Source organism: Pinus tabuliformis, chromosome Q (assembly GCF_031772625.1).
Source record: "Pinus tabuliformis cultivar Carrire ecotype Pingquan chromosome Q, CPIR1, whole genome shotgun sequence".
Classification (NCBI taxonomy): domain Eukaryota; kingdom Viridiplantae; phylum Streptophyta; class Pinopsida; order Pinales; family Pinaceae; genus Pinus; species Pinus tabuliformis.
In genome coordinates this window covers 437,546,914-437,691,092 of record NC_142296.1, presented here as the reverse complement: position 1 = coordinate 437,691,092, position 144,179 = coordinate 437,546,914, and positions in this window count along the sequence as shown.

The window sequence follows — 144,179 nt, the reverse complement described above, 5'->3', positions numbered from 1 at the left end:
ATTATAATAAAATGAGATCAAGACAGGTTCTAGACTACATAACAATATAAAAATAGAAATGTAATCGCTCAATATCTAGGGCTTAATAGGGGATTTTATGGTTAACATGGGGCTTATATAGGGTTTAACAACAAGAATCATTGCCATTAAAATGATAACACATCCTTATTGAAAAATTTCAAACCATAGTAACTAGATTTTGCATTTAAAGAGTAATTTAAATCCTAGGTTACTTTAAAACAAAAACTTTATCAATACAACTACCTTCAATTACACTAATAAAAATCCATCTAAGGTGGGGGGGTGGTGACAACCCCTTTTGATATCCATCTTGTAAATGTCACTTTGAGTTGTAATTCATGTAATAATATGGAAAATGTAAGATATGATTGGGCTAGAGGAGTGGACACATATTGAGATATTGAGGAGGAGGAGTTGCTTGTGTTGAGTGTAAACCCAAGCCACTATATTTATTTTACCACATATCTCCCTGATGAAGGGATGGTTCTAATGGTGCCTGCAATGAAGGGTGTATGGGACGCTTGAGAAAAGGATAGGCTCATACTATCCCTATCTGGTGGAACTTTTTTAGTAAGGAAACACGTAAGAGATGGGGCAGAAATAAAAAAATAAGGGGAAAAGTGGTGGAAAAGGGAGTGGTTGGAATAATGAAAATGCTTGGAGTGTGACAATATTGGTAAGGGGTGATTAGTTAGCATGAGTGCCCATGATTATCTTAGTGTCCCCAAGCCGTGAGTGGAGAAGAAGTTGGGTCATCACATGAGAAAGTAGTGTGGTGCAAGGTAGAAGTGGGGAGTGCAAGAGGGAATAGTTACAGAAAACCTTGTGGTGAGATTGGGGCATCTTTCTTTACATTCTGGTGATTCCCTATATGTGTAGTAATGTAATTCAATAAACATAGCTCAAGGAATGATAGATTCACTCAGTGCTTGCCTTGGGCGAAAACACCCATTAGAGTGAGATCAAGTTCATGTATTGAGAGAACTTCCTTGAATTTTGGTTGAGCTCCTATGATTAATTATGAGAGACTGAGTTTGTCACTATGGTGTTTGCTGCCTGGGAGAAATTACTAGAAAAACTAAAAAAGTGGACTCCTCCTCTTGGCTACTAGTTTGACTAGTTATTGGTGTGAATACCCTTCAACACTTAACTCTTCAGACTCTGAATCTGGCTCATGGTTGGTTAGCTGCAAGCAATATTACAATGTGACTGGCCTACGATTGGGCGGAGAGCTACAAATTCTCCCCCAATTTCCAATTTGTAAGATACTCAGATAAGTATATTCACTTGCTCTTGTGTTGCACTATAGTGAATGATAATTTCCTCACATGAAGGATATGCATGTATTAGCATTTTTAAATATATGAACGTGTTATTTTTCGCTAATCACATTGAGATTGTTGCATGAATGTTCCCATGACTAGAAGGATTTGTAGATCCCTGGGTTGTTGGTATTTTTAATAAATTTAAAGCTAATTTACACAGTGTGGAATGTATGTTGATATGCTTAGTTAACTGGAATGGCATATGGAATCATTTGCTTGGTTAGACCATGGTTATTAATTGCTTGAACTGTTAAATGTATCCATACCGTGATGGGTGCCTACCAGATAAACTAATAGTCTTATGTGTGGAGTCCATCTCATGGTTATATATATGTGCACACTATTGTTGAGAGTGAAATCACTGAGCAATGAGGGTATGAACTCTAGGCCTATGGGATGGCACACTTATAAGTTGAAGGTCCCTGTCTTATTTAATTGCAACAATGTGATTTTCTATGCAGAGAGGAATTAAACTATGAGTGTGCTGATTAGGGCTATTTATTTACATTTATGAGAATGTGCATCATTTTCCTTCTTATCGTAAGGCTGCATAGGCCACAACCAGGCCCAAGGAAGGCTTATTATAGCCTTAGAGAATCATAGAGTTCCTAAGTCTATGCATGAACTGTGTAGACCTATATTCTCACCAAATGAGGCTTTGAATTGAATTATACATATGAACCTTTGTTTCAGTGAAAAGGGGAAACACGGAACAAGAATATTACCATTTCCTGACATGAAATTTCACATTGTGCCATGCCTCCATCGCTAAGTGGTACACCTTAGTCACTTTGGGGAACGAGTGTTGTTGATGGAGGGTGTGAATAGAGAATTCTTCATCACTCGCCGCAAACATTTACATCACACCACACCTCCTAGGGAAGTGGTGTGTAAGGATTGAAGCATTTTTGATAAAAGGCACAAGGCAAAGTTTTCTCTATCACTTATCATAGAGTTTACCATTGTGCCACACCCATGTAGCATGAGGCCTAGTCATGGCATTGTAATGTTGTGGTGAGGAGGAGGAACAACAATATCTCTGTCCCTGGGGAAGGGAATAAGGAATCTCACAATTAAAGGTGGGATTCATGACACGGGCATCAAACCCATTATAATGTGAAATTTCAAACTTTCACAAAGGGTCTAGCCCTATGGGACCCCTTGGCGAAGGATTAGGTGGTAAGTGCTACGTAGACAAGGTAGGTGTTATCTCAGTTTTGCTTTATAGTTTTAAGTTCAATATTATAATTTTTTATTATTTGAAAATTTTTAGGGCGTTGACAGTTGGATTGTCAGCACCAATCTGGCAATGCTGAATAAAGGCATTGACAGATGGATTATCAGCGCCAATTTTTAAATTTGTTGAATAAAATCACTAGCAATTGGATTATCAATGTCAGGAGAGGAACAGTATCAAGAAAAGTGAGAGTTGACAATTAATTTGTTAGTGTAGGTTCATAAAATTTGAAATGGTGGTGTTGACAAATCAAATGTTAGCGAAAAACTATGTTTTACTATGTTTTTTCCTGTAAAATGCAATAACTTCAGGTGTGGTTTCCAAATATTTGGAAACTAAGTTTATTAAAACTAAGAGAAGGTTTTTTTTGAAACGAACCCATTAACAAAAACCTCTCTCAGTTGTTACACGGGTGTCACGGTTTGAGAGATTCGAATGGATATTTGAAGCATATTTTTCAGGAATTCACCAATTTTTTTTTGTTTTAGGAAAACGCCTAATCAACTTTCAGTTGGAGAGCCACCTCATCAAATTCAACTTGGGGATCCTCAGATTCAGCCATGTCTCTAGCAACAACATAATATTCAGATACAAAATATTTGTATTTTGTTTTTTATGATTAAACAATATAATGTATGTAGTTTTAATTAGATATATATTTGTCTATTTTTGAATCTTGTAATTAAATTTTTTGCTGAAAACTTGGTTATGGTTCTGTAATATTCTATAAAGCCGATAATGACAAGTGACCAAGGGTTGGAATATTTTGAAAGAAAGCCTTCTTGTGTACTGTGTGTGTGTGTGATCAGCTATTATACAACAATTTATGTGAGCAGTTTGTAGAAATTCATGTGTTTACGACTCCCTGTCTGTTTTCTAAGTTTTATATGTTCTTCAATATTTAAATACTAGGTTGTTGAGTTGGAATTCATACCTGTGTGCTCCAAATTCGTTTATTCAAGTATTTATTACTCGTTTTTCACCTAAAGATTGCACTTGTTACTTTTTGTTTTTCTTTGATTTCCATGAAACTTGTCAAAGGAGTTGTTATTGTCTTGCTTTTGCTGATATTTTCTTACTAAACCTGTGGTTTATATAAAATTGATTGGGTCAAACTCCATGCCCAATGGTGAAATTTCCTACAGTCAAACCAACCTTGGTTTTGCTCAATGAATTTGGCCATAGAGAAAATCACAGACCTTCTACCACTGTGACCTTAGGTAGTTGAGTTTAGGGAGAGATCCCTTTCCAGATTGAAGGGAAAGATTTAAATCAAAAGTGGTTATAGGTTACCTTAGTTTTTTTCCCTCTACAGTCAAGGTTTTTTCTAAGTGGTAACAATAGGGCCATGTGGAAAATTATTTGGACGTAAGATTGACTTGGCGCTTACTAGAATGACACATGGCACTATTAAAAGGTTCCATGTGGCAAGGTGATGTTACCCAAAATTTAGAATGATGTCAAAAAGACGTCGAGAAGATGAGCAATGTGGATGGGTTGATGGTGTGGTGTGTTACGCGACAGGTGACCCATGGTGCCACAGGGTCTAGATGTGATACCTAGTGCTAGCATGAATTCATGTCATCTAGGACCATGGACCTTGGTGATGTGTTATTGTGATTACTTGCAAAGAGCCATGGTAGACAAAGGCAACATAATACAAATTTCCTCGGAAAAGGATGTAAAGGATTTTATGTCCATGCACACTGCGGAGGTTGAGCAAGATGTTTCTTCTTGGAAATGACACAGTGGTGTTGGCACAAAGATGTGGTGAGAGCCACATAGGTTTATGGATGACATGGTAGAGCCATGTATGCTATGTGGCAAAACCATGTGGTGACATTGGATGAAGTGGAAAGGATTAATGAACATACCTTCCAATGGGCATAATTCTCAATCCCATAGTCAGATAAAGATAAAATTTATATTGCATGAAACCTCTTGATGAGATGGATGCATTGGCGTTGTCGAAAGTGAATTTTAAACATTTAGGGGGAGAATAAATTTAGGTAACTCCATTTCCATAAAGAGGCTATGGAAGTTGGGTTAATTAACATAAACCCCTTTGACATCGCGAGAATAACTCAAGGGTGGTGGGAGGGTGTCTTACATTGAGTCCTTCAAAAACGAGTTTTTATTTCCTATGAAATATTTGAGATGTTCTGCCAAGTGTTTAGTGAGCCTACAGTTTGTATCACCTATTGTATTGACCATGGGCCTAAAAGGAGCCCATTATTTATGAATTTTTTGAAGGGCAGAAATCCTAAGAATAGAAAAAAAAATCAGCTGTCAGCCTCTTCTTACAATTCTCATTTAATGCATGTTAGATTCATAAATGGAGTTGGAAACATATTTTAAATCCTTATTATCAATATTTTTGATATGTTTTTTTTTAATATAATTTTATTTTATTTTATAATTTCCACTATTGTTTAGATGGTCTATCATTTTTTTGCATATAGCCACTTTTGTTCATGATTACTACTTATTAAGGCCTTAATTAACCCCAATTTGACATACTTGGGGACCCCTACTTTTTGTTTTTATATTTTTCATTTAAAAGGCTCACTCTTGAAAAGGCCCTTTGAATTCATTAAGGCCACAACAACAACCCCTCAAGTCAATCAACTTGGGGATCCTTCTTTTGGAATCTTCAACTACACTTGATTTTCTCTAACCTTATTCTTTGAATGATTACTTAATGATTTGTTGTTGTTTATTATATATAGTCTTATTGGATGCATTTTTTATCATTGTATTTCATAATTCATTTCATCATAGTTGTGCTAGTTGCATCTTCAAATTAATTTTCCTCACAAAATTTAATGTTCATGCATTCTTCATATGGCTTATGTCATAGACTTCACGCTTGCACCAGTTGGATTTAACTAGTCCTATTTGAGTGTTCAACGAATGTAAGAGGGTGAATATGGTTGTGTTTGATATCAATTATGTGTTCTTGCATCTTGAGTTTTATAGACCGACCAATTCACTGATGCTAGGATTTCCACGTGTAGGGAATCATGTAAACACCTTTTTTATTTCATGAGATAGATAAGGTCCTTTATAAAATTTAGGGAGTTTATAACCATGTTTATGTGTTTGAAATTTTCACTGATATTCATCTTCTTCAAAATCCTAACTACTTTCTTAGTTCCCCTTGTATGTAGGGAAATAAATTTTGGAAACTTGTTTTGAATAAAATTTGTTCCTGGGTCCTTTCATTCTGAAAGGCCTTCATCCCTTGATGTTCTTTGTACTCATTGTGTATAAAAAAGTTTGAGAAGATGAGGCCTTTTTTCTTCCAAAAGATGTTGGAAATAACACTGGGGGGTGGGGGGTTGGGGGTGAATCAGTATTATCAAATCAATATAAATTTTTCATTTTCATGCTTAGATTCATATACGCTACTTCAGTTAAGACAAACCCTGTGTATACACAATTGTGTGTAATGCAACAAGCGTATATCAAGTAAACTTATGATCAGTTAGTTGATCCTTAATGAGTGCATCAAAACATTATTAACCATATGAACTGTAAACAGGAGCAATATAACAGAATAGATCATCACACATAAGCAACACACATGAACACCATGATATAAGGTGGAAACCCAATGTGGGTGAAAACCACCTGCTGCTATTCGTCTCTATCTTCCTTTAATTAGAAACTTGTTTTTACAATGATTCTGTACTAGTGCAGTCTTATACTAGTACGCAGGCTGCTACCTGCAGAAGGCTACAACCTTCTTTCGTTCTCCAGACTCTCCTGGAAGGGAGCTACAACCCCCTTAGCTCTTGTACTAGCTGAGGTACTAGTACGTAGGTGCTGACCTACAGAAGGCTACAACCTTCTCTTTTCTTCCAGGGACCACGTTTCATAAATTTTTAGACTGAATCCATAAATACAAAATAATCACCACTGCAATACAATCATCAACTTATACCTGCATCATCAATCTCTGAATCACCCAATACTGAATCACTGAAACCCCATCATCAAAATATAGTTACCTGAACACAGACCAGAGCCCAAAACTCTGCAACAACCATTAGAACCAACATCAACCTGAAACATCAAATCTCATAATGTATACGCTACTTGATTGTGTCAAAACCGTGTGTACACGTGCTTTCACTAGAGAGAACCCGCGTACAGATCTAAAGATAATTACTTATACCTTCACTGCCATTTCCAACTTGATTCAGATCGAGCCAAGCATCACAGATCCATAACCAGCATACTAGATCTTCACACTTCATCAGACATTCATTACTTGCACATCCATACCTTGGCCTAATGATCTTCTCCTTATATAGGTTTAGGCTTCTCTCAATACCATGGTCCAAAACCATGTAGAAACAATACCTTGGACCCAATACCTAGGGTCAACACTTCGGACCAAATACCACGGACCAATACCAAAATACCATGGATCAAATACCATAGACCAAAACTTAGTTTTCCAACATGTACACGCCTTTCCTTCTGTGAACTTGCGTGTGTACGTATACGCACCTTTTGTTCTTCTCACCCATGTGTATACACACTTTCATCAAATTTAACCTGTGTATATCTCTCTCTTGACCTGCTGTACTAAGATCTGTCCTCTGATTGAGTTGCCACCAAGGAAAACACCTGTATCATACCTCTGAGCAAGTTTTCATCAAGGACAACACCTATATCATAATGCCAACAAAATATCCTAGTAATCTAGTTGTTAAGGTGTTGAGAACCTTAAATTTTTGTGTGGCATGGTGGTTGGATTCTAAATGTAGGTATTGTTTAGAATGATTATTTTTCTTAATTACATGGCATGCCATATATCCATTCGATCGCTCAGTGACCAATATGTTTAAAAAGGGTAGACATTCTCTATCTTCAATTCCTATAGTGAATCTTATAATTTTGGACTAATTATTAAGGTGGCTAACACATTTGTTTAGACTCTCATGTATGTGTAGTGAAATTACAAAAGTATCATCCACAAATATTATTAAAAAATTAGGTTGTAGGGGGAAAGAGGTGAAGACCTTTCAAAATCCCACATGAAAAAATTGGCAACAATAAGGAATGTATGTAATTCGATCACCACTCCATAATTTTGTTTAATCTTATCCACAAATTAGGTAAAGATGCATTAAGGGTCTTTTTCTCAAAATATTCCATGAGTGAATTGGAAACAATTGTTGTCCTAGGTTGTCATTGATGTCAATATGGCAATATTCTGGATACTAGAGGATGACATGAAGCCAAGGGGAAGCCGAGCGATCCATGAAGAGACAGGAGCAAGGCCATCAGGATAGCCAAGCCATAAGCAAGAGGAGTTACCAAAGGAGGCATATCAAAGCATATTGCAGGATATTAGAGCAAGAGAGGCATTCATATATGCAAGGAGGTCTTTGAAAGACACTGCCAAGCCAGAGGAGCCACATTGGACTAAGAGGAGTTGCAGGAGGAGCCATATATATATATATATATGCGGAAACAGACATATCAGAGCAAGGAGGCATATCAAAGCAAGAGGAGCCACACACACACACACACACACACACACATATATATATATATGCCAAAGAAGAATAGAGCCATGGGAGGCAGCACACAAAGCTATTGGAGCAACAGAGGACGCAAACAGCTGGAGGAGCCATATATATGTATATGTCAGATATATATGCCAATGAAGAGGAGCACATAGAGCAAACGGAGGAAACACATAAACAGAGTGATTAGAGAGCTTATACGCATGCATTTAACAACTATCAGGAGCAAAAATCACATGTATGCGTGCAATTGCACTATCGGGAGCCATCGGAGGAGCAATGGATGCATTTAACGGCAAACAGAGCCATTAGAGCCATAGAGGAAGCAGACAGAGTTATCGGGAGCCATCGGGGGCAGAAATCATATAGATATATCCAGTTATGTTATCGGGCCTGTAAAACCTATGTATGCATGCTTTAACACTATCAGAGGCGGAAAGCAGACTTGAAAATATATGCACGGGAGATTTGGGATCCTATCGGGTCCGTCACAGCGCTTCGCTATGAGGGGTCTATGTTAACGATGAGTCTTGACCCTGTGCGACTTGTGATCGTAGATAGCGATTATCACATCGACACTTTGGAAGCGGGTGCTACAATATGTTAAGCGGCCCCTTTGCGATCACCGATAGCGATACATATATATGTGGACCCGACGGGCATATAAACCATGGTTTAATACCATATCGCATCCGTCACAATCGCATATGTTATGAAGCCTTGCCACACCCAAGCGCCGATTGCAATTGCAAGACTGGACCCGATGCAACATTATAGATGGGCTTAATATAATATCGCGTCCAGTGGTGGATCGGCTGTCGGCCATCGACGGTGTCATGAGCCCGACATATAAAGGACCATCGGGAGTCGTGAATCACCGATTGTGATTTAAGCTGTGGACCCGATACAATTTAGATGCGGGTGTAATATTGCTTGATGTCTGCCCCTTAGTCTTTTGGTTTGTTTTTATCATATTCTCTGTGTAATTAAATATTTGGCTTGCGCGGGCTATTTTAGGCCGAAAGGCTTATGATAATTGTTCCGATAGTTCAGGAGGCTGAACTACGCCGGTTGTGATTGCGATAGGACGTGGCATGTCCGTTACACCGTAAAGCTCTGTGTATGCCTGCTATCATTGTCGAAAGGAGCACTGTTACAGTTTTAACCGGGAAGATGTGTTCTCCGGTGGATCATTTGGACCTGGCCATTGATTCAACGTGTCCTGTGAGTATGAATAGATAGAGGAAATCGAAAGATGGGAAGCTGAAGAAGCAAGCGAGCATAGAGGAAATGACAGCGAGCGTTGAGGAAGTCTAAGAGGCGGTGTAAGAGGAAACGAATGGACAAAGGCACGGGAATGCATAAAACAGTAAAAACAGAGGACTGTGGGGGCTATTGGTGTTGCGAAGAACCAGAACATGAGGTAGCAGAAGAAACAGAGATGGTTAAGCGTTGGATGAAGTTGCTGGTCAATGCTGCTGCAGCTGTTGAACATTGTTGAAAAGTTGGAGAAAGCAACAGAATAGAAATAGGGTCCAACAGAACAAAAAGAGGGCCGAAGGACCAACAGGATAGGAGGAATTCGAAGAGTAGAAGTTGCCAGCAGAGAAGCAGCCTTGCTGAAACATTCACCGTGACATTCGAACATATGCTTGAACTGAAAGCAGGTTCTGATGCAGAGTTTTAGTGCAGTTGTAGTGGAGTCACTAAAGTAGTGTGGAGATATGATCAGAGGTCAGCTATTGGAGACTCTATGTGAATGGTAGGAGGAGTTGTAAAGACTCCTTCAAGAGAAGACTTGTAGTCATTGATGCTGTAGCTTGGAGACTACAGAGAAACTATAACCAGATAGAACTCAGCAATGAAGAGTTTTGAGAATAGAACATTATTATCAAAAGTGCCTTGACAGGATTGGAGTCCTTGGGGCTGGTGCCTCAAAAGCAAGAAGGATAGGAGTCCTTGGGGCTAGTGCCTCAGAAGCAAGAAGGATAGGAGTCCTTGGGGCTGGTGCCTCAAAAGCAAGAAGGATAGGAGTCCTTGGGGCTGGTGCCTCAAAAGTAAGTAGGATTGGAGTCCTTGGGGTTGATGCCTCAGAAGTAGGGAGGATTGAAGTCCTTGGGAGTTGGTGCTCCTAAGTCCAAGATTGGTGTCTTAGCAAAATAGAGTTGGTGCTCTGGAGGTTGGAGCCTCACCAAAGTCCAAGTTGGAGCTTGGCAACTGATTGTAGCCAACTATATATTGTATCTATTTTACTGCACAATTTATATTTAATAAAAGCATTTATTCTTGCTGTTCATCTTGTGTTCTGAATATATATGTATTAGCTGGTGAAACAATAGTGGGAAAAAGAAATACTGATTCACCCCCCCTCTCAGTATTTCCAACAATTGGTATCAGAGCAGGTACCTTCATTCAAAGCTTAAAAGCTTGAAGGTTGACTCTTAGAACACAAATGGCGAAGTCAAGGAAGAAAGTCTCCAATCCTCTTAAGGATGTGTCTCCCTCTACTACTAAAAGAGAAGACAATCAATTTGAGGAGGCTCCAAGGCTCAATGGGAACTTTAATATATGGGAAGCAAGAATGAGGAATTTCTTACAGACTCAAGGCATTGAAATCTGCAAATCAGTGATTGATGATAGCAAGATGGATAGAGAATCCAAGGAGTACAATGCAAAAGCAGTAAAGGCAATCTTGAATGGGATCCCTAATTCTGTAAAGAACAATCTAGGAAAAGATTCATCAGCAAAGGGCATATGGGACAAACTTCATGATCTTCACTCAAAAGGAGCACTGACCATGACCATCAATCAAGAAGGAGATCCTGAACCCATCATAGAAGCTGAAAATGAGAATGATGACATCAAGGCTAAAGCAGACCTAGAAGATGAGGAGAATGAAAAAGACTTTGTAAAAGAACTCCTCGCTCAACTTATGACTGCCATGGAAGAGATTAACAATTTGAAAAAGGAAGATGAGGCACTTAATAAGATAGCTCCAGTTGGTGACCGAGATCAAACAAGAAAGAAAGTTGACCTCATGAAGCTTCAAGTACAAGAAAGGGATGAAGAGTTTGCCAAGCTTAAGAAGGAATTTGATCAAAGTAAAAGAAAGCATCATGAAGAAGTCATATCCATGACAAATCAATTGAATAAAGCAAAGAAGCAGGAAGATACCTTGTCAAGTCAACTTGAACAAAGGCACAAGAGCTTGAACAAACTTGAAGAAGAGATTGGTCAGTACAAAATAGAGGTCTCCTCTCTCAAATCTCAACTACAAGAAGCAAGGAAACAAGCACAAGGAGCTGAGAAGGAAATGGAGAGAAGTCAAGAAAAGAATGAATAAATCTTCAAAATGAAGTCAGATATCATCTCCCTTAAAATAGTAGCAGTTGAAGCTACTCGTAGCAAGGAAGAAACTGAGGAACAACTTGCAAAGAAGAATAGTGAGTGTGAAAGATTGGAAGAAGAGATTGTCTTCCTCAGAACAAAGGTTGAAGGGATGAACAAAATCTTGAAGAGCTCTCAAGCCTTGGATGACATGCTCAGCTATCACAGATGTCCATTTGATAAATCAGGTCTCGAGTATGCAGGTGAACCCTCAAACAAGAATGAAAATGCTTTAAACAAAAGAGAAGTGAAGAAGCCAGAGAGAAATGGTGATGCTCCCAATTCTAGCAAATTCAAGGAGAAAAATCAAGGCTACAATAGAAGAAAACCAGCTCTAAGAATAAATGTAGATGATGACAAAGATGCGAGAGGCAATGGTTATCATCAAAGGATCTCAAGGCAGAAAGGCTTCAGAAGTACATCAAGGAAACCTCCATCTCCGAGGTACCAACGTTCATTTTTTGGTTATTGTTATTCTTGTTCAAACTTTGGTCACATGGAAAAAGACTGTAAAGCATATCATAAAGATAGATGTTATGGTCCCCAACCATCTCATAGAGATAGATGTTATAGTATGCGACAACCTCCAAGAAACAATTTTGCAGGAAGAAATCATGAATTCTTATTCATGAACAATGTAGAATGCTTCAAGTGTCATAACATTGGTCATATGGCATGTGATTGTAAATTAACATGGGCTCTTACACAAGCTAGAACCATGCAAAAGAAGAAAGTTACACAAGTATGGAGAAGGAAGGAAATACAATCCGAAAGTCCCTTGAGTTCTTCAGCCAACAACATATGTCATTGGCCTGAATTTTGACAATCTAAGCATTAGATGGGCAGACTCTGCCCAAAAGAGATGATGCATACAGTTAGGGGGAGCCTATCATGTCTCAGGAGCACTCCATTGAAGCATATGATCCTGTAACCATTCTTTGGATTGTTGTTAAAGAAATAGGGCAAACAACCATGGTGCTATTATCACAGAAGTTTATGTATTAACTTAGGAATTTAATGTGAGAACAAATAAATTCTGGACACTGATAGAGGTAGTCTTCAAACAAACAGATACATCTGGAATGGAGTTTGAAGTAAGAGTAGCTGGAATCATATAAAAAAACTAAAGCATTGCATGAAGATGCATATCAGTAGAATAAATTTAAAGGACAGTCATAGATTGGATGTCTGAATCTGCAGAGATATGTACAAGAACACAAGGAAAAGATGGCTCATAGGAAGGAGAATGTTGTGCAGTTAAGCATAACTTAAGCCGATACAGATCACTTAAGAAATATAGCAACAGTAAGGCACAAACCCTCACATTTTTGTCCAAATGCAATGATGATTGAATACTAGATGACAGTAACTTAAGGGGAAGCACAGAGACACAAAGGAACTCAGATCTGAAGAAAGACAATCTCAGGGGCATTTTCTCTTGATTCGGACTATGAAGGCCTCTCAATGTTACCTGTGGAGACAACAATATGGATTGAAGCATAAAAGCTTGGACTTAGACACTTGGTGTATGGCAGTTTGCAATCTGAATGAAAGCATTAAAGTAGAGCATCTTTAAGCATTGTTGAAGCCATGATCAAGCAGTTCTGAGACATGCAGAGGGAATAATGTGTTAATTGATGATAAAGCATCAATCCTTCTATCTTGAGTAAAAAGAAGAAGAGCACTATGATAGGGGGAGTCATAGACCCATGAAGATCTACCATTCATGAAGAACATAAGCAACTTGATAGGGGGAGTCCCAGAGCACTCCTTTGCCATTGATGTCAAAGGGGGAGAGAAGAAGAATATTGCCATCAATAACAAAGGGGGAGATTGTTGTCCTAGGTTGTCATTGATGTCAATATGGCAATATTCTAGATACTAGAGGATGACATGAAGCCAAGGGGAAGCCGAGCGATCCATGAAGAGACAGGAGCAAGGCCATCAGGATAGCCAAGCCATAAGCAAGAGGAGTTACCAAAGGAGGCATATCAAAGCATATTGCAGGATATTAGAGCAAGAGAGGCATTCATATATGCAAGGAGGTCTTTGAAAGACACTTCCAAGCTAGAGGAGCCACATTGGACTAAGAGGAGTTGCAAGAGGAGCCATATATATATATCATATATATATGTGGAAACAGACATATCAGAGCAAGGAGGCATATCAAAGCAAGAGGAGCCACACACACACACACACACACACACACATATATATATATGCCAAAGAAGAATAGAGCCATGGGAGGCAGCACATAGAGCTATCGGAGCAACAGAGGACGCAAACAGCTGGAGGAGCCATATATATGTATATGTCAGATATATATGCCAATGAAGAGGAGCACATAGAGCAAACGGAGGAAACACAGAAACATAGCGATTAGAGAGCTTATACACATGCATTTAACAACTATCGGGAGCAAAAATCACATGTATGCGTGCAACTGTACTATCGGGAGCCATCGAAGGAGCAATGGATGCATTTAACAACAAAAAGAGCCATTAGAGCCACAGAGGAAGCAGACATAGTTATCGGGAGCCATCACGGGCAGAACTCATATAGATATATTGAGTTACATTATCGGGCCTGTAAAACCCATTTATGCATGCTTTAACACTATCGGAGGCAGAAAGCAGACTTGAAAATATATGCACGGGAGATTTGGGATCCTATCGGGTCTGACACATTGCATCGCTATGAGGGGTCTATATTAACGATGAGTCTTGACCCTGTGCGACTTGCGATCACTGATAGCAATTATCGCACTGACACTTCGGAAGTGGGTGCTACAATATGTTAAGCGGCCCCTTTGCGATCGCCGAGAGTGATACATATATATGTGGACCCGACGGGCATATAAACCATGGTTTAATACCATATCGCATCCATCACAATCGCATATGTTATGAAGCCTTGCCACACCCAAGCGTTGATTGCGATTGCAAGACCGGACCCGATGCAACATTATAGACGGGCTTAATATAATATCGCGTCCAGTGGTGGATTGGCCGTCGGCCATCGACGGTGTCATGAGCCCGACATATAAAGGACCACCGGGAGTCGCAAATCGCCGATTGCGATTTAAGCTGCGGACCCGATACAATTTAGATGTGGGTGTAATATTGCTTGAAGTCCGCCCCTTAGTCTTTTGGACTGTTTTTATCATATTCTCTGTGTAATTAAATATTTGGTTTGCGCGGGCTATTTTAGGCTGAAAGGCTTATGATAATTGTTCCAATAGTTCAGGAGGTTGAAATACGCCGGTTGCGATTGCGATAGGACGTGGCATGTCCATTACACCGTAAAGCTCTGTGTATGCCTGCTATCATTATCAAAAGCAGCGCTGTTACAGTTTTAACTAGGAAGATGTGTTCTCCGGTGAACCGTTTGGACCTGGCCATTGATTCAACGTGTCCTGTGAGTATGAATAGACAGAGGAAACCGAAAGATGGGAAGCTGAAGAAGCAAGCGAGCACAGAGGAAATGACAACGAGCGTTGAGGAAGTCTAAGAGGTGGTGTAAGAGGAAATGAATGGACAGAGGCACAAGAATGCATAAAACAGTAAAAATGGAGGACTATGGGGGCTGTTGGTGTTGCGAAGAACCAAAAAATGAGGTAGCAGAAGCAGCAGAGATGGTTAAGCGTTGGATGAAGTTGCTGGTGAACGCTGCTACAACTGTTGAACATTGTTGAAAAGTTGGAGAAAACAGTAGAACAGAAAGAGGGTCCAGCAGAACAAAAAGAGGGCCGAAGGACCAACAGGATAGGAGGAATTCAAAGAGTAAAAGTTGCCAGCAGAGAAGTAGTCTTGCTGAAACATTCACCCTGACAGTAGAACATATGCTTGAACTGAAAGCAGGTTCTTATGCAGAGTTTTAGTGCAGTTGTAGTGGACTCACTAAAGCAGTGTGGAGATATGATCAGAGGTTAGCTATTGGAGACTCTGTGTGAATGGTAGGAAGAGTTGTAAAGACTCCTTCAAGAGAAGACTAGTTGTCATTGATGCTGTAGCTTGGAGACTACAGAGAAACTATAACTAGACAGAACTCAACAGAGAAGAGTTTTGAGAGTAGAACATTATTATCAAAAGTGCCTTGACAGGATTGGAGTCCTTGGGGCTGGTGCCTCAAAAGCAAGAAGGATAGGAGTCCTTGGGGCTGGTGCCTCAGAAGCAAGAAGGATAGGAGTCCTTGGGGCTGGTGCCTCAAAAGCAAGAAGGATAGGAGTCCTTGGGGCTGGTGCCTCAGAAGTAAGTAGGATTGGAGTCCTTGGGGTTGATGCCTCAGAAGTAGGAAGGATTGAAGTCCTTGGGAGTTTGTGCTCCTAAGTCCAAGATTGGTGTCTTGGCGAAATAGAGTTGGTGCTATGGAGGTTGGAGCCTCACCAAAGTCCAAGTTGGAGCTTGGCAACTGATTGTAACCAACTATATATTGTATCTATTTTATTGCACAGTTTATATTTAATAAAAGAATTTATTCTTGTTTTTCATCTTGTGTTCTAAATATATATGTATTAACTGGTGAAACAATAGTGGGAAAAAGAAATACTGATTCACCCCCCCCAGTATTTCCAACAACAATAGGGATAGAGGCGACCCTATCGCCATTCCACAACTATGTTTGCATATTTCCTCTTGGAAACCAAAAAATGTGAGAATCAAACACATTCAAATAAATTTGTTGTTTTTCAATTTGTGATCCCTTTTGTAACTTCAACTATACCATTAATAAGATATTTTGTAATAGGGGAGTCTAATTCATAACTCACAAGGATATCATTTGCATTAAGCTTAATGCCTTTAATCATGCTTACAAAACATGTTGATTTCTTCAAAAAGAAGTTTGTATTTCCTACTAGAAATTTGAAATTTTGCACCAAGTGTTTAGTTAGCTTATAGGTCACTTTACCTATTGTATTGAATACAGGCCCATTCATTATGAATTTTTTGAAGGTCACAAATCCTAAGAATAGACAAACATTTAGGTGTTAATCCCTTCTTACAATTCTCATCTAACACATGATAGACTCGTACATGGAGTTGGAAACCTCTTTTCAAGTTGTATTATCAAGATTTTTAGTAAGTTTTTTATAATTCCACTCTTTTTTAGATGCTGTAGCATATTTTGCATATAGTTATTGGGGGAAAGGGCCAGTAGTGTAGGGATTTGCTTGACTGACTAATGCTGAACCTCGGTCAGGGCCCATCAAGCCAACAAATGGTTATGTTACTGGGACATTATCAATGTGCAGAGGGTGAACAATGCTCATATGGCTGTACAGAAGAATTCTGCCATTGATCTTCTTAAGATCATCACAAAAAATAATGAGCGCACGACCAAGGTGGTGGCTGAGGCATGCAAAATTGTTCCAGAACTGGATATTCCTAAAGATGCACCAGTGGATGTGAGAATTCAGAAGCTCGTTGCTGGAGTGCATGAAGCGAGAACAGAGATGGTTAAGGTTCAGTTAAAATTACAGAGCTCGAGTTGAGGGCCCAACCTTCGACTCCACCAGAGATTAAAGAGCAACGCGTGGCCGCTGTCAAAGATGCAGTAGTAGCTTTATATGCTACAACGAAGGATTTCACTATGCTCTTCGAGTAGTCGCTCGAAGTCGTCACCAGCCAACAGGAGGATCTCAATGTGCAGACGCTGGAAACAGAGGCACGGGAGCTGCAACAAAGATATGATGAGGTTAAAGCGATGACGCACACCATCGCCATTACACAAAGGTTAGCGAAGTTGCAAGAAGCAAAGGCGCTTAAAGAACAGGTGGACACAACACAACACAAGGAGGCAATATGGAAGTCTCGATTGAAGCCTTGGCTAGATGAAGCATATGTGCTCACGGCCACTATTGAAGGAAAACTGGCTAGTCTACAGGAAACACAACAGAAAATGCAAGCAGAGAGCGTGGGGCCAACGACAGAGCAACTAGTCGAGTAGGTGAAGCAGGCGGCAACATAGTGCACCGCCGAAGTCACAGTGGTACAGGTGGAGCTGGGAGGTCTTCGTGACAAGATCTCTGTGCCAGCAGAGTGACTCGAGGGCGAGTCACCAGATTTGTGTTGGGGGCCTGTTGGGAACGGGTCCCCTGGGGTCAATTTTGGGGTTAAAAGCCCAAGTTTTGTATAAAGAATGTAAAGTCTTTGCATTTTGTGGTCGTGGAGTGCGAAGATGTAAATAGTCAAGAAGGGTTTCTACCCTTAGTTTAGATAATTTGTGCTGGCTTGATGAGATCCGCCCTTGGTCCACGAGCCAAGCGAATGTATAAAAGGGGAGTCTTGGAAGAGTCTAAGGGAAGTAGAAGTAGAGTTCTAAGGAAGTATGGGGCAATTGAAAGCCAAGAGCGAAGAGTCTTAGCATAGGAAGAAGCTCTGCAACTGAGTGCGCGGAGGCCTAGGGTAGAAGTCTGCAGCTGAGTGCGCGGACCCTTGCAGCTGTGTGCATAGGGTAGTCATAGTCTGTACTGGAAATCTGGATTATCAATAAAGAGAAGTATTATGTAATTACTGTGTATTTTACTTCTGTTAATTGCATGTGATTATGTTACGTTGAACACTGGGTTTATCTTTTAATGCTATTCTGATGCATGAATCTATATGTTTCTCTTTGTTGTATGAACACAAGCAAAGATATATGTTTATGCAAAGATAATTATAATTACATGTTAAGATTGCATGAAACTAAGATAATCTAAGTAAATACAGAAGTAAGAGTAATTACAGAGGTACATAAGTCCCTGATCTATCTATTTAGGGTACGCGAAGGACAGTTGTAGATCTTTGCAGAGGACTCCAGGATGATTAAGGAAGGTGTATCAATAAACCCTAAAGGGCTTATCCATCTGCGCGAAGGCAGAGTGAAGGTCTAAAAGTGACATCGCTACCATCTCAGGGTGCAGAAACTTCCTGCATCCCTCCATATTGCTTCAGGTGAGACTTCAATCCGTGCTTCACAGATTGATGTCGAAAGGGCCAGTAGTGTAGGGATTTGCTTGGCTAACTAACGCTTAACATGGGTCAGTGCCCATCAAGCCAACAATAGTCAATTTTGTTCATGGTTACTACTTATTAAGGCCTTAATTCGCTCCATGTTGGTAGATGTGGGGATCCCTCCTTTTTTTTTCTTCAGATTTTACATTTTGAAGGCTCACTCTTGAAAATTCCCTCTCAATTCATTGAGGCAACAACAACCCCTCAAGTCAATATATTTGGGGACCCTCCTTTTAACCTCTTCAACTATTCTTTATTTTCTTTGACCTTATTCTTTCAAAGCTTGACTTGGGGACCCCTCCTTTTTGTTTTTCTATTTTAAATTTTGAAGGCTCGCTCTTGAAAATGCCCTCTCAATCCATTGTGGAAACAATAATCTCTTAATTTAGTTAACTCGAGGACCTCTTTAGCTATGCTTTGTTTTTTCGACCTTATTCTTTCAAATCTTAATTAATGGTTAGTTGTTCTTGACTAGATTTACTCTTATTAGATGCATTTTTTTCTAATTCCATTTAGTAATGCACTTCATCATAGTTGTGCTAGTTGTATCTTCAAATTAATTTTCATTGCAAAAATTGTTTTATATCATAAACTTCAATCATGCACCACTTGGATTTAACTAGTTCTAACTTAACAATATTTTTGCAATTTTGTGTAGGGTACATAAATTGTTTTGCATGATCTGCTGGCTTAAAATTGGGTTTTGGGGAGAATTGAAATTTTCACCAAGGTTGAATTTAAGGTGGAGCAATAGCCAATAAAACCTTTTCTTAGAATAACATCTCTTAAGTGCTAATAATTCCTATTAACATTTACCAATATATTGAAGGCCTATATAAATAAAATCCAAGATATGTAATTAAAACTTAAATTTGACCAAACATAGTTCCAAATGTGACTTAATTTTTTTATTTAAAAATATTTTATCACAAAATTTTAAATCCATGAAAATATGAAAATGCATGATTGTGATTTCCCATCATAAAATAGATTGAAATCTATGGTTTAAAAATAGTATGACTATTTGATTAAGAAAGCCCTATGTGTCCTTTATACCTAACCCAAAAAAAAGCTTTTACAAGAGAAAGTTACATGTTAAAAATTCAAGTTATCAAAGAGCTTTTCTTTCACTTCAAGTCATTTGAAAATTGTCTAAATAATGGTGACCCCTACCCCTTTTTACCTTTACACTGCAATGGCCCAGGAGTAGTTTTTACTTGACTTTTTATTTACATGATTTGACTACTTAGAATAATTTTTAACTAGATAAAGGGGTCTCGATTCTTTGATAAGGGCCTTTCCCAAATTATTTGACCTGGTATAAGAGATTTAATTTATATATGATAAAGGAGCCTCGATTCTGTGATAAGGGGCCTTTCCAAATTATTTGACTTGATATGAGAGATTAATGTATTTTTGTGAATCTTTGCCCTTCGTACATGTGTAAAAAGATATCGTTATAAAATCAAATCGAATTTAATTGGAAAGTCAAATTCATTCGCCTTTTTATATTTTAAAAGCATTGACATTTTAATCACTCATTTTGATCATTTAAAAAAAAAATTATTTTGAAATTAAAACAATTTTTTTTTTTTTTCCAATTTTTCTATAGATTTTTATTGATTATTTAGAAAATATTTTACATTGTAATTTTTTCACAAATAAATCTTCGTAAAATTTTTAAATGATTTGGTAAATTTTGATTGCTTTCAAAGTTTGGCATATATATTTTCAAAAATTACCCAATATTTATAAGGGAGTTGTTTATAATGCGACTTTTTGGAGATTCCGGTGACGGAATCCGGCAGAAAAAATTGAGGTTAAATCTTGATTTGTATTATTTAAAATGGTTTTTTAAGAGCATATTTGGATTTAGCACCCTGAAAAACCCTTGGGACCCTTTGATTGTGCAGAAACTAGCTATCAAACTTGCGATTCCAATAAATTGCTGCCGGATTTTGACCGGAAAAACCCACCGGAAAAGCTTCCAAAAAGTCGCATTATAGACAACTGCATTTATAAGATTTCCAAATGATTTGGTAAATCTTGATTGCCCCAAAGTTTGGCATAAATATTTTCAAAAACTACCCAAAACTTATAGGTAAACTAAAATTCTTCAAAAGTGTAACTAATAATAGTTAATTCTTATTAGGTCCTACCAAAACTATGATAAGTATCAAATTACATATATTTCTTCTAAAGACTAGTCTTTGCAAAAACATATAACCCATAGACTAAATGCAAAGTGGACTAGACTAAATCAAGATGATTACTGGTGATGTGGCAAAAGAGTTGGTGTGTGGAGAAGCTGGAGGTGGATTGTTGATGATTGTCACTGTGTTCATTTGATTAAGTGTCTGAATAGGAGATTTGAGAGAATCTTACCACTATATCATCCACCTGAATAGGAGATTTGAGAGAATCTTACCACTATATCATCCACATTATATCTAATGTCCCAAAAAATTATTTTTATCTCTTGAAGTTAAAAAACTATAAAAATATAATACAATATATTTAATTTTTAACATCCTAATCATATTAGACATTTTTTTAAAAATAATTAATTATATTATTAAAGATTTAAAATCCAGAAAGACAAGATAGTGGTGGAGTTCTATAGTGGTGAATCACTTGTCAATATTACAATTTTTGAGTTTTGTTATTACTAAGTTAGATGATAGATTTGAAATTATTATATTAACACGTTTTTAATATTTTTAGATAATTAGTATTCTAATTTAAATGTAAAAATGAATTTTAATTATTGAATTTCATTTATTAAAATGTTAATGATTAAGAGCATGTGCTTCCTTTAAAGAGGTTGCAGATTCCAAAGCAAAAAGGTAGAATATGTATGTCTTTATAGATTTTAGTAGTCAAATCCATGCATGGAGGTGGGTCCCTTGTCCCACAAACAAACTCTGTTATACACTAATTTGGTGTATGATAGACAAATTTCACTGTAACCTTAAAATTATATTATTGTGATTATTGTTAATTATACTTATTATTTTTAGATAATTATTAATTTATTTTAAATAAAAAATATAATCATTGAAAATATTTTTCATTAATTAAAATATATTAAATTATAATTATTGTATTTACAAAAAGAGATTGAGAAACACATATATAACATATAATTTAAAAAATATAGAAATATATAGAATATAAATAAGTTAGAAATGAAATATAAGAATGTTTTATCATAATAGGTTTTAAAGCTTTTATGGTTTGAGTTTGACTGAAAAAATTATTTTAATTTTTTTTAATGTTTTGAATATATATATATATCTATATATATATATAATTTTTTTAGTCTATTTTATTTAAAATTTAAGTAAAAATTTGTTAAAATTATAAAATTAAGTTGTATAAATTACATTGAGAGTTTTTTCAAAATCAGATACCAAATTGATATATAAAATTCTTTATATTACAAAAAAACCTTGTCTTTCCATTAAAACTTGATTATTAAAATTTAAAATTTAAATTTACTATTTTGTTACAATCACAAATTTAAATTGTATGGAGTACACAATTCAAAGATCTGGAAACTTTTCAAAACCAAACACTAAATTAATATATAAATCCTTGTTTTTTACAACAATCCACTTTCCCATGAGAATTTGACCACTAAAATATAAAATTCAAAATATTTGATTTTCACAACCCTTATTAATTTCAGTAAAAAAAGGAAAAGAAAAATTTAAAAATAAATAAATAAATAATTTTTTAAAATCTATCTCAACATCATCATGTCTTTTAATTTAACTCTAAAACTGCTTTTGTTTGGTTAAGTGTTCGTCAAATAGGTTCGGGGCTCAAGACACAGAGACATCTGGCAAGTGTTGCTCCGTTACGGACCACCAGTGGGTTATTGCAGGTGACCTGGTTTTTCTTGAATAAGGGTGATGAGTCAACAGGTGATCTGGTTTTCTTTGAATAATGGCCATGAGTCAACTGTATTTGCCGAGATAACTGTCCTCACTGCTGATTTGACAACTGAATTATGATAAATTTTCCCACAATAAAACATCATCATATCTTCAGATCAGACTTTTTTGACTTTTTTATTATAGCAGATTACTCGACTAAAATTCATCCCCATACCTATCACGAAAAGTTTGACTTTGTTGCTGCCTTTTTTGATTTCTCGACTTTACAATCAGGTTACGGTCAAGGAGGTAGAAAGTGGATAGTAATATAGAGGTATGCAAGTACGGTGCTCCTACTGGTCCACCATCCATGCACTTCAAATCCCAACTGGACTTATATTTCTGACATTCCACGATGAATAGGAGACTAGAGAGCTGTTACTGTTTTGTATGTCGATTGTAAAATTAATAATAATTTACCATCAAAAATTAGAATCTACAATTCACATAAATACAAATGACTTACTTTCATATGCATGTAAAAGTTTGCAAGGAGGTCAAGGAGGTCAAGAATGTCAATTTGGTTATCGCTCACTAAAATTTTTAGTAAAGAAAAGTTATTTGGTTTCATTAATCAAAATTTTTATTTTTCCATTTGGCATTATTTTTTTATTTCTAAAAATCTTAAAATTGGTTTAGAATAGTATTTTCTCCTTTTTAGCATTTTCACTTTACACTTTTGAAATTTGGTTAAAATCCTAAGTGGAATCTTTTTGCATGGTCTTGTTCCATATTATTTAACTTTTTTTATCACCGTGCATCACCATGTTTTTCAAAAACACACTTATCAAACATTTTCTAGAAAATTGGGTACAAATGACCAATGATTGGGTTGGCTCTTTTGTAGTTCTAATTATTAAATTAGTCTTAAATTTCATGTAATTTAGAATTGATTTGCTTATGGTTATTTTTTTTTGGTTCCAAACTTATTTTTTTCAAACATATGTGATTAGTTTTTGTTTTTTTATAGCATAGGTGATCTTTATTGATGTGGCATCCTTGTTGACCTAATATGACACATGCCTATTAATGTGGTAGTGGAGTCCTATGTGTCATGTCGCACATCTACCATGTCATCTATCTTCCTCCTTGATTTGCTATATCAACCCTCATAGCTTACATTTGTCTTTCCTCTTGCTTCCATCTTTATGCTTTTCCTTTTCTTTTCTCTCTTTAACTTTATTGAATTCATGATCCACTTGCACCATTTTTCTATTTTTTTTGCCATGTGGCACAATCTTGGATGTTGATATGATATGGTGGGATTGGATAGTTGAGATTTCATTTCGAATCAAGAAATGCTTGAGGATTAATATAATTAACCCACTCCAGACATTCAATATATGCGATTTATTGGATCTAACGATCGTGATTGATTTTGGACTAAGAAGTGATTGGGGATTAATAATGTCATTTGACTCTAAAACATCCAATGGTAGAGATCCACTTGATTTAACAATCTTAGATCTATTTCAAAACCAAAAGTAAATGACTAATGACAACACATACTGTCTCCCAAAATAAGGAATGGTTGATATTGATGTTTCATATTATTTTAGGGTTGGAAACAATTAGAAGTTAATAAACCTCCTTTCATTCAAAATATCCAATGATTACGATTAATTGTGATTCAATGACAAAGATTCATTTTAGAGCTAGAAATGATTGGATGTTAACACCTCTCCTTTGCTTTGAAATATTCAATGATTAGCATTCATATGATCCAACGATGGGGAATGATGTTGGTAAATGAACCATATTAATTTTAACACCCTAATTGCTTGACCTTCAACATAATAACCTTCTCCAAAATATCTAATGATTGAGGGTGATATGATTGGATGGTACAAATTCATTTTGGGATTGAAGGTGATGGATTCTTAACAAAGAAACTTGTTTCTAAAATATTGAATGATAGAAAATGATAGTGATCAATGATCCACATTCATTTTAGGGCTAGGTGTGCTCAATGGTTAATATTGAGACTTGTCCCCGAAATGAACCTTGGGCTGATACATGTCCTGCCGCTTGTCAACCTGGCTAACACTTGCGTCTCCACATTATTGTTAACATCTCCAATCATGCTTGCTAATGTGGTAGTCAAGTCTATTGGCTCGAGTCGGCTTGAGTCTTGTAATACATCCTCCTTTACCAAATTCAACCATGTAACTAATAATTTAATAATTGTTAGTTAATTTCCACTCTAGATTTAACTAGAAATTGGAAATTTCCACAAATTTCTCCAAATTATCCATGGATGACTTTGGAAATTCTCAATATATCCCAATAATACAAATTTGAAGCTATAAATTTAAAATATGTTCTTTCACATGTTATCCAATTTGATCACTTCTAAGCAATTCCAACCCATAATATTTGAATTTAGCCATTTTTTTGAAGTATGGCATTGAGGCATTTTGCAAAGTGCTTCATATGCAACCTACACACTTTTATTTTGCAAGAAAATTTATAAATTGTGTGGTCCAAGTGTTGTAATATTTGTTTTGATACCACCTTGTAATGTGCTCGAACACCATTATGAGACATGCTACAACAATTCTATCTCTAATTTCAAAATTGCTTGCTTCGCTAATGCTTTGTAACCACATATATAACATGCTTTACATATGGTCCAATATGAAAACAAATGACATGTAACTTACGTATTTCCTATAATGGCACACAAACAATAAATGAAAACCACCATGAATTATAACAACAAATTAAGCATTTAAATACATATAATTTACGACATATAGGCATATACTCAGAACACTTATCTTTTAATAAAGGTTACAAAACTAGTTGTTGATGTTGGACATTCCACCCATATATAGGCACCATTGCACTAGTTCTTTCTACAATATGCCACCTCCATGCTAGGGCTATGATTCCATCAAGACAAACATGAAGTACTCTATCAACTTGAATCCACTAGTTCTTACAACCCATTCCTTCACATATCACCAACTCTCTTTCCCCCTTTCATATGCGCAATACAAGAGAGGATCCCCTTTTTGGCAACGCAGTCCCTCAACCTATCTCACTTATTTTAAGATCTAGAATAGACTTGCCAAGAAAATATCAATGTTGGGATTTATAAGGATTTCATGATAGGCAATTTCTACAACATAATTAATTCACAATTCAACCTTTGCTTCTAGTATGGACTCCTTCCTCTTGTTGCTTATATCATGCTATGCTAATGGTGGAATGGTGGTATTAATGATTGTAAAAATGGTAGTGAGAATGACCCTCAACTTTTGAAAAACAAGGAATAAGTATGCATGCTTTAAACTTGGCACTTAGCACTCAAGGGACCATTTTTAGAACCTTTTTCCAAACTTAGGTTGAAATGGTCATCTTACTTTCACTTTGGAATACAATATATTTTCCTAGCTTTGGCCCCTTTGGTGCCCCTTTGGTGCCCCTTAACCCTCTTCTCATTCCTCTCTTCTGGAACCATATCCCCCCATTGTTTGGGCCCCCCTTGTTAGACAAATGGTGATATATTTTTATATAATAACTTTTACATGCACGATTTAGATTACTTGGCCCTCAAACATAATGTTAAGTTCAAAGCCTAATTTACACACACATATACATTACACTAAATTCAGGGGTCAAAACTAGGGTGTTACATCTCCTTCTTGTAAATGACCAATTACTAACATGGTAATTAGTCAGTCTACTCTTAAGATGGATGACTTGTACAAAATATTTTTTTTTGAAGCTTTTCTTTTTACCTGATATTTTGAAGTTTTTTTTTTTTCAATATTTTCTCTTTTTAGTATGGAGTTCTTTTCTAGAATAATATGTTTGCTTTGTTGGTCTCTAATTTTTGTTTCTTTAGGTATAAGTCATATAAATATTTTCATGATTAATGCTTAAATGTGACACTTTCTTTCTTAAAGTAGATTTCATTTGTATCCCTTCACATGCACCAAATCTTGGTGCATGAAGGTAAAAGTCAAGCAAAATCTATGTGTTATATGATCCTTTGGCATTAGGTTAAAAGAGCATATTAATGACATCTCAAGAAATAGGTCAGAAAAATCTGGGCTAGCTGAGTATGCTTGTTCCTCACATTATATTTGCATGGAACAAGCAAAATTAATTCATAAAGAAGACCATTATGTAAAAAGAAGAGTAAAAGAAGCAATTGAAATCGAAAAATCCTCCAATAATATGAAACTCCTCACATTATATTTGCATGGAACAAGCAAAATTAACTCATAAAGAAGACCATTATGTAAAAAGAAGAGTAAAAGAAGCAATTGAAATCGAAAAATCCTCCAATAATATGAATAGAGACGACGGTCTAAAATTAAGTGATACCTGGAAACCCCTATTAAATAAAATAAAAAAGCAATAATCATAATAATTAATAAATTTATAATAATAATAATAATAATAATAATAATAAATAATAAATAATAAATAATAATAATAATAAATAAAAATAAATAAAATAATAATAATAATAATAATAATAATAATAATAATAATAATAATATAATAGATTTACTTTATTTGAAATTTAAATAACAAATTATATATATAAAAATAAACAATAGTATAATAAAATGATAACCAAATAAATAAACAATAATAATATATAATAAATATAATAAAAATCTATCTAAATAAATAGGTATTTATTAATTTATTTTTATTCATTCATAATAAATAAATAAAAATAATTAATAAATTAATAAATAATAACAATAACAACAAAAATAAAAATAATAACAAATAAATAATAGATTTATTTTATTTGAAATTTAAATAATAAACTATATATATAAATAAACAATAATATAATAATACTAATAAAATTATAACCAAATATATAAATAATAATAATATATAATAAATATAATAGATACCTATCTAAACAAATAGGAACTTATTATAAATAATAGATTTATTTTATTAAAAATATAAATAATAAATTATATATATATATATATATATAAACAATAATATAATAAAATTATAACCAAATAAATAAGCAATAATAATATATAATAAATATAATAAATACCTATCTAAATAAATAGGTATTTGTTAAATTATTTTTTATTTATTTATAATAAATAAATAAAAATAAATAAACAATAATATAATAAAATTATAACCAAATAAATAAACAATATTAATATAGAATAAATATAATAAAAACCTATCTAATTAAATAGGTATTTATTAATTTATTTTTATTCATTTATAATAAATAAATAAAAAAATAATAAATTAATAAATAATAACACTAATAATAATAATAAAAACAATAATAAATAAATAATAGATTTATTTTATTTGAAATTTAAATAATAAACTATATATATATATATATATATATATAAACAATAATATAATAAAATTATAACAAAATATCTAAATAATAATAATATATAATAAATATATTAAATACCTATCTAAACAAATATGTACTTATTAAAAATAATAATATATAAATAATAGATTTATTTTATTAAAAATATAAATAATAAATTATATATATATATATATATATATATATATATATAATATATATATATATAACCAATAATAAATAAAATTATAACAAATAATAAACATAATAAATAAAATAAATACCTATCTAAATAAATAGGTATTTATTAAATTATTTTTTATTTATAATAAATAAATAAATCAATAAATAAATAAATAAATAAATAATAAATAATAATAATAATAATAATAATAATATAAATAATAATAAATATATAATAGAGTTATTTTTGAAATTTAAACAATAAATTATATATATATAAATAAACAATAATATAATAAAATTATAACTAAATAAATAAATATTAATAAATATAATAAATATAATAAATAGCTATCTAAATAAATAAATTAAATAAGTATTAATTAAAATACCATTTATAAGCCGACTACTCATGAAGACAACAGCAATATTTTTCAAATAACTATTAATAAGCTCCGTAATTTTCACGCTCTCTCTTCTCAAAAATTAATCTCATTGCCCTGATGATGGACTCACTAAGCTAGTCCGAAACGTTAGTTTCAAATTTGTTCACAGGTTTTTCCTAAAAAAAAAAAAAAAAAAAAACAATATTCTAATGAGTATGAAAAGTAGTGGTTGGATGTGACACATCAAAGTAATTGACCTTGTGATGATCTCGACACTAGTTTAGGTTGATGAATTAACTTGTTGAGAGAATCCAACCACTGCATTAAAAGTCAATTTATCATGTGAATAATTAAAGGTTGGAAGTCTAGTGTTGATAAGTTATAAATGGAGTACTCTTAATATTTAGGTGTAGCAAGATAATTACATTCCAAGAATAATAGGTCAACAACACTAGCTTATAAAGTAATATATTAATGGTAAATGATTGGTAAATAAAGTATTGTTAATTAAGTTAGTGGGTGGTAGCACAATTGACATTTTTTTTTGGAAGCCCTTGTGTATCCAAGTGATCGGAAGTTCAATCCCCTCGGACATGTGTCACTAGCCGAATTAAAAAAAAAAAAAACATATATTGTTAATTAAAAGGGACATGTTGATATTTTCTTTAATGACATGAATACTTTTTGTCAACAAAGAAAGGTCTATGCTACTGAGATGACTCCATCGAGGTCATAAATGCTTGAGACCAATGAAACAATACCGATGGATATTAAAAATCATGCCTTCGGAAATTATTTTACCCCTAATTCAAATAAAACTTCCGAACATGATCTAAGATAGGAATACTAATTCATGCTTAAAGGATAATTAACTTAGTCATTTTTTTCATTGGGTATAGTTGATGAGTTGATAAAACTGATTTATTGGAGGAACCCATGATTCCTCATAAGGAACAATTATGTAGGGACTTACATTATGCAAAACTAAGATTTCCATGAGGAGTAAGAAAAAATTCAATACTTCTAAATTATAACTTAGAGGTTTCCTATTAAAAAAATGGTTTTTCCTATTATGATTCCATCTTTTGAGGCTTCATATAACCTCAAATCAGTGGAGACCCCATTTTTCTTTTAGATTTAGCATTTTTGAATCCTCACCCTTAAAAGTTCTCTCTTGTTCCATATCTTGAGGATATCAATAAGTATATTTAATGATGGTTGCTTTATTAAATTGTTATCTTGTATCTTGGTATTGTTTGTGTTTCTAGTCATGCTTTAAATTGTTAACCCAAAAAATTGTCTAGATCTATGTGGAGAGAAATTTCATTGAAAAAACATAAGTTTCTCTGCACTCTTTCCTTTATAAACAACACAGTTGATTTGCCAATGTGTGGAGAAACTGCGTTATATTTCTCTCCACGCATTCTTTCTCTACACTTTGCCTCTCCACACACTTTGTTCTGTGCACTTAGCCTTTGCATGCTTCTTTTCTGTACGCCTAGGTTCACACTACACCTTCACACATACTCATCTCCCACACAACATGAGACTCCACACAATCGACTCATTCACACTCCATGTCATTACTTAACATTAATGGAAAATATCACGTGTCAAAAAATCACTTTGCCACCTTTACTCTCTCGCTCCTCGTTTCTCATTTCGAGGCCACTTAAAGAATCAATAAAGAAAATTTATGTCCAGGTAAAGTAGACATAATGGAAAATTGTACATTGTTATCTAGTCCCCATCACCCCTCATAAATGGTGATCATGGGTTAATAACTCCTACTTGTTATTTTTCCTCGACCGCCAAAATGAAATGAGAGAAGCTAATATATTAGTAATCGCACCGAAGAATGATGTGTTAACAACTAAGAATCACCAAAGGGATTTATTTATCGATATATATTTCCTTAAGAACAACAAACAAATGGTTGCTAAAAAGAAGAGAGATCCATTTTGCAGTGACACATTCGATTTAGTTGCTCTTATAAATAAATTTTTTCACTAATCAACTGCATACCAACGCCATTTGAACTTGTCACCAGTTGAGAAGAGAAATTACAATATTTGGATCAACAAACTAGAAAAAACTGCATGCATCCCTAAATTATTTTATTTTAGAGAAACAATTTACTTGCGCAAATGTCATTTTAATCCAAAAACCAAAACTATCAAGCTTGGAGTAAAGAAGAATCCAATCCTCCTAACTCCAAAAGTATTTAGAAATTTCCTTAAGCTACAAAAACCTACAATGTTACTCAAGTTGTCAGAGGCCAATACTTTCTTGGATTCTTAGGCTGGTAGAATTAGCATTTTTCATGAGTTCATGCTACCTTTTGTATAGGTTCCTTACATTTATTTCTTAGATATTTGAATATTTTTCAACCCCTTTCCAATATTTTCATGGTTTTTTTCCCAAATAATGGGATGAGAAACTACTGAAAAATGTCCCTAAGTTTGTTCTTTATGCATTATATTATTTTAAAAGAGATGTTCTCTTTGACTGGGCAAACCTTATTTCTACTGAATTTTCCTTCCATCTCACCAATTTTTCCAAAACTCATTAATTTTTATGACGACCTATTAGGTAATAACTCTAGTCCCATATAATGCCTACAATGGTATACCCCATAAGGAAAATAATCCAAAAATAGAATTGGTACAATTATGGTATTCAATGTTATGGAACCATAAGTCCCCATTTCATTTTTTCCAAATACAAGATTCGTTTGTTAAAGAAGTTGTTATCTATTGGCTAGGAAAGAGCTTAGAAAAATTTCAAATTAGGCATGGGCCATCATCTAAGGAAAAGGAATACATGAAGAGAGAGATGAAAACACCCTGGTTCACATGTATGAATTCCAGGACAAGCTCCTGTTGCTTGCAAAGTTTGTATTGGGCATGTACTTTGTTGCTGAAGTATGCAGACAATATCATCCTTGGCTCATTCTGTTTGAAAGAAAGAAAACTAAGTAAGTTATAGGAGAAGTAACCTAAAAGATGTGGCTCACCTAGAATAATTTTCTGAATCATTAAAAACATACAATTTAACTAAAGAAAAGGTAATTCAAGGATTCGATCTAGAGAGATTTTTTTTCAATACACCTTTCCATAGTTAAATATCACATTTTTTCTACGAGAATTACTAAAGAAAGAGGAGAAAGTCACACTAGACCATAAAATGAAAGAGAAACACCAATCCCTATTGAACAAATTGTTGAATAAACCAACATTACTTTGGAGGAAAAAAATATAGAAAGAGGAATAAAACCTACAAACAACCCTCCATCTCTAACACGTTAGGATCACTTGAGTTCTTCATCAATTCGCAGAAGTAAGGACTCCAATGTGGTTGGAATAACAAGTAATGATGAGAACTTTAGTGGAGGATATGGAGATGATCCACCTCCCAATTTTGTCGTAAAGTATCACACATTGTTGAATCATCCAGGAAAAAGAGCTCTAAATTGGGTTAACCTATGGAAGAGCGATTTGACATGGAAGTTGATAGTGGTCCAATACTTGATTGGGTTACAACTCACATGGCTAAAACTGAAAGAAAAATTCAAGATATAGTAGAGGTATTGGTCATCTTTGATGACCATCCACAAACTATTAAAGATGCACATTATGATCAAAATAATAAGAAGATAAGGGTAGAAAGAGTGAAAGTTAAAAATAAAAGGGCCATTAATTAGTCAAGGAAAAAAGTGGACATATCTAAAATATGAGTGACCAAACTCCTAAAGCTACACCAAACTATTTTTAAAGCTCTATCCCACTATGTTAAGAAACAAGAGACTGAAAATTTGAGACAAAAAAAAAGAATAATTGAGCTTGAATAAGCTCTTAATCCAATGCCTATTTTCATGACCCCCTTAGCTATCAAAGCACCTGATTTGATGGAAAATACACTTAGCACACCCCATTTAATAAGAAAAGCAGCATACCTACTGACACGAATCAGGTCATACATTGTAACTAATATTAATAAGAGAATAGAAATTGTTGAGGAACTATGGGAAATCACTTTGCGCTTGAGAAATTCGACAAAGATAATTCGTTCATTTACTGACTATCTTAAGAAGGATCTTGAAAATAATCAACTATTTATTGATAATGAATTGCCAACCTTTTTGAACAAGATCAACTTACTTAGAAAATTCCAAAGGGCACAACAAAATCTCCCATGGATAAGAAGACTAAAGTATATCAAATATAGCTGGTCTACTAGAATTTAAATGTTAGAGGAGGCTATTGTTGACTGTTCAAATGTTGATGATAAAGGGAGAAACACATTCCTTAAGGCGATTCAAATTGTCAATGACCTCAAGGGCCCCCACATGATCATATAAGATATGCTCTTTCCTGAAGATGTATTACAAGAAGATCTAGAGATTATTAAGACTTCAATGGGTTCCAAATTCAACAACTTAACAACTTTCCTAGAAGTTGAGATTAAAAAGTGGTTAGTTACATTTGTAAATTATAATAAATATCTACTAGATACAATTCCACAATTGCAACCAGATGCCCAAGATATTGAGGAGGAAATTTTTGATATATGTTTGATATAGGACATAAAAATTCCTCCAATAAAAGAATATATCAAAGAATAGCTAAAGCTACCATTGCAAGATATCATTAATCTTCAATAAATTTAGATAATTATATTAACAACATATTCTAGACATATAATGGAACATATTATTCAACACAAATAGAGGTGCTTCTGCACAATTTTTGTGAGTATCTAAATCCATTAAAGCAATTTCCTTCTTTCTTCCTGGTCTTTGGTCATCCAAATTTTTCGATTGCTCCTTTACATCATTTATGTCAACCCCTAATTGCAACTCTTTCTTTATTTAAGGTATCTTAGTATTTAATAGTCCATGAAGGCTAAATCCTCGTCCCCTCATGCAACTAAACCATTTAATTTTACAACTTTATGCATCAAGATTTTGAAGAGTGCTTTAGGAACTCAAATTTTCCAAAGATTTAAATTGTAATTTCTTTTCTTAACTCTTGCAGAGAGATCCCTTTCAAAAAAGTGATTCATTTGTGATTCTAAGACTTATTTTAAAGCAGTATGAATCTCATGAATGTTTTCCTATTCCCTTTGTTATTTCCATGAATGAAATTATTCCATATCTCTTTGAATATATGAACCATTATTATTTTTTATTTATCTATTATCTTTATTCAATTATGCTTACTCATGAATGATTAATGGAATGGAAATGATTAATTAAATTTCCATATATTTATATCTTTTCCATCTACTCTTGTTATCACACCTTGTCCACTAACAAGTGCATGATTTGAATAAATATTATTTCTTGGTATATATTGGAAATTTGAGTGTGTTGAAAGAGGAGTACCAAATGTCTACAAATGTATAGGGACCTATATTCAGGCCCTATGAGGTTTACTTTTTTCTTGAAAACACTAAGATCAACATTTTTTACCACCATACTAGGGATTGAATAGTTCAATGTTGATTTCCTAGTACATGACTTATCCAGTTTCAGTTCAACCACATATTTTCATTGGATTAAATGATCAAAGAAGTATTTTGCATCAAATATATGATATTTTATTACAAACAAAAAGAACAAGAGAAAAGCTGGAAAGGTCGGGAAATTTTCTATCTCAACAAGAAGAATGTGCACCACGAAATCTAGATAGGTGACTCCAATAAACAAAAGTTAAACTAAAGCACTCTGGGACCTCTTGAGGTCCAATAATAAGAACCCAAAGTAAAAAAGTTATAGAAGATGTCAATACTTCTTTGGGTAAAGGAGTCTTTCGTTTTTCTTCCCCTAGTGACAAGGAAATGGTAGAAAGAAGAAAATAAGCAAGAGAATAAAGGAGTAAAGAAAGAAGAGAGAAACCAGAAGCAAGAAATCAGAGGAGAAGGCTTAGAGTAAGTCTACTTGCAAGGGGAACAACACCTTATTATCACATTGCTAGCCAATGTTTTACCTGCTTTTAATGGATATTATGTCATGGATCCTGATAAAAACATGGACTAATTTTTGGCGATTTGTTATATCCATGGGATTGTACATGAAGATGTGATGGTAAGACTATTTATTTAGCCCTTGGTTGGACCCGCTTATGGTCGCTAACTATATTTACCTATTATTTCCAATACTTGTTTTGATGATATAGAACATGTCTTCATAGGATGATATGCTCAACCTATAAGATATCATATATTTCTTACTAAGTTCACACAAATCAAATTCCAAAGAGATGAAAAAATTAGGGGTTCTAACCTCAAGTTTCTAAAATCCCTATAGGTAATGCCCCAAAAATATCATCCAAATGTGTGTGTGTGATGCTTTAAAATGTCAAATATGTTGTAAAATATTCCCATAATATAGAAACTTTAGAAGAATCTATGAAAAAATCCCAAGAAATGAAAGAAGATATGATACAAAGCAATGTAGACCCTAAAATAATTTTTGTAAAGGCTTAAAGGGAAATGTATTCCCTCGATATTTCAAAAGAAAGTAGGCCACTTACTCCTCACAAACCCTAAGAAAACATGGTTGGAAAAGGTATTTTTCTTGGCATTCCTTTGAATGTAAGAAATGTTCAAACCGTTGAAGAAGCATTTACTTCAAAGGTTAGTTATGAGATTTCCTAGCTGAATATAATGATGAAGTAGATGTATAATGAGGTACTTAGATTAAAAAGATATGATAAACAAAATCCTCAACAACAAAAAAAATGTTGGACCATCTATTTATGGTCTTAGAAATCAAAATGCTAGTAATATGCCACCAAGGGGGCGTAGATCCCCAAGATACCGAAATCCAAGTTCCATAACCATATATGATCAATATTTTGAAGAGGTAGACCCCATTTAGGCACTTGAATATCTTTCTTAAGAGAATTCCCCTATTCTTGAATAAATGGAGATGAGAGATAATGTAGAAAATCCGATGTAGGTTAACCCGATAATGCAATATAAATCAAAGCAGAATACTATAACCTACTTCTACTATCAATTTGCGGAAGCTTAAAGATCAAGCTAAACAATATAACCAAAAGAAGAAGAATCAATCACACAATACACATGAAAATACTTTGGGGAAAGCCTCAGCTAAAAACCCCACACTATTGTATTATCATACAAGGTGGAAATACATAGGAATTATACAAAGCCTTAGCTCTCACATCTAGCCAACTCTCAGTACAATCCTCACAGATGCTCACAGGCAATCTTGGCTTCTCTCCAACCTTCCTCTCTACCCTCCAAGCTCCTATTTCCTTGCGTTGTTCCTTGTGGATGATCTTCACCTCACCAAGTGGATGATCAAGCCACCAAAATTGCGCAATCTTCAAGGATGACACCTTGACTTCTTGCATGAGTTTTCTTTATAAGAAAACACATGAAACTGATAGTACACTGTCCTTGACTTTAATCTCAACTGGGTCTTTCTCAGAATAGACATGCATGAGTTTCTGATGAGGGAATCTTCAATTAACTGGAGTAGCATTAGTTGAGTGCATGCATGTATCAACTGACTGTTAACTCTCTATTAGTTCCTAAAACATTTTGGAACTAATTTAACTGAACTTAACTCAGTAAACTGAGTTAACTAATTACAAGTCAAATATAACTCAACCTTATCTACTTAATTTAAGGGATAACTGTTGCATGACTTCAAAAAGACTTCTAACTTGAATTTCTCCAACTAATTAATTCAAAATGAATTAATTAATTATTTCCAAGTAGCTGTTAAGACTAAATTCGATTATAATTCACAATTTAATTCAAGGACAAATTAAATTGGAATATTCTTGTTGCCACATTTTAACACTCCCTCTCAACAAGAAAGGGATTATCTGCAACCCCAATCCTGTCTCTATGGAACTCGAATTTACACTTTGACAATGCCTTTGTCAAAATGTCAGCATCTTGCTCCTTTATCGAAATATACTGTAGCAACATGATCCTCTCAATCTATGAAAAGCCACGGGCAACAAATCTTGTCTTATGCTTCTCCACACTACCATTAGCAGCTTGCTTTACCTTGTAAAGCCAACGGGAACTCACAACTAACTTGTTCTCCGGTCTCGGAACCACGTCCCAAACACTGTTACGAACTATGGAGTTATACTCCTCCACCATAGCATCAACCAAAATTGGCTACTGCACTGCTTCCTCAAAGGAAGATGGCTCGGTCTCAACACATTCCCCAGCAAGGACCATGTATCCAGTGTACCTCTTAGGTGACCTCCTTTGTCTGCGCTGAGAAGATGGTGTTCCCACATTCTCTCTCACATCCTCCAACAATCTGTCCATCTCTGGAAGACTCTGCTTGAGTGGATGTCTCCACTCGTGGAACCTCTACATGCGGCTGCTCCACATCAGTCTAAGGCTCCTCCTCCTTAGGAACCAATAGTTCCTCCACATTCTGTAGTTGGAGCTCCCTCTTAAGGGAAACTCGCATGGCCTTATGCTCATCAAACTTGAGATCTATGCGAACCACTGTCCTCCGACTGGTAGGCAAGTACACCCAATATTTGTGAGGTGTATCAGTGTACCCTACAAGTATCCCCAACTCTACTGTCGGCTCAAGATTCTTCCGTGCATCCTTTGTCAAATGGAAATATACCGATGAGCCAAAGATCCTAAAGTGACCAACATTTTGTCTCTTACTGGAGAAAGCTTCCTCTGGTGTCTTCATCCCAAGTATGCGATGCAGGCTTCTATTTTGGAAATAGACGGCTGTGTTGCATGCCTCAGCCCACAAGTCAAGTGGTAGGCCTTGGTCATGCAGCATTTCCCGTGCTGCCCCTACAATAGTTTTGTTATTCCTCTCGACCACTCCATTCTGCTATGGGTTATGAGGTGCCATCAACTCTCGTTTAATTCCTTCCGCTGCACAGAATTCCTTAAACTCTTCAGAGACATATTCACCACTATTGTCACTTCTCAAAGCCTTGATCTTATTCCCTGACTCTTTCTCGACCAAATATTTGAACTCACAAAACTTTGTGAAAGTTTGGTCCTTCTTCTGCATGAAATAAATCCAACATTTACGAGACAAATAATCAATGAAAATCACACAATACCTTTGCTTCGCTATGGATGCCGTCGAGAATGGTCCACACACATCAATATGAACTCACTCTAAGTTAGCCTTTGCTCGACTGTCTCGATCATGAAAGGAAGACTTGGTGTACTTTCCCAAGGTACAACCTTTGCATGTGTCAACTTGCTCAAGTTTACCTTTGGGAAGTGCTGTAGATATTTGCTCCATTATCTTCAAAGCCCCGTGATGCAAATGGCCCAACCACCTGTGCCACAACTTGCCAATGTCTTGGCTTTGCACCAATTATGCTTTTGTACTCAATGTTGCACAATCATCTACCTCTAGTTTATAGAGATTCTTCACCCGAATCCCTATCCTCTTGGTCTGACCTGTGGCTATGTGTCTTAGGAACGAATTTCTTTTACTGAAGACAACATTGTAGCCTTTGTCTTCCAACATCGCGACCGATACCAAGTTCTTCTTCAGTCCAGGCACATACTTCACATCTGTCAAGGTGATAGGAGCTCCATGCTCCCTCTGAAAAGCAACCGTGCCCACTCCTGAAACACTATACCTTCTGCCGTCACCCATCTCTATGTGCATCTTGAGGTCTTTCTCCTCCAAGGCACTGAATAAACTTTTATCTCTAGTTATGTGGAATGAGGCTCCACTCTCAAGACACCAAACACAAACCATCATCGATGACACCATGCATGCAATGAGGTTAAAGTCCATTTCGAATTGAGAGGCTAATGCCTCACCTTCCGATCCTTCTGAGGATCCCTTCTTAGACTTCTTCGATGGGCAATTATTCGCATAATGTCCCATCTTGTGACAATTAAAGCATCTTACTTTAGACATGTCACTCTTCTTCCCTCCATGAGAAGAATTCAATTTGAAATGGGAAGCCTTCCCCTTCCCTTTCCTTGCCTTACTTGCTAAGGCCGAATTTTCTTCATCATCATTCTTGGATGAAGAACCATCTCGTGTGCTCCTCCTGATCTCCTCCTGCATAAGATCTGACCACAGTCATTTCCAATCTGGCAGTTTCTCCCTTCCATTCTCAGAGTCCTAGTAGCTATTCCAACTCTTTGGAAGGCCAAGGAGAGCGAGGCTCACCATATCATCATCGGCAATAGTTATTCCCACACTGCCAATCTCATCTCTGTAGGTGGTGAGCTTGTTCAGATATGTGGAAATAGTATCGCCCTTCTCCATCTTGATTCTTCGAAGCTTATCCTTGAGCGCCAATTTCCTCTGGTCGCCACTGTTTTGGTAGAGGTCATTCAATGTCTTCCACATTGAAAATGGAGTATCCTTCCCATGGAGACTCAAGACAATATGGTCTTGAACTCCCTCAAGGATGATCCGTCTCACCTTCGCCACACTTCTTCCACTCAGCCAACTCTTGTGCATTAGTTGAAGCTGGCTTTGGGATTTCTTGATCAATGAATTCCTTCAAGCCATTGTCTTCTAATACAGCCTCCATTCTATCTTTCCAAGCTATGTAATTCGGGCTACCTTCCAAGGCATACTCAAGTCTCAAGGCATAGAAAGCCATTGCCCAACCTTGAAGTATGATATGAATTCGATTTTCACCTGCAACCTTGAACTTCAAACTTCGAATTATCTTCTCAATATACTGTTCACAAGTTCGATACCATGTAGAAAATTTCTACAAATCCAAATTTGATACCATGAATATTTTTACAAATCTAGCTCTGATACCATGTAGAAAATTTCTACAATTCTAGCTCTGATACCATGTAGAAAATCTGATGTAGGTTAACCCATATAAATCAAAGCAAAATACTATAACCTACTTCTACTATCAATTTTCTGAAGCTTAAAGATCGAGCTGAACAATATAACCAGAAGAAGAAGAATCAATCACACAATCCACATGAAAATACTTTGGGGAAAGCCTCAGCTAAAAACCCCACACTGTTGTATTATCATACAAGGTGGAAATACATAGGAATTATACAAATCCTTAGCTCTCACAGCTAGCCAGCTCTCAGTACAATCCTCACAGATGCTCACAGGCAATATTGGCTTCTCTCCAGCCTTCCTCTCTGCCCTCCAAGCTCCTATTTCCTTGTGCCGTTCCTTGTGGATGATCTTCACCTCACCAAGTGGATGATATCCTACCAAGTGGATGATCAAGCCTCCAAAACTGCGCAATCTTCAAGGATGATACCTTGACTGAATGCATGAGTTTTATTTATAAGAAAACACATGCAATTGATAGTACATTGTCCTTGACTTTAATCTCAACTGGGTTTTTTTCATAACATACATGCATGAGTTTCTGATGAGGGAATCTTTAATTAACTGGAGTAGCATTAGTTGAGTGCATGCATGCATCAACTGACTGTTAACTCTCTATTAGTTCCTCAAACAATTTGGAACTAATTTAACTGGACTTAACTCAGTAAACTGAGTTAACTAATTACAACTCAAATATAACTCAATCTTATCTCCTTAATTTAAGGGATAATTGTTGCATGACTTTAGAAATACTTCTAACTTGAATTTCTCCAACTAATTAATTCAAAATGAATTAATTAATTATTTCCAAGTAGCTGTTAAGACTAAATTTGATTTTAGTTCACAATTTAATTCAAGGACAAATTAAATTGGAATATTCTTGTTGCCACATTTCAACAGATAATCCAATATTCTCTTTTGAGGAAGAAGAATCACCACAAGAAGATGAAAAGTTTGTACAACAAGAGAACATAGCTCAATTTAACTAGGGAACAATTAAATAAATAAAAAAGTAAATCTATGATGGGGCACCCTACTAAAGATCAAAGGGAAACATCAGTTCAAAGGGACATGCCTAAAGACAAGACCCAACTATCTCAAGGAAAAACTCAAGGTGATGTAAGAATGACTTACAATATAATGGATGACTTGCATAAAATTCATATTACTTTTCCCTCTTTAGAAGTTGTCAAGATTCCTCAACAAAGAGAAATTCTCATTAAAGGTATCAAAAATGAAGAATTCTCAAATACAAGAATATAAATTGTTATTATTAATCACCCAAAAGTGAATCCTCCAGTCAAAACCAGGGCACATGGAAATATTCCTCCTTATTATATATCACTTGAGACTTCAAAATTTGTGATGCATAATTTTTTGATTGCCAATGGTGCTACTAATAAAATTATTCCACTTCATATTATGAATGTAATAGGATTGGATTGCACCAAGCATTATGAAACAAGAGAAATAATATGTGTAATAGACTCGAGGAAGGTACCCACGTATGGAGAGAGAAAATATTTTTTGTGTAATGATATAGTCAACCCCTCATATTACAATTATTTTTACAATAGTGGTAATTGATATCCCAATCACATATGAATTGGTTCTAGGGAGGGAATGGAGCTTCCCTCTTGGGGGATATTTGATGAATGATGGAAGTTGCATGATGCTTCCAAACAAAGACAATTGATTAACAAGAATACTACAAGAACCCAAGAATCCCATCTTCTTTGAAAATAAGAAAATTAATGTTGTGGTTGAATTCATCGACATAGGTTTTGGAAATTATGCCATACTTAGTAATATAGATACTATAAGCAATAGTGATTAAGACTAATTTTCAAGTACTTGGAAGATGTTATTTGATGGTGTTGCATCCAATGCTAGATCAAGAGCAGGAGTGATTCTAGAAGGACCACAAGGTGAAAATTTTCTTGAAGTGCCTTTTCTTTGCAATTTTCTTGTAGAAATAATGAATCAAAATATAAAGCATTAATTCAAGGTCTACTATTAGCCCACCAAAAGGGAATTAGAGATATTTCGTTCATAGGATACACTGAATTAATTATCAATCAGGTCAACAAGAAGTATAATACTCAAAACGATGGGTTGAAAGTTTATGTGAAAAGAGTTTGGGATCTGATCAACAAGTTTTAATCATTTGAAATATCATTTATCCCAAGGGATTTAAATTATAAGGCAAATTATTTAGATGTTGTGGCCTCTCTCTTTGATCATGACTCATCATCTCATACAGTTTGATAAAAAATGCTATTTTGGCTACTTGTTCATAATCAAGAATATTGAAAGGTTTTCAACAACGAATACCATATTCTTCAATTTCTTACAGGTGATCATGATGAAGAGAATAATGAAAATCTCATAGATAGAAAAAGGAAAATATCACTTGAATCACTCTTCAAATGAAATGATCAAATACAAAGTCCTAATCTCACTTAATAATTGTTTGTTAAGGGAGTTCAAGAGACTAAAAAGATAAATATCGGAACTCCTGAAAGTCTGAGATGGTTAAATCTCGAGATTGATTGCTCACAAAGTGAAATAGATCAATATTATGTCTTATTTAAAAAATTTCAAGATGTTTTTACATGGATCTACAAGGACTTGGAGGAATATGATGAAAATGTAACTCAAAATGTAACTCCACTAAAAGAAAATGCTAAGCCAGTTTGATAAAAATGAATGATAATCAATATGAAGTTCAAGCCTTTGGTTAAGATAGATATTGACGAAATGAAAAAGGCCAAAATCATCTTCTAGATATGGCATTCCAAATGAATTTCAAACTCATTAATACTTTAAAAGAAGAATGGAGAGACAAGGCTTTGTAGTGACTTTCATGACCTTTATAAGGCCTCACTTAAATCCAATTAGCCACTTCCAAACATGGAAAGATTGCTTCAATCAATTATTGGATCAACAATAATGTCTATATGAAATGGATTCTCTGGATACAATAAAATTTTAGATGACATGCACAAAATAACCTTTATCACACCATAGGGAAAATTGTAGTGTTTTCGCAATTTTAAAAAGAGCTATTGACCATGCGTTTACCAATTTGATTGGAAAAATTATAGCATGTTATCAAGATGACTTAACAAATTATTTAAAGTTGAGAACTTATCATTGGAAATATCTACAAAAAGTACCTCAAAGATGTAGACAATATGCAATTTCACTTAATCCTAAGAGATGATTATTGGTTGTATTATAAGGGAAAATACTAGGTCACATTGTAACTCAGACATGGATATATATTGATGTCAAGAGGATTAGAGCCACAACTGAATTGAAAGCCCTAACCACTCACAAAGGAGTATAATGATTCTTTCTAAAGATTGATTTTGTTAAGAGATTTGTACTAGATTATGCCTCTATTATTACACCTATCGACAAATTACTAAAAAAGGATGAAAATTTGAATGGAAAAATGAGTAGCAGATGGCATTTGGCAAAATCAAAAAGCAATATCAAAAGGGAAAATATTAGGTCACATTGTATGGTAGAAACACACACACACAAACATATCAGGAGATTGAAGTCCCCAACCACTCATAAAGGAATACAATAATTCTTTTGGAAAATTATTTTTGTTAGAAGATTTGTACTATATTATGCCTCTATTTTTAAACCTACCAACAAATTACTCAACAAGGATGAAATTTTTGAATAGAAAAATGAACAACAAATGGCATTTGACAACATCAAAAAGGAAATAGCCTCATACCCAATATTAGTTATTTTGGATTATTCAAAGGATTTCATCCTTTATACCTTCAAATTTGATGAAACGATGGCTACAATTCTAAGTAAAAAAAATGAATTAAAGGAAGAGCACCCAATTTCCTTCAAGAGAAAAGCCTTGCAAGAACATGAATTGAACTATTCCTTATTGGAGAAACAAGCTTTTGTCATCGTTAAAGCCATTGCATATTTCAAAAGTTATATATTGACTTCACATACTCTGGCATATGTACCATACCCACCGGTCGATATGATGCTCACTCAATGTAACATCACCCCTCATATCTACCCACTTTCACCAGCTTGACTAGGGTAAACCATTAAGGGAATTTTGAGGTCTAAAATGGGCCTCCTAAGAAAAATGTACAACCAAAATAAACTTTATAAGAACCAATAGGGTTCAAGATGAGGAGGTCAACCGTGGGGGATGATTCACCATTTTTGGAGTAAAAAAGTAAAAAGATTAAAAATTAATAAAATAATAAAACTACTTTTTCAATTCGTATTTTCAACTTACCTCCCTAAGGTTTTACTCAAATTTCAAGCAGGGGTACTTGTTGGATGAAAAATTTAATTCCTCATCTAAAAAGTACCCATGTTTCATAATTTCTATGTACCCTGCTACGTGAAAAATGAGAAATACATGAAAAGCATGATTGCTGGACCTTGCTACATGAAAAATGAGAAATACATGAAAAAACTTGATTGCAATCATGATTTTCATGTATTTCTCCATTTTCGTGTAACAGGGTCCATCAAAAGTAGAAAAATAGACACTCCTTGGATGAGGAAATGAATTATGCATTCAACGAGTGTTTCCGCTCGAAATTTGAGTAAACCCATAGGGAGATAAGTTGAAAATATAGTTTTTTCTTTTTCCCCTCTAAAATTTGAGGATGTAATATAATCTTATTTATTGTTTCCACTATTATTTTATAATTTCCTTAAGAGGACCATTTTAGACCTAAAAACTCCCCTAATGATGAGTCAAGGGCTACTATGAAATGACTCAACCTCCTCTATCACCTTAAGGGAATGGAGTCGACAAATTTAGACTTTATTGACTTCCCTCAGGTGCTACAGGACCCCCAAGAGCTAAACCACCTTTCTAGATGCCCAAACGCTAAGTTAACTTGATTTATGATCCAAAATTATGTAAGAACATAAAAAATACAAATATAACATAAACACAAAGATGTAATAGAAATAATAATTCATTTCATTAATATCAAAGAACTGAAATATACTTACATAAATTATGGAAATAAACTAGCTCGGACAATGATAGATTATCTTTGAGAAGCAATGTGGAAAATGCATGACTCTAAACTATGTTACAATGAGGCTCAAGGGACCTCTTATTATTGAACAACAAGGGGAATCCATAAACAACTAAAAACCTAACCCTAGGAGATGGAACATCAAGAGTTTGTGGGCCCATCAGGGTTAGTTGGGAAGCCAACTTCTCGGGGTCATAACTTGGTCATATGATCTCCATTTGTCTCGTACGATACCTCGTTAGAAATATCTATTTGAGTAATACATGATTTTTGACAAGACCTTTCCTGTGGCTATGGGCCTGTTGCAGACCTCAAAAAAACACTATTTAGGGGGTCAAAACAACTCGGGAAGTTTAGGACCCGAAAAACTACTAAAAATAGTAAATGCTACTATAATCAAGGAAATTGATTAAAACAAATGGAGGTATATGTGGAATAGGTTGGTGGAAACTAATATTCTCCTAGATCATTCCTCCCCCCTTATGAAGCAGTGATCCCCATTGTGTGCAAATCCTACATGAGGTGAGGAAATTTTTGTTGAACCTGGTCCCTGGTGAACCACCTGCGCTAGTGAAAGAGTTGGCTTGCTTTGACAACTCGATATAACTAGATCCTTTGCTAGCAAGTTTTTTTTATTTGTGTGTCCATGATCCTATTAGTTTTGGCCTGCTCATTGTAGCTTAGGTTGACATCTATTGGTGTCATCTGCTCAACAATGTCGAATGTGTCCAACAATGGAAGAAAGTATGGTTGCAACCTGTTCACATTGAATACTAGGTGCAGTGCAAGGAATGGTGAAATGTTGAGATCGAAGGCATTATACCCTACAACCTTGGTGATGATGTATGACCTATATCTGAGTAGGCGAATCTTGTGGTGGGGCATAGCGAGGCGCTCCTTCTGAAAATGTAACCAAACTTTTTCACCCAACTGGAACTTGTGTGGTACTCAATGATGATCATGACAATGCTTGTATTTAGCATTGACTCTATCCAAAATTTCATGGACCTACTAGAAATGTATTGAATGCACTCAAATAAGTTGTTAGCCTGGTCAAATTTGGATTGGACATGAGCTGAATCTGCTTGAGTAGCTGCAAATGGTATGGCCACATCAATGGGACATAGTGGCTGGAATCCAAATCCCACCTAAAAGGGGCCGTGGCCAGTTGAGCTATGGAGAGATATGTTGTAGCTGTGTTGGACATATGGGAGGATTTCATCCCATGTGCTTGGATGCTTCAACTTTCACATGCGAAAAATGAGCACGATTATCTTATTGACGACCTCTCTTTGGCCATGAATTTGGTGGTGGAATGTCATGGACTTAGTGAGCTTGGTATCCAACATTGACTAGAGGATTGACCAAAATGTACTAAGGAAACTACTATCCCAATCTGAGATAATGTACTATGGGGTATCAAAATGTACCCACACTCGTTCAACGAAGAGGTTAGAAGTGGCTTCTGCTATGATACCCTTCTTGCAGGATGCCAAAATGGCCAACTTAGAGAATTTGTCGAAGACAATGAACACACAGTCATTTCCATGCTGAGTAGAAGGAAGGATTAGAATGAAATCCATGGAGATGGATTCCCAAGGTCGACTAGGAGCAGGTAGAGGAGTATATAGGCCTTGGTTCTTGATTTTTGGTTTGGTAATGGTGGAGACAGTGCAAGATCTGATGTACTTCCCAACATCCTGTCAAAGGTTTGGATAATAAAAATACCTCTACAACACTTCCACTATTTTCTCTACTCCGAAATGTCTAGTGACCTGACTGTAGTGTGCCTCCCAAATTATCTTGGCACGTTTGCTTAGAGGAACACATAGGTATCCCAGGTGGCATAACAATGCTTCCCGGAGGTGAAAATATAGAACTTGCTTGCCTTCCAAGAGCATCTCGTTAGTTTTGTCGTATTTTGGATCGCTCTTGTAAAGATGCCGCCACCCATAAGTCTCGTGCCCACAAGAGTCAAGCACATTGGTCAGCGCCATAACCAGTGGTCGACTGAGACAAATTGCAACATTATTGGTGCTTCCCTTCTTGTAACTGATTTTCTAAATGGAATTGTTGCAAATATGTGGACCATTTCTGATGGTAATCATTCTGCAACTTCCTTGTTTTTGTATGAACTTCAGGGGTCGGTGGTCTATGTGGATGTCTGTTTCCTTCCTCATAATACAATTCTTCCATTGTCGGTAGTCTGCACAATAGAATATGTCTTTGTCATAAGCGGGATACTTTCGTATTGTATCTGAATGTATCTCATTGTGATATGCCACCAAATGCCTCTACTGGGTAAGAACTGCACTAATAGCATAGCAAGAGGTGTTTGTCTCAATTTTAAATGGTTGGTGCAAGTATGGTAATGTGAGCACTGGTGCAGAGTAGAGGTGATGATTCAACTCGCCAAATCCTTTTGTTGGGATTCAGACCAAAATAAATTTTCTTTCACTCTGCCCTTGGTGACTTGACTCAAATTCCAAGTGATATGAGTGAATCCCAACACGAACCTGTGATAGAAATTGGCAAGACGCAGAAAGATTCAGAGCTCTATTAGAGTGGTTGGGGCTGGCCAATATTGAATAACTTGTATCTTGGATGGGTCCACATGTACACCCCGCTCATCAATGATGTATCCCATATATTGAACCTGGGTCATATCAAAAGTGCATTTCTCCAAATTGGAACACAATATGTGTTGTTGCAAGGTTAGTTGGACCTCTCGGATATGGTGTATGTGCTCTTCCCAACTCCGGCTAAATATCAGGATGTTGTCCAAGTACATGACCATGAACGAGTTGGTGAAGGGCCACAAGATTTTGTCCATCAGCAGCATGAAGGTTGCGCGAAAATTCGCCAACCTGAAAGACATGACCAACCATTAAAAGAGGCCCTCCTTGGATTTGAATGTGGTCTTCCACACAACACAAGGTTCAATATGTTCATAGTGATAAATGAAATTCAAGTCAATCTTGCTAAAATATTTGGCCCCCTTGAGCTGATCTAGAAGGTCATAAATCCGTGGGATTGGATACCTATTCTAAAAAGTGATCTTATTTAGCACCCGATAGTCAATACAAAGTCTTCAAGTGTCGTCTTTCTTCTATACCAACACGATCGGGCTCCCACAAGGTGATGAACTTGGCCTGATGTTCCCTTTCTGAAACAACTCATGAATCCTCCTCTTAATTTCATAGTTCTCCAAAATAGAGCATTGATAGATCGGTCTATTGGGTAGTGGCACACCCAAGGTTAGATCGATCTAGTGCTTGGCTTGACAATGCAAGTGTAACCTTGTGGGTGGGGTGAAGATGTGCCTGTACCCTTCCTCATCCTTTTCCATCTGCTATTGCCATGCAGAGGATCCCTGTCTGGAGTTTGTGGATGTGGCCACAATATTATGCTTGCTCTAAGGGCAAATCACAAGGAAGACAAATTTCCTAGCTTGGGAAATGATATTATTGCATTTCTTCGTAGAGATCAAAGAGATGATGGCAGGCAATGCTACCTCTGGTATCCTATATAACTTATTGCCCAAAGAAATAATAATAGTGTGAGGCCTAGACTCATACACAAAATGAGACTTCCACAAGTATGGTTGGCCTAATAATACATCACAAACTTATAAAGTAGAAACATCACAAAATACCTTATCTGTGAAGGGCTTAATGCTATAGGGAAGGCGACACTGCTGGCTGATGTGGAGATCTCACCCTTGGTGAAGCCACCCGATGGTGTAGGACTATGGGTGTGGTGTGGTCGGTACACCCAATCACTTCATGACCTCTGCTGGGATGAGGTTATTTTGGCTTCTGCTGTCAACAATGAACTATAGTGGAGAATCCTTTACCCACATCTGTGAGTGGAAGAGCCACTCCCCCTCCTCTGGATATTCAGGCTCAATCTTCTGGATCTTGGTGGTGGCAATGGTGGCACTAGTTTCCACATTAATAATCTATTTCCCTTTGTCACTCTCCTTGTTAGTTTATGACTCAGAGTTAGAACATGCATCTAATTCAGAAGCCTTCATCTTGGCCACCAGTGATTGCTTGGTTTGAAACTCACTTGTGTTGTGAGTGGGGCTCTTATGGAACTCACACCATTTCCTTATGTCCTTCTTTGTCTTCATGGTGTTGTTATTTTCTTGCAGCTTAAGTAGGTTATCTTGGGTCGCCCCACCTTTTATTTGTCCTTTGTTCTGTGTTTTGGGGGAACCTTTCCCTTGCTTCGGATTTGTAGATCCAAAGTATCACTTCTTCTATTTAAATTTCTTCTCGATCTTGACAGCGTATCGATAGAAGACGCCAAGTAAGGAGATTTCCAGGAAATCCATCTCATCCTAGATGTACTTGTGTAGACATATGTGGTACTTCAATACCAAATGCTGCTCAGAATCCTTGATACCCAACTTCGTGTGAAGGGTATGAAAAATATTTGTGAACTCCAGTACATATTGGTCCCTTCCCTGTCGTAGCATGGTCCATTGTATGTATTTATTTTCATAGCTCCTGACAGGGTAATTGTTCCTTGATGACATCTCAGAAAGAATTCCAAGTGGGTGTGGCTGAAAACAATGAGGGTTCCCTCTCATACTTTTGTTCATAGTAGGTTTCCCACCAGTCCTTGACATGGGGGCTGACTTTGAGGAGTGAAAAAGTAATCTTTTCCCGATTGGAAAAGTCATGAACTAAAAAATATCCATCCAACAAATTTTGCCATCTATCTATGACATCTGCACCTATTTGGCCTTCAAATATGGGAATGTCAAAGTTAACTTGTACCTTAAAGGGAGTGGAACCTCCAGAGTGGCTTTTTGATGAAGGTGCGTTGCCTGTGGGTAGTCACTGAAGGATCTAAGAAAAGTTATTCATCATCGCGTTCCTCTGTCGCTTGAGGGCCTCCTTGAGCAATTTTTTGAAAGGATCTCCTGCTTCCTCATCTTTCTTTTCTTCTGCCATGGGAAGATATCAGGGTTTATGAGACTGGTCTTGCAAAGGTTCAACCAATTCGAGCCTTAACTCCTTGCACCTTGACCTAGTTGGGGACATGCAAAGGAAAATAGAGAAAGAGCAGACCACTCTAATACCATTGGTCCAGACTTATGCAGAAACAAAATAAAATACAAATATAAACATAAAAACAGAGATGAAATAGAAATAAAACTTCATTTCATTGATATCAATGAAGTAAAATATGCTTACATACATAATGGAAATAAATAAGCTCAAGCGATGGTAGCTTATCTCTGAGAAGAGATGTGGCAGCTACATGCCTCTAAACTGTGTTACAATGAGACTCAAGGTCCTTTTTATTATTGAACAAAAAGGGGAAACCATAAAAAACTAAAACCCTAACTCTAGGAGATGGAATGCCAAGAGTTTGTGGGCCCTGTTGGGGTTAGTTGGGAAATCAACTTCCCGGGGTCGTAACTTGGTCATATGATATCCGTTTGGCACGTACGATAATTCGTTAGAAAGATCTATATGAGTACTACAATATTTTCCTTAAGCCCTTGAATACGACTATGTGCCTACTGTAGACATCAAAAAAATGTCGTTTAGGGGTCAAAACAACTTTGAAAGTCCAAAACCTGAAAAATTGCCAAAAATAGTAAATGCTGCTATAGTCAAGAAAACCGATGAAACCAACTGTAGGTCTAGGTGGAATAGGTCTGTGGCCACCAATATCCACATGGATCACTTTATCACTAATATGGACTCCTAAACGCTAGCATAACAATTGCTGAATTTGATTGTAACCCTCCAGTCGCATGCATAAGCCTGCAAGGGAGAGATTACAATATTTTTTAGCTAGTTTTGTGCCAACGACCACAAGATCTAAGCCAATTTTTAAGGTCTAGTCACTAGACCACTGCGCAATACTTTATAAGACTTTCCAGAATAATAAATGAAACAAAAACAAAGCCTTTAACCCAAAACTTAGTCAAGAACTTGGCCTAACCAAGGTTAACCATGACAATAATTTCATCAAACATATGGCAAACATGTAATCTATAGGTCATGAATGCATACCTGAGCATAGGGGTCTGATACTTATCTGAGAATCATCAATAAGGTCTAATGCCGTCTCATAACAGTTACAGTAACATCTATTAGGTCATGCATTCAATAACCATTCATTTATCAATCAAACATGATAGGATCCATAACTTGGATCTGCCATGAAACCATGGTTATAACCAAAATAATAACAATGATAGAAAAGTGATTAAAGCCACATAATAAAAAATAAATTAACTCATAAAATACAAGAGGAACTTAGCTCTTATTGACATATGCAAAAACCAACCAAGACAGGGACTTCCACGTACCACTTGACGATATATTGGATTGAACCAAATCTTTCTTTCAACCGATCACCCCCATGCCATATTCCAATCATGAATGGGGATCTCATGGGATAAACCAATTCATAAAAAGAAAGGGAATTTATAGGTTAAACCACCTCCACCCTCACCCTATTATGATTGCACCTAAATCGGTCTTGAGATCACAAAACCAAATCGAGCTTGGATGCCTCAAAATTCCTTCACCATCCCTTGAGGAATTTTATTGTCTCCACCCACCCATTGAGGGCTTCCCAGAGAAAACCATCTCCACCCCCAACCATTGGGATTTTCCTGAGACCACCTCACTCAGATCCAAAATCTTCCAGCAATCCAAGGCTCGACCAAGAATGAATCCCATCACACCATGGATATCTAGAAAAGGCAAGGCAAGGCTGAAACCATTGTCAAAACCCAACAAAACCCATGCCAATGAGAATAAAGAACCAAATACACACATGCATATACCATCATGCCAAAACGAGTTAGGAAATCATACATGCAACCTGTTACCTACAAGTATTCCCACTGAAGCTGCTTGATCCAACCTTTCCTTTCTTGATACTTGCCTTCCTTTGATTTCCTTATCCTTCCTTTGCTTCATTACTTTCCTTCTCTTCTTGGTGCTCTTCTCCTTTCTGAAACCAATTGCAGAATTAAACTGACAAAAGGTTGTGAACTCATCCTAAAAATCCTTTTTATCATTGAGGCCTCTAATTTCTTCTATTTTTCCTTCAATTTACTTCTCATGCAAATCTGTGACCTTTCATATCCCTTTCTTCCTATTTTCCTTTATTTTCATAAATAAATTCTAATTAATTCCTCTTTTCGTTTTCAAATCCTTTGCCAATGCCTTTTCCAATTTCCTTAGTCATAATAAACCAAATGAACATCCACTAGGATGTTTTTCCCAACATTCAACTTGGAGTACATGTGCCATGAACTTGGTCTTATTTTTCCTTTGTTAACGTTATTACAAGAAATTTTAACTCAGGCTTGTTACAGACCCCTCCCCCTTAAGGAACACCATCCTCAGTGTTCTATGACACCTACAACTAGCAAACTACTAAAAACAAAACATATAGCCTATGGAGCTTTATAACCCAACTCGTTGCAGTATTTACAATGACGTCCTACAAAAAACATGACAATCATACTGTTTACTGGAGCTTTATAACACAAATCATTACAGTATTTACAATAATAAACACATATACTTATACGCATTTGCTTCAACTATCAAATAACCATAATGTCTATGGATCTTTATAAATAATTCTCGATAGAATATTTGCAATAATATACACATATATACATATGCACATTTGAATTAACCAGAAAATAAAAGGATATGATGCCTACATCTGCAACAAGGGAATTCAGATGCTCACATACCAAGATTCATCTCTTTCCCAGGAGGTCCAAAATCCACTATGAAAGTCAACATGTATCCAATGTCGAGCACTATGATCCTTGCACTACTTGTTCCCTCAATGAACAATTACTGGCTCATTGTTCTAGGGCACACTCCCAATGTGCATCTGATTCCATCTGATAATGCTAATGACCAAAACAAATCCATACCCTAACCTTCCCTTCTTTGCTATAAAATCCCTTGGGAAATATGGTCACCCCCTTCCACGCAATCTCTCACCTTCCAAGTTCCCCTACATGCCTTTTCCCGGGTGATCCATCCCTTGTCAAGGTTTCCTCGCATCAGAAGGTACAAACACCAAGGCATATCCCTAACTTAAAACCATTATATCGATCATAGCATGCTCATAGAAATCAATGGAAACTATTGGGTACCAATGTCCCATAATGGCCCTACTCTTGAAGTCATTTACCAACATGTTGCTTCTTCTTCCAATTCCTTTTTCCGCTACAGATTCTTGCAGTCAATTTTAACCACACAAATCGACATTTCTACCACCCAAACCTGGGAATTTTCCATGCTTTCCTGCCAAGCACATAATTCCTATTAGATTTAAAAGAAATTGAAATAAATTCAAATCATACCTCATTGGTGGCTTGTCAATAAGGTACACCTGCAATCCTGTTTACTTCCTATCACAACAAGACAAACTAGCTCTTTGATCAAATCATCACGTATAAACATATCGTGTCCAATTAGCTCAAAACTCAATCTTCATAAATCAAAATCATGGATCACATGCATAGTTTAAAAAATGAACTAAAATACTGATACTTATCTTTCAAATGGTTATTTGCTTCTGCCTTTGTTCTTTGTCCTTTCTGTACACACACTGAATTAGTTTCCAAACCCAACAAGCACTTAGTGCCTTCTCTGTAAGCAACAAGGGAATATAGAGACTAAACCACCTCCTCTCTCAATATCACCAACAAGGGTATCTCAAGACTAAATCGCCTTAATCCTCAATATCAAAAACAAGGGAATCCAAAGACTAAACCATGTCAACCATCAATAGCAACAAGGATATCCTTAGACTAAATCACCTCAACCCTCAATATGAACAATAAGGGCATCTAGAGACTAAAGCTCCTCAACGCTCAATAGCAACAAGGGTATCTTGAGACTAAACCACCTCAACCCCCAATATCAACAACAAGGCCATCTAGGGACTAAACTGCGTCAACCCTCAATAGAAACAACATGAATAGATAGTCCCATACTTGTCTGTCCCATCACACTATACAACACATACACATACACATACACATACACATACAAAGTGTACAACACAACACATACACTAACACCCGATGTACAATGCCACACATACACCTACACCTGGCGTACAACACAATACGTATTCATACACACTATACAATAGCATGAATACACATGTTGCATTACAATGACTACACAATACCTGTAACACAGTACCAAATATACACAACACAACATGTACATCGTGTACACAATACCACATGTACACAACACTACGATCACAACATGTACACCACATAACATGTACAGAGTGCCACTTGCACAACATGTACACCACATCACATGTACACAACACCACCTGCACAACGTGTACACAACACCACCTACATAATGTGTACACAACACCATGTGCACACAACACCACATGTACAACATGTACATAGCACCACATGTACAACATGTACATAGCACCACATGTACAACATGTACATTGCATATACAAGATGTATACAACACCATATGTACACAACATTACAGGTACAACATGTAAAACATGTACACAACAATAATACTGCACACCCTAAGACCACACTATCATTATGAAGCAACCTTGGTTCTAGAGTCTTTCCACTATCTATGCTTGCTGCAACATGCTGATGATCCGGTGCTAAACAATATACTCAAAAATGAAAATTGTCGGATTGATGCAAAACCTGAAGACTGCGTAGATCACATCATCCTGAATCGGACACAACTTATTTAGTTGAAAATGGACATCTTATGCTCCTAGAAATGAGTTCTGATCGATTTGGCAAATACGCAAAAAATTGTTCAGCGCTGCCCAGTCAGGAATCCGTACAGCTAATGTGGCATGTTGATTGAGGCTGCTGATTTGGAAAATGACTAGGATTTAAAAAGAGCTAATGACATCGTGCCACTTGTCAAGTTTGTAGTGGTTCTGAGTTGGCATTATCTTATTGGTCAATTTTGTGTTGGCTATGTAGACCAACCGAAGGCCACCATGTGGCTCAGTCATAGGTTTCCACGTGGCACCTTGGTGGCCACTAAAAGTTTGGGGTAGGGAGAATTAACCTTTGCAGGATTCGATCATGGAACCTCCTCTATACTAATCTTCACCATAACCAACGTGCCATGGGTGAGCCTTATTTAAAGGACCCACATAAATATTATTTAAACTATAGTGGGGTGGAGGTGGGTGAAGGGCCAAGGGCTAGCCCCAACCTTGGTTACTGTGCCCACATGGACCAGGGGACACCTTAAAACATAACCATGCGGCCATGCACCGAGACCTAGGGCCGAAGCAGGGGGGGTCAGTACCAGAGTGCTAGCCCCCAGGAATATGGGGCACCCATGTGACCACCAACGCACAAGTGGATAGAGGAAAATTTAATCATCCCACAATTTGTGCCAGATTTTCATTGATTTCTCTTCTAGTTAGCGGAAAATGGGTTGAATTTGTACGACGATTAGCCGGACTTGGTGAATTTATGGGTCGACTAGCAACAAAACTTGGGAAGCTCATAAATTTCTTTGTTTTTGGTCTTTTTGGGAGTAGAAAGAGGCTAGACAAGGGTTTTTGATAGCTTTGAAGCCATTGGATATGTTATTGAAGCCATTTGAGCACTGTAACTTGATGTAAACACTATTTTTATGAGCATAATGATATAGGCCCAAGCATTGGAAGCTGGACCAGGAGACGTAACCCAGGAGGGGTGAACTGCTTCATCACTTGTTGTTTTTTGTTTACTATTGTGGTGGTATTGTTTGCAATATTCTGCAATTTTTGAATTTTAAATTCATGTTTATGTGTTTATGAATTTAACATAAGATCCTTAAAAGACCCTATTTAATCACATGCTACTTTTCATAAACCTCAAGCTCATATACAGATCAAGTTTGGTATCATAGCTTAGGTTCTTTGTTGCTATGCGGATTTAATTGTTTGCAAGTGTTCTAAGGCTTACAAGGTTGAAGCTTAAGAGAGGAGAATGAAAGCTTGTGGGTGTAGGTTCTCAAGTTGGAGCAAGGACAAGGAGAGCACATTTACCACAATCTCCACCACAAGTTTCACCTCAAGTTGTTCTCGAAGCTTCAGTAAGCACATCTCATGAAGGACAAGTTGATAATATGTTAGAGGATGAGAAGGCTTTCAGAAAATCATTCTTTGACATGACCCATATAATGAAATTTCTCTATGAAGAGATAAACACAAGATTACAAGATGAGAGCTCCAAGCCTCTAAAGGGAGAGGTTTCTTTAGGAGGAAAAGAAGGAAATGAGGAAAAGCCTCCAAAAGGGAATGGAGGTAAACCATCATCTTCTCCACCTTCATCTTCATCTTCACAATCATCTTCATTCTCTTCGACAACTACCCCTTCACAAACACCTCCACAATCTCCAAAGGGACATGGTAAAACTCCCTTATTGAAACTTGATCTTAAATTTGATTTACCTATGTATGATGGTGAGGTTAATGCTGAAAGACTAGATAATTGGGTTCATCAACTTGAAGTATATTGCAGGATTCAAAACATCAAGGATGATGAAACAAAGATTCAATTGGCTTCATTAAGGTTGGAAAGTGCTGCATTGATTTGGTGGGAAGCCAAAACACAAGAGGAAATGAAAAAGCATGGTAAGGTATCAACTTCTTGGATTGATTTTATTGATGCACTAAGAAGAAAGTTTTATCCATTAGCTTGTATGCAGAAGGATATTATGGATTGGAAAAATTTTAGGCAATTAAAAGGACAAAGTGTTCAAAACTATACTCAAGAATTTAGGAGAAGAGCACTAGTATTGGGTGTAGATTTGTCATCTCAAGGCACTTTGTTAAAATATATTGGAGGTTTACATAGTTACTTAAGGCATACTATTCTCATGCTCAATCCCATAAATTTAGATGAGGGTTGTGTTCAAGCCACACATCTAGAAGCAAGATGGAAAAATATTTTAGATGAGAAAAGTGAGAGTTCCCTTGAAACTGGAGAAAAAGGAAATGGTAAGTTTAAGGGAAAAGGGAAGAATAATGCTTCTATTAGAATGGAAAAATAAAAAATCACATGCAAACACTATTTTAAAAATGGCCATGATGAAGATCATTGCTAGAAATTCCATCCAGAAATGACACCCAAAAAACTTAAAAACAAAGAGAAAGAGAAAATAGTTGCAATTAGATAAAATGACTTAGGTTCTGATTCTAGAGATGAAAAAGAACATATCAAGCACTAGTTCTTCAATTTATTCCAATGATACTCAAGATGCTGAAACAAGAATTGAACTTTTTCATATCAGAGTTGTTTCAAAGCATACCAAAATAGACACACTATTTGATAGTGGTTCTCAAGCAAATTTGATTTCTGAAGACTTAGACAAGAAGTTAAATCTAGAAACCATTACACATCCAAGACGGTATCCTTTAGGCTGGATATGTAAGAATGAAAATTTGCAGGTGACAAGGAAGTGTATCCTAAGATTTGTAATCAATGCAAACTTTCTTGACGAAGTTGAACTTGATGTAGTTTCGCTTTAGATTTCAAGTATTGTTTTGGGAAGTCCATATATTTATGATAGGACGCAATATTTCATTGTGATGAGAATAAGTACCACTTCTTCAAGAATGGAAATGAGTACATAGTTAGAGCACATAGGAATAAGATGAGTTTGTCTCTTATGCATGCATGACAAATGAAGAGAATTGTGAATGCAAGAAATTTTTTTGCTTTGTTGATGTTCAAGCATAGAGATGTTGCGAATGAGGCCTTTCAAGGAGATGCATCAAATGACCAATTTGATTTCATTGAAGTTGCTAATGGTTGTAATAAGTTGTTTCATGGCTCTAAAATGTTGCCTTCTAAAAGAGGTAAACAAGATGAAATAAAATTGCAGCAACATACACCATTATTGAATAGTGATGGGAAGAAGATGTCAGTGCTAAGGGGTGAAAAGAGCGAAGAGAAAATGCCAAAGAAAATTTATAAAGAGGCATATGTTCCAGAAGTTCTTCTTGGGGGTTTCAAAGTGGTACATGGAAAGACAAGTTAAACATCATCATGTCGATAATGTTCGAGGTGAGAATGATTTCAAGTTTTCTAAGTTTCCTTTGATTGACGACCGAGGAATGAATATGTTTGTTCCTTCAATGAAAGTTTGTTGTTCTACAAATTCTAGGAATTTGCAGCAAGATGGTATCTACAACAGCAAGACAGGTTCTCAAGAATCAAGGAAAAAGACCAGTTTCATGAAAAGCTCAGATTATTGAATTCAAGAAAATTCCAGTGGATTGAGACTAGAAGGGTGAGGGGGCTGTACCCTCATCCAAATGTTTAGTAATAAAATAGCTTTTGGGGTCCAAAATTTTCTAGTGGGGAGAAGTGATCTGATGCTCAAAATTATGCTAAAAAATGAAAGTTATTGGATTGATGTGAAACCTAAATGAACATGTACCTCTCATAATCCAAAATCTGGTGCAACTCGTTTCCTAGAAAATAGACGTCGTATGCTCCTAGATATGAGTTCTGATCTATTTGGACAACAGACAAAATTTTGTGCAGGGCTGCCTAGTCAGTAGTTTGTATTGCTGATGTGGCATGTTGAATGGCCCTGTTGATTTGGAAAATGATTGGGCTTTAAAAAGAGCCAATGACATCATGCCACTTGTCAAGTTTGTAGTGGTGCTGAGTTGGCAGTGTCTTATTGGTCAATTTGGTGTTGGTTATGTGGACCAATTGGAGGCTGCCACATGGCCCACTCAGAGGTTGCCACGTGGCACCGCGGTGGCCAATAGAAGTTTAGGGCAGGTTGAATTAACCTCCATAGTATTTGATCATGGAACCTCCTCTATACTAATCTCGACAATAACCAATGCGTCGTCAGTGGGCCTTGTTTAAAGGACCCACATAAAAGTTATTTAAACTATAGTGGGGCAGAGGTGCGTTAAGGGCCGAGGGCTAGTTCTAGCCCTTGTCACCGTACCCACAAGGACCAGGGGTGGGACCAGGGTCTAGGGCTTAGCCCCGCCCCCCGCAACCATAAAACATAACCATGCGAACAAGTGTCAAGACCCAAGGCCGAAGCGGAGGGGGTCAGGGCTAAAGAACCAGCCCCTAGGCATATGGGGAACCCATGTGACCACTAATATGCAAGGGGATAGAGGAAAATTTAATCATCCCACAATTTGTGCCAGATTTTTGCTAATTTGTCCCCCCAGTTAGCAAAAAATGGGGCGAAATTGTAGGACGATTAGCTGGACTAGGCGAATTTGTGGGTTGACTAGCAACAAAACTTGGGAAGCTCATAACTTTATCAGTTTTTGGTCTTTTTGGGAGCAGAAAGAGGATAGATAGGGTTTTTGATAGCTATGAAGCCATTGTATCTATTATTGAATCCATTTTAGCACTATAACTTGTTGTAAACACTATTTTTATGAGCATAATGATATAGGCCCAAGCATTGGACGCTGGATCAGGAGACATAGCCCAAGAGGGGTGAACTTCTTCATCACTTGTTGTGTTATGTTTACTGTTGTGGTGGTATTGTCTACAATATTATGCAATTTCTGAAGTTTAAATTCATGTTTATGTGTTTATGAATTTAACATAAGAACCTTACAAGACCCTATTTAATCACTTGCAATTTTTCACAAACCTCAAGTTGTTTCATATACATATCAAGTTTGGTATCAGAGCTTAGGTTCTTTGTTGCTATGAGGATTTAATTGGTTGCAAGTGTTCTAATGCTTACAAGGTTGAAGCTCAAGAGAAAAGAAGGAAATCTTGTGGGTGCAGGTTCTCAAGTTGGAATAAGGACAAGGAGAGCACATTTTCCACAATCTCCTCCACAAGTTTCACCTCAAGTTGTTCCTAAAGCTTTACTAAGAATGTATCATGAAGGAGGAGATGATAATATGTTAGAGGATGAGAAGACTTTCATAAATTCATTCTTTGACATGACCATATGGTGAAAGTTCTCTATGAAGAGAGAAACACAAGATTACAGGGTGAAAGCTCTAAGCCTATGAAGGGAGAGGGTTCTTCAAGAGGAAAAGGAGGAGATGAGGACAAGCCTCCAAAAGGGAATGGAGGTAATCCACCACCTTCTCCACCTTCATCTTCATCTTGACAATCATCTTCATCCTCGTCCGCAATTACCCCTTCACAAACACCTCCACAATCTCCAAAGGGACATGGTAAAACTCCCTTATTGAAACTTGGTATTAAATTCGATTTGCCTATGTATGATGGCGAGGTTAATGCTGAAAGACTAGATAATTGGGTTTGTCAAATTGAAGTATATTGCAGGATTCAAAACATCAAGGATGATGAAACAAATATTCAGCTGGCTTCATTAACGTTTGAAAGTGCTACATTGATTGATCCGAATCGGATCCACAAAAGACTGTCAAGAACCTTGACTGTATAGAGTTGAACAAATCCTTGAAAATTCCAAAACAGTTATAAAAAATGCCTTGAACCAATGGCAATGGCTGCCAACGTAGAACGACGAGGACCTCGGTCAAAGCATGCTGACCGAGGCCCATGGAGACTGCGCAAGAGGTCAAAGTAGCCCCTAAGAGCCCCGGATTGGGAAAAGGAGGCGCTTTTGATGCGCGACTAGTGCCATCGCTGGGAAAATAAGGCCAAAACAGAAGAGCCTTAAGCACTCGGTTGCGTTGGGAGCCGGAGAACCGCGGGTGGAGAAACAAAAAGTGCTAAAGGACAAAAGCGGGACCCATGCTCTGGAAAACCGGCGGTATTGATCGGGGTTCCCTTGAATGGCAAGAGGTTTTGGAGGAAAGTGGAGCAATCCCACTCAGCGATCGACGCGTGGTAGTGGAGGTGAGAGAAAAGCCGCCGTTGATCACGCGCTAACGGTCGAGCAAGTCAACTGCGCTCGATGTGCATATGACATTGGATCTGGAGGAGCCCAGATCGGACGGCTAAGATTGCGCCCGATGGAGGAAGAAGAATCGACAGGGGATCAAGCCGAGTTCTAAATAGATTTGGAGTCTGTTTGACCACCACGGTGGAGAAAGAATGCATACACGATGTAACAGAAGAAACGGACCGACGGAGCATGCTGGCACCAGTTAGATGGAGACACGTGGCCACTGCCTGAGCGTTTGTGCTGATGCCGAACAAGGAATTCCAAGCACAGCTGCAGAAGGCAAATCGCCGCAGGCGGGAGAGGAACCGAACAGGCATAGGGCTCGAATGACTAAAGCCATGAACAGAGACAGTCGGAATAGAGATCAAGTGGTAAGAGACAGAGAGAGGAGAAGAGTTAATTGGAAACCCGAATTGAGAGGAGTCCAAGCAACTAAGAGAGACAGTGAACACAGAGAGTAGTAAAGCTAAGCAGAGGAGACAGAGGGCCGAGCTGACCACTGGCAACATCGAGCACCAGAGAGCTTGAGATTCAAGCCTTCCCATAGAGGAAGCTGTCTGGATCGAGCATCACAGTTGGTTCTTTCCAATGTAGACCAAGGGTCACAGAGCTGGTAGGAAGAAAAAGAGTCTGTGAACTTTGAGTGGCTTGGGGAATCCAACAACCACCCTGCCAAGCAAAATCTGCTTCAGGAGAACTCATATTGAGTCCTTGTATTGTAATTTCTCTGCTGTAAGACACGATAAAACAAGGCCACCACTGAAGCTAGACCAGATATGTAGCCCTGGAGAATAGGGTGAACTCCTTATTAAAAATTGTTTGTGTCTTTGTGTTGCTTACTATATTTCTCTGCTTTCTTTCCACTTATTTTCTGTGTATTGGCAATCTGATCGATCCGTTGTTTCAATAACATAGAACACACACACCAGCATATGGGTCTATAATACCTTTTTGTTTAATAAATCTTCAACTGAGGTCACTCAAAGGGTGATTATCAGATCAAGTGGTATCAGAGCTCTAGGCTGCAAGGTTAGACAAGCTTGTGTTGGTTTAGCTGTGAATGCTCACTAGATCAAAGCTGAAATTAGGAGAAGGAGAGTTGGTGGAAACTAATCCTGAAATTGGGAGAGTCTATTCTCGGAAGACAATGTCATAAAAAGGTTCTATAGGGCTAGACCCTCAATTCATAGAAAGTTTCCTAGCTATAAAGTCTATGGTAGAAGAAATGTATAGGGACTTTAGAAAGCATAAGGATGAAGATTCATCAGGCTCTAAGCAAGATAAAGAAGAAGATGAATCTCATTCCCATGACCACTCAAAAGAAAAGGGAAAAGAAGAAAGCTTCCCTACACCTCCTAATAGCGCTGTGCATAATAAGAAAGCATCTTTGATTAAGTTAGATGTTAAATTTGATTTGCCTATATATGATGGAGAGCTAAATGCTGAAAAGTTGGACAATTGGATTAGACAAATTGATGTGTATTGCAGAGTACAAAACATAGACTCAGACAAGAGTAAGATTTAGCTGGCAAGCCTACGCCTAGGAGGCACTGCCTTAATTTGGTGGGAAGGCAGAATCCAAGCTGATGTGAAGAAGCATGGTAAGACCATCTCTGTCTGGAGTGAATTTGTTGCTGCAATCAAAAAGCAGTTCTATCCATTGGCCTACATGCAACAAGCCATGATGAGTTGGCAAAATCTTTGGCAGTTGAACGGGAAAAGTGTGCAAGGGTATACTCAAGAGTTCAGAAAGAGAGCATTGATGTTGGGTATCTCATTAGACTCACCAGAAACTCTTTTGAAGTACATTAGTGGTCTACACAGCTACATGAGGCATACCATCCTCATGTTTAATCCCACTAGTATAGTTGAGGTATCTGTACAAGCTACTCATCTAGAAGCTAGAGGAAAGAATGGAAATCTAGAAGTTGGGAGAACATCCCAATCCACTGTAAGCAAGAGCAAGGAGAATAGGAAGCAGAAGTGGAAATCAAGGAAGGTTAACACTGCACAAAAAGGAAAAGCTTCATGCACTCACTGTAAAAAGGAGGGGCATGATGATGAGCACTGTTGGATTCTGCATCCAGAGCTGAGACCTAAGAAGTCTGAGGGCAAGAAGAAGAAGACTGCTGCAGCTATTCAGAAAGATTTGGGGTCAGATTCAGGAGATGAAACAATCATTGCAGCCACAGGTATAAAAGGTAAGAACTCTGAAGCATCTACTAATGATTTTGTTCAATCTGTTATTGATGAAGAACATGAGAGAAAAAGACATGAGCTTTTCCATATTCGAGTTGTTTCCAAAAATCAAAAGATTGATACTTTGTATGATAGTGGCTCACAAGTAAATTTGATTTCTGAAGCAATTGTAAAGAAATTGGGATTAGCAACTACACCTCATAAGAAGCCATACCCATTAGGATGGTTGAATGATAAAGCACAACTACAAGTGACTAGACAGTGCAAACTCAAGTTTGCTTTTGGGTCATCATTTGTAGATGAGGTTGAGTTAGATGTAATTCCTTTGGATATATGTGGAATTGTTTTAGGAAGTCCTTACTTGTATGATAGAAAGGCTATTTTCTATAGAGATGAGAACAAGTATCTACTTCTTAAAGATGGAATCGAATACTTTGTAAGAGCTCATAAGCTCAAGAATAATTATACTCTCATAAACTCAGGACAGATGAAAAGAATGATAAATTCATGCAAACAGTTCTTACTGATGGTTGTAAAGGAAAAGACACCTGAAAAAACCAATATATTTGAGGACTGTATGCAAGCTGATATAGAAAATATTGTTTCAGAGTATGATGTCTTATTTCAAGAACCTAAAGGTCTTCCACCCAAAAATGGAATAGTACATGATATTATTTTGCAGCAAGATGTTCCTTTGCCTAACATTGGGATGTACAGGTTATCTGCTTTAGAGAATGCTGAAATCAAGAAGCAGGTGTAGGAGTTGCTCGAGAAAGGGTTCATTAGGCCTAGCACATCACCATGTGGGTCACCAATTGTTTTGGTGAGAAAGAAAGATGCCTCGTGGAGAATGTGCATTGACTACCAAGCACTAAATAGGATAACAATAAAAAATCTTTATCCCCTTCCTCACATTTATGATCTTTTAGATCAATTGAAGGAAGCTGTTTATTTCACCAAGCTGGATTTTCACAATGGATACCATCAGGTCAAAGTTGCAGAGCAAGATGCATGGAAGACTGCTTTCAAAATAAAGCAGGGATTGTATGAATGGCTGGTTATGCCTTTTGGCCTAACTAATGCTCCTGCTACTTTCATGAGATTAATGAATGATGTACTTAGACCTTTTCTTGATGATTTTGTTATTGTGTATCTGGATGACATTCTGATTTTTAGTAAAATGTGGGAAGAATATTTAAAGCATGTTAAGTAGACGTTAGATGTTTTGAGAAGAGAAAAACTTTATGTTAAACTCTCCAAATGTGAATTTGGCAAAACCTCTCTAAATTATTTGGGTCACATAGTAGGGGGAAGTAAATTGAAAATAGATCCATCTAAAGTGGCAGTCATTGTAAACTGGCCTAAACCCCAGTCTGCTATAGAAGTACGAAGCTTCTTAGGAGCAACACAATATTGGAGGAAGTTCATTTCCAATTTTTCCTCAATTGCAACTCCCTTACATGCTTTGACAGGATTGAACAAGGTGTTTTAGTGGGGAGGCAAACAACAGAAAGCATTCGACACCCTGAAACAAAAAATTAGTACAACACCTGTACTAGCACTACCAGATCTACAAAGACCATTTGAGATCCAAACTGATGCCAGTGACTATGCCATGGGAGCAGTGTTGACACAGCACGGTAAACCCATATGTTATCATTCTGAGACTTTTAATCCTGCAGTAGTTAACTATCCTACATATGATAAAGAATTGTATGCATTAGTTCAGAGTGTGAAAAAGTGGAAACATTACTTAATGGGCAAAGAAACAGTAATACATACTGATCATAAGCCACTTCAATATCTACACTCCCAAACTAAGTTGCAACAGTCAAGACATTACAGATGGATGGGTTTTCTACAACAATTTCATTTAGTCATCAGATATAAAAAGGGCACACATAACAAGGTTGTAGATATGTTATCTAGACCCATTATAAATGCATCTACCATACTTAAAGCACAATTCTGTGCTGCATGAAAGCTACATAGAACAATATGCTTAGGATATGGACTTTAAAGATGTATATGCAACTTTGAGTCAGGGAAAAAGAGTAGAATAATTGGACTATCATGTGAAGGACCGACTCTTATATCATTGTGGGAAACTCTGCATTCCACAAACTGAGAGAGTAATGATAATTAGGGAAGCCCACACTTCTCTTATATCAGGTCACTTTGGGGTAAGTAAAATAGTTGCACAACTAAAAAGGTTCTACTATTGGTTGAAAATGAATGAAACAGTTTCTAGATATGTGAAGGGATGTGCTATGTGTGCAAAAAGCAAGCCCAACAACAGAAAACTAGGCTTATACACTCCATTACCAGTTCCTTCTCACCCTTGGGAAAGCATTTCCATGGATTTTGTTGGAGGACTGCCCAAATCTAGGAAAGGTCATGATTATCTGTATGTTGTTGTGGATAGGTTCAGCGAAATGTGTATTTTGATACCCTGTAGTAAACAGATTACAACTGAACAAACTGAAAAATTATTCTTCGAACATGTATGGGTTCATTTTGGATTACCCACTTTTATTGTATCTGATCGAGACACCCAATTTGTGGGGAAGTTTTGGTCAAGTCTATGGGAACTAATGGACACCAAGTTAAAGAAAAGCATAACTTTTCATCCACAAACCGATGGCCAGACAGAAGTAGTTAACATGACGGTGATCCAGTTACTGAGAGGATATTGCAGCAAACACCCTAAGCTTTGGGATGAACACTTGTGTTATGTGCAACATGCTTACAATAGAGCCAAACACTCTTCTACCCAGAGATCTCCTTTTGAGACCTGCTTTGGTTTCATACCAAGGTCTCCCTTGGATTTTGTCTTTGGTAAAGATACCATGGTTGATAGACACAGTGATGTGGACAGGGAAACTAGGTTCATTGAACAGATCCAAGAGATCCACCAGGCAGTAAAAGAACAACTGGAAAAGAGCCAAGCCAAGTATAAGGCTAGGTATGATAAGCATTGGATGGAGCATAGTTTTCAAGTTGGAGACCAAGTCTGGCTGTATATCAGTAAGGACAGGATGCAAGGTGAAGGTAAAAAGCTAAAACCTATCAGGTATGGACCCTTCAGGATACTTGAGAAGATTGGTGAAAATGCTTTTTGCCTTGATCTTCTAGCTTACATGCACATCTACTCAGTCGTGAACGCATATTGCTTGAGGTTGTTCGAACCTTCAATGATTGAGGACCCTGAAGAGCAGAGTCAATTACCTTCTGTTGATGACCTGCTACCTGAATATCTTAATGAGTTACGATAAGACATAGTGCTGGATAGGAAGGTAATGATGACACATAGTGGACAAGTGGAATACCTCAAGATTGGGCTTAAAGATTCGAAGCCGAGCAATGCAAAGTGGATTGAGGTTGGACAAGTGAGACAACAGTTTCCTCACTTAGTCAATGCTTGAAGAAAACCAAATTTTGGTGGTCCAAAAGCTTTTTCAGTAGGGAGGCCGTGATCCGAATCGGATCCACAAAAGACTGTCAAGAACCTTGACTGTATCGAGTTGAACAAATCCTTGAAAATTCCAAAACAGTGAAAAAAAATGCCTTGAACCAGTGGCAATTGCCGCCAACGTAGAACGACGAGGACCTCGGTTAAAGCGCGCTGATCGAGGCCCATGGAGACTGCGCAAGAGGTCAAAGTAGCCCCTGGGAGCCCCGGATCGGGAAAAGGAGGCGATTTTGATGCGCGATTAGTGCTTAATCACGCATCACTGGGAAAATAGGGCCAAAATGGAAGAGCCTTAAGCACTCAGTCGCGTTGGGAGTCGGAGAACTGTGGGCGGAGAAACAAAAAGCACTAAAGGAAAAAAGCGGGACCCGCGCTTTGGAAAACCGGAGGTATTGATCGGGGCGCCCTTGAATGGTAAGAGGTTTTGGAGGAGAGCAGAGTGATCCCACTTAGCGATTGATACATGGTAGTGGAGGTGAGAGAAAAATCACTGCTGATCGCGCACTATCGGTAGAGCAAGTCAACCGCGCTCGACGTGCGTATGACGTTGGATCTGGAGGAGCCCAGATAGGATGGCTGAGATTGCGCCTGATGGAGGAAGTAGAATTGACAGGGGATCAAGCCGAGTTCTAAAGGGATTTGGAGTCCATTTGACCACCACGGTGGAGAAAGAACGCATACACGACGTAATGGAAGAAATGAACCGATGGAGCGTGCTGACACCAGTTAGATGGAGACACGTGGCCACTGCCTAAGCATTTGTGCTGACACCGAACAAGGAATTCCAAGCGCAGCTGTAGAAGGAGAATTGCCGCATGCGGGAGAGGAATCGAACATGCATAGGGCTGGAATTACTAAAGCCATGAAAAGAGATAGTCAGAACAAAGATCAAGTGGTAAGAGACAGAGAGAGGAGAAGAGTTAATTGGAAACTCGCATTGAGAGGAGTCCAAGAAACTAAGAGAGACAGTGAACACATAGAGCAGTAAAGCCAAGCAGAGGAGACAGAGGGCTGAGCTGACCACAGGCAGCATCGAGCACCACAGAGCTTGAGATTCAAGCCTTCCCATAGAGGAATCTGTCCGGATCGAGCATCACAGTTGGCTCTTTCCATTATAGACCAAGGGTCACAGAGCTGGTAGGAAGAAAAAGAGTCTGTGAACTCTGAGTGGCTTGGGGAATCCAAGAACCATGCTGCCAAGCAAAATATGCTTCGAGAGAACTCATATTGAGTCCCTGTATTGTAATTTCTTTGCTGTAAGACACAATAAAACAAGGCCACCACTGAATTTGGATCAGAGACGTAGCCCTGGAGAATAGGGTGAAATCCTTATTAAAAATTGTTTGTCTCTTTGTGTTGCTTACTGTATTTCTCTGCTGTCTTTCCACTTATTTTCTGTGTATTGGCAATCTGATCGATCCATTGTTTCAATAACACAAAACACAAGTACATGGGTCTGTAATACATTTTTGTTTAATAAATCTTCAACTGAGGTCACTCAAAGGGTGGTTATCAGATCATTGATTTGGTGGGAAGCCAAAACACAAGAGGAAATGAAAAAGCATGGTAAGGTCTCAACCTCTTGGATTGATTTTATTGCTGCACTGAGAAGAAAGTTTTATCCATTAGCTTGTATGTAGAAGGATTTTATGGATTGGAAAATTTTTAGGTAATTAAAAGGACAAAGTGTTCAAAACTATACTCAAGAATTTAGGAGAAGAGCACTAGTATTGGGTGTAGATTTGTCATATCAAGACACTTTGTTAAAATATATTGGAGGTTTACATAGTTACCTAAGGAACACTATTCTCATGTTCAATCCCACAAATTTAGATGAGGTTTGTGTTCAAGACACACATCTAGAAGCAATAGGGAAAAATATTTCAGATGAAAAAAGTGAGAGTTCCCTTGAAACTGGAGAAAAAGGAAAGGGTAAATTTAAGGGAAATGGTAAGAAGAATGCTTCTATTAAAATGGGAAAATAAAAACTCACATGCAAACACTATTTGAAAAATGGCCATGATGAAAATCATTGCCGGAAACTCCATCCAGAAATGAGACCCAACAAACTTAAAAAGAAAGAGAAGGAGACAATAGTTGCAATTATAGATCATGACTTAGGTTCTGATTCTAGAGATGGAACCAATATTGCAACAATGGGTTTGGAAGGTAATAACATAGCAAGCACTAGTTCTTCAAGTTGTTCCAATGATACTCAAGATGATGAAACAAGAATTGAACTTTTCCATATCAGAGTTGTTTCAAAGCATACCAAAATAGACATACTATTTGATAGTGGTTCTCAAGCAAATTTGATTTTTGAAGACATAGTCAAGAGGTTAAATCTAGAAACTATTGCACATCCAAGAACGTATCCTTTAGGCTGGATATGTAAGAATGTAACTTTGCAGGTGATAAGGAAATGTATCCTAATATTTGCAATCAATGCAAACATTCTTGATGAAGTTGGACTTGATGTAGTTTCGCTTGAGATTTTAGGTATTGATATGGGAAGCCCATATCTTTATGATAGGAGGGAAATATTTCATCACCATGAGAATAAGTACTACTTATTCAAGAATGGAAATGTATACATAGTTAGAGCACATAGGAACAAGATGAGTTTGTCTGTTATGCATGTAGAACAAATGAAGAGAATTGTGAATGCAAGTAAACATTTTTCTTTGTTAATGTTCAAGCATAGAGACGTTGTGAATGAGGCCTTTCAAGGAGATGCATCAAATGAAAAATTTGATTTAATTGAATTTTTTAATGGTTGTAATAAGTTGTTTCAGGGCTCTAAAATGTTGCCTTCTAAATGGGGTAAGCAAGATGAAAAACAATTGCAAAAACATACATGATCGTTGGATAGTGACGAGAACAAGATGTCGGTGCTAAAGGGTGCAAAGATCAAAGAGAAAGCAACAAAGAAAATTGATAAATAAGGCATAGGTTTCACAAGTTCTTCTTGGGGTTTCGAAATGGTAAATGGCAATGGCGAACACACTTGGCCAAGAGTCGAGCCAAGTACAGGGAAAGACAAGTTAAACATTGTCGTGTCGACAATGGTCGAGGTAAGAAGGATTTCAAGTTGTTTATGTTTCCTTCGATTGATGAACAAGGAAGGAGTATATTTGTTCCTCCAAGGATAGTTTGTTTTTCTAAAAATTGCACCAAGATGGTATCTACAACAAGAAGATAGGGTCTCCAGAATCAAGGAAAAGATCAATTTTCATTAAAATCCCAAATTGTTGAATTCAGGAAAATTCCAGTGGATTGAGACTGGAAGGGTGAGGGGGTTATACTCTGATCCAAATGTTTAGTAATAAAAGAGATTTTTGGGTCCAAAAGCTTTGAGTGGGAAGGAGTGATTTGGTGCTAAAAAATATACTCAAAAATGAAAGTTGTCGGATTGATACGAAACCTGAATGAATGCGTAGATCTCGTCATCCTGAATCCAATACAACTCATTTCACAGAAAACGAATGTTGTACGCTCCCTGAAATGAGTTCTGATCAATTTGGCAAACATGCAAAATTTTGTGCAGGGCTACCCAGTCAACAGTCCATACTGTTGACGTGGCATGCTCACTGGGCCTGCTGATTTGGAAAATGAATGGGCTTCAAAAAAAGCCAATGACATCATGCCACTTGTCAAGTTTGTAGTGGTGCTAGGTTTGCAGTGTCTGATTGGTCATTTTGGTGTTGGTTATGTGGACCAACCAGAGGCCGCCATGTGGCTCAGTTAGAGGCTGCCACGTGGTACCTCGGTGGCCACTAAAATTTTGGGGTAGGTCGAATTAACCTTCATAGGATTCAGTCATGGACTAGGGGCAGGACCATGGGCCAAGGCTTAGCCCTCGACCCCCCAACCTTAAAACATAACCATGCGACCAGGTGCCAAGACTAGGGTCAAAGCGGAGGGGACCAAGGCTAGAGCGCTAGCCCTCGGGCATATGGGTCACCCATGTGACCACCGGAGTGCAAGGGGATAAAGTCAAATTTAACCATCCCACAATTTGTGTTGGATTTTTGTCGATTTGTCACCTAGGTAACTGAAAATGGGGCAAAATTGTAGGACGGCTAGCCGAACTTGGTGAATTTGTGGGTCGATTAGCAACAAAACTTGGGAAGCTCATAACTTTCTCAGTTTTTGGTCTTTTCGGGAGCAGAAAGAGGCTAGACAGGAGTTTTTGATAGCTCTAAAGCCATTGGAGATGTTATTGAAGCCATTTGAGCATTGAAACTTGATCTAAACATTATTTTTATGATCATAATGATATAGGCCCAAGCATTGGAAGTTGGACTAGGAGACATAGCCGAGGAGAGGTGAAATCCTTCATCAATTATTGTTTTGTGTTTACTGTTGTGGTGATATTTTATGCAATATTATGCAATTTCTGAAGTTTAAATTCATGTTTATGTGTTTATGAATTTAACATAAGAGCCTTAAAAGACCCTATTTAATCGCTTGAAATTTTTCATAAACCTTAAGCAGTTTCACATATAGATTAGTCACAGATCAAAATGTTTTCATTCCACTGATGTATTGCTCAAAATTACCTGCCATAGCATAAACATGGACATAGTATAATCACATAATTTCAAATCATATCCAAATGCTACTGACTTTATACATCTATCAGGGCTACTCTTCCCACTTGATTCCTCATAATACCAGGAACCTCTTCATGCCATTCACCTGCATAAGAAATCATTCTTCCATAAGAATGATCCATGATAACCCTACCTAAAATCAACACACATACATACATATATCCATATCAGCATTAGCATAAAAAAATCATGATCCCTGATGACCCTGTTAGACAACGACATACTTACATACATATATACATATAAACATTAACATAAAACCATCATGATCCCTGACTACCTTATTAGACAATGACATATATACATGCATTTATACATATATAAACATCATCATAATTATAATAACAACATAGTTACCAGATATCATAAGGTCAAGGTTAAGAGAAATCCCTCTATCTGTGCACAACATGCACAACATTGAGAACTATCATTCCCAACATAGCCAAGGCATATGATATCCATTTACTTCACCTTTCTTGTTAACTTCCTCATGACTATCCTACCACCGTCCATTTATACCAATGGACCCAACTAGTCTGACTGACTATTATATTCTTACCTTTAGCAGCCCTTATACATGCAACATGGTTTATTCAAGTCTTACATTACCTATTTGTTTCATTCAAATTTTCCAAAGCTCCATTAACTTTCCTCTTTCCCTCACCAATTCCCAATACCCTCAAAACATAAAAGGAAAGAAAAATAAACAAACAAGAAGAAAACCATGAAAACCAATTGCAATATGACACCACAAAAAAGTGGCATGACCATACACCAGACATAAACAAAACTGCAAATCAAGCACAAACAAATCACAAAGCACCAAAAGCACAAAATTAGCAACACACACCATGACCCAATCCCCATGGGTTCCCAATGCCTCTATGGGAAAGCTCAACTTGATCATTCTTCAAGATTTCATGGCAATCTCTTTTGCTGTACAATCCCTTGCATCATACTACCATGAACACACAATTGTCAGTAGATAAATAAACATAACAATATACCAGTTACTTTACCTTATTGTAATGATCACATTTCTTTGTAACTAAACACGTACATATATCATATCTTAAGGGATTCCAATTCACTTGATGAATCCATCTATAAATAGAAACTAGCTAATATACCTATGAGGTACATGTTCATGAATATATCACATATCCACATAATGTCAAATAAAATCAAGGTTAAGAAGGCTTTCTATATACCAAGTACTCATTCATTTGGAATTGTGGTTTCCAAACATAGCCAAAGGAATTTTCACCTGTTGTAGCGGCTACAACCACACTCCAAAATTTTGGCGTACACCCAATTTTGGAGCCTCCCTTGAGAGTTTCACTTGATGAATGAACATACTCGGGTTCACTCTGTGAGCTCGCGTGAGTCTGAATTCCCCTTGCTTGTTCATTTCACCAAGTCTTGCATGTTGATGTCAAATTCATGCTTGCGACGATGTTCTGGTTGTGCTCAAAGTCTTCGCTTTGTGTGTACTTGTTGTGTTTGCTATGAAAACACTTGTCGCATTCACACATGGAGTCACATTCACTGTTGTGAAAGTGTCATCACGGTCGACCAACAATCAATCACAAATGTTGCGTTTGTCGCCTACACCATCGATCATTCATGTTGTACATATGTGTCTAGATGGTTTGATTCATCTCATCATCGAGTCATGCAAGTGTGTGTTGCAAGATCACGTATGCATCTTTCACTCATTCACAAACTTAGTCATTTCGGTGAAGTTCTAATGACTGGACCCCCCTCTGACAGCCCGATCATCACCTCGCCATCAACTCGATTGACTGTCACCCAGAACAATACAGAAGCACGAAGAAAGTCATTTCAAGCTGTGCTGGCTGCAAGCAAATCAATCAGTGTCCATGCTAGTCAATAGGAGAGTTTGACCTGACAGCCACCCCGAGACTAACTCCCCTAAAAAATTACATAGAGGCTATAAGCATTTCCCGCTCTGCTGACTGAGAAAATTGTGCAGACAGGCCAGACAGACACCCAGTGCCCTCCATGTCTCTCTTAGGAAATTGTGCAATTTTTCCAACCAACCCTCCTGACAAGTCGACCAGCTGCTCATCCAGAAAATTGCGCAATTTTCATGAGCAGGCCCTCTGCTGCATAGCAGTCTGGTCAGCTACAAAATTGTGTAGAGATGATCAGCAGGCTGACCTCCCAACATCAGTGCAATTTTTGTCACCAGCAGCTCCCAGCAGTAGACTGCCAGTTCTCTCCAGGAATTGTGCAGTTTCTACTTACAAGCTCCCAGCAGCTGACTGTTAGTTCCCCTTAGGAATTGCGGAGTTTTTGGTGCCAGTGACCCAACAGCCAGCTACCAATTCCCTCCAGGAATTGCACAGTTTTGGCTCCTAAGCTCCTGACCAGTTCCTCCAAAAAATTGCACATTTTTTGTCTGCCAAGCCTACCTACAACCCGGCCTGTTCCTCCAAAAATTTGCGCAGTTTTTGCTGCCAAGCACCATTACCCGCTATTTTTGGAAATGGTGTAGATTTTTCTTGCCCAACCTTCCTGCAACTTGAACTGTTCCCCTAAAAAACTACGTAGTTTTTTCCTCCAGCTGGGCCAGATCTCGCGGACAGTCACTGTCAATCCAGATTTCCCATCTCCATCACCTAGTGGCTCTTGCATAATTTTCATCAGCAGTGCCTGAAGCCTCCATCCCGCCTCACTACCTTGTTGCCAGTCGCCTGCATTCGAAATGATCATGTATCATGGTAGACTGGGAGGTTTTTGGATTTGATGTTGTCCCGTCATGAGTGACTGCAGGAACAGGTACACAAACAAACATGGTGCGACGACGAACAAGATGAATGAAGGGGAGCACATGAAAAGGGACAGGTTGACTAACGAACAAAAAACGATGCATGCTAAGAGATGTTCTCGTGAATGGACGATCATGCAAAGATGTGTTCACGGATGAACAAATGAGAAAACATGCAAGAAGTTCTCACGGTTGGATGAACGAATGAACATGCACCTTTCGTGCACAAACAAAACTGTCAAGCCTTCCAACATACAAGAAAGGAGCAACATGCAAAAGTAACATCAAGTGAACTAATGACCATTGAAGACTTTGTGCACTTTTCCATGCGGAGGTGAAGCTGTAACACACCATGAGGACATACATCACCCAGCAACATTGCAACTCGACATGCACACCAGTAGCAGCACGAATGTACCGGCATTGTCATGTCGAGTCATGTCATCCACATCTCTACTGTGGGCCATAGTGTCTATCAATGTAATGTAATGTGGAAGTCCAAGAGACCCACTTGTTGTGCAAAGTGTCATGCAAAGTCGAAAAGTCATGGAAGTCAAATAGTTATGAGGGTAGTTGAACAACCACAAGGGTTAGTTTCACCCTTGGCTATAAATACCCCCTCATTTGTACATGCAAAATAATTTTTCACCTTAGCTTCTCCCACATAGCCAAGAGAGTCTGTAATATTTTCTTTGAGGAGTAAGTAGTGGCTCCAACCCCCCTCACACGGGGTTAGTGATGTATGGTGTAACAACATGTCTTGGAACTTTCGCTTAATTCAGAAGCCCGCTAACAGGCCAACATGCTTTCACACATGTATTATAACTGTTGTAAGACTAATATTAAACACTTGTGATACATGTTACTTTAACCTGTGTTTCAAATTTGAACTATTTCACTTGTTGTAATAAATAATCTATTAATGAAAATGTGTTGTATATGATGTTAATGTTGTCTCGCTCGTGGTGGCTACCTTCCCGGACATCAGACAAACCTTTCACATAAAACTTGCTGAAACAACCATTGCACTCATGTAGACTAATCCACTGAGTGTTATATGTGTTATCTTCCCTTGTGTGTTGTGATTTCCGCATCCATGTGGACTGCTTCGCCGGAAGCTGTGCACGACCTATTGTGTTGTGTGTTCCAAGTAGAGTTAGGACTTCTCCCAACTGACTTGGGACTCACTCTCACCCTCTCCCTCTATGGTGAAAGAACCATTGACACAAGTGACACTTACACTAACCAGGCATGCAAACCTCACTTCTCGAAGACAAATCATACCACTCTCCTATGCTGACAAGCAAGATTTGAGACAAATCCTTAAGATAGTGGCAACTGGGCCATCATACGGGATGGGACTCCCACAACAAACGATGTGAGGTCTAGTTGGGACTTCATACCAGGCTGATCCCATGAATATTGGCAGGTCAAACACCGTCAACATTTCTGGGGCTAGAAGGAGGGCAGCCAATTATATATGGTTGAACATCCTCTCACACTCATTCATCAACCATCTGGTTAAGGTAGTAACTCACACTCCCTCTCACCTACATGCAACTCTGTAGTTGATTACTCCTCACCTACCAGGATTGAACATGAGATTCTGTATCATCAATTTCGCTCTGTCCATCCCATAACTCACCAGTTTGCTAAAGTAATCTAACTGATTCTTTGCATACACCATCTCATATACGCGTCAAGAAAGCCAAAAGCCACTCCTATAGGAGTTTTTGTATCATTGGTAGAAGAAGCAGTCCTTACCACACTTGAAGGTCTAACAAAAGCTATTGAAGATGGTGAGGAACCTCTAGTGTTCCGGCAAGGTGAACAAGACACTCTTGTGATATTGAGATCAGAATCTGGTACAGGAGGCAGAGGGGAAGGCAATGGAGGAGGAGGCAGAGATGAACCAATGGACTTAGAGCTGGAACCATTAGATTCTAAAAGAGAGGAGGAGGACAAAGAAGAAGAAGAGATGGCTGACCCAAATATGGAATGGATGACTTAGGAACCACTGTCCCTCCCCGCTGTTCTGTACAAGATGTCGTAGCAAGAAGAGAGAATGAACATCAAGTTTAACCCTGACAACACGGTGAAGGAAAAAGATCACTTGGAAAACTTCTACTTGAAGCTGCAGACCCTTGAGGTACAGCATGACTACGTAGCATGTAGATTGTTTCCATGTACCTTGGATGGTCGTGTATCTGCATGGTATCATAGCCTTCCATCGAACTCTATACAGAACTAGGGTGCATTCAAATGCATGTTCCTTGAAAAGTGTGTTGATGACAAGACCCAAACCATGCTACTCAAAGAATTGGAAAGCCTAAATATGGAGGGAAAAGAAAAGGTAAAGGACTTCAATCAAAGGTTTACATGCATATTGAACAAGTTTGCAGTAGACACTAAACCTCATGACTCCATCACTATTGATTACTACACGTCTGAATTGCCAACCAACGTTGTGTCATTTGTCAAGCAAGTTGTAAAACCAACAATATTAGAAAACTATGAAGAGGCTATTGCTATTGAGAAAGACCTACGCACAATTGGAGTCCTCAAGGATGACGAATCAACAAAGGACTCCAAAGATGTGAGCAAGAAGTACCAAGCGATGGCAAGAAAGGGTAGAGACAAGTAAGCAACTGATATTGAAGCCCTCACTCGCATGGTCAAGAACTTGAATATGAAAGTGTCCGAGCTCAAACAATAGAAAATAAACACATTTGCAAGAGCCATCCACCCAAGCAGAGACAAGTAGGCATCTCGTCAAGTAGCAACTGGCCCTCTCCAGAAACTACACAAAGATCTGTATTCCAAGTTGAACAGTGTGTAGATCCGAAATTCTGTTCATACCATGAAGAACATCACCCCGAGAACTCTTGTTCAGACTGGAAGCGTGTATGTAGTCATACTTTCGATGGAGAAAATAGTATGCAGGAGCAGTCGGAAGATACTGATGATGAAAAAGAGGTTGCACTTGATGAACCATCAAGTTCTGGGCATGTGGTGAATTCATATTAGTGCTCGCAAGTAAGGTCAAAGACGAACACCGAGAAGAAGCCCCAAACACAAAATGAACGATACAATATCAGGAGTAAAGGTGCTCCCCTTACACTTGGGGAAGCACAAGAAAATATGAGACTGTTGATGAGGAAGGCCAATCCACTGGTCACCCCAAAGCAGAAAACACAAAACAAGTCTAGGAAGACAGTGACAAACAAGGCTACATCCATGCGCAACAAGCTATAGAACACTCTACCGGACGACATGAGAATTTGTTCTACCCTGGACACCTCGGTGAGTCTACTTCCTTTGGAATACAACATTGTAGATGACATGAAGAAAACCCGAGCGAACATCAGTTTGTTCGAGCTAGCCAAGATCTAGAGTCAATGAGACATCCTACTACATGCATTGGGACAAAAAGCAACAGACAATGCAGCCTCTACTATCAAATGAACAAGCATGCCTCCTGGATCTCTTTCCACCGTACTCAACACACTTCGGATGGAAGAAGTGATCTTAGGTTTCCATCCATTCCTATTATCATTCGAAATATTTAACTGCAATGTTCACAACTGCTTTGTTGATTCCAGCATGGCAGTCAACGTCATGTCGCTCTCCATGGCGAAAAAGATCAATGCATGATGAAGCGAGACATCCATGCAAATCATATAGCTTGATCGGACATCGGTACTAGCCATTAGTGAACTATGAGACGTGATCATCTGATTATCTCATGAGAGTTGAGTCCACAAATGCATCAACATAGTGGTTGTGGATATATCAGAAGCATACGGTCTACTACTTAGCAGAGACTGGTCCAGCAAGTTAGACATATATTTTGCTATAGACTGGTCTCACATGCAGCTTCCATACAAGGGCAAATGCAACCAAATCTGGGAATTGTTTGAGAGGTATATGAAGCACAATGTTACCCCCCTTAATAGTGAGAATGAACTGTTGGCCTTCGCAAAACTCATGTTTGGCAACTACCTCCTAGAAACAAATTTGGGGTCTTATCCTGTGCGACCAACTCCAACCCCACTAGACACGCAGTTGGGACTCCTTCCTTGCCCAATTGATGGTAATGAAACTTGTACAGTACATTGTACCAATAGTAGCGGTAGTAACAACAACAGTAGTAGCAGTAGTATTGGCACATCAAGCGGTCCGTGTACAAACAAGTTGTGGACCATGTTCTTTGACGGATCAAAGACGTAGGATGGCTCAGGATCCATATGTGTCTTGATTGAGCCTTACAACAAGAAGCATTTGGTTTCAAGTCACTTGGAGTTCGAGTGCATGAACAATGTTACTGAGTATAAAGCACTCATGTTAGGCTTGCAGAAGGCCATCAACTTCAACGTGGTCATGCTCAAAGTGGTATGCGATTCAAAGATAGTGGTAAGACAGGTATGTAACATCATTCAATGTTTGTCATCGCATCTCAAAAGTTGCCAGCTAGAGGTATGGCGATTAATCTCAAACTTCCAAGCATTTAACAACATTGTTGTACCATGGACACGTAATGCAACTACCAATGCTATAGCAAATGCAACTTTGAGAATGTCACCGATTAGGGATATATTTACTATTGAAATTTTGTACAACCCATCTATCTTGGATAACATAACTAATTTACGCGTATTTAATGATGATCAATTGATACTGTATTTCATGGCCAACGCTAACGTCTTCAAAGATGTAACGATAAATTATGATGAGCACGAGCACTCTCTGCAAGTAGAAGCTAGTGACAAGAAAGGCCACCTTATCAAGAAAAATGTGACAACATTGGAAAAGATTTATGACTTACAAGAACATTTTCAATGGCCAAGGAACAACAAGACCCACCGTTCCACCATGAGGCACGAACTGATAAACCTGGGAACAAAGCAAGATCCGAAGTTTGTCAATCTTGGTACATGTTGTACATAACAAGAGTGGCAAGCCTTTATCCGCTTGTTCAAACAATACCAAGATGTGTTCGCATGGACGTATGATGATATGAAAACTTATGACACGCGAATCATCCAATACATCATCCCGATAAAAGAAGGGGTCAAGCCATATCAATTGAAGCTGAGGAAAGTACATCCGTCACTTGAACACCTCATACAGAAAGAGCTCACTAAGCTGTTGGATGCACGATCATATACAAAGTTCGTCATTCCACATGGGTTTCAAATCTTGTTCTGTACGTAAGAAGTCTGGGGAAATCCGCTTGTGTGTCAATTTTTGGAACATAAACCGCGCCTTGGACAAAGAAAAATACCCCATACCGTTTATGGACCACATTTTGCAAACAATATCTGGGGCACAAATTTTTTCTCTCCTTGATGGTTTCTCAGGATACAATCAGGTTTTGGTAGTAGAACCTGACAAACTTAAAACTGCTTTCCGTACCAAGTGGGGTACGTTCTCTTACAAACGAATGCCATTTGGGCTTGTGAATGCAGGAACAACCTTCCAACATGCCATGGAAATCACTTTTCACAGACTCATCGGATAGAGTGTAGTGGTATACCTCGATGATGTGACTGTGTTCTCAAAAAGACAAGAAGACCACATATGCCATTTGAAGAAATTTTTGAGCAATGTCAGAGATACGGGATTTCCTTGAATCCTAAAAAGAGTGTGTTCGCAGTGTCTGGGAGGAACCTTCTCGGACACATTGTCACCAAAAGCGGGATCAAGGTGGATCTGGACCAAGTCTAGACTATTACACAGATTCCTTAGTCAACAAGAAAGCCATGCAGTCCTTCTTGGGCAAGATAAACTTCCTCCAGAAGTTCATCTTGGATTGTGTGCAAATAGCTAAGCCCATGCTGGACATGATCAAGAAATATGTAGTCTACAGCTGGGGCAAGAGGGAAAAGTACGTATTCGCTTGGATCAAGCAAGCCATTGCAGAAGCACCTGCAATCTATGACCCAGACTTCAAGAAGGATTTCCTGCTATACATCTTCGCCTCTGATAATTCACTAGCTGTAGTAATCACTCAGAAGGATGAGATGAACGATGAATGCCCAATATCCTTCATGAGCGCAAGCATGTAGGGACCAGAACTCAACTAACTCGCCATTGACAGGCAATCTTATGCAGTTTACAAGGCGGTGAAACACTTTAGGCCCTACTTGCTGAAGAACCACTGCATAGTCTTCGTCCCTCACCCAGTAGTTTGCACATTGCTTGTACAATAAGAATTGGGTGAACAACGTGCGAACTGGATGATAGGCTTGCAAGAGTATGATCTTGAAATCAAGCTAGTTCAAACGATGAAAGGACATGGGCTCTGTAGACTTGCAGCTAAAGTTGTACATGCACCGAAGAGTGAATAAGAGCTCGCTGGCTGGGAGTAGGAAATTGAGATGTATGATATAAGGTGAGCCACACCCATTGAAGATGGAACCTCTTGGTATGTAGATATGCTTGAGTACCTTGAGCACGACACCGTACCGTCTCAATTTCCCATCATACATGTTATCACTCAGATTTTCCTTGAAGTTGTTGGGAAGAGGAAAGGGGTCCGAGGTAACCACAAACCAACTTTTAGGTACAGAATCTATCCAATCTATACCCAGAGAGGGCTCTCTCTTTAAGTTTTAGCTTTGCTTTGAAAGATATTAGGCTAGTTATGAAAGTTTAGGGGTTTTGATTATGTTTGGTGGTGGAATTCAATAGCAGAGGGGCAGGACTGAGTAGTTTAGGCCATTGGGCTAATGGAGTCAAAGAAGATGGCTTAATTAGATTTAGTTTCTTAACAAGGGATGGTTTCACAGGGAAAGATAGTTAAATAGGGAACAAATAAAGACTTAGAATAGATGGAATGGACTCAAAAGGGATGAAGGGTAATTAAGAATCCTTCAACATATTTGAAAGAGGGAATTTGGATGATTACCAATAAAGAGCAGTTAAGAATTCTTTACTAAATAATCAAAGTGAATAAACTAGGAAACAGGAGCAATTAAGAATTCACTGTTTATGCCAGCTTAGAGGAAAACATTAAGAACAAAAATGAATGAAAACATATTGCACTCAAGCACTTTATGAATTATTATTTTTCGTTTATCATTCAGATATGAAACACAGTTGATATAATAAACAAGAAAAATTTAAAACATGAGATATAGAAGACTTATTGATCCGGTGTCTGACTCAGGAATCCTATGAAAAGTCTTTTGCATTAATTCTTCATCCAGCTAGCCATACAAAATTTTGTCCAACAACACATTATTCCAAAATAATTAGTATTACAGCAATGTCTAAGAATCCACCACCAAACATAATCAAAACCCCTAAACTTTCATAACTAGCCTAATATCTTTCAAAGCAAAGCTAAAACTTAAAGAGAGAGCCCTCTCTGGGTACAGATTGGCTAGATTCTATACCTAAAAGTTGGTTTGTGGTTACCTCAGACCCCTTTCCTCTTCCTAACAACTTCAAGGAAAATCTGAGTGATAACAATACAGAAGAGGGAATTGCGCTTTAAAGCCTTAGCATATCAGTTGGTGCACAGAGTGCTTTACAGGAAACACAGTAATGGAATTTTTCTCAGGTGCCTGGAGGCACATGAATCAGAGAAGGTACTTCAAGATCTACATGACAGACCCGTCAGGGGTCACTTTTTGAGAAACACCACTGCGCACAAAGTTACACGAGGCGATTTCTACTGGCCCACATTATTCAAGGATGGACATGCTTATGCCCGCAAGTGCCTGGTCTGTCAGCAATGTGCCGATAGAACACGGAGTTCAACGATCCCACTGCACCCCGTTGTAGTGACCGAACCATTCCAACAGTGGGGCTTGGACATCATTGGGGAAATATTCCCACACTCATCAAAGCAACATCGCTACATTCTAACAACAACTGATTACTTCATGTGGTGGATAGAAGAATTTCTGCTCAAACAAGTGAACGACCAAGAGGTCATCAACTTCCTCCAACAGAACATCATCTCACGCTTCAGCGTTCCAGTATCACTTGTTTTTGATAATTCAACTTACTTTTTTCCTTTTAAACTCTATGACTTTGCATTACATAATGGTATTGTGCTAAAGCATTCATCTAACTATTACCCACAAGGAAATGGTCTCATAGAGTCCACAAATAAAAACCTCATCCATATAATCAAGAAGATTGTTTTCTCTGAGTAGCGCAACTGGCATACCGCCCCGACGAATGCATTATGGGCTAACCGTGTAACACCCAAGCCTTATATGAATACCTCACCATAGTTCCAGGTCTATGGAAAAGAAGCCATCTTTCCACCAAATATTTACTTGCATGCACTTCAGCTTTCCCAAGAATCCCAAGGCAAGCCTTGCCAGCTAGTTCAGCGTAGGATGGATGCTCTCCATAAGCTTCAGGAAGAAAGGATGAAAGCAAAAGAAAAATTCACACTCCACCAGAACCATATCAAGAGATGGTTCGATAAGAAGTCTATAGGGAAAGCTAACTTTGATGTTGGTGACTTAGTTTTGAAATGGGATAAGCCCCATGAAGACAAGGGAAAACATATGAAGTTCCAGTCCCTATGGATTGGTCTGTACACAATCAATGAGAAGCTTGGCCCACACATGTATCATTTACAATCACTTGATGGGAGGATTGAAAACCTTCCTATCAATGACCAATATCTCAAGCATTACTTCTAGTAGTTCAGGCCGCACCCCGTGCCACGTACATAGTTTGCTTGGTGCTTGTTGTTTTCATCTTGTTTTCTTTGCTTACTATCTTTTTTTCACTTTTTTTGTTCTGCTTGCTATTTTTTTTTACGTTCATTTTTTTTGCTTGATATATTACTATTTTTGTTTCTAGAAATAAGTTCTGCCAACTACTACATTCTGGCTTCTGAATAGAGTATGTGACTGAAATATGAAGAGACTTGTGACACTGCAGCACTTGGCCAATCTTGTGTCCATCTTCTCTGTGCTTGGTTATAACCTTCGACCGATGAAGTCTTGATAGAAAATATGAACCGTCTGCAAGGGAAGTTTTGGTCCAACCATGAACCTGTGTTCACACTGGGAAGCCCATGCCTATACTCAGCCTTTTGCTATGTGTGTTCAAGCTCATCCAACTAGTAAAAATGGAGAAGGGGAAAATCAAAACGAGCAAACCTATGTCAGAGGCCTCACATGCTTCTCTGAAGGAATAACCTCTTATGCTCTCAATAACTTGCGATCTCTCTTCCACCCAAAAATAAATAAGTCCCTATGCACAGTCCTCTTAAAAAAATAAAATAATACAAAGGCGAAAGAAGAGAAAGGTTTCCTGCGCAGAGAGGTGAAGCATGCAACTCCACCGGGGTACTGAACAGGCTCGCTGGCAGTGGAGCAATGCATGTGTTCCAGCATGACTCCGTCGGGGTACTAACTAGGCCTGTTGGCAACAAAGCAATACCAAAGATGAAAACTTATACTCTAAAAATCTTCAACTTGCAAGCTAAACTACCCTTCATGAATTCGAAACATTATGATCAAGCTAAAATTTTGATTGTGATTGAATAAGTTGGAAAAAGGTGAACCATGAATGTCCATGGGGTAAATGGGGAAGTCGAAGTAACCTGCACAATGATTCAATACTCCCTGAAAGACCAAGGACCTGTGCTATTAATGAACCAAAACAGAGAAACTAGAATTCTACTAGCGTGTCACCAAGTGTTGTAGCAGCTACAACCACCCTCCAAAATTTTGGCTTGCACCCAATTTCGGAGCCTACCTTGAGAGTTTCACTTGATGAGTGCACACACTCGAGTTTACTCCATGAGCTCGTGTGACTCTTCACATTTTCCTTGCTTGTTCATTTCACTAAGTCTTGCATGTTGATGTCAAAGTCATGCTTGCAACCATGTTCTGGTTATGCTCAAGACTTCGCTTCATGTGTACTTGTTGTGTTCGCTATGAAAACATCTATTGCACTCACACACAGAGTCACATTCATTGTCTCACAAGCGTCATCATAGTCAACCAATGATCAATCACAAGTGTCGTGCTTCTCGCCTACACCATCAGTTAGTCATGTTGTACATATGTGTCTAGATGGTTTGAGTCGTCTCGTCGTCGAGTCATGCAGGTGTGTGTTGCAAGATCACCTATGCATCTTTCACTCATTCACACACTTAGTCATTTTGTTGAAGTTATGACGACCAAACCCCCCTCTGAAAACCAGACCATTACCCTGCCATTGACTCAATCGAATGTCACCAAAAATAACACAGGAGCACCAAGCATGTCATTTCAAGCTGCGCTTCTCGTAAGAAAATCAACCAGTCTCCATGCTGGTCAACCAGAGAGTTTGACCCAGTAGCCATCCTGGGACTGACTCCCCTGAAAAATTGCGCAGAGGCTGCAAGCATTGCCCACTCTGCTGACTAAGAAAATTGCATAAATAGGTTAGACAGACACCCAGTTCCTGTCCCTATCTCTCTCAATAAATTGTGCAATTTTTATAGCCAGACTTCCCGAGAAGTCGACCGATTACTCATCCAGAAAATTGCGCAGTTTTCATGAGTAGGTCCTCTGTTACCCAACAGTCCGCTCAACTCAGAAATTATGCAGAGATGATCAACAGACCAACCTCCCAGCATCAATGTAATTTCTCTCACCAACAGCTCCCAGTAGCAGATTACCAGTTCCCTCTAGGAATTGTGTAATTTTTTCTACCAAGCTCCCGATAGCTCACTACTAGTTCCCCTAAGGAATTGTGCAGTTTCTGCTGCCAATGGCCAGATGTTAGTTCCCTCTAGAAACTGGGTAGTTTTGGCTGCCAATCTCATGGCTAGTTCCTCCAAAAAATTGCGTAGTTTTTGCTGCAAATCCCCACTACCTGCTCATTCCAGAAACTACGTAGATTTTGCCTACCCAACCTTCCTACAACCCAGAATGTTCCCCTCAAAAACTGAGTATTTTTTTCCTCCAACTAGGCCATACCTCGTGGACAATCACTATCGATCCAATTGCCCATCTCCATCACCCAGTGACTCTTGCATAGTTTTCATCAGTAGTGCTCGGAGCCTCCATCCCGCCTCACAAGCTTGTTGCCTCTCCCAGTCACCTGCATCTGAAATGATCATGTATCATGGTAGACTAGTAGGTTTTTGGATTTGGTGTCATCCCATCATGAGTGACTGTAGGAACAGGTACACAAACAAACATGGCGCGACAACAAATAGGATGAACGAAGGGGAGAACATGAAAAAGGACAGGTTCACCAACAGACAAACAAACAATGCATGGAAAGAGATGTGATCACAAATGGATGATCATGCAAAGATGTGTTCACGGATGGAAAGATGAGTAAACATGCAAGATGTGCTCACGGACGGACGAACGAACAAAAATGCACCTTTTGTGAACAGACGAACCTGTCAAGCCTTCCAAGATACAGGCAAGGAGCAACGTGCAAAAGCAACATCAAGCGAACCAACGAACATCGAAGACTCCACACACTTTGCCATGCAGAGGTGAAGTTGTGACACACCATGAAGACATCCATCACCCAGTAGCACTACAAATTAGCATGCACACTAGAAGCAACACGAATGTACCAACACTGTCATGTTGAGTCATGTCGTCAACATCTCTACTATGGGCCATACTATCTATCAATGTAACGTAACATGGAAGTCCAAGAGACCCACTTGTTGTACAAAGAGTCATGTAAAGTCGAAAAGTCATGGAAGTCAAATAGTCGTGAGGATAGTTGCACAACCATAAGGGTTAGTTTCACCCTTGGCTATAAATACCCCCTCATTTGTACATGCAAAACTTTTTCACCTCATCTCCTCCCACATGGCCAAGAGAGTTTGTAATATTTTCTTTGAGGAGTAAGTAGTGGCTCCAATTCCCCTCACATGGGGTTAGTGATGTATGGTGTAACGATGTGTCTTGGAACTTTCACTTAATTCAAAAGCTTGCTAACAAGCCAACACGTTTTCACACATGTATTTTAACTATTGTAAGACTAATATTAAACACTTGTGATGCATGTTGCTTTAACCTGTGTTTCACTTTTGAACTATTTCACTTGTTGTAATACATAATCTATTAATGAAAATGTGTTGTATATGTTGTTAGCATTGTCTTGCCTGTGGTGGCTACCTTCCCGGACATTAGACAAACCTTTCACATAAAACTTGTTGTAACAACCGTTGCACTCATGTGGACTAATCCGCTGTGTGTTATACATGTTATCTTCCGTCGTGTGTTGTGACTTCCGCATCCGTGTGGACTGTTCCACCGGAAGCTGTGCACGTCCTGTTGTGTTATTTGTTCCTAGTAGAGTTGGGATTTCTCCCAATCGACTTGGGACTCACTCTCACCCTCTCCCTCTACAATGAAAGAACCATTGATACAAGTGACACTTACACTCACCAGGAACGTGAACCTCACTTCTCGAAGACAAAGCATACCACTCTCCTGTGCTGAAAAGCAAGAGTTGAGGCAAATCCTTATGATAATGGCAAAAAGGCCATCATACCAGATGGGACTCCCACACCAAACGATGTGAGGTCTAGTTGGGACTTCATACCCTGCTGATCCCCTGAATGTTGGCGGGTCCAACACTATCAACATCACCCAATTCCTTTCTTTTACCTTTTACCTTGTTGCAATCGAGTCTTACTATGTACTGTCAGATCATCCAACTGTTAGGTATATAAAAAAATCAACTATTAGGTTGTCACACTAATGGAAAGCATGTTTTCCTACAACTGTTCACACATGTCAGTCACATGTTGCAAAGATCAAGACATTGTGTCTATTAATTTGAAATAATCCTTTACCAATACTAACAACCATGTCATAATCAAGAGTCAACTCACAATCACTAATCATAATACTACAACTAGCGCACACTTTTCACTCAAGTACATATCAACTATCTCAACACATATTATTTTAATACAGCTGTCTTAAACAAGATCATTCCTTCATGCAATCTTATAGACACACACTCATATCATGCAATTAATCAAACATTCAAACAACCTGTAAACCTAACATGCTAGATAAACCAAGTAAATGACATAATCAAACTCATACCTCAATGTATCTCAAGGGAGGCTATCATATCTGCACAAGTTAGTCTAGATTAGTATGACACAATATCACAAGTACATTGAATCCTACCTGAATACCATAACCATATCCATATGAAAAGACCAATCTAAATTAACATGATACATATAACATAAATATCTTAAATGTAAACACCATAATCATCATGCATATGACCGTAATGCATATAACGACAAGTTACTATCATTCATGACTATTTGACGCATGTTCATATGCCCACACTAATCAACTGGCATCGATCATGCTTGTAACCACAACACAAATATAATGATAGACATATACATAACCATAATGCTTATAAAAACAATTAACTAACATACCTGCATGCCCAACAGACAAACCTATATGATGATTTGCCCTTACCCCAAGGTCGAGTGCTACATCCTCACTCTAATGATCTAGATATCCTGATCTATCTCAGCCAACAAATTAGCATCATTATGAAATAAGTTCTATAATGAATACCATGTGCATGGATAACCATAACCATGGCAATGCACCCATAAAAACATGCATCCAGCCCTTCCAGTCCAAGTGTTGAACCCTGCTCTGATACCACTTTGTAACGCCCCCACTCACATCTACCCACTTTCACTAGATTTACCAAGGTAGCATGAGCTGAGGACTACTATGACATGACTCAAACTCTTATATCACCTTAAGGAAATGGAGTCAACAAACTAAGACTTTATTGGCTTCCCTCTGGTTCTACAAGCCCCCAAGAGCTAAACCACCATTCTAGGTGCCCAAACCTTGAGTTAACTTGCTTTATCATTGATCTAGACTTCTAGATGCTGGCATAGCTTGAATTCAAATGTAATCCGCTAGTCACATGCATAAGCCTACAAGGGAGCGATTACCGCCTTTTTTACCCACATCTTTGTAAGCAACCATGAGATCTAAGCCACTTTTTCAGGGCTAGTCACCAGACCAATGGCCAGAACTTCATGAAACTTTCCAAAACAATAAATGACACAAAAAAAGTCTTTAACCTAAAACTTAATCATGAACTTGACCTAACCAAGATTAACCATGAGAGTCATTTCATCAAACATATAGAAAACATGTAATCTACATGTCATGAATGTATATCTGAACATAGGGGTTTGATACTTATCTGAGAATCATCAAGAAGGTCTAATTCCTTCTCATAACAATTGTAATAACATCTATTAGGTCATGCATTCAATAACCATTCATTGATCAATCAAACATGATAGGAGCCATAACTTGGATTTGTCATGAAACCATGCTTATAACAAACATATAACCAAAATAATAACAATGATAGAACAATCATTAAAATACATACATTTAGTCATAAAATATAAGAGGAACTTAACTCTTATTGACATATGCAAAAGCCAACTAGGTCAAGGACTTCCATGTATTGCTCAACCATATATTGGGCTAAAGAAAATCTTTCTTTTAGTCAATCACCCTTGTGCCATATTCAAAGCATGAATGTGGGATCTCATGGGATAAACCAATGTATAAACAACCAAGGGAATCCAAAGGTTAAACCACTTCCACCCTCACTCTACTGTGATCTTACAGAAAATAGTCCTGATATCACAAAACCAAACCGAGCTTGTATGCCTCAGAATTCCTTCACCATTCCTTGAGGAATTTTCCTGTCTCCACCCACCCATTGAAGGCTTCTCAGAGAAAACCATCTCCATCCCTAACCCTGGGGATTTTCCTGAGACCACCTCACCCGGATCCACTAGAAATCCAAGGCTCAGCTAAGAATGAATCCCATCACACCATGGCTATCTGGAAATGACGAGGCAAGGCTGAAAATACAGTCAAAACTCGACAAAACCCATGCTAATGACAATAATGAACCAAATACACACATGCATATACCATGCATGCCAAAATTTTAATGCCCCGTAATAATAAAATAAATAAAATAAAATGATATTAATATATAAGTAAATATATAATAGATAATAAAGAAAAGATAATAATAGTAAATAAATAATAAATAATGAAGATAATATAATAATAGTAAATAATAAACTGAAGTTCTAAATAAATATATATACAAGTAAACTATAAAATATTAAAAATAAGTAAAGTTAACAAAAAGTAAAAAGGAATAAAATAAGAAAGAGTTAAATTAAGAGAAATACCAAATTAAGTAAAACATAAAATAAAGAAGTAAAAGTTGCATGTTGACACATGGAATGTGTGCATGCAAATCCCTTTCCATCTTTTTATCCATTTAATGGAAAATGAGGAGGATGAGATTCATCAATTCCTTCATCTATTCTCTTGGGATAAAAATGTTGTAAGACAAAGGATTCCTTGGCAGTAGTAGATTGATTGAGGGTTCAGGGGTGACCAACTGCAGAAAGATTATGTGCAGCTAAGCCTACGGTTGGGTGGAGAGTCGTCCCCAAATTTTTTTGGCAGCTAGTGGTATTCAAATAGCGTTCAACTTCGGAGTCACAAGTAAGAAATATCATCACTATAGGTAAGTCATCTCTACTCGTGTTTTAGCAAATTTTGTGCTAATTGGTTAAATAATTGTGTGTTGATTATAAATCACATAATTGATCTAATTAGTTATATATTTAAATTTGTGGGTTGTTACATTTGAGACAACCTCACCCGGATCCAAAACCTTTTGGTAATTCAAGGCTCAACCAAGAATAGATCCCATCACACCATGGCTATCTGGAAATAGCAAGGCAAGGCTGAAACCGATGTAAAATCCTAGAAAAACCCATGCTAATGACAACAATGAACCAAGTACACACATGCATATATTGTCCGTGCCAAAACCAACTAGGAAATCATACATGAAACCTGTTACCTGCAAGTATTCCCATTGAAGCTGCTTGAACCAACCTTTCCTTTGCTTGATCCTTGCCTTACTTTTCTTTCATTTTCCTTCCATTGCTTTCCTTGTCCTCCATTTTCTTTCTTGCTTTCCTTCCCCTCTTGGTGCTCTTCTCCTCTCTGAAACTAATTCTAGAATTGAACTGACAAAAGGCCGTGAACTAATCCCCAGAAGCCTTTTTATCATTGAGACCTGTAATTTCTTCCATTTCCTCTATTTTTGCTTCAATTTCCTTCTCATGCAAATTTGTGACCTTTCATATCTCTTTTCTCTTATTTTCCTTTATCTTCATAAATAAATTCCAATTAATGCCTCTTTTGCTTTTCAAAGTCTTATCCAATGCCTTTGCCAATTTCCTTAGGCATAATAAACCAAATGAACACCCACTAGGATGTTTTGCCCAACATTCAGCTTGGAATATGTGTCCCATGACCTTGGTCTTATTTTGTGTTTATTAAATTTATTACATGAACTTTTAACCCAGGGTTGTTACAGTTAACACCTTAGAGAAGGAAAATGAGAAAACACATTAGTAAAATTAAAAGAATTTTATTTTGAGATAAAACCTTTAAATCTAGTGAAGGGTCAAGGCCTATGTAGGTTAATAGGAAGAATTGAAGTAGTTAAAATTAATTCTCACAATTGAGTTAGTGATAATAGATTATTGTTTGCATTTGAGTGGTACAAAAATATAACATTCTATTTGAAATTTGATAAATTTCCAATTGGCTTGACATGTAAATAAATAAGAACCTTAAAGGTGAAATCCAATTCCTCAATGTTAATCTCCAGAGTCTTATTAAGAAGTATTTGAGATGGATTTCTATTCTTTTGGAAGATTAATTTTGCTAGAATATTTGTACTAGATTATGCCTCTAATTTTAAACCTATCAACAAATTACTCAACAAGGATGAAAATTTTGAATGGAAAAATGAGCAACAGATGGCATTTGACAACATCAAAAAGGAAATAGCCTCAACCCCAATATTAGTTATCCTGGTTATTCAAAAGATTTCATTCTCTATACCTTCACATTTGATGAAATGATAACTACAATTTTAACTCAAGAAAAGGAATTAAAGGAATAGTACCCAATTGCCTTCATGAGAAAACATTTCAAGAACATGAATTGAAATATTCCTTATTGGAGAAACAACATTTTATCTCAGTAAATCCATTACATATTTGAGAAGTTATATATCGACTTCACATACTCTAGCATGTGTACCATACCCACTGATCAAGATGACGTTGATGAAAACAATTTCTGGGGGACCTTTAGATCATGTTTTTCTTTCATTCCAATCCAGAGACCTATGGGTTATGGGTCCAAAAATTTGTTGGAACATGATAGTAGGAAAAATTTGAATTGCTAAACATTCCTTGTAGATAGGACCATGTAATTTTACTCACACTCAAAATATCACAAGCGCAAGCCAAATTATCTCCTTTCGTTTTGGTCATTGATATATAATGATCAATGATCAAATCCTCTTGAGATGAATGCATTATTACAGAGTTGATTCATCGTATGTGCTAATCTTGTCCATATAATTAATTCTCTATATTGTTGATTTAATACAAGAAATTACACACACAATGAGGGGAAAATCACAAATACAACAAAATCAAATATCACACATAAATATACCAAAGACATAATTAACTGTAAAGTTCACACACATGGGAATGCATAAAATAGAAAATCATAAATGTATTCAATTCTATCAGTAATTCATTATAATCAAGATGCCTAGCGGGCCCAATTATTCCTCAATTAACCGTGCTTCAATTCACAATACAATTACAATTTATAAAAATATACATCATAATGGATTATCTGAGATCCACTATTCTCTCCATAGATCTCTTAACGCTTCTCTAGGATCCCCTAAGGATCTCAACAATCTATTAACAAGGAAGAATACATGTTACTTCAAAATTCTGAACATGGACTTCTTCAAGTTTGAATTACAAACATAGCAAGCCACTATGACTTGACCTAATTTTCTTGTGTTGGCCTCTCTAAAATTCCTAAACATTTATAATTTTATAACAATGATAACAATAAGGATCAGATCATAATAGATCTGATCTAGTCTATACAATATCACTAAAGTCACTTAAAATAACATCCCTATCATCTAATATATCTATTGGTGAGGAAATTACGAGGAAATCACATCCTCATAGCCACATATTTTGATAGCTGCACTTTCTAGAAAATCGTTTCTCTCAATTTCTCAGAGGTGTGTTGATGATCCTGCATCAAACTCCCAGGCTACAAAAATTTATGAGCTCCTTCTCATAATGCAGCAAAACCACTGTAGTAGAAAGTCTCCTCTTCTTGCTACACGATACCTCACCAAGCTTCTCTACCATAAGGTCAGTATTTTGGCATCTCCCTGGTTCTCTCCTCTGGAACCTTATGAGCACTCTTTTCTCTAGGTTGTTGCAAACATTCGTACCTTCTATGTTGCTACCTAAAAAAAACAAAGACCATACACTCACCAATCTTCAACACACTTGTACTTCCCACTACTTCATCTTCAACTCTAGATCTAGGATTTCTCCTAATCTGATACCAATTAATGAAAACAGTTTTTGGGGGACCTTCAAATCGAGGTTTTCTTTCATTCCAATCCTGATACCTGTGGGTTATGGGTCTAGAAGATGGTTGGAATATGATAATAGGCAACATTTGAATTGCTAAACATTCCTCATAGAAAAGACCATGTACTTTTACTCACACTCAACATATCACAATATCGAAATATAATATAGTACCCTGTCATTGTTTTTGACTCGATATGTGCAAGCCAAATTGTCTTATTTCATTTTGATCATTGATCTATAATGATCAATGATCAAATCCTCCTGAGATGAATACATTATTGCAGAGTCTATTCATCATATATCCAAATCTTGTCCATATAATTCATTCTATGTCTTGTTGATTTAATAAACAGAATTGCACACACAATGAGGGAAAAATCACAAATACAACAAAATCAAATCTCACATGTAGAGATACCAAACATATAATTAAATGTAAGGTTCACACACATGGGAAATCATAAAATAAAAAATCATAAACCTAATTCTATAGCTCAATCACTACAATCAAGGCACTTGGATGGACCAATTCTTCCTCAATTGGTCGTGCTTCAATTCAAACTATAATTAAAATTTATAAAAATATACTTTGTAGTGGATCATCTGAGATCTACTATTCTCTCCATGGATCTCTTAATGTTTCTCTATTTATAAAAATATACATTGTAGTGGATCATCTGAGATCCAATATTCTCTCCATAGATCTCTTAATGCTTCTCTATGATCTGTTGAGGATCTCAACAATCTGTCAACAAGGTAAACTACATGACACTTCAAAAGTCTGAACGTGGATTTCTTCAAGTTCGAATTACAAACATAGAGGGCCACTATGGTCTGGCTTGATTTTCTTGTGCCCACCTCTCTAAAATTACCAAACATTATAATTTTATAATAATGATAAAAACAAGAATCGTATCAAAGTAGATATGATAAATCTCTACAATATTTCTAAAAGTGCTTAAAATAACAACCCTATCATCTCATATGTGTATTGATGAGGAAATTATGAGGAAATCACATCCTCATGGCCACATATTTTGACAGTTTCACATTCTAGAAACTTTTTTTCTTTTGAGTTCTCGGAGGTGGGTTCATGCTCCTGCATCATATGCTAACTCAACAACTTAGAGAAGGCAGATGAGAAAACTCGTTAGAAAAATTAGAAGAATTTGATTTTGAGATAAATCATTTAAAGCTAGTGAAGGGAAAATGCCTATGTAAGTCAATAAGAGGAACTGAAGTAGTTAAAATTCAATCTCACATTGGAGTTGGTGATGATAAGTTATTTTGTGCATCAGAGTGGTACAAAACTATAATATTCTATTTGAAATCTGAGAAATTTCTAGTTGGATTGACATGAAAAGAAAGAATAACCTTAAAGGTGAAATCCAATTCCTATATGTTAATCTCCGAAGTCTTATTATGAAGAATTTGAGATGGATTTCTACCCATGTATCCATAATCAAATATTAATACATTAATAAAGGAAATAGACAAAGGAATATGTATAACACATTTCTCCCATACCATAGAAACCCATAAAATTATTTGACCTGGATTTTATTGGAAAAATCCTTTTAAGGACTCTTATGCCTTTGTAAAAAAGTGCATTTCATATCAATATTTTTCAGGAAAAGAAATAAGCCACGCTCTTGAAAACCATTATAATAGACACTTTGTTTACTCAATGGGAGCTAGATGTTATTGGACCAATCAATCCTACATTGAGTGCAACATATGTTTATATTCTGACTGAAACCAATTATTTTACTGAATGGCCCAAAGAAATAGCATTGAAGAAAGCTAAAATAGAAAAAATGATTCAAGTCCTAGAGGAAAATATCCTTGCATGATATGGAGTGCCAAAAAAATTCATCATAAATAATGGTTCTATATTTATTGGATCTAAATTCACAAAATATTGTGGAAAATATGAAATAATTATAGGTCAATCTTCCAATTATTATCCCTAAGGAAACAATATGGAAGAATAAAAAAAAAAAAATCTTGTAAGTATTTTGGAGAAGATGGTGACTAATAGTTAAATAAATTGGCACAAAAAGCTTTTGGATTCCTTGTGGGCTAGTAATCTCACCTCACGGAAGAGTATGAGACAATCCCTGTTTTACCTTGTGTATGGAAAGGATTCAATAAGTAGAGAAATTTTAAGGCCTAAAATTGGCCTCTTAAGGATATTATAAAGTAATAGTGGAAATAATAAAATAAGATTAGATTACATCATCAAATTTTAGAGGAAAAAAAAAACTACTTTTTCAACTTATCTCCCTACGGTTTTACTCAAATTTCAAGCGGGAACACTCGTTGGATGCAAAATTTAATTCTTCATCCAAAGAGTACCCATGTTGCACACTTTTTATGGACCCTGCTACATGAAAAATGAAAGATACATGCAAAATGCAATTGCGATAACGTTTTTAATGTATTTCCCATTTTTCATGTAGCGGGGTCCATTAAAAGTATGCAATATGGGTACTTCTTAGATGAGGAATTAAATTTCGTATCCAATGAGTTTTCCCGCTGAAAGTTTGAGTAAAACCGTAAGGAGATAAGTTGAAAATACGAATTGAAAACGTAGTTTTTTTTATTTTTTTATTTTTAATTTTTAATATTTTTATTCCAAAAATGGTGAATCATCCCCCATGGTTTACATCATTATTTTGAATCCTATCGGTTCTTATAAAGTTAATTTTGGTGTACATTTTTTGTATTGATGCCCATTTTAGACCTCAAAATTTCTCGAATGATTACCTATACATATGGAAATCAATGCCTTGACATTGGCAACTTAGTTACATGATGAAGAAGGTGTTTCCCCTGCCTAGAATAAGATTCATCAACTAATGTTGTTGGAAGAGTAGAGACAAGAAACTTTCAGAATTATCCATAAGAGATAGGAGGGTGTTATAATTTCTTTTAATAAGGGAGCTACCAATAAGAGTTTTTCCAAAGGTAAACTTGTTTTCTTATGGAATGAAGCTAAAGAAAAACCTTGTATACATAAAATGTTTCATGACTTATAGATCAACCCATACATTATATGTAAAATAAATGGTTATAATTCATGTATCATCAAAGGGATGGATGATTAATTGCTCAATTTTCCTCTCAATGGGAAACACCTTAAATAGTTCTTCTCTTGACAAGATTTCGAGCTTCCTTGTACCATAAAAATGTATATGATGTATATTTCAAACTCCAATAGATTTGCCTTATGTTTTGACTCCATAGCCCAATAGGGTAGGAAACTTGTCATATTATAGGTCCATAGTAACCCACAGGGGGTTACTATCCTTAGTTACAGCGAAATGTTTACCCAAAAAGTATCTAGACGTATGTGGAGATAAATTTCATTGAAAAACATAAGTTTTTCTACACTCTTTTATTTATATACAACACTTATCCGATTTTCCAATGTGCATAGAAATTGCACATATATTTCTCTGCACATATTTTTTCTCCACACTCTACCTCTCCTCCTTCTTTGTTATGCCCACTTACCCTCTGCATTCTGCCCTTTTGCACACCCACCTCTACACCATATCTTTTCAAATACTCATCTATCATATAACATGAGACTCCACACAATCCACTCATTCTAACTCCATGTCATTTGTAGTTGCTACAATCCCCCTCCAAAATTTTGCACATGCTTTGATTTGGAGCCTCCTTTCAATCATAAGAACTATCATTTCAACTTGCAACAAGTTTTCTTCTTGAAGTACTAAGTGTCACAACCTTGTTTTTCCTTCATGTCAATCTTGTGATATCTTAAGTATTGTTCTTTCTTTCTAACAACTACTCGTCATTCCATGATGACAATCAGTCCATGTCAACAATAGTTGCTCAGCTTCTGAAGAAAAACAAAGCACTTCTATGAAAATAAGTTAAGCCTTGCCATAATGACATTGATTGTATGCCTTGATTTGAGGGATTATGCAATACTTTGTCACAGTGAATTGTGCAACTCCTTGTTAGAGTAAACTGCAAAACTCTTTGAGTCAAGAAATTGTGTAATCAGTTGTGAGAGAAAATTGTGCAATCTGCTAAGAAAGTAAATTGCGAAACCCATAGAGTCAGTGAAATGCACAGTTCCCAGAGTTAGCCAACTATGCATACCTAGAAAATAAGAAGTGCACACTTCCTGAAGACAACCATGCACACTTCTAATTAGTAGTGTGGCATGTGTTTCTAATTTGGTAATCTAACATGTGCCAATCAACTGAGAGTGGCTCCTTGATTTTAGGCATGTACATCTCAAACCCTAACCCTATTCTTGTGAGTGATCACCTATATAAGAAAGGAATCATAAAGCTCATTCTCACACTCATCTTTGGAGTTCTATTCATTCTCGTGAGCATAAGGATATTTGGATTCCATTTATATTTCTTTTCCAGGTAAGTTTCTCAATTGTCATTTTTTTATCGCTTTTTATTTCATTTTTGTCGCTTTTTCTTTTGCAAGTGACATTTTGTCCTGATTTTCTTATAAAAAGTGTATTTTATGCTATTGTTAGCTTCTATAAGTGTCGTTTTAGTCTTTTGAACTTGTTTTCAAGTGTCACATCACATTCCTTATCTTTTCCTACTAGTATCTATTACTGCTAGGTGTATGCATGAATGTCCTTTTCTTTTCATTATCTTGTTTGCTTGATGTAAGTGACTTGTTTGGATGAATCTTGGGCTTATACACATCCTTGCTCTCTTCAATTAGCAGATATTGAGACTTTCCCCTTGTTAGAGAAAATTTCGCAAATCCCAGAGCCTTCTTCGCTCCTCAACTGTGCATTGTGAAATCTCTTCCAACAGAGACTCCCCCTTGCCATCTGCAACTGCACACTACACAATCCCTGGGTCTCCACCTGTGCATTGTGCAATCCCAGTCAGTAGAGAGACTCTCTTGCACTCTACAACTGCGCATTGCGCATTACAAGGTCTCTCTCTAGAAAAAAATTCACATTACACAATTCCAGTCTCTAGCCTCTCCCTCTTATAGTCAAGAATTGTACAATCCTCCTGGGACACTGCGCAACGCATTTCCAGTGACCAGTCAGGTCACTCTGCCTCACTTGTGCTCCAATATATCCTCATTCTCAGTATTTGTCTTCTGTTTGTGGTTGATTATATTAGTTGATCATTTTTTGAATTGATTTGTTGTTTCCATGAGTACATTTACTTTATCAAGTACTACAGATTTAGAACACATCAGTATTTCGTCATCTACTAGCATTATGCCTCAAAAGAAGGGATCATCAAAGGAGGTCACAAAAAGAAATGTTTAAGATGCTATTATAGTAGCTTGATAGGATCACTATAGGAAATTTCAGCCTGAAAGTGATCTCCTAAGGAAAAATAATAAAATAATAGGTATAATAATAAAATAAGAGTTATAAATTTTGGAGGGAAAAGAAGAAAACCACTTTTTTAAATTTTATTTTTGTCTTATCTCCTTATAGGTTTACTGAAATTTCAAATGTAGACACTTGTTGGATGCAAAATTAAATTCCACATCCAATGAGTACCCATTATGTATACTTTTGAAAATACTCACATTAATAAAAATTAAAGATACATTAAAAAAGTGTATTCAACACATTTTTTTAATATATCTTCATTTTTATCAGTGTGAGTCTTCTCAAAAGTATGCATAATAGGTAATCATTGGATGTGGAATTTAATTATGCCTCCAAGAAGTGTCTACACTTGAAATTTGAGTAAACCCATAAGGAAATAATCCAAAAATACAATTAAAAAACGTAGTTTTTCTTCTTTTCCCTCCAAAATATTTACATGTACATATTTTCAAATTTAAAGTATTTTGATTGGTTTACATATTATGACATGGAAATTACATGAAAATTTCATGGGAACTTTTAGGTTGAAATTTTCTCTAATATGCCTATTTTTTGAGACACCCAATGCTTCATTGACAAAGATTCTATTGTTACATGGCTCACCATAAAGGATGTATTCAATTCAAAGGAGTTTGCTAAGGATATAGAACATAGGGAAGTCTATAAGAATATCAAGCAATTAGGGTTAAACAAAGTTTCCTATAGATATTCTGTGTTACTATGTGCGGATGCCATCAAGTGGATACTGCAGGGTTTTGACACTAAGAACAAATAGTTCAATTTACACGTTCCTAAAGGTTGATAATTCTAGTGAGAGCCTAGAATTTTATCATTATTAGGAATGACACGAGGGCATGAAGGGCGAGTGGAATCATGAGCTAACACATCTCATTGATGATTTCCATCGACATAAATAATGTACAAGATACATGTTGATGAGGGAGATTGGAGTGGTCGATTCAATGAAATTTCAAGAGAAGAAATCCAAGAGTTGACTTAGTCCAAGATCAACACTTCACTAGATGTCCCAAAGAAATTCCCTTGGGCCTAATTCGATATTTTGTTTGCCAAGCTCCACCATTTTGAAATATGGGAGAATATAGGAATAATTAGACAAATTCTCTGTTGTATTTTCAATTAATGCTCTGACCTCCAACATGGCCCTTTTGTAAGGAAAATCAATATCATATCTTGAGAGAGTCATATGAAACAAGTGGAGTGATGAATCATGTGGGAAGAGTATCCTAAGTATTCCATATTAAGAATGGAGTTTTTGACCAGCATCAATAGGCGCTATAATGATCTGTAAATTTTCATGGATATTCAATTGGATAGTTCATCACAACAAATATACAAAAATAAATTGAAATCTATATTATGAAGGGTTTGTTTGTTGTGAATTCCAAATTTGTTAATTTGTTGTTATCACATAAAAAGTTGATCACCTAGCCATTTTCACTATGTTGATTTAAATACACCATGTAAACCCACTTTCACCATAGGAAATAACTTAGTGAACCACTTTTCCTAAATTATTTCCACTTAATTAACTTCCCCATATGAGAATAAGTCATAAATTTATTTAATTTCATATTATTCTCATATATTTTACCCACATGGAAATAACCCAAAAATACATTTAATTTCATTTTATTTTCATGTCGACCCATTTATGTGAAAATAATTAAAAAATATTTTCACCCACTTTTTCTATTTCCGTAGAATAATTAAATAAATCATTAATTATTTATTATTCATTAATAATTTAAGTTTTCTCTTAAAAAATAATTATTAAATCATTATTTCTAACTCACTTGACCATAATCACACAAAAACAATTAGTAAACCCATTTTTATTTATTAATTATTTCACCCACTTTTCTTAATTAACTCAATTAATCATTTTTAAAGTTAGTTAAATAAATAAATATTATTGATCATTTCTTTAGTCTTTTCCTCTCCCAAAAATAATAAAATGCCCATAATGGTTAGATCTTGGTTTGGTCTACCAAATTTTTTATTAATTGATCATATCAAGACTAATCTAGCATTTTATTATATATAGAGAGGTTTTTCTTCACCATTGAACCATGACCATTTTTCATCGTTGAACTTATGATGTTAGATCATGCGACCTCTCCCGAGTTCATCCTTGTCTTTGTTACATTACATAATAGGAGAAAAGAAATCCACAACAACATACAACCAAGGAAAGAAGGACCCCCCAACGAAAGAGGACATAGCAACCCAAGTAAGTAAATTCCACTCCACGTGTATTCATTTCCATTTGATTTATAATAAAAATCATTGATTCCATTTGGGTATATGGTCATTATTATTGTCTTTCTTGTTTTTATGTTTTTGTTTCTATATCTAATGCTCCATTAAATTGTTGCATATTTGTTGATAAGGAATAAATGTGATTTTAGCATAGGGTTTGTATAACTTTAATTATTGTTATCTTATCTTGCTCACTAGTAAAAGAAAGGAGATTTTGCTCACTTTCTTACTGAATATTTGCTATAAATTGTTTTGATGTATATTCATGCAATAAAAGATATAAGGAAAATAGAGAAAAAATAAATAAAATCTCACAAACCACAATGAACACCAAGATATGCTTTAGGAAACTTTTAAGAGAAAAAATCCAGCTAGCTGATATGCTATATTTTGTCTGGAATGGAAATTATGCAAGTAAAAGGAGAAGGCACTCTCTATGGGGTCACATTAGACTTGTGGCCTGTGGGTTACTATAAAAGACAAACTCCCTCTATTATTCTTGTTAAACCACATACAAAGATAGACAACAAATAAAGATAAATCATTGAATGGTTTATTATTCACAAAGATATACGTATAAATACATTGTTCATGACCATTGGATTCATGTTCGAAGGTCTCTTGGACTCTCCGTGAAGGTTCACCTTCCACACCATAACCCTCAGTGGATTAGGTGTCCAACAATCCCCCCTAATCTGAAAGGGGTGTATATGAGTCCAAGAAGAGAGATAAAATACAAAAATGCAAGAATGCATGGCTAATTGGCTAACTATGCTCTTTGAAATGATGGTATAGTGTGGGAGAACTCAAGGTCTCAAAACAATGGTGGTTTAAGGATGGTGACAAACACTGGAACACTTAGAACAGTTCCTGGAACAATTCCAAATATGGCTATAATCTAAAGTCTTTTGTTAGATGAAGTGCTCTCTAATGTTGTGAAAATGGAGACCATTGAGGTCTCAACTTGGAATGCTTGATGCATTTCTTGGAATAGTTCCAAATTTGGCTAGAAGTTGAAATCTCCTGCTAGAGGAATTTTTCTGAAAAGGGAGACCATTCAGGTCTCAGAATATGGTGGTTTAAGGAAGGACACCAACCAAAGGCATGCTCATGGGGCATTGCTTTTTCTCTAGCTACGACTTTGAATCTTTATATGGTTGGCTCTAGCTCTAGGCCCATGTAGCAAGTTCAGGTTGTGTCTTAGGCTCGCTTGACTTATATTTGAAGCTTATAGATGTCCATCAATTCTCCCCTGTCAGATACAAGGTGAGAAGATGAAGAAATATCAACTGCAAGATGTGTCATGAATCAAGATTTTTTTTGTAGTATGACTGTAATATTTTCTTGGTTGTTGAATCCCATTGCCAAGAAGCGATCCATCCAAGGTCAAACATTATTCTTGCTGGAGGCTTGTTTCTGAAGCATCTATTTGAGTGATGAGTGATTTTATGACAATGCTCACATGGGTGAAGATAAAAACGTTGATATTTCACATGGCCAACTCGATTACAATGTTTCCATTTGACAATCTGTGGTTGTGAATGCGGAGCAAGAAAATGTGAAGATCAGTCATTTTGAAGGAATCAAACACTCTAAAATTTGATGGGGTTTGAGTAATATAGAATATGAAAGGACACATCCTTGTCATATCCAAGATTTATTATGTGCTTATTGTTGGCAAGATCCTCCCATGATCTAGAAATTTGTTGTGATTACTCTTAAACAAAAATATTCATCTGCAAGACCTTTTATTGACACATATATTTGCATGTGAAACATGAGAAACAAATTATCTAAACAATACTTCAACAACCCATCAATGTAAACAAGAAGCAAATAACCATGAAGCAATAATAACATAACACGTGATAACAGAGTTCGACTAATGTGGACTATGTCTCTAGGCCCTTGGTCAAGAGTGGGGAGACCACTTCATTAGTCTCCACAAGAAGAAGATGAGTACATAGTATAATATTTGTCAATACAAGGATGTAATTTATAACTCTTATCTCGAGTGGCATGTCTCTCCAAAGAGACATTCTCCTACAAATAACTCTCACTCACAAGGTGTTCTCCTTCAACAAGACGAAGGAATGAATTCTAAAAAAAGTGGCATAAAATGGCCCTCTTGAATCCACATATTAGGTTCAAGTCATACTCATCATTATCATAATCATCTCGAAATTTTGAGACCAATGGCTGTAAACTTGACTACTTTATGGTAAAGAGTCAATATGGCCCTCTTTAAGCTCTACACCATCTCAACATTCATGCAACGACTAAATTGATGAATTTCCTACAAAAGTTCAAATCTCGCTATCCTACTGCAACATACAGAGATCACCATCACCTGCAGCATACATCCATCCTCTCGCAAAAATAAAAACAAGCAAAGTGGCCAAAATGCATCATTATACATCCCAATATGACAATGGCATAAAAATCAGCTGCTCAAATGGTAAAAAAGGCTGCGCCATTGTAATCCTTATGAAAAATCATGAAATTTGAGTATAAACATGACCACATTATGAAACTATCAATTTAGGGACTCGAGGGAATCTAAAAGATTCCTTGCAGATTCATGCATCAAGGCTCCACTACTTAATGTTTTGCCTCTGGAAAATAATTTTCTTAGATAAATTTTTTTTCTACACCATCATACTCCTGGAGAAATTCTAAGCAATATGAGTATAAAGTGGACATATTTCTGACGCTACCAAAATTTACCCCCCTGGAAATCTAAAATATTCCTCACATATTCCCTGCATCAGGGTTCCAACTCCCCAGTTTGTGTGCTTGTGTCATGGTTCTACATGTCGACCTCGACCTCTGTGCCCATTTAGTGTTGGGTTTCACACGTGCCCTCCTTGCTGCCACCGTTGAATGGTAAAATCATGTTGTTTTTTATTTTTTATTTTTTTATATAAGTTTGGGTGGACAGTACAAAGCAAAACCCTTGGGCTGTTGGTGTCTATTTTGACTCGAACGGGGTTTTCTTGGGTTCAATACCCCTTCTATGCCCCCACATAGTATATTGGTGTTTGTTGGGATGGGGTCCCCTGGGTCAGTTTTGGGGTTGAAAACCCAAGTTTGATGTAAATTTTGGTAAAAGGATGTAAAGTCTCCGCAATTTGTGGATGCAGAACACGTAGATAGTTAAAAGTCAAAAGGGGTTTTAGCACCTTATCTATGTAAACTTGAGTCATTTTGGAAGATCCACCCATGGTCCACGGACCATGGGATTCTATAAATAGGTGTGCCTTAGAGAGTCTAAGGCATGTCTATGGGAAAGAATAGATGGAGTCTTAATGAGATAACACAGAGAAGTAAGTCTTAGAGGAGGAAAAGGCTCCGCAGCTGAGTGTGTAGAGGCCTGGAGTAGAGTCCGCAGCTGAGTGCACAAACCCCTACAATTGAGTGCACAGGGAAATTTTGAGTTTGTAACTTCATATTGAAGATCACTAAAAAAGATTGTTGAAGAAATTCATGTGTTTATCTATTTCCTTCTGTTATTTATGTTTGTGATGTATGTTGTGATGAAATAATGCCTTTATGAATTAATAATGTATTGATGCACAACTTTGTTGGATAATTCTTATTAACTGATCACAATGCATTCTAAGTATTTACGTGAAGATTATAATACATCCTGTTATGTTTATTAAGAACTTAAGCAGATCTGCGTAAACTCAAAGCTAGGGTTAGTTTATGATGCACGTAAGTGGCCTATTCTCCTGTTAAGGGTCCGCCAAGGGCTATCATAGACCTTCACGGAGGTCTAGAAGTGATTTAAAGGAAGTTGCAGTATCAAGCCCTAGGGGCTTATAGATCTGCGTGAAATTAGATTTAGGGAAATAAAAGACATCACACTAATCTCTGAATGCGGAAACTTGGTTCCAGCATCCCCCCATACTACTTCAGGTGAGACTTCAACTTGTGCTATGCAGGTTGATGCCGAAAGGGCCAGTAGTGTATGGTTTTGTTTGGTGCAACTCACTCTGAACCTGGGTCAGTACCCACTAAGCCAATAATGTTTGTTGTTTTAAAATGGTTGATGATTAATATTTGGGGTCACCGATTGGCCAGCTGACCTTGATCAGCGTGGGTTCAAGTCCCACCAACCCCGCAATATGTGATATGGCCATTAAGTGTTGGGTGAGGTCTCATGTCATAGTTGTGGGCCCCAGGCCCATTAAATGTATTTTAATATATTCAAGATGTGACCTCTAACCCATATATATATATATATATATTTAACCTGTCTGTTAGATTTTTAGGGTCACCAGCAAAATTTATATATATATATATAGATTTTTAGGGTCACCAACAAAATATATATATATATATATATATATATATATATATATATATATATCTTAAAAATTGTGTGCCAAATTTTTAGTGGTCACCAATAAAATTAACTAGGTGACATTTTTACCAGTTCTAGTTCCTGTTAAGTGACAAATTGTTGCTCGGTTAGTTTCAACCAAATTTAGCGGTTCCACCAGATTTATTCGAACTTCCAAATTTAGTGAGCCTCCAAATTTAGCTAGCAAGTCCTTCTCCTTTGAGTTGAAACTTTGACTGCCAATAACTTGTGCATACTGAGTCCGATTTGAGTGTCGTATGCACCATTGGAATCAAGATGACGCGCTCTTCATTTTGGTCCTAGTTTCAATGAAATTGAAAGACTTCAATTTTTGAGTCTCTCTAGAGCCACCTGGATTTTTCCTCCCCACTGAGGAGCTTTTGGTCCTCCAAAAGCATGACTACATTATCGATCCACATAACAACTACCTCTAACATGCCACCTTCCCTTTCCTTCACCTTTGAATTTCGTAACTCAAAATGATGATACCAACACTTGTATTAGATGTAAACCCATAACTGCTAAAACATGTTCAATTACAAGACCAAAACAAGACCCAAGCAAACCCCATAATTTCCAAGAGTTTATAACGAACGCATGGAAAAGTTTACATCAGAAACCAATACACATGCCATCCATCCTAACAGCCATAATATGAATATGTTGCCAACACAATGATGTTATACATTCATAACATTTACAAACAACTGCAACATGTGATTTACAAAAAGTGGCCATGTTCAACTACTTATAAATACCCATTTCTTACCCAACCAGGTTAATGGGTCTTCTTCTTGTAGCTACTTCTCTTATTGAAAAACTTCATTGACTAGTTCCTTCACAAGTTTTTTTGGACCTCCTTTGGTCGCTGTTATGGATGGAGCTTCCAACATGTGGCTCTTTGATTTCCACCCTTATTGAAATGGCTAAAAATATACTTCCTCCAGACTTTCCTGACCTTCTTCCTACCCTGATGTGGTGAAGGGTCTTCATGTATTTTCCTCTTCCTCACTACCATTCTTTTCAAACATGTGGCAAAAACATGATTATACAAACCACAAAAAGTACATGGTTTTCTATGCCAAATTTTTTCTCATCATTATCAATTTTCTTGTAATCAAAAGGAACATTAGAATACCGAGACTTTCTATACCTTTCTTGGTTGTTTGTAGTGAAAAACAAGTGAGAAGAACTTGCCTTAGCTCTTCTCCTACAATACTTACTATCACGAGAAGATTGTGATGTTTTCTCAACATCCTCTTTCCTTGATGGTTTTGGTAATGGCTTGGATTCATTGTTTGAGGAATCCTTTGCTTCTGCTGCCTTCAAACAATCTCATTTATTGTACCCTAATCCTACAAATCAAGGCCTTCGTACAACCTCCAATGCATGAGTAATTACTCAGCCATTAATACGAAGTCCTCCTCCTTTATACCCCATGTTGTTGAGGAGTCTCATGCTGGTCTTTAAAATAGGTATCTCAATTCTTCCAATAGAAATAACATCATGAGAAGGAGTTTCCTTTACCTTCAATATCGCTGGTGATGCTTAATCACCTTCTTTGGCCAATTCTCCTTTTGTAGTGGAACATTTTCCCATTGTTCCTCCACAACCTGTTTTAACATGAGCCTCAATTTTCGCTTCTCTTCCTCTGCATCTTCTAGAAGCCTTCTAATCTTTACATTCATTGTGTGAATATAATGGTTAATCTCTTCCAACTCTTGAAGTATTTCTCACTTTAGTCATTTTCCCATGATGATATTCATAATCCCTAGAAAAATGGTCAGACCACTCTGATACCACTTGATCCAGGAAATTTTTGTGAATACTCTTAAAAAAAAATCTTCATCTGCAGGACCTTTTACTGACACTTATATTTGCATGTGAAACACGAGAAACACATTCTCTAAATAATACTTCAAAAATCCATCAACGTAAACAAGAATCAAATAACCATGAAGCAATAATAACACAACCCGTGATAAGAAAGTTTGTCTCTTGTGGACTACGTCTCCAGGTCCTGAGTCAAGGGTGGGGAGGCTACTTCATTAGTCTCTGCAAGAATAAGACGAGTACATAATATAATATCTGTCAACACAAGGATGTAACTCTTATCTCAAGTGACCTGCCTCTCCAAAGAGACTTTCTCCTACAAAGAAATCTCACTCACAAGTTGTTCTCCTTCAACATGACAAAGGAATGACTTCTCACAAAAGTAGCGTAAATGTAATCTCACACATAAGTGGAATAAAATGGTCCACTTCAATCCACTAATTTGACTCAATTCATACTCAGCATTATCACGATCATCTCGAAATTCTGAGACCAATGGATGTAACCTCAACTACTTTCTAGCAAAGTGTCAATATGTCCCTCTTTCAGCTCTACACCATCTAAGCTTTCGTGCAACAACTAATATGATGAATTTCCTACAAAGGTTCAGATCTCATTGTCCTATTACAACATGCAAATATCGCCAGCACCTACAACAGACATCCATTTGTTTTCCAAAACAAAAACAAGAAAAGTGCCCAAAATGCATCATTATGTGTTAAGTTATGGCATGTTCTATGCTTATAACAATTTACTTCTTTTTCTTATTATATTCCACAGATTAGCAATCACATGTACATAAAGTAAAGTGCAGATAGAACATTAAATGATTGATAGAAAACAAGCCAAGACAAGAGACACAAGATGTGGCGGCTAGCCAGGGACAAACCCCACAATGTGTGGGGAAACCCTTTGATCAAATCTTCTTTTATCTTCAATAATTCAGTAAAGAGAAATAGTACAATAAATCTACTTCATATCAGCAGTAGAAAACCCCAGATCAACATCATCAGCGTTAGCGGCTTCATTATCAAACTAGGGTAGACAATATCTCACAAACTGACCGTCGGATTGACTTCATTCCACCACCAAAATTTGCGGCTTCTAGAGGAGGTTTAGATGAACCTACAATGCAATTCAAATGAGGAGATATTCTAGGCCACGCAGGTTAATCTTTACTTCTGCAGTTGCAACTTCAGTTTCAGCAGTTTCTGACTTCAAACTAGGGCAGTCGATATCTTGCAAACCGTTCGTCGGATTGACTTCATTCCACCACCAAAAGTTGTGGCTTTGAGAGAAGATCCAAATGGACCTATAGTGTAGTTCCAAAGAGGAGATATTCTAGGCCACGCAAGTCAATCTTTACTTCTGCAGTTGCAGCTTCAGTTTCAGCAGTTTGTGGCTTCAAACTAGGGCAGTCGATATCTTGCAAACCGTTCATCGGATTGACTTCATTCCACCACCAAAAGTTGTGGCTTTCAGAGGAGGTTCTGATGAACCTACAATTCAGTTCACATTAGGAGATGTTCTAGGCCACGCAGGTCAATCTTATGATCTGCAGTTGCAGCTTCAGGTTCAATAGCTTTTGGCTTCACATGTGTGAGAGAGAGACCCATTTTTGCGCAATAGAGAAGAGACTCATTTCTGTGTAGTAGAGAGAGAGAGATGTGATGAGAAGAGTGATTGCAAATGAGGAAAAGTCCTCTTATATTTATACACAATGTTGGTGTTTGAATAGATGCGACTGTTGGGCTTCTGAGCCTACATGAGTTGTAGGTCGGCTTGATAATAATTCCATAATCAAAATAAATTCATATCTCCAAGAATACTTATCGGAATTAGATGATATTTGTATAAATCCTACACCTTTCGACGAGAGGAATCTAATAAAAATATTATCAGCCATGAATAAGATGACCCACATGAAATTTTTCCTTGGTTGCCAATTTTAACACTCCCTCTCAACCGGGGAGAACTTCATCTGCAATCTGTCTATCGGTCGTTACTATTCATCCATCAAATGCACTGCCCTATATAGCCTAACCCTTGCCCTGCTCTGCTCTATTCTGCCTATTCTGCTTTGTCTTGTTCTGCCCTGCACTGATCGTTACTGTTTTGCTCTGTTCTACTCCGCTCTTGCATTGTTCTGTTCTGCTCTGCTTTTGTCCGAATTATGAAGAAGAAGAAATGATCGAGGATGTATCATACTAACTCAAAGTCAATCTCAGAGTATGTACCACTGGTCCCAGACCAGTCTCAACCAACCCGAAGTCACCGTCATAGTGAGTACAACTCCACTGGTTCTAGACAAGTATCATCCTCCACTGACTCAAATTCAGTCTCAGAGTGCGTACCACTGGTCCCAGACTAGTCTCAGCTGACTCGAAGTCAGCTTCATAGTAAGTACCACTCCTACCACTGGTCCCAGATCAGTATCACAGTCTCAGAGACTGGTCCCAGACCAGTATTGCAGTCTCAGAGAGTGTACCACTGGTCCCAGACCAGTCTCAACCGACGTGAAGTCAGCGTCATAGTATGTACCACTCTCACTAGTCCCAGACCAGTACTGCACTGACACGAAGTCAGTGTCGGAGTATGTACCACTGGTCCTAGACTAGTCTCAACCGACCCGAAGTCAGCGTCATAGTATGGTACAACTCCTACCACTAGTCTTAGACCAATATCGCAGTCTCAGAGAGTGTACCACTCGTCCCAGACCAATCTCAACCGACCCGAAGTCAGCGTCATAGTATGTACCACTCTCACTGGTCCCAGACCAGTAATGCACTGACACGAAATCAGTCTCGGAGTATGTACCACTAGTCCCAGACCAGTCTCAACCATCCCGGAGTCAGCATCATAGTATGGTACAACTCCTACCACTGGTCCCAGACCAGTATCATTGATCCTAGATCAATGGAGGTCATCCTAGCGTAGGGAGTATGGTAGATACAACGATGCATCCATCAGTACTACTATGGTCCCTAACTTCATTTCCCTGCTCATTGATCAGATGAAAGGTACTTCCCATGAGTCCCAGACTGCATGGGTAGGATGCCTCGACAGGAGAACTAATCAATCCTGTCCTCTCAGGAGAACACATCAATCCTGCTACAATCGGCATGGAGAACACATCAATCCAGGCCTCATAGGAGAACACATCAATCCTGCTACAATCGCCATGTAGAACACATCAATCCAGGCCTCACAGGAGAACACATCAATCCTGCTACAATTGCCATGGAGAACACATCAATACAGGCCTCACAGGAGAACACATCAATCCTGCTACACAGGAGAGAAAATCATCCTATTCCATAAGAGAGCGAATCATCTTGTCCCACAAGAGAGCGAGTCATCTTGTTCTAGTGCGCACCACCAGGGGAGGGTGAGTCACCCTATGGTTGTATGTTGCTCCAGTAAGAACCGCAAGCCCTCAGAGCTCCCAGAGCTCAATGTATGCAACAAGCAGGACCCTTGTACAAGGGTTTCTTGACGACTCCAAGTCGTTTTGGAAAATCATAGATTAGATCTTTCCTCGGGGCTTTGACAAGGTGTATTGACCTGTACATCATCTTAATGCAATGGAGCCTCCTTGCTCATCGACTTACCATATCCCAGATGATGTCTATCTGCTGGAGCAATCGACGAATATGGGATTCCTCAATAATTGAACCACCTCTGGTTATTACAGAGAATCATAATGGTATGTGTTCAAACAACTCACTGAAGAGCTTCCCCAACCAGGCATCTTCATACGAGATCATACTCGTAGATATGTATCTGGTCTCGGTAGCGCTTATGGCAACTGACTTTTGCTTCCTGCTCATCCATTATATCGAAGCAGAATCCAAAGAGAAACATCACTAAAAGTGCTCCAGTGATCCTCCACACTACCAGCCTAATCAACATTCGAATAATCATGCAGTTTCATATTTCCGGTAGTGTATCTCAATCCATTAGTAATTGTGCCATGAAGATATCTTAGAATATTCTTGGCTTCAATGCAGTGAGGCTCAATCAAATATGAGCTCACAGTGCTAACTGCAAAACATATGTTCGGACGGAGGTTCACCAAGAACATCAATGCGAATGAGTTTTTGAAACTCAGAGGCATTTCCCAAATTTGGTTCGACATCACTACCATATAACTTCTAAAAGTTAAGATCCTCGAGGTAGTCACAGGCTTGCAGTCCATCATACCAAATCTTTCCAATATCTTTACTGCATATTTTCCTTGAGATAGGAAAATTTCCCTTGGCTTCTGCCATACTTCAAGTCCTTGGTCCTTCATTTCAAATTTAGAAGCCAACTTCCTCTTACATTTGTGAATGAGAGTTTCTGCACCTGTTAGAAAGAGGTCATCCACATACAACACCAGTATGAGGGGCTTGTCATCTTCAACCTTAAAGTAAAGGTTAGGATTGGCTTCACTCCTAGTGAATTCCAGCTTCATCAAGTAGCTGTCGATCCTCTCATGCCATGCTCGGGGTGCTTGCTTCAGCCCATAGAGAGCCTTCTTCAACCTGCATACATGATATTTTCGATCATAAATTTCAAATCCTTCGGGTTGCTCCACGTAGACCTCTTCTTTGATCGAGCCATGTAAGAATGCAACCTTGACATCCATCTGATGTAGGTTCCATCCTTGTGAAGCGGCAAGGGCTATGATCGAGCAGATGGTTGTATATCTAGCAACAGGTGCAAATATCACATCATAGTCTATACCTTCCTTCTAGGAGCAACGAAACAAGCCTTATAATTTTCCGTACTTCTATCTGCTGCATGCATTATCTTGTAAAGCCATTTGGAAGTAACAACTGTCTTGTCCTGGGGTCTGGGGACTACTTCCCAGACATCATTCTTCATGATAGACTCATATTCTTCGGTCATAGCATCCTTCCATACTTGATGCTTGATGGCGTTTGAGAATGATGAAGGCTTATTTTTTATGATCGTGCTCATGATGGTCAGGTATCCCTGATACCTATTAGGTTTCTTACTTTCATGAAAGGTTCCTCGGGGTGTAGCATGTCCTTCAGCATCATTCAGTAGCCCCCTAAGCCATGAAGGCCTCTTCCTAGAAGAGGAAGGCTCATGTGGAGGAGGATAAATCGGATCCATGGGTTCTTCTACATCAGGCATTGATTCATCATCCTTTTCTTTCGGTTCCTTGGTGTCTGCTTCTTGAGAGCTCCTCAAAGTCGGAAGATTGTTCACCTTGCTGAGAGCCATATCTTCGTCAAAGGTGACATCATGACTAATTATGATTTCCCTTTGACCGGCTACATAGATTCTATAGCCTTTACTATTTCCACCATAGCCCACGAAAATTACCTTCTTTCCAGATGCACCCAATTTATTTTTTTCTCTTTCAGCACATGAAAATATACAGGGCTTCCAAAAATTCTAAAATGAGAAACATCAGGTTTCTTACCAGTGAACTTTTCTTCAGGAGTCTTGGAACCCAATGCTTGATGAGGACATCGATTTTGTACATATACGGTAGTGTTTGTAGTTTCAGCCCATAGAAACTTTGGAAGTCTTTGATCATGTAGCATGGCCCAGACAGCCTCCACAATCGTGCGGTTCTTCCTTCCCGCCACACAATTTTGCTCAGGAGTACGTGGTGTAGTAGTCTCCCTCTTAATGCCAGCCTCAGATATGCCTGAGTGAACCAACTGTAATATATCGAAGGTCTTGCTTTGGCTTGAGGGGAATGGTCCCCTTTTGAGCTTTCCTTTGGCACATCCCGGACATACACCTTCTTTCTCTACTTGGAATTCGAGTTATACTTGTTACCATTTGTCTTACATCGGGTAGAGCTTTGTAATGAAGGTGGGCAAACCTACGATGCCAAAGTTCGGACTGAAGAGTTGTGTCACAATACATGACACCTAGCGGACTTCCATCGACTTGATATAATGAATCAACACTAAACCCAAGAGTAAAGGCATCTTTAACATTATTTTTCCATATACATACCTTGCCATTGCTGAAGGTTACCTTGTAGCCTTTGTCTTCCATTGCCGAGATGGACACTAGGTTCTTTTTGAGGTCAAGTGTATTTAATACGTCCTGGACTTTCTAGCCTTCTTGAATGGTTGTCCTCTTCCTCGATCCACAGCTCTCCTCTTACCTTTGCTGTTGAATTTGTCATTCCTTTGATTTTCCATAAGGGGGATTTTGATCATCGTCCCGGTGTGAGTCCTTTCTATCAGGGCACTCCCTTGCATAGTGACCTGCTTTATCGCAGATGTAACATCATCCTTTTCTTCCACCCTTAGGTCTAGCCTTTCCTTTTGATTTAGTCACGGAATTATTTCTTTCTTAGCATGAGAAGAAAAGGCAGCAGGAGGACCTTTAGGCATGGGCATTTCTTTCTCTTCTTCCCTTGTTTCTTCTTGAATGCATCTAGCCATTAATTCCTCGAAACCAGGAATTACATTATAGTTCAGAAGAGTAGTCCTGAACATGTACCATTCAGATGGTAATCCTCCAAGATTCGTGAGTGCCATTTCCTAGTCTATCGTAGATTTCCTTGGAGGTGTCCAATTCAGAGATGTAGGCCACCAAGTGCTTGTCGATAGAGTCCCAAATGATCTTCTATTTTGACTTCTTCGGTTTTCCATTTGTTCCATGCAGCAGCGGATGCATTTGATGGAGGCTCAACAATATTGCTTCTTACATGGTCCAGCACTCCTGGATCTTCAACTTAGTCACCGGAGAATCCACAGTAAGAACCATTTTCTGCCAACGTTTCGAATCCCAACCGGGATCCATCATCAGGACAACTTGAATGCTTGATAGAAGAAGAGCAAACTAATAGGGTTTAAATAGAAAAGGGGAGGGAAAAGAGGGGAAGGTCGGCTCTCAATTTTTTGAGAAGTCGGTTGCCCCATTTATTTATTTATTTTTTAATTGAAAAGATTATTATAACTTTTAATTATTATTATTAATATAATAATTAGTAATAAGAACTATTAATTAATATATATTATTATTGAAATTAATTGAAATGATTATAATCCTTTTTAATTATTATTATTAATATAATAATTAGTAATAGAAATATTAATTGAAATGATCAAAATAACGATTATTATTTCTTCAATTATTATTATTATAATGATTAGTAATTAGTAATATTTGTAATATCAAATCAATAATATAAATTATTATTAAAATTAGTTAAAATGATTATAATTATAATTATTAATATAATAATTAATATAATAATTAATTATTAATATAATAATTAATTATATTAATATAGTAATTAATTATATTAATTATTTATTATTAATTATTATTAATTATTATCAGTTAATATAATTAATTATTATTAATTAATATAATTGATTATTATTAATTAATATAATTGATTATTATTAATTAATATAATTAGTTATTATATTAATATATTAATATAATTGATTATTATATTAAAATAATTAATATAATTATAATTATAATTAAAATAATATAATTAATTATTATGTTAATTATTATTAATTATTATTAATTAATATGATTAATTATTATTCATATAATAATTAAAATAATAATTAATTAATATAATAATTAATTATATTGATTAATATTGATTATTAATAAATTTTATAATTATTTGAAGGAATAAATATTTAATGATAATTATTATTATATTAAATTAGATATTTTTTTAATAATATGAAATTTATAAGGGTGATTAAATTAAAAACTTAATTAAATAATACTGTAAAGATTAATGGAGAATTATTAATTATTATTATTATTATTATATTGATATCGGGTTAATTTTTCTCTGATTAGGGGAAACCAGCTTCCACTAATCTCCATACCATTGTCTCTGTTGAGATTATGCGGGTGCTTGATAATTTCAAGAGCTTCTCTGATCTTTCGCTTATGGTGTTGCTCTTCCTTAGCGATAATGTCGGCGTTTTCCAAGAAGACATGGTGCTTAGTTTTCGACGAGTGTTCTGCGAGGGCGGAAGAACGAGACCTTTCATTTTTAATATCAGCTCCATGTTCCTTGAGTCTGGTCTGCAGGGAGCGACCTGTTTCACCAATGTAGCTTTTCCCACATGAGCAATCGATTTTATAGACCCCTTTAAGTTGATGTTTATCAATATTATCCTTAACTGATCTCATACTTTGCCTAATTGTTCCAGGGGCTGAGAATTGTGTGCTTATGTTTTTCCTTCTTAGGACTTTCGCAATCTTATCTGTAACTCCATGAATGTAAGGAAGAAAAACCCTACCACCCTCAGGTTGATCTCGGGCTTTAGGTTCATGAGATAACATCCTTTTCTCAGCTTTCTGAATTGCTTTCTTAATCTCATTTTCTTTGTAGCCTAAACCTTTAAAGGTTGAGATTAAATGCTTCTTTTCTTCATCCAAATGATCAGCGTCAGAAATTCGAAGGGCCCTGATAGCAAGAGTGTTTAGAACACCAAGTTTCTGGGCTGGATGATGGTGGGAGTTAGCGTGGAGGTAGTTCTCTGTATGGGTAGACTTTCTGAAGACTTTGTGCCCTATGGATCCATCATCTTTTCTCATGATGAGGATGTCTAAAAAAGGGATGCTCCTGTTTTCTTCAAGCTCCATAGTGAATTTAATTTCTGAGGAGATGGAATTTAGGTGAGTAAAGAACTTGTCAAGCTCTGCTTTACCATGAGTCCATTTTATATTAGTATCATCGACGAAACGCTTCCACCATGCTGGTTTCAGAGGGTAAGAATCCAGGGCCTTCTTTTCAAAATATTCCATGTATAGGTTGGCCACGATTGGTGAAAGGGGGGATCCCATTGCCACTCCAGATGTTTGCTCATAATATGTTCCTTGGAAGGTAAAAACTGTTGATCGCAAGCAGATTTCGGCCAATCTTGCAGTCCCTGGATCAGTAACCTCTTTTATAACCTGAATGGCTTCTTCCAGAGGGATCTTGGTAAATAGGGACACAACGTCAAAGCTAACAAGGAGGTCCTCACGCTCTAATTTTTCATTCTTAATGAGCTTCACAAAGTCATGGGAGTCCTTGATGAAAGAATCAGTGTTTCCGACAAGGGGCCTGAGGATTTTTGCAACGTATTTAGCGAGCTCATAGGTTGGGGATCCAATTGTATTGACAATTGGTCTGAGAGGGACTCCTTCTTTATGGATCTTGGGTAGCCCATAAATCCTAGGGATGCATTCACTAGAGGGAATTAATCTCTTTTTTAATTTATCATCAAGGTTGGATTCCAAAATTGCCTTTTTCACCTCTTTCATAATAGTCACCTTTTAGATCAATATAGTCATCTTTCTCACGGAGCTTGTCTTCGACAGGAAAGAGTGTTGAGGACCCCATAGTTCTTTTAGGATAGCCTTGCAAATCTTCTCTTCGGTGATTGTTCTTGCTCTTGCTCGGGCTTTGTCTTCACCTCAGCTCTGATTCCATGTTAAGTTATGGTATGTTCTATGCTTATAACAATTTACTTCTTTTTCTTATTATATTCCACAGAATAGCAATCACATGTACATAAAGTAAAGTGCAGATAGAACATTAAACGATCGACATAAAGCAAGCCAAGACAAGAGTCACAAGATGTGGTGGCTAGCCAGGGACAAACCCCAGAATGTGTGGGGAAACCCTTTGATCAAATCTTCTTTTATCTTCAATAATTCAGCAGAGAGAAATAGTACAATAAATCTGATTCATATCAGCAGTAGCAAACCCTAGATCAGCATCATTAGCATTAGCAGCTTCATTATCAAACTAGGGTAGACGATATCTCACAAACCGACCGTTGGATTGACTTCATTCCACCAGCAAAAGTTGCGGCTTCCAGAGGAGGTTCAGATGAACTTACAACACAGTTCAGATGAGGAGATCTTCTAGGCCACGCAGGTCAATCTTTACTTTTGCAGTTGTAGCTTCAGTTTCAGCAATTTCCGGCTTCAAACTAGGGCAGTCAATATATTGCAAACCGTTCGTTGGATTGATTTCATTCCATCACCAAAAGTTGTGGCTTTCAGAGGAGATCCATATGGACCACAACGTAGTTCCAAAGAGGAGATATTCTAGGCCATGCAGGTCAATCTTTACTTTTGCAGTTGCAGCTTCAGTTTCAGCGATTTCCAACTTCAAACTAGGGCAGTCGATATCTTGCAAATCGTTCATCGAATTGACTTCCTTCCACCACCAAAAGTTTCGGTTTTCAGAGGAGGTTCAGATGAACCTATAGTGCAGTTCAGATGAGGAGATCTTCTAGACCATGCAGGTCAATCTTTGGATCTGCAGTTGCAGCTTCAGGTTCAACAGCTTCCTGCTTCACATGTGTGAGAGAGAGACCCATTTCTGCGCAGTAGAGAAGAGACTCATTTATGTGCAATAGAGAGAGAGAGAGATGTGATGAGAAGGGTGAGTGCAAATGAAGAAAAGTCCTCTTATATTTATACACAACGTTGGTGTTTGAATAGATGTGATTGTTGGGCTTCTGAGCCTACATGAGTTGTAGGTCGGCTTGATAATAATTCCATAATCAAAATAAATTCATATCTCCATGAATACTTATCAGAATCAGATGATATTTATGTCAATCCTATACCTCTCAACGAGAGGAATCTAATAAAAATATTATCAGCCATGAATAAGATGACCCACATGAAGTTTTGCCTTGGTTGCCAATTTTAACATTATGCCTCCCAATCTGATGATGGCCTAAAAATCGGTTGCCCAAATGCCAAAAATGAGCTATGCCATGGCGATACTTGAAAAATATCTTGAAATTTGAGTATAAACACAACTACATTCTGAAACTGTCAATTCTAGGCCTCCAGGGAATCTAAAAGATTCCTTGCAAATTGCTACATCAAGGTTCCATTGCTGAACATTTTTCCTTTGGAAAATTGGCTACTCAAATAATAAAATCATATGCACCATCGAACTGTTGGAAAAAATTTGATCAATCTAAGTACAAAGTTGACATATTTTTGACACTATCATAATTTGGGCCCTAGGGAATCTAAACGATTCCTTACATATTCCCTGTGTCAGGGTTCCACTACCTAGGTCTACGTGCCTATGTGACAATTTTATCCTAGTGGATATTGGTGTCTTCCCGCCTATTCCACTTGGACCCCCACCATTGTTTTGTCAGTTTTTTTCAATTTCCTTAATTGTAGAACAATTTACTATTTTTGGCAATTTTTCGAGGCCTAAACTTTCGGAGCCATTTTGAGGCCATAAACGACATTTTTTTGGCAATATTGGTCTAAGTTATTGCAATGAAATCACATTTTTAGTTGTATTCCTGAGAGAGATCTTTCCAATGAGGTATCATGTGCATCAAATGGAGATAATATGACCAAGTTACAACCCTGGGAAGTTGGCTTCCCAACTAATCCCAACGGGGCCCATAAACTCTTGGTGTTACTTCTCCTTGGTTTGGGGTTTTGGTTTTTTAGGGTTTTCTCTTATTGTTCATAATAAAAAGGCCCTCGAGACTCATTGTACCTCAGCTCAGAAGCATGTAGCCGTCACATCTCTTCTCAAAGATAAGCTACCATCGCCCGAGCTAGTCTCATTTCCATTCTGTTTGTAAGCATATTTCATTATTTGATATTAATGAAAGGAAGTGTTATGTATGCTGCATCTCTGTATTTATGGTTATGTTTTAACGGCTGCAAGCACCCTCCAAAATTTTTCCTTAGCCTGTTTTGGAGCCTCCCTACCAACCTTCACAACAACTTCCCTTGCTTCGTCAAGTCCTCAAGCTTCAGTGTCTTTCTTGCTCAAAGGTAGCCTGTCGATCACAGTTTGGTATTTTCCCTTCACAGGCTGCTCTCCCAGACTTGGTCCAACTGTAGGTTAAGCAACTTCCCCTTGAAAATTGTGCATTTCTGGAGGGAAACCAATCTTCCCTCCAGAAATTGCACAATCCTCTCTGAAACCCTGCTGGGCTCTAGGATTGTGCAATCTTGCGAGCCAACCCTCCGAGCAGGATTTGCACAAATTTTCCCAACAAAAAGTTGTTCAGCCTAGGATTTGTGCAAATATGGGAAGCAGTCAGTTTCTCTGCTCAGAAATTGTGCAAATCTCCTACGTAGCCAGCCTAGCTTCTAGCCAAAAATGTGCATTTTTCTCCAGCAGTCGAGTAGTGTCTTGCATGTGTAGCTGAGTTGACCAGTTTCCTCCGGGACTGAGAAAAAATGACTTGCATGCATGGGCTACTTCTCCCAAGGCATCATGCGAAGGCATCCCTTGTTTCGGGGATCTATGTTTAGCAGTTGGAGGTTACATGCAAGAATAATTTCAGAAACCTCCCACCAAGTGTCACTTCCCCTAGATTTGTTGCACGCGCGTCACAACCTCGATTTTATCAAAACTCATCAACCGGATGTTGTAGAGCTCATTCATCTTGTCAACCTTGTAGCTTTGACATCCCACATCACATCTAAGAGTAGTCAGCACATTCATCTTAGCTGTTTTGGGGTAAGCCCGCTTCCCATGCCTTTTGCTGCATTTTTGTCACTTTTTGTGTTTTCGCTTGTGGGACTATTGTTTGCTTGATTTCTTTGAGCGCTTGTTGTCGTTTACATATATTCTAACTTGTCCTAGCTTTTTTTCAATTTTAGTTGCTATCTCAGTATTGTTGCATGCATGAAACTGTTTTGCACGAACATTCACCCAATCGACGAATGAGCTCACCCACATGCATGTTGATCTGTGTGCTCAATCTTCCATTCGTGTTTTCCATGCATTTTTTATCACCGCTGCTGTCACTTAGTTTCGCCATGCATTTCATCGACTCACTTGCTTTCAGTTTCCTGTCGGCGAGTCGGGCCAACCTTGGCCCAGTTGCTGCCTTCACCAAGACTGCATTGCGCAATCTGGAGAAGGAAGGCTCACCTTTCTCTCCATATTTGTGTATTTTGGCCCAACACTAGCCTCCTGGACTGAATTTCACATTTCTGGAGGTCAGTGGTTGCTTGGCCCAAAATTTGCGCAAGTTTGTCCCTGGGCTAGTAGTCCTTCCCAGTCAGAATTGCGCAATGCGCAATCCTAGTAGCCAACAGCTAGATTGGACTATTCATTATGTAGTTCCAGTAGTCAGTCAGTCTCTCACCAACCCGAACTGTGCCTTGTGTAGTCTTGGCAGTTGGTCTCCCGACCTCCCGACCGAAATTGCCCAACCTTCATGATCATTCACCCAGGTATGTTGCAAGCCAGTTCTCATGTTCATTCTAGTTTTCGACTGATAGATTGCGTGCTATGAGTGTTTCCATGTCTCTAGGTATCACAGGTGTTCATCTACCTCTCAGCAGTACAGGTACAATGGATTCCAAGAGATTAGAGACGAAGACACCATTCAGAGCACACTTGGGGATGCATTCGATCAAGTGTCTATGAGCTTGCCTACTCATGAAGACATCAAGTTGTTCGTGGAAAAAGACATCAAGCAGTAGCATCACAGCGAGCAACATCATGAACTGCAGCTGAAGGCAGCATACTGAATGTAGCAAATGTAGCGAATGAAGCAAACACAATGAATGCAAGAGGAAGGTTGTTGACAACATAGAGGCAGAGAAAAGTTGCAAGATCAAGCAGATCCACCGATAATGAAAGAAACTTTGGAGACTGAGGCTATGAAGTGATGGCACGACATGAAGATCACGCGAAGGTAGAAGATGGAACAAAGAAGGAGTTGCAAGTGCTAAAGTAACAACTCAGGAAGAACATGAAGCTGCACAGACAGTCCAATGAGTTGCAACAGGAACAGGAACAATAGTGGGCACAACATGCACTCACAGATGAAACTGCGCCAGTGCAAGTTAAGGATCCATCCCAGCAGCTAACACAGAGAAAACATGGTGAGAAGTGTTGTTGATCACATGCAAAGGATGCCAACAACATGAATGTTGTTGAGCGCACACATGCAATCCAACCCATTCATCACACTTACCAAGGCGAAGACAAGAAGCAAGTCCAACTGGGGCTGAACATGCAGTTCGGAAAGTTGATGCGCATGACCACCAGCACACACTTGAAGATCAACATAGACACTATGCATGAGTGTGTTGCCGGTTCAAACGTACCCACGAAGACCATGCACATGTTAGCAGACGAGTTGGATGAAGGGGGCGAACTAATGCACAGGTTGCAACAGAGGCAAGAGTTGGCTTCAACAATATGTCACCATGAGGTACATGTACACCATCATGAATGACCAAGCTTGGCATCAGCTCACCAGCTTCACCATCACAAGCATGTCAAATAGTTTGTCTCACCACAGCGGACCAAGTGTCAGTGATACCTTACAAGGCTTGCTCAATCCATGTTGTCTCACATGAGTACATGTGCACTATAATGTTGAGTCATGTCAAGTGTAAGTCAAGTGTCAACAATTGGATGTAACAGTCATAGAGTAGGTGAAGAGTCATGAGGGTAGTTGAACTCTCACAAAGGGGAATGTCAAGGGTCACCCTACTGTTTGCTATAAATAGCCCCTCATAACTAATTGTAAGGGATTTTGGTGAGCCAAGCTTCTACTAAGACTATCTTGAAGAAAGCTTGGATAGTATTGTAATGTGACTTGGCTTCTCCACTACACAAAGCTAGTACATCTCTTTGGAGTAGCAGGCAGATGTGGCTAGTAGGTTTACATGGTGTATTGTATGACTGTGACTTACACTTCTTTTATAATAAGAGCAAACATATTTTCATGCATATGTTATTATTGTAGTTGGATTTTTCCAGTTGCCTTAATGATATATGTTGTTTAACTTATGTACTTGTGTATGAACTGATTTGTATGAAATTATATGAATCTTGTTGTTAATGTGTTGCATATGTTATTAATGCTGTCACCATCTGTGTCGATTGCTCTTCTAGACATCAGACAAAACTTTTTCTTGAACCTGGTTATATCAACCGTAACACTTGTCTCAGACTGATCCATGAGTGTTTTTCGTGTTGTCTTACCTTGTATGTTGTGACTGCCGCATTCGTGTTGACTGCTTTGGTGGAAACTGTGCATGTCCTTTGTGTTGTATGTTCCTAGCCAAGTTGGGATTGATCCCTTTCAACCTGGAACTTACCTTCACCTTCCTCTCCCTTTAAATTTTTGGAACCTCTCATACTCATTCCTTGACTCACTGCATCAGTCACACCCTTACTATTGATAGAGTTATCTTACTTGCCTCTGTGCGACATCTCAGTCAAGGCATTACCTTACAACCCACTGCTGGGACTCCTACACCAAATGGTCTGAGGTATAATTGGGACTTCTTACCAAGGAGATCCCCTTGACATGTTGGTGGGTCCAACATCGTCAACATTTATGGCACTAGAAGGAGGGCCTGATGACAAGCAGTGTCCTCTCATCCAGTTTTGAACCTTTGCATATCTTTCATGGATTCTTGCATTCTTCTTCCCCCAAGGTGTTTTTTGAATTGTGAAGATGTCTCCATATTGGGGAAGTTGTTTGATCTCTTGTCCACTCACACGTATGATGGTGAAGTCGAAGTGGCCTGGCCTAAGCACTTACATAACTTTCTTTCCATGATTTATGAGGAAGATGAGTTTACTGACAAACAGGCTGATTTGTTGCTTGCATACACACTTCACAAATCTCCTTTTCATTGGGTGCTCAACCTACCGGCTAACACCGTGCACTTACGTAAGCACTTCTGTGATCTTATTGAAGACACGTTCTATCATTTTGATCCAGACCATATTGATCGGAAACTGTTACAACAACGGAGGGCTCCGCATGAAGCAGTTATTGATTTTTGGCAGCACTTCCGTGACTTGCAGTTTCAAGCTTCGAGAGCTAGATGAAGTTTGCTTATCTCTGGGACTGGTTCGAGTATTGTCTTAAGAAATTTTCCCATCCCAAGAGGAATCTTGATGTCAAGGCTTGATCAACCTTCTTCGTTGATGGAACTGTGCAATCCCATGTGGAAGTAGGCACTGCCTCAATGGACTGTCCGCCTCCCTCTCATTGAACAGTTCCACCATCGCCTAGTGATGCTGAGGATCATGTTCGCACATTTGTTCATCTTTCACACCCTCCCAACATCACTCCACTCAATTTTCGTGGAGTGTTGGTTGTGAGTCCTTCGAGTTCCCATATGCATTCTTTTCTTCGAACTTTGTCCTCGCACTTAGGTGTTCCTTCGGATGATGTTGTCTTGTGTTCGTCCATTATGAACTCTTCACTTGTTGTGAACGAGGAACAACCCACCAACAGAGTTGGTGTTTCACAACCAACATGTGTTGTCATTCATGAAGAGTATGAGTGGGAGCTTGAATATCAACACTCGGCGAAGGATGACTGCCTTGCAGCTGATCCCCCTCCGTTCTTTCCTAGCTTCTTTTGTGAACCTGCCATCCATGATTTTTCATGTGTGTCTTCATCCACGAATGCACCCATTGTTGATCACTCGCAGAACTTAGTAGATGTTAGTCCATCATTCGACAACGGAGAGGATAAGTTATTCATTAAAGATCCACTTGATCCTTCATCTGTCTTTTCTGGAAACATAGAGGATGAGTTCGTTCACTTTTCATCTACCCCTCTATTTGATTCATCTGATCATGAGGATGCCAAAGAATTAATTGATTTTTTCTAATCGTGGCGGTCGTGATCCATTTGCTTCAATTTTTTATCACAATCATGAATCTATCATAGTTGTTCTTTCAAAGCCACCGATTTATGATGATCTACCTGATGATGAAGTTGAGACACCCAAGACTATCGAGGCACTTCAGCCTGAGCTAATGATTATGTTAGGCCCTCGCTCTCTTGGGGTCAGTCTCACTTCCGATCATGAAATTATTCAATCACCCAAGGCTCCTCATCACTCGTCTATATGCATTGAAGATCCATCTCACACACAGATCACACTTGCTCCCCTCGAACTACATGATCCCATTGGTCATGTATTGGAGGAGTCTTACATTGCAAGAACAACACAAGTTATCTCTGTTTCTTTCATTTTCTTGCATTTCTCAGTCAAGAGTGTGCTTTTGCTTCAAAGTTGCACGTAGTGTCACACAACACCATGATAAGTCCATAGATTGTCCATCATGCACATGCACTCACTTAAGTCCTGTGGGAACTTTGAAACACGAAGTGTGGTTGTCTTCACTATTATATCTTTCTTGTATGTTGGTCCGCACGACTGGGTTACTCGCGGACCAAGCCTTCACCCACATGGGTCTACCAATTCACCGGTGGCTACATTGGAAGCTTCACGTGATCAGGCCCATGCACTGTTAGTGTAGGAGTATGGGTAGTGTTTGCTTTCAGTTGTTTGCTTGCATGCTTGCTTGCTTACATGCTTTGTTTGCTTGCTTGTTTTCTTACTTTCTTTGCTTTCACTTCTGCTTCTGCGTTTGCTTTGCTTTGATGTTTGTTAGTTCGTTTGTTTCGTACATCGGTTAGTCTTGCATGAAACCATGTATGACTCTTGAACCAAGCTGGGTAAAGTACAAGAGGGCTTGTACAACTATTACTACTTGGTTATCTATCATCTTTCCTCTGTGTGATGAGCTTGTTACTTTTAGTCCATGATATGTCGAAGGAAAATACGTACTGTTCGAAGTGAACCTTAGTGAAAACAAAATGATTGCATGCTAACTAGTGTCACCTTCTCTAGTTGGTTGTTTTTGGGTTAACCCTTATCAGCTCAGTCAAGTAGAGTAAGGTGAGGGGGGAAACCCTTAACAGGCATGTCAGAGATACAATAAAATACTTCTCTATTGGAACAACCTCTTCTTCTCTCAATAAGTCGGGATCCCTCTTCCGCCTTTGAAATGAATAAGTGCTATGCACAGTGAAAAATGAAAAAAATCAAAAATCAAAAAATTCAAATGAAAAATGAATAAGGCGAAAGAAGATAAAGGCTTCTTGCATAGGGAGGTGATGAAAGTAACTCTGCTAGGGTATTGACCAGGCTTGCTGGCAGTGAATCCATGCTTGTGTTCCTATGTGACTCCACCGAGGTACTATCCAGGCCTATTGGTAGTGGAGCAACACCAGAGATGAAACTTATACTCTGACGACTATACTGCTTGTGCACTTATATACCCCTCAACCCCAATCGAAACAACTATCTTTCATTGGCATGGAATGTGAGCCAATCGACTAAGAGACTGATAGATGCTACATATTACAATCAAGCTAGTGTGAAGCCAAGACGAGATGAGAGCTGAACAATACTTCCATAGGTGTTAGACTTTCTTTTCACGAACAAGGTCCATTCAGAGAGCTGGAGTTCTACTAGTGTGTTGCCAAGTGTTGTAGCAGCTACAACCACCATCCAAAATTTTTCCTTAGCCTGTTTTGGAGCCTCCCTACCAACCTTCACAACATCTTGCCTTTCTTCGTCAAGTCCTCAAGCTTCAGTGTCTTCCTTGCTCAAAGGCAGCCTATTGATCACAGTTTTATCTTTTCCCTTCACAGGCTACTCACCCGGACTTGGTCTAGCTGTAGGCTGAGCAACTTCCCCTTAAAATTTGCACATTTTTAGAGGGAAACCAGCCTTCCCTCCATAAATTGTGCAATCATCTTTGACAGCCTGCTGGGCTCCTCGATTGCGCAATCCTGCTAGCCAACCCTCCCAGCAGGATTTGCACAAATCTGGATAGCAGTCAGCTACTCTACCCAGAAATTGCACAAATCTCCTCGGCAGCCAGCCAAGCTCCCAGCCAGAAATGCGCATTATTCTCCAGCAGTCGAGCAATATTTTGCATGTGGAGCTGAGTTGATCGGTTCCCTCTGGGACTGAGCAAAATTTACTTGCATGCATGGGCTACTTTTCCCAAGGCAACATGAAAAGGCATCCCTTGTTTCGGGGATCTATGTTTAGCAGTTGGAGGTTACATGCAAGAATCATTTCAGAAACCTCCGACCAAGTGTCGCTTCCCCTAGATTTGTGGCATGCACGTCACAACCTCGATGTAAAAAAATTCATCAACCGGATGCTGCAAAGCTCATTCCTCTCATCAACCTTGTAGTTTTGACATCCCACATCACATCTAGGAGTAGTCGGCACATTCAGCTCAACTGTTTTGGGGTAAGCCTACTTCCCATGCCTTGTGCTGCGTTTTTGTCGCTTTTTGTGTTTTTGCTTGTGGGAGTCATTTTTGCTTGATTTCTTTAAGTGCTTGCTATCATTTACATAGATTCTATATTTTCCTAGCTCTATTTGAATTTTCATCGCTATCTCACTGTTGTCGCATGCATGAAACTTTTTTGCATGAACGTTCGCCCAACCAGCGAACAACCTCACCCACATGCATGTTGATCTATGTGCTCAATATTCCATTCATGTTTTCCATGCACTTTTTATAACTTCTTCTATCACTTAATGTCACCATGCATTTCATTGACTTGCTTTCAATTTCACTTCGGCGAGTCGGGCCAACCTTATCCTAGTCTCTGCCTTCACCAAGGCTACATTGCGCAATCTGGAGAAGGAAGGCTCACTTTCCTCTCCAGATTTGTGAATTCTAGCCTAGCACTAGCCTCTTGGACTAAATTTCACATTTCTGGAGGTCAGTGGCTGCTTGGCCCAAAATTTGCGCAAATCTATCCCTCGGTAAGCAGTCCTTCCTAGCTGGAATTGCGCAATGCACAATCCCAGCAGTCAGCAGCCAGAATGGACTGTGCATTGCACAGCTCCAGTAGTCAATCAGTCTCTCAGCAGCCTGAACTGTGCCTTGTGTAGTCTTGGCAGTCGGTCAACTGACCTCCCAACCGAAATTGCGCAACCTTCATGATCATTCACCCAGGTATGTTGCATGTCAGTTCTCATGTTCATTTTAGTTTTTGACTGATAAATTTCTTGCTATGAGTGTTGCCATATGTTAGGCCCCTATACTACTGGTGTAACCCTTTATTGTTATTAGTACAAACCCCTTATTATATTGTTGTACCCATGTAGTCCCCATATTGTTATTATTGTGCCCCATAGAAGCCCACTATTGTTATTGTTGTTCCCTTACATTATTATTGTTATGTCAGCTCTGATTATATTATGACCCCTTAGACTCCTATATATAGAAAGGAGGTCTTGTTATTTGTATCATCGAAGAATTATTCATTTGTGTAATGTAAAGGAGGTTTCCCCCTTGAAGAGGCTTATTTCTAAGGCATTGATCTATCTTTTCTATATTTTTGTGAGCCAGTTTCATAACAATTGGTATTAGAGCTTTGGATTCTAGGGTTTCACTACTCCAAACAGGCCATCATGGAATTTTCTCTTTAACGTTTTTGCTACAAAGTTTTAGAAGCTAAAAATAAAACCCATTTGAGATGAAAGCGCGCTGAACCCAGGGTTCGAGTTTAAAATATTATCTCGCTATATTTGAGGAGATATGATTTGAGGAAATTATGGTTTTTGCAAGTTCCATAATTTCAACTAAAACAAGTCATCGTTGGATTTTCACTATAAAGCTTTCACTATGAAGTTTCAGAAGCTAAAACAAAAACCCATTTGAGAAAAAATTGGTCTAAACCTCAGATCCTAATTTCAGATCCTGTCTCACTATATTTTCGGAGATATAGTATGAGGAATTTAAGGTTTTTGTAGACCCCTGAATTACATTCCAAACAAGTCACCTTGGGAAAATCATCATAGCTATCTCTCTGAGCATCAGATTGAAATTTCATAAGAAGTTACAGAAAAAGGACGGACTGTAGTTTCCTGTGTATATTGTTCAGAACCAAAGGTCAAAATAGTGACATGTGGAACTTCATACAAGTTCACTCTTCAGAAAAGGTATATAATCAGGCCATCTTGGGAGATTGTGCATAACTCTTTCTTTTGGAATCCAATTTTTATTAGACTAGTGGCATTGGAAAGAGGACACAGAGGGCTATTGCAATTCGCAATTGCAGAATTGGAAGAGACGAAATTATAGAGTTATAGTCGTTTCAAGATCAAGCTCCTAAAATCAAGAAAAGGCGATATGAGGAAGTTTGATGGCAAGGATCCGGTAAATTGGATACTACATATGGAGCAATATTTTGATCTATATGAGGTGCAACTATTACAAAACATACGTACTGCATCTTCATATTTATAACTAGATCAATTTTTATGGTATAAAGGGCTTTGTTCTCGAAAACCACTTGTTACGTGGTCAATTATCACGGAGGAAATGATAGCACATTATGAGGATACAAAGAGAAACACCTTCTTTAGCCAATTGATAAATCTCAAACAAAAGTGTTCAATGGCAGAGCACATTGAGGACTTTCAAAAATTGAATGTAAGGGTAAATGATATTCCAGAGAAGCAAAGGATTAATTTCTTCATAGGTACTTTAAAGGATAAAATTCAACATGAGGTTTGTCTATGGGAACCTGATTCATTGGAGAAGGCATTCAGGTGGGCAAGAAAAATTGAAAGCGAAATTATGGAAACAAGGAATCCAACCACTCACGACTATAATTATGGAAGTGTTTCTTCTCCTAGCTTTCCACAACCTACAAGGTTTACACCACAACAATTGGAAGAAAAAAGAGAAAAAGGGCTTTGTTACGATTGTGATAGCAAATGCACTAAGGGTCATAAGTGTGCCGAGAAGAAATTATTTTACATAGAGTATGAAGAGGAGGAAGAAAAGGATCAAGAAACATCAAAAGAAGAGGATATATGCCAGGACCCAACCCCAGAGAAAGAAGAAATGAATCCAACCATATCTTGTAAAGCATTGGCAAGAATTACCACTCCTCAAACTCTCAAGATAGAAGGACATATCAATAAGAAACAGGTTCAAGAAGTGAAAGATCACATCGAGAAAGAAGAAATGAACCCATCCATATCTTGTAATGCATTGGCCAGAATGACCACTCCTCAAACTATCAAGATAGAAGGACATATCAAGAAGAAAAATGTTCAAGAAGTGAAAGATCACATAGAGCATCAAGAAATGAATCCGACCATATCTTGTAAAGCATTGGAAGAAATTACCACTCCTCAAACTCTCAAGATAGGAGGACATATCAAGAAGAAAAAGGTTCAAGCAGTGAAAGATCACATTGAGCATCAACAAGTTCTCCAACTTTTAAAGGATAACACCACTTTGGTGTAGAATCGAATGAAACAATAGGTAGATCAACATCGTAGTGATTTTTTTTTTTATGTAGGTGATTGGGTGTTTTTACGACTACATCCCAATCAAGCTATTTATGAGAAGGAAACGTTGGCAATACTACATGCACTTAAGAAATGGTGACCTTACCCAATGAGAAGAGACTTCAAGGTAAAAATGGATCATGATAGTCTTAAATAACTTTTAGAACAAATATTATCTTTAGAAGAACAGAAAAAATGGGTCACAAATATGTTGGGTTATTCCTTTGACATCATCTACAGAAAAGGGAAGAAAATTTGTGTTGCAGATGCACTCTCAAGAAAGGATGAGGATATGGTAGCATTGTTTTGTGCTATTTCTATTATCCAACCAGATTGGATAAATGAAGCAAGGGATGAATGGAAGAAGGAAAAAGAAGTGTGGCCACTCATTCAAAAGTTGTAAATTATCCCAATTCAAACAATATTGCCAGAACTTGAAGAGGAAGGAAAAATCATATTGGAACTTGGAGCAGTCATAGAAATAAGAACCTGACAGCTACGAAATTGATCAATTTCAGAGTATCTCATCAAGTGGAAGAACTTACCTGCTGAAGATTCCACATGGGAGGACAAGAATTTTATACAGAAGCATCAAGAACTACTCAAGCGTTGAGGACAACACTTTTTGAAGGAGAGGGTCATGTTAGGCCCCTATACTACCAGTGTAACCCCTTATTGTTATTAGTACAACTCCCCTATTATATTGCTGTACCCATTTAGTCCCCATATTGTTATTATTGTGCCCCATAGAAGCCCACTATTGTTATTATTGTTCCCTTACATTATTATTTTTATGCCAACTCTAATTATATTATGACCCCTTAGACTCCTATATATAGAAAGGAGGTCTTGTCATTTGTATCATCAAAGAATTGTTCATCTATGTAATGTAAAGGATCTTTCCCCCTTGAAGAGTCTTATTTCTAAGGCATTGATCTATATTTTCTGTCTTTTTGTGAGCTGGTTTCATAACACCATATCTCCAGGTATCACAGGTGTTCATCTACCTCTTAACAATACAGGTACAATGGCTTCCAGGAGAGTAGAGATGAAGACACCATTCAAAGCACGCTTGGGGATGCAGTCAATCAAGTGTCTATGAGCTTGTATACTCACAAAGACATCAAGTTGTTCATGGACAAGGACATCAAGTAGCAACATCACAATGAACATCATCATGAACAACAACTAAAGGTAGCATACCGAATGTAGGGAATGCAACGAATGAAATGAACATAGGGAATGCAAGAGGAAGGTTGTTGACAACATAGAGGCAGAGAAAAGTTGCAAGATCAAGAAGATCCACTGATAATGAACGAAACTTTGGAGACTTAGGATATGAAGTGGCGATGTGACATGAAGATCCTGCGAAGACAGAAGATGGAACAAAGAAGGAGTTGCATGTCCTGAAGCAACAACTCAAGAAGAACATCAAGTTGCATAGAAAGTCCAATGAGTTGTGGCAGGAACAGGAACAACAGTGGGCACAACATGCACTCATAGATGAAACTACACCATTAAAAGTAAAGGATCCATCCCAATAGCTAACATAGAGAAAACATGGTGAGAAGTATTGTTGATCACATGCAAAGGACCCAACAGCATGCATGTCGTTGAGGGCACGCATGCAATCCAACCCATTCAACACACTCACCAAGGCGAGGACAATAATCAAGGAGCATGCACTTCGTCAAGTTGATGCGCATGACCACCAACACACACTTGAAGATCAGCAGGGACACTATGCGTTAGTGTGTTTTCAGTTCAACCGTACCCAAGAACACCATGCACATATTAGTAGACGAGTTGGATGAAGGGGTCGAAACAATGCACTGGTTGCAACGGAGGCAAGAGTTCGCTTCAGCAAGATGTCACCATAAGGTACATGCACACCATCAAGGATAACGAAGCTTGGCATCATCTCACCAGCTTCACCATCAAAAGCATGTCAAAGAGTTGGTCTCACCACAGCGGACCGAGTGCCAGTGATGTCTTGCAAGGCTTGCTCAGTCCATGTTGTCTCACATGAGTACTTGTGCATTGTAATGTTGATTCATGTCAAGTGTAAGTCGAGTGTCAACAGTTGGATGTAACAGTCATAGAGTAGGTGAACAATCATGAGGGTAGTTGAACTATCACAAAGGGGAATGTCAAGGGTCACCCCACACTTTGCTATAAATAGTCCCTCATAACTCATTGTAAGGGATTTTGGTCAGCCAATCCTCTACTAAGACTATCTTGAAGAAGGCTTGGACAGTATTGTAACATGCCTTGGCTTCTCCACTGCACAGAGCTAGTACATCTCTTTGGAGGAGCAGGTAGATGTGGCTGTAACGTTCCACTGATGGGGCTAGCAGGTTTACATGGTGTATTGTATGATTGTGACTTACACTTCTTTTATAATAAAAGGCAACACATTTTCATGAATATGTTGTTATTGTAGTTGGACTGTTCTGATTGCCTTAATGATATATGTTGTTTAACTTACGTACTTGTGTATGAACTGATTTGTATGTAATTATATGAATCTTGTTGTTAATGTGTGGCATATGTTATTAATGTTGTCACTGTCTGTGTCGACTTCTCTACCGGACATCAGAGTAAAACTTTCTTATGAACTTGGTTATATCAACCGTCACACTCATCTTAAACTGATCAGTGAGTGTTGTTTGTGTTGTCTTACCTTGTATGTTGTGACTGTCGCATCTGTGTCGACTGCTCTGGCGGAAGCTGTGCATGTCCTTTGTGTTGTGTGTTCCTAGCTGAGTTGGGACTAATCCATTTCAACGTGGAACTCACCTTCACCTTCCTCTCCCTTTGAAGTGTTGGAACCTCTCACACTCATTCCTTGACTCACTTCATCAGTCACACCCTTGCTACTGACAGAGTTATCTTACTTGCCTCTGTTCGACATCGCGGTCAAGGCATTACCTTACGACCCATTGCTGGGACTCCTACACCAAACAGTCTAAGGTCTAATTGGGACTACTTATCGGGGAGCTCCCCTTGACATGTTGGGGGGTCCATCATCGTCAACAGGTTATATCTGTAATTTGTTGCGTTCTTGTTTAAATTCGGATCAGTGGTACTAGAGCGGTTTGCTCTTTCTCTATTTTTCTTTGCATGTCCCCAAGGAGGTCATGATATAGGGAGTTAGGGCTCGAACTGGTCGAACCTTTGCAAGACCAGCCTCATAAATCCCAACGGCCTCTCATGGGGGAAGAAAAGAAAGATAAGGGAGCAGGAGATCCTATCAAAATATTGCTCAAGGAGGCCCTCGAGAAACAAAGGAACATGATGGATAAATTTGCCCATATCCTTCAATGGTTGCCCACCGGCAATGCATCCTCTTCCAACAACCACTTTGGAGGCTCCACACCTTTTAAGGTACAATTAAACTTTGACATTCCCATATTTTAGGGCCAAATAGATGCAGATATCATAGATAAATGGTTAAATTTTATAAAAGGATATTTTTTTGTTCATGATTTTTCTAGCCAGGAAAATACTACTTTTGCTCTTCTGAAAGCCACCCCCCACGTTAAGGACTAGTGGGAAAGCTATTATGAGCAGAAGGATGAAAGTATGACCTCATTCTTTTCTGCTGCTTCCACTTGGAATTCATTCTAGGATGCCATCAAGGAGCAATACTACCCTGTCGGGAGCTACAAGGAAAAATACATAAAGTGGACCACACTGTGGTAGGGAAGGGACCAAGATGTGCCAAAGTTTACCAATGTTTTTCATACCCTTTGCATGAAGTTGGGTATCAAGGATTGCGAGAAACATTTTGTACTCAAGTACCGCGGCTGCCTACATAGACACATCCAGGATGAGATGGAGTTCCTGGACATATCCTCGCTTGGCCCAACGTATTGATACGCCATCAAGATCGAGCATAAGTTTCAATAGAAGAAGTGAGACTTTGGATCTCTGAATCCGAAGCAAGGGAAAGGTACCCCAAACCAAAGAAAAACCCACCAAGGCCACAAGAAAAGGAAAACATTGTGAAGCTAAAGAAGGACATGGGAAAGTGGTGTGAGTTCTATAAGAGCTCCACCCACAACAAAATTGAGTGTCGGGCCAAGAAGTCATTGGTGGCCGAGATGAAGGCTTCAAAATCAAATGCATGTTCCAACTCTGAGTTAGAACCAAACAAGGGGAATGAAAAAGGGAAGAAAATTATTGATGCAAAGCCCAACACCACTATCGCCACCACAAAGATCTCGGAGGAACCTGAAGATCGAGAGGAGCAGGAGTGTCTCTTCCACTCCCAGATGTGGGTAAAGGATTCCTCGCTATAGTTCATTGTCAATAGCGGGAGCCGAAAGAACCTCATTGTAGCAGAGGTCATGAAGCAGCTAGGCTTACCGACCACAACACATCGACAATCGTACAACATCGGGTGGCTTCACTAAGGATAGGATCTGCACATGAGCTAACAATTCCACCTTCCGTACAACATCAAGCCCTTCACGGATGAGGTATTATGTGAAATTGCTCCCCTTGATGTTTGTGATGTATTATTAGGCCAACCATACTTGTTGAAGTGACATGTTGTGTATGAGTCAAGGCCTCGCGTTGTTATTGTTACATTGGGAAATACATTGTACAGGATACTAGAGGTAGTACCGCCAACTGCCATCTCTCTGGTTGCTGCAAAATAATGTAGTAAGCTCATTTCAAAAACCGGGAAATTTGTTTTCCTGATGATACACCCTCAAGGAAAGAAGAAGAGGGTGGCCACGACCTCTAGACAGGGTCCCTCCACATGACAACAACAGATGGACAAGGTCATGGAGGAGTACGAGGACATCTTCACCTCCCCCACAGGGGTGCATTTGCATTGTTGGGTCAAGCACTCCATCGATCTGACCCTAGGTGTGCCATTACCTAATGGATCAATCTATTGACGCTCCATTTTGGAGAACGATGAAATCAAGAGGCAAATTTAGGAGTTGTTGTAGAAAGCCACATTTAGCTGAGTTCATCACCCCGTGGGAGCTTGATTGTGTTGGTACAGAAGAAGGATGGGACTTGGAGACTTTGTATTAACTATCGGGCGCTGAAAAAAATCATTGTTCAGAATAGGTACCTAATCCCATAGATTGATGACCTTCTGGACCAACTCAAGGGGGAAAAATATTTCAACAAGATCAACTTGAAGTTCGGATATCACTAGGAACCAATCGAACCCTCTGATGTGTGGAAGACTACCTTCAAAGCTAAGGAGGGCCTTTTCGAGTTGTTGTTTATGCCTTTCAGGTTGACAAATGCTCCTGCAACCTTGATGAGGCTGATGGATGACATCTTGTGGCCATTCACCAACTCATTTGTAGTGTTGTACTTGGATGACATCCTGATCTTCAGCCAGAGTTGGGAAGAGAACCTCCACCACATCTGACAGGTTCTCCAAACACTACGACAACACAAGGTGTGTGCCAATTTGGAGAAATGAACTTTTGGCATGACCTAGGTTCAGTATTTAGGATACTTTATTGTTGAACAGGGGATGCATGTGGATCTAGCCAAGATCCAAGTCATTCGAGATTGGTCAGCCCCAACCACTCTGACAGAGCTCCGCAACTTTCTGGGTCTTGCTAATTTCTACCATAGGTTCATGTTGGGGTTCTCTCATATCACTTGGCCCTTGAGTCAAGTCACCAAAGGAGCAGTGAAAGAAAATTCTTTTGTTCTGAATCTCAACAGAAGCCATTTGTAGAGTTGAAAAATCACCTCTGCTTTGCACCAATTCTCACATTACCAGACTTGTAACAACCATTTGAGATCAATACAAATGCCTCTGACTATGCTATTGGGGCAGAACTTACTCAATAGAGGCATCCAGTGGCATATCACAGTGAGACACTTTCAGAAACAATCCGTAAGTATACCACTTATGACAAAGAGATGTATTCCATTGTGCAGGCCTGCTGACAATGGAAGCATTACATTTTAGGGAAGGAAATGATCATCCACACAGACCACCGACCCTTGCAGTTCATATAGACGCAAGGGAAGTTGCAGAATGATCGCCATCATAAGTGGTCCACATACTTGCAACGACTCCATTTGAATATGAAGTACAAGAAGGGGAGCACAAATAATGTTGCAGACTTCTGCAGCTGACCACCAATCATGGCGTTAACCATTGTGTTCAACTCTTGTGGGCATGAGACTTTTGATTGGCCACTTCTCTACAAAAGCAATCCAGGCTTTGGCCACACATACCATACACTCTTGGAGGGCCAGCTTCCAGATTTTCACCTCCAGGATGCTCTGTTATGCCACCTGGAACACCTTTGTGTTCCTTCAAGCGAGTGTGTGAAGATGATTTGGGAAGTGCACTACAATCGGGCTGCTGGGAATTTCAGTGAATGGTATTAGTACTGCAGAAGTATTTCTATTGGTTGAATCTTTGACAGGATGTTGGGAAGTACATAATATCTTGCACTGCCTTTGCCATTTCCAAACTAACCATCAAGAAGCAAGGTCTCTATACTCCGCTTGCTACCCCTAGTCAACCTTGGGAATCCATCTCCATGGATTACATGTCAGGACTTCTTTCTACTAAGCATGGAAACAACTATGTTTTTGTGGTCATTGACAGATTTTCAAAGATGGCCATTATGGCAGCCTGCAAGAAGAGTATCACAGCAAAATCCACTGCTAAAATATTATTTGAATGAGTGTGGGTACACTTTGGGATCCCACAATCTATCATCTCAGATCGGGACAACAGGTTCCTCGGTACATTTTGGTCCAGTCTCTAATCGATGCTAGACACCAAGCTCACTAAGTCCACAACCTTCCATCCCCAAACTAATGGCCAAATAGAGGTCATCAACAGGATGATCGTACACATTCTGCACATGTACAACTTAAAGAATGCATGCACATGGGTTGAGAGCCTCCCCTATGTCTAGCACAGCTACAACCGGGCTCTCCACAACTAGATTGGCCATAACCCTTTTCAAGTAGGCTTGGGATTCCAACCACTATGTCCCATTGTTGTGGCCATATCATTTGCATTGACTTAGGGAGATTTAGATCATGACTAGTCCGAAGCCAATAAGGCAAATAGCTTCATTGAGAACATTCAACACATCCGTCAACAGGTCCATGCCATATTGGACAAAGCGTACAAGTAGCGACATGATCAACATCGGGTTCCACACAAGTTCCAAGTGGGAAACAAAGTTTAGATACATTTGTAGAAGGAGCGCCTTGCCCACCCCACCGCAAGATTTTCTTGCTTTGATATGGGCCATACACCATCACCAAGGCTGTGGGAGATAATGCTTTTGAGCTCAGCATTCCCCCATTCCTTGGCATGCAACCAGTGTTCAATGTGGATCACCTTTGACCATACTTTCCACCATTACTAGACACATCTGACATTTCAGGGCAACTCACACTAACAAAGATAAATCCAGACTCCATGGAACAAGCTACAAGTGATCGAATCATGGACACGCAGATCAAGAACACTCGCTAGCAGAAGTTTCCTCATCTCATGGAGGAACTCAATGCAATGGAGACCATTGCTTCCTAGGGGGGAGGAATGACCTAGATGGATATTAGTGGCCACCCTCCTATTCCACTTGGACCCCCACCATTGTTCTATCAGTTTTTTTTTTTTTTTTTTTTTCAGTTTCCTTAATTGTAGCACAATTTACTATTTTTGGCAGTTTTTCGGGTCATGAGCTCCTGGAGCCATTTTGAGGCCCTAAACGATGTTTTTTTGGCAATTTTTTAGTTTTAGTACTCAGAGAGATATTTCCAACAAGGTATCATGCGCATCAAACAGAGATAATATGACCAAGTTACGACCCTCGGAAGTTAACTACCCAACTAACCCCAACGGGGCCCATAAACTCTTGGTATTACATCTCCTCGGGTTAAAGTTTTGGTTGTTTAGGGTTTGCTCTTATTGTTAAATAACAAAAAGGCCCTTGAGCCTCATTGTAACTCAGTTTAGAGGCATGTAGCTACCACATCTCTTCTTAGAGATAAGCTACCATCGCCCGAGCTAGTCTCATTTCCATTCTGTTTGTAAGCATATTTCATTATTTGATATTAATGAAAGGAAGTGTTATTTCTGCTACATCTCTGTATTTATGGTTATATCTGTAATTTTTTGTGTTCCTGTTTAAATTTGGATCATAGTTCCACATGTCGACCTCAGTCTCTGTGCCTACTTAGTGTGGGGTTGCAAGCACACCCTCCTCACTCTTCCAGACTAATGGTAAAATCCATTTTTTTATATAACTTTGGGTTGGGAGTACAAAGCACGACTTGTGGGCCATTGGTAGTTATTCCAACTAGCACGGGTGTGGCCTAGGTTCAATACTAGTCCGTGCACCCACATAGCATATTGGTGTTTTTTTTTTGCATTTGTTCTTTTAAAATGGTTGGTGGTGAATATTTGGGGTCATTAGTTGGTTCGCCATCCCTGGCCAACACGGGTTCAAGTTGCACTGGCCCCGCAATATGTGGTTTGGCTATTATGAGTTGGGCAGGGTCCTAAGTCAAAGTATCGGGCCCCAACCCCATTCAATATATTTACAATTTGACAGTTGAGTGTTGGAAGGGTTGGTGGCCTTCCAACCCATTAATATATATATATATATATATATGATTTTTAAAACTAATTTTAAAAATTGGCTGCCGAATTGTTAGGGGTTCTCGACAAAATTAACTAGGCGAAATTTTGACCAGTTTCAGATGTCATTAAGTGCCAAATTGTTGCTCGGTTAGTTGCCTCCAAGTTTTGTTAGTGACAAAAGTCCTATTCCTTTGACCTGAAAATTTGGCTGCCAATAACTTTCACATATAAAGTCGGATTTGAGTGCCATCTATGTTGTTGGAATTGGGATGAAAAGATCTTCGTTCTAGCCTCGGTTTGAATGAAATCAAAACACCTCAATTTTTTTGTTGGGCATGGAATCCCCCCAAGGCATGTTTTGGAGCTTAAAGCCCAAGTTTTGACCAAATCCTTTTATAAAATCTCTTCGAATTGTGGGGGTGGAGCACGAAGTTATAATAGAGTCACAGGGTTGTCTGCCCTCTGTTTTGTAATTTAAGGTTAGCTTGATAGATCTAACCATGGTCAGCGGACCATGGGATTGTATAAATAGAGCTTCGCTCTAAGTGTATAGGAGAGGGAATAGACAAGAAGAATGAGAAGTCTAAGTGATTGAGTCGAAGTGTAAAAGGTGTCTTTGGGTCGTAGGATAGGAGAAGGCTCTGCAGTTGAGTGCGTAGAGGCCTAGAAGTCTGTAGCTGAGTGCGCAGACCCTTGCAGTTGAGTGCGCAGACCCTTGCAACTGAGTGCGCAGACCCTTGCAACTGAGTGCGCAGGGCAGGTCGAAGTCTGTAATTATTGGAAGAATCAATAAAGAGAAGTTTACCATATTTTTGTGTATCTTTTCCTGTTTTAATGTATGATTGGGTATAACTTGCAAGTATACTATTTATTTGTTGTGCGGACTCATATGAATGTTTTTTGTAAGTAAATATAATGTAAGACATCCAAGAATTCTAAGGTAATTAATTGGTATAGGAAGATAAGTAAGATATTGGGTAATAGCGCAGAGCATTGCTCTAGCAGCGTGGAAGCTCCACAGCCCCTAGTTAGGGTTGCATGAAGGCAGTATTGTTATAGACATTTTTGTGCCTTACAACTCCAAGCATGAAATGTCCATAAACCAAGGGCTCCTAAGTCCTTAAAAGTGTTGTTATAACTCCTAAAGGAACAAGGTCAACAAATTACAGCTTCTCCCAGAAGTTCTCCACCAGAAACTGCTCAGAACTAGTCAAATCAGGATCATTTCAGCTGCTCCACTAGCTAGCTGCATTGCAAAGCACCCAAATACACTAGCTAGGTGCGTTGCAACGCACCTAAATGCACTACCAGGGTGCGTTGAGCGGGAAATGACAAGTGGCAGAGTCATTCCACGAGGTGGAGAGACAATGGAAGCTTCCAGAATCTTCTCCAATGACACTTGCCTCACTGAATTCGACCAGGGATGAGTAAGAGGCTCTCAGTCTCCAAGTGGAACCAAGAACTGACAGAGAGAAGCCACTAATCAATTCATGAGCTGACTCATCCTCTTTTCATACATCTATATATGGATCCCTCATCCAAGAGATCCAGAGGCTGGAATATTGTACATTGCAGAGAATTGCTGTTGGTTTTGAGATAGATATCAGAGTATTGGGTGATTTATGCTTTGTTGGAGGTGAAGAGGGGCTTCTCTGCTGGGAGGTTGATGCTGGATCAGGAATCATCGGTTGTAACTCCTCCTGGATCTTCTTGTTATATCAATAAAACTATTTGAGTTTCTCCTACATGCTTGTGTATCCTTGATGTTTGTTACATTTGTATGTTTAGCTTAAATATGATCCTAAGCTTTTTATGAGTATGAACCCATGTCTTTGTATAGTTTCCTTCTTCTGTAATCTTGCAGGTATTTGGTGAAGCTGGGCAAGTAAGGGAGCAGGTAGCTGGGAACTGTCTAAGAGAAGAGAGATTGGATCAAAGGACTAGCGCAAGACACAGGTTGGTTCATCCTATTTATCTTTGTTTATAGTTCATAAAGGAGAATACAAAAGTAGTTTTCTCTGTTTGTTTCCAAGGTCACTGTCACACCTTAGTGGGATAGGGTCGTTCTGAATAGACACTTTTCCCGTTAACAAAATGGCGACTCCACTGGGGAGGATCGTCTAGTTGGTTTGTTTGTGTTTCTCTTGTTGTTTGTTTCATAAACTTAGAAGTAGCGAATCGAACTGCATTTGCCATTAACAAATGCAAAGTAGACATCTGCTGCTTCAATCCATTCACTGGATCTGTTTATGATTTGAACAGCTGATTCACAAATGATCTGATTGCCCTCTGTGATAGCTCTTAAACATTCATTAAATCTACCCTCTGATTGTGCATTACTGATTGCTTTTACTCGGCCAAAAACCATAGATTAAACTGCAAACCGTGACCCGGAACCTGGATAGAATTCTCGTTTCTGCCCAACGCAGGTACTGTGAAGAGTTCCTGCATTTCAGCACAGTTCCCAAGAGAGCAACCTGCGTTGCAATCCAGTTTCTCTGTGTAGCAGGTGCGTTGATCAGCCTAGCCTTGTGCAGCTGAGGTTCTTTGCTCAATTTTTTTCAGTTTTGTCTCTGATTTTTGCAGCCTGTGATCAGAGTGTGTGTCTGTTTAAAAACCCCTTTTCTTTGCTGATATTCCGCCTCAGTTGTATAAAAGAAACTGTAGATGTTTTTGTGTGTTTGTTACGTCATTTACAGTTTTCCATTGCAAAAGTAGAATAGTCATACTGTCGTCCTTTGATTTAGATCTGTCGCAAGTGTCGATTTTGATCATAGGAGAAAGTTTATTTGCTGTTGACAGTCGATTATGCTTTTACTTTTGCCTTTGGCTTGAATTTGTGACTTTCTAGTGTCGAAACGAGTGTTTATTTCAAAATCATAAAGTGTCGTAATCGTCTCTACCTTTTGATTTCGAAAAGAAGCTTGTTTGTGTTTTTCACTTGAAAGCGAATTCAGATTTGTACAACAACTTTCTTTTTAGGCATCAATATTAAGAAAGTGAAAAACAAAACACATGCATGTGCATTTGCATATTGACAGTCTGTTTGGCTTGATTTAGGAAAAGTGCATTTATAGTGTGCTCTTTGCTCTTTGCGAAAAGATTGTGTCTTTCTTTTCCCTTGTAGCTAGGATTTTCATTGCTGAAAAGAGATAAAAGCTTGTTTATCATCTTTAGATTGCATTTTAGGAATTATATCTACATCTCGTGGTGATCCCAAAAGGCAAACTTCATAAGAAAGATCAACTTAAAATAAATTCAATGAACTTAACAACGCTTTGTAACTTAACGCACAACATTTAGAGGTCTAGGCTAGAGACGTATTCTGGCGTCATAAAGCCTGGTAACTGTTGTCCTCACTGATGGTTGGGTGATTCCTCCACTTTGAGACGATAAGTGCCAGTACGGACTTGTGCTCCCACGTACCGTCGAGTATATATTGGGAGACCCCTATAGGCTTAAAACCTTTTATCCATAGGAAGCCGTGTCGGCCGCCCTACTGATCGCAATGCACCGAACACAGCATTCGGGAAGATTGACTGCCGTACCGTAAAAAGTATTCTGCAGTTTTGCGATTGGTTTGGTACTCCCTCTACCTAAACCTCCAGAGCAGTCCCTTTCGTTCCTTTTCAGACTCCTTAACAGAAAAGGTCCATCTGAGCACTTGTCACTTCAGGCTCATTAAAAATCGAAGGAGACTAGAGTCATCTTTTGTTTTTTCTCGACTCTTAAAAACTGAAAAAACAAGTTGTGTCAAAGCGTGTTAAAATTTATTTTAAACGGAATATTCATACCCTTTTCCTACGTTGATCTTTGGGTTGAGAAAATGGAGCCTACCAACCAAGGAATTCCCCTTGGTGGAAATCCTAGTCCCTTCTCCTCTTGGGGAGATGTTGGTGCGCCCCATATGGCCACATTGTCGCTTCCAGGACTGACAATTGGCTTGCCAGTATGGCTCTTCTCAACCAATGTCGTTCAGAACACCACTATTCCTGAACAATCGAATCAGCAATTAGACGTGTCCAGAGTTACCCACCAGCCTTCTACTTCCTCTAATTCTTCCTCTCCTCCTTCCTCTTCGCTTGATGGAATTGGTAAAGCTAAAAGCCAAGTTCCTAAGGAGAAGAAGGGAAAGAAGAAGAAAGAGAAAAAGAAGAAGGAGCCAAAGGCGGATGGGGGAAAACGAGTGTCGTCTAATGAAAATCCACACACAGCACTGACCAAGCCTAAATCGCCATGTGTCATTTGCAAAGGAGACCACTTTCACAGAGATTGTCCTTGCATCCCCCGGATACTAAGGGACTGGTCTCCTCGTTTGCACAATCCGGTGTCATCAACCTCTGGAGATCATGTTGAAAGCACACCGTCAACTAGTGAAAGTGAAGCCCCAGGACAAAAAGGGAAAGCTAGATTTCCTTGTAAACTGTGCGAAGGCGACCATGCCCTCCACCGTTGTCCCTTCTTAGATGAGGCTAAAAGAGTTTTGGATGATCGTCCGGTTTCACCGTTACGACTTCCTCCTGGATATAAAAAACTCTTGCCGAGTCCATCACTAGTTGAGAACCCAACTGACCCGCTCAAGTGGTCGGCTGAAGCGCCTATCATTGAAGATAAACCAACTGAATCCATACCAGACGAAAGTCAAAGGGTCGAGGCGGTAGTTGACCCGGTCTTGCCTTCAGAGGTTTTATCTTCGGATGATACAGTCACTGAAGAGAACAAGGATGACACCGTCCAGATTCTCTTCATCAACACAGACTCCGACGAACATGGGGGCAATCCACCCGTTCCTTTACCACAGGAAGGAAGTTCGTTAGAGCCATATCCGACCGTCTACTCGGTCCCATCTCCAAGCAACCTAGTTGTCTCCTTCGACTGGAATCAACTAGGCAGACCCTGCCTACCAGCAAGTGTACCATTCCGAATCATCGTTCAAATATATAGAATGGTCATGGATGGTACCATCATAGATGAGGGGGCTTCTGTGAGTATCCTTTCCTCTATTGCTTGGAAAGCGCTTGGTTCGCCATCGCTATTGCCTGAGATGAGAAATCTGACAGGCTTTGATAAAGGAACCAGTCGACCTTTAGGGATCCTTCCCGATGTGCCCATAACATTGAGAGGGAAGACAGTTCGCATGAACGTCATGGTCGTTCAAGGACCCTTGGATTATAACCTACTCCTTGGACGAGACTATATTTATTGCATGGGAGCCATCGTCTCCTCACTCTTTAGAGTAATGTGTTTTCCGCACGAAGGAAGAGTGGTCAAGCTCGTGGACCAGCTTTCATTTCCCGGATCACGCATAGCAAATAGTCATATACCGTCCCTAAATGGTCTCTTCACGCAAGAAATGTCTCAATCCCCAGTCCGTCCTCCCGATAAGCGCGAGTAATTCGGAGGGATATGACTGAAACCCAGGGGGCATGCATCCTGGTCTGCTTCGGCAGGAAAACTTCGGGTATAGGGTAGGTTTCTGCGGGAGAATATGACTAGTCTGTACCCCGTCCGTCGGTGGAAGAGGGGTTATTCTAGAATAAGATTCTCTTGTCAAAGTTATGTGAGTTGGCGGACATCGTCACTCACCTTTGTTTATCTCGGTAGACATCGCCGAAGAAATGTTTTATTTGCTGTGCGAATAGAACAATCTTTGGGTAACCTGTAAGAGGTAGGCCTCTCCTGATAGAACAAATGTTTTGTCTGCAAATTGAGGGGTTACTTTGAAACTCTGTTTTATACCTGGGGGCATGCAAACCTTTTGGAATGCAAGCAAAGGGCAACTATTTATTTTTTTAAATTTTTAGGTCCTCCCTTTAAACCCGTTGGCTAACCCTTTAAACTCATAGGATTAGTCGTCACCTAACTTGCATAAAGAAAGGATGTGGGGCAAAAATCTAAAACTTGCCGTTTTTATATGAGACATTCTTATCATATGACTGGATTAATCGAGCAGTTTTAGCACATAGTTCAAGCTCGTTAAAAAATAAACATAAGACATGAGAAAATGTTTCCACCCGCGTTTAAGCTCATTAAAAAATGAACTATTCCCCGGTAAATAACCACCGTGAATGAAGCATTTTCAGCCATTAAAGCCTTGGTCGTGTTTGCACCGTCACCTCCACTTTTCCATTGGCCGATCATTCACCTCCATTTGATTGTTTACCCATTTTGAGGAACAACTGCGAAGAGTGATTTCACTAGCCATCCTTGTGACATTGCCGTGATTGGAAAATTCCAAACCTTACCTGGAATCAGCTGCTACCCATTTTATCACTCGTTCCTCAAAAGACGAGTCTTCTTTAAGCTCTCTTCAACTGACTCGTAAAATATGAAAATATTGCTGAGTTTTGGCCTTCCAGCTCGTTAAAGCGACTGGAAGTGCTATCCCTCCTCTAGATTTTAATCTTTTTGGACCTGAGGGATTATTGCACAAAAAGATCGAGCGCTTGTTTTGTTCGGCTCGTTAAAACTATTGAAAATTCATCCCTTCTATATTGTTTTATACCTTTTCGGACTTAAGGGATTAGATGACGAAAAAGGAATTCCGGAGTTACCTTTACGTACCTTTTCAGACTCTCTAAAAATGAAAAGGACCGAGTTATCTTTGTCGTTAGACTTGTTTAAAAGATTAAATAGCGACAAACTTGTCTTTAGGCGAGAACGAGTTTCACTATCGCTAGGCTCGTTAAAACATAGCGATGGGTTTGCCCGAAGGGAAAATTATAGAACAAGCATATGTTATCCTCCTCAAGCTTGACAAAAATAAAGAGGTACTGGTCAGCAATGACTGGGGAAAAATTGGGAAGAAAACTCAAAGAAACTTTGTTGGTAGCAAGTCGCTCTTGAACATGACACTTCCACTCCGTGCCTGAGTCGGGTTGGGTTGTTTCATTCACCGGTCACATCACCATGGTCACGCCATACCATCCACATTTGGGGTAAATGCTACCAATCCATCACATAAGTGTTGCCGACATGTTCAAGAGAAGTCATCCAGAGAAGTCACCTGTGTCCCATCCACTACCATACATTATACTTCATTCCTTCATGACCGCCACCCTGAACCATATATCGTCAGATCGTTTTCACCTCCATCAAAATCATTTGCTCCGTTCCATGTCATTGATGTGGGATTCATTAAGGCCCTCCTTTGACGGATCGCTTCTTGTCGACATCAGCTCATTATCCAAGAAGTTGATCTAGGAACACCCCATTCAGTACTTTGAAGCTTGCATGCCTCAATGGCAAGTTTCTCACTTCCGGCGACAGGTATACATCAATGACCTTTGACCGAAAGATTTTGCGTGATGTTCGACGCCAAGTCCTTTATTCACACCACGTGAATTGTACTGCAGTACCTTGAGGGTCATTATCATTATCGGTGATTCCTCTCGCGCTTGTTAACAGTTTACATCATTGACTGGTAATCAAGCGATGTCTTTCCATGTTCGACTTCAAAACATTTCTCACATGGATCGACTTGTACTTCGAGTGAAGATCGGACGAGATTGAAGACCCCGGATCTAGTTTCATCCATCCGGGCTGCGATATATATTCAGGAAAAATAAAGACATTGAAATGTACAGCATTGCAGCACAGATAATCATCCTACCAAAAGGATGATGACTCTATCAGAATCATCAGTCTACCATCAGACGATTTTCTGTCCTATGTACATGAAAATGAATTTATAAAGCTGAGCATGGGAATGCCCGCCTCAGCTAGATCATGAAAACAGTATGAAGATAATGTATTGTATTGTATCTTATTACAGGTCTCCTCCCAGCAT